The sequence below is a fragment of the Camellia sinensis genome, chromosome 11 (assembly GCF_055761805.1).
Source record: "Camellia sinensis isolate YWXY chromosome 11, ASM5576180v1, whole genome shotgun sequence".
Classification (NCBI taxonomy): domain Eukaryota; kingdom Viridiplantae; phylum Streptophyta; class Magnoliopsida; order Ericales; family Theaceae; genus Camellia; species Camellia sinensis.
In genome coordinates, this window is record NC_138971.1 from 113,629,391 (window position 1) to 113,773,569 (window position 144,179).

General features: G+C 37.0%; 2 protein-coding genes and 2 long non-coding RNA genes across 4 annotated transcripts in view; 3 read left to right on the plus strand and 1 right to left on the minus strand.

The window, feature by feature from the left end:
- The window catches only part of LOC145802077 (uncharacterized), a 21,676-nt gene extending 20,295 nt beyond the window's left edge, over positions 1 to 1,381 (minus strand). Inside the window, exon 1 of the long non-coding RNA XR_014344345.1 lies at positions 1,201 to 1,381. This is a non-coding gene — a long non-coding RNA (uncharacterized LOC145802077). The remainder of the gene's footprint in view (positions 1 to 1,200) is intronic.
- Positions 1,382 to 24,943: 23,562 nt separating this feature from the next.
- Positions 24,944 to 109,505, plus strand: LOC114317815 (CHD3-type chromatin-remodeling factor PICKLE). Its single transcript, XM_082894536.1, has 31 exons — positions 24,944 to 25,034; positions 25,156 to 25,328; positions 26,501 to 26,638; positions 26,737 to 26,891; positions 27,173 to 27,334; positions 52,215 to 52,462; positions 52,571 to 52,666; positions 54,777 to 54,913; positions 54,990 to 55,196; positions 55,279 to 55,386; positions 62,181 to 62,231; positions 62,344 to 62,443; positions 68,228 to 68,370; positions 68,457 to 68,560; positions 68,755 to 68,893; positions 69,496 to 69,665; positions 77,147 to 77,213; positions 77,307 to 77,429; positions 81,489 to 81,598; positions 81,682 to 81,763; positions 83,875 to 84,072; positions 84,623 to 84,773; positions 84,870 to 84,966; positions 85,117 to 85,191; positions 88,255 to 88,316; positions 88,438 to 88,514; positions 96,136 to 96,266; positions 97,133 to 97,502; positions 107,978 to 108,110; positions 108,604 to 108,677; positions 108,796 to 109,505. Exons 2-31 carry the CDS (start codon positions 25,182 to 25,184, stop codon positions 109,339 to 109,341), a joined length of 4,401 nt encoding a protein of 1,466 aa, XP_082750662.1. The 5' UTR covers positions 24,944 to 25,034; positions 25,156 to 25,181; the 3' UTR covers positions 109,342 to 109,505.
- Positions 98,326 to 101,358, plus strand: LOC145802078 (uncharacterized). The gene is made up of 2 exons (XR_014344346.1): positions 98,326 to 98,459; positions 98,928 to 101,358. It is a non-coding gene; the product is annotated as an uncharacterized LOC145802078 (long non-coding RNA).
- A 27,712-nt stretch (positions 109,506 to 137,217) lies between the features above and the next one.
- On the plus strand, positions 137,218 to 143,624 carry BAT1 (HXXXD-type acyl-transferase family protein). The gene is made up of 3 exons (XM_028226052.2): positions 137,218 to 137,832; positions 139,774 to 140,205; positions 142,960 to 143,624. Exons 1-3 carry the CDS (start codon positions 137,377 to 137,379, stop codon positions 143,479 to 143,481), a joined length of 1,410 nt encoding a protein of 469 aa, XP_028081853.2. The 5' UTR covers positions 137,218 to 137,376; the 3' UTR covers positions 143,482 to 143,624.
- Positions 143,625 to 144,179: the final 555 nt, after the last annotated feature.

A 144,179-nucleotide genomic window follows, 5' to 3' on the forward strand; every position in this document is an offset into this window, starting at 1 on the left:
CATAGTAACTAATGGATTCTTTATTTTATTCGTTTATTTAGTCTTACAATTGAATCAATATAGGAGGTATTACAAAACAAGGAATTATGATCCCATTGACATTGAAAGCATTGACAAAACCGAGTTTTGGATTATTGAAGAAGAAAGACTAGAACAAGAGGAGCTTCCATTGATTGATTATGATGAGCTCGAAAAAATGCTTTATGAAGAAGATGAGCCTCCACGATATAAGAAACAATGTCATGGTCTATGAGATGGTTAGAAAATAATGTTTCATCATTATGCAACAATTTTTTTTTTTTTTATCTATCATTATCAAAATGATAGCTTAATGATTTTATTTTAACTATTGTAGATGATGTTGAGGATGATATGGAGGTAGAACTTCTTGGAGATGATATTGACTTGGGATCTTTTGGTAACGTGAACATTGATAATAGATCAAACAATCCGAGCTCTAGTGCAAATGCGAACGAAAATGATAATGATGATTGGCTAAATTATCGTCCCTAGGAGATTTCGGCTATTGTTTGTGATGTTATATTGTGTTGTGTTGAATTTTTTTCTTTGGACTTAGTTTGTTGATGTCTGTAAACTTTGAACTTTGTTTTGTCTTTTTTGTAACTTATGTTTTATGGATTGCTTTAGTTGGATGCTTTCATAATTTTTATTACTATGATTGTTGTTTTTGATGGCTAAATTTTCATCTTTAATTTGTTGTTAGTATGTGAAGTGTTATGGCTTATATTTAGGATTTTTTTTTTCTTTTAAAGTATAGAAAAATATCACTAAAAATATTTAAGAATTTTTTTTAAAAAAAAATCAAAAATTTAATATTTAAATTATTAATTTATATTTTTTTAAAAATTATTTATGACGTCACAGTTCGATCCGGTTCAACCCACTGGTTGAACCGGTGACCCGTCCACCCGATCATTTTTCCGGTTCGTTCACCGGTCCGGATTTTAAAACCTTCTTAGGTCTACTTCATTCGAAAATAAAGATCAAGAAGTTAATCTAATAGATTATTAAAGACCATGATGAATCACACTAATTTAAATTATAAAATTCACAAATGTGTTACTTGATTAAGACTTATACTATTTAGTACTTAGTGACATCTTTTGAAATATATATATATATATATACATATACATAAAATTGAATACAAAATTAACAATAAAGACAGAAATAAGTCACCTGTTATAAGCTTGTATGAAATACTCATCTTAAAAGTAGTTTCATGCCCCTCATAGATAATAACTCGATGTAGCAGGCACCGATAGTCTACCCCTTTAGGATTCACAACCTATCTTCCTCAAGTGTGTGCACTCATAATGAGGGAGATGCAAAAATTAGCCTTTGACGAACTGTTCCCAAAATGTAGAGCGCAGGGGAAGGGAAGAAGGGTATGTAACAACACGAAGGAGAAGCATGTATTTAAAGTGGAAGTCTAGAGATTTTAGAGTCCAATCAAATCTCACCGAAAAGAGAAATGTCAACATTATGGAATCATAACGTTGTCATTCTAAATGTCCCCATGCAGCCTTCTTTTTTATAGGTAAAAAAAAATGTCGACATTCTAGGGGAAGAGAAAATTTTATTTTACCCCAAACTATTACTTAAAAATCAATTCAACATATTTCCTTTTAATTATATCAATTTTCCACCTAAACTATGCGATTTTGGATCAATTTAACCGTTTTCGTTAGTTGTCATCTAAGTTGGATGAATTTGTTGACTTGACACCTAGACTTTATCTAAAAGTTCATTTTAATCCCAAAACTATCGCCAAATATCAATTATAACTCAGAATATGTTAGAAAATTAAATTTAAATATCATTGGCAATTAATTATTTTTTAATATTCTCTTAAAATTATCTTTTGCGCTACCTATTAAATGTTAGTAAGGTAAATTACAACAACAAAAAAAAATTCTTTCTTTGTTAATCCATGGAGGTTTCCAACAATTTATAATTTTATATAATACATCCCTATTTACAAAATCACTTGTAATCTCTCTCTCATTATCGCACAAGCTCACGTGCATTTTGTTGGACAATCTTGCATGTACACTGTGTGCATAAGCGAATTACAGAAACGTTATTCCAAAAGCGGTATTGTAAAATAATTAAAATATAATTATAGTAAAAAAATTACCCCATCGTCTGAAATTAGTCTCTTATTCACTATTCCAAAATATTAGTTTCTTTTTAAAAATCAATGACTAAAATAATATAAATTTTCTATTTTACCTTTTTTAACATTTATTAACATTACTTTTGAAGTGTAATAATTGTACTACCAAATGGTAGTTTTGGAAAATTAATATTTTTGAAATGTAATAATTATACTACAAAAAAAAGTTAAATTATCTAAAATTGACTATTATTTTGGAACAGAATGAGTATTATAATACCAGATATGGAATAAAAATTAATTTTTAATAGACAATAAATAAAGATAAAACCTATTAAAGTATGAAAATAAGACTTACAGAAGGGTGTGTGGGGAAAGAGTTCGGCTAAAATAGTCCACTAACCACCAGGGGTGGTGGCCTGGTGGAGAATGCGGGGCATTCCACAGCCGCGTGCTAGGGTCGATTCCTAGGGAGGGAGTGTTTGAAATCACTTTGGTGAATACGCTCTATAAATCCCCTCGACACCTGCTCACTGCTGTGGCGCGTGTTCGCGCTCCATTGGTGCCTTGGTGGTGGGTCTCTCAATTGGTGGGGGTTAATTCTTGGCTGGCAACCGGTTACCCCGGGGTCAGGGCCCAACGGGGCCATGATGACACCACAGAGCCCTTTTTTTCTGATAAAAAAAAAAAAGATAGTCCACTAAAAGACAAAATAGGATAAAATAGCCAATAAGACAAAATATCATATCCAATTCATAACCATTTACTTTTTCCCTCACAATCATCAAATCAATTACAAAAAAAAAAAAAAAAAAGTCAATCAACTTCCCAAACACAACCTTTTTAGCACGTCAAAAAGTCAAAAAATCAACTAAATTAGCCAACTTTCCAAACAAGGCCATAACCGATACAGAGAAATCAAATGGATCATGAAGCATTGAACATTGTCCTGTTAAGGAGGAAATATCATTTTGCCCCCAAACGATTACACTATTTTCAATTTGGCACCCAAACTTCATATTATTTTAATTTGCCCTCCAAACTTTTTAAAATTTGATCATTTTACCCCCCGCCGTCTGTTTTCGTTTACAATCAAACGAAAGTAGTTGATGTGGCACCAAATTTCATTTGGAACTTCATTTTACCCTCCAAACTATACCTTAAAAATCAATTAGCCCCCCAAATATTAAAAAAAAATTAAATTTAAATATTTAATAAATTATCCCAATAATGAAAATTTAAATTTTAAATAATATACTTTGCAAAATATATATATATATATATATATATATATATAAATCCTCATTTAGAAGGTATTTTGACAAATATGCCGTACCCATACTGGGTATATACCGGCATATAATACTTTGTATGATATTTCTGCATACATATTAGGTACATGAAACACATACTCAAATTTTTTCTTCTTAATGTTTGGCATACCCAGACGTACAATATATACTCAAGTCACCGTACCTCAATCAAAAAAATATTTTCTTCTACTATAGAAATAAAATTACTTTTACTAGACTTCTTTTTCATTTTTAGATTTATGCTTAGTATGATTTTAAAATTAAGGTATGGTTTGTAAGTTATTTAATATAATGACATTTAATTTTGGTTTATCTTATACCTGTACTTTTGGCATTAAATGTTAATTGTATGTTAGATCTTAGCAAAACAAACAATTTAATCAATTTTTGCATTACTCCAACTTAAAAATAAATATTTTTTTTATAAACTTACCAAGTTGTATTTATACCCTATTTTGTTTTTGAATTTTACCGTATCAATGTACCTATATCGTATCAATACCAGTATCAGTACCAGTACTCGTACCCATACTTGTGCTTCATAGGCCTCAAATTATCTCAAATCGATCCTGGAGAAACCAATTGAGTCAAAAATTTCTTGGCTACTCTATGTGTGCACGTGCTCGCAATTGTAACTAGTTTATTTCCCAAATTAATTTTAATACAGTTGATTGACTAATAGTAATTTCAAAATTGAGTGGGAAAAAAAAATAAAAATCAATTGTCTAAAGAATACTCAACAAGACTAATGCTCAATTTTTATATTTAAAATTTATTTTTTTCATTTTCGAAATAAAAAATTATAGTTAAATATTTAAAATTATTTATTTTTAATATGTGGGGAGCTTATTGATTTTTAAAGTATAATTTGGGAGGTAAAATGAAGTTCCAAAGGAAGTTTGGTGTCACGTCAGCAAGTTTCGTTTGATTGTAGACGGAAAGAGATGGCGGAGGGTAAATTGATCAAATTTAAAAAGTTTGGGGAGCAAATTAAAATAATACGAAGTCTGGGTGCCAAATTGAAAATCACGTAATAGTTTGGAGAGCAAAATGATATTTCCTCTCTTGTTAAGATAGATTTGTCATTTCACAGGTGCTACGGGATTTTATGAACTTTTATCTCCTAAGATGAGATTACTCTTCGCAAACAGTAGCAACATTACAAATTATTTACCTCCAAAACTAGAGTATGATGTGTACTTTCTTTCAAAAGAGACAGACTTGCAGAGTGAATGTAGAAAGTGAAAAAAGGAGAAAGGAAAACAGAGCTCAAATTGGATGCCTGAAATGACTTGAAAAGGATTATACTTAGAGGTAGTGAGATACCTGTTCGGCGTGGCCGAAAGTTGGTGATTGAAAAATGCCAAGTGAGGCCAAAAAAACCGCGATTGGCCGGAGAAGAGAGAAGGTGCCTCTATTTGCACACCAATTTTAAAATTCTTGCAAAAAATATGAAATGAAATTTAATAAAATTTGGACAAAAAAGATAGAGTTGACCCAACCTACAACTCACACCTCAGCCCAAGGCAAGACGATGCACTTGTGTGAGATTTTTGGGTTTAGAACGCTTTGGCCCATAACTCACCTCCTTACTGTCACGCCCTCGATTTTTAGGGGATTCAATGAAATATAATAAATTGGTTTTCATAAATTAAGATATGAAAATATAATTCGTTTTGGGAAATAAAAGAGGTATAATCATAATTGAAAAAGTGGTGATAACAATATAAATAATAGAACACTCTCTGCCAAATGTATTCATTCAAGTCATGAGTTACAGAAGTCACATGCTATAGCGACCCCGGTTTTTTCCCATATGATTATTGTATCCGGACTTAGGTTCCGTAGCTCCTGCCATTGTATTATGATTGTTACCGTCCTTTAATTTCCTATTTCTGAGTTGGGGGATGCAATTGGGCAGGTTTGTAGCTGGTTGGTTGAGCTTGGGAGCAAAGGGTGGTTGCCCAGAATTTTGACTCTTCGCTCGAGCGAGAAGTTCTTCGCTCGAGCGAGATCTTTGTTTTGGTCCGTCGCTCGAGCCAGGGTTTCTTAGATCGAGCGAGGATTGCGTTTTGTAGTAGACCTGTGAGTAGAGGTTTTTGGCTCGAGCGAGCTTTTCTTCGCTCGAGCGAGTTGGTTCGTTCTTCGCTCGAGCGATAGTTCCTTCGCTCGAGCGTGTGTCTGGTTACAGACCTGAGGGTTTGAGTTCTTCGCTCGATCGAGTTTTCTTTCGCTCGAGCGAGCTTTTGGGTTGTTGGCTCGAGCAAGGCTTCCTTGGCTCGAGCGTAGCTTCTCTGTGTCTGGTCGCTCGAGCGACCAAGTCTTCGCTCGAGCGAGCCTGTCCAGTTTATATATGCAGCAGCGGGTTTTGATCAGTCTTTTTCATCTTCTTTTTGATTCCAAACCCTAGGTCCGACTTCTCTCTCTCCCTACTCACCTTCTCTCTTAGGTTTGATCTATTTAGAGTGTGTTTCTACCCTGGTTGCTTTATTAAAAAGATAGAGGGAGTCGAGGGCTTTCATTTAATTTGAACATTTGGCGATTTGGAGCACATTGGTATTTGGACACTCATCTCTGTCTTCACCATTTGGGTTGTTTTCTTCGAGGTAGGGATTTCCTACTCCATTCTATAAGTTTTGTTCTAAGTTTTGGTATTTTGATAAGTTGGGGCTACTTTGATAATTTTGGGAAAAACCCTAGTTGTTTAAAATAATTAATTTGTATAATTAATTTAAGGGAATTGGGGAATTTGGTTAAATTCTTGAAATTGGGAAATTTATTGTTTAAATGGTGTAGTTGGATAATGTAAATCACTCGCCCATTGAATTGTTGATATATTTATTTCCAGTCTAGAAATAACTGTTTTGGGCTATCGGTGGAGGATAGTCGTGATTGTTGTAGACATTGCATGTGGATTAGGAATAACTGAAACTAATCACATTGGTTAAGTCATTAATTTTGACTATTGCATTGATACAGAAAATACGTGTATTGATTGAGCATTGCATTTACATACATTGTTTTGTGTGGGAGGAGATAGGGGATGTACTCCACGGTTTAGGGGAAGATAGGGGATGGACCTCTAAACCGGATTTTGTTTGGGAGGAGGTAGGGGATGGACTCCATTAGCATCACTTTTATGTGTGCTTATTTATATAGAAGTGTTTTTATTGATACAACACTAAAATGTGTATCAATCTAGAAGTATGAAGTGTTTTGATTTGAGCTTGAGTCTCATTTGTTTGTTGATATTGGAAGGATGTGAATATGATATATATATAATTCACTGTTGTAAGTTTGGCCAGGTTCTGAGCCATGTTGATAAAGTTGGAAAGTAAAACGTATCTTAGACAATAGTGTCATGAGACTGTAAAATGAAGTAATTGATTATCTTGGTTAACCATCTGTTGAATGCTATTGCTTTATTCATTGCTTATATGTGGTTTAGTATATTTCTACTGGGCTGTGGCTCACCCTTTATGGGAACATCATTTTCAGGTCCAGGTGATAAGCTACCTCCCAGGACTTAGCATGGAAGGATTTGAAATTTGAAGACTATCTTTAGTTGTTTGTTTTTATTTGATAAATAATCAAGCCTAGGGCTTTAATTGTATTTGAGTTAGAACTCATAATTTGTGTCCAAGTGTTGGCTTGGAAAGATGTAAGCCCATAGGGCATTTAATTTGATGTTACATGTAATGTTTTTATTTAGTAATACTCTGATGAATGAATTAATAGATTGTTTTCTTTAAATAATGCATGTTGATGATATATATATATTGGGTTTATTTTGAGGGCGTTACACATGCATTCTCTATTTAATTGCTACATGACATGAATATAGAGCATATGAAACATTACATTGAATACTAGCTTCTATGTTCAAATAAAATGCCCTACGGGCTTACATATAAAAAGGAGTATTGCCCTATTTACAACACAAAATAGGCTTCGGCCTGATAAAAAACAAGGCCCTAAGCCACACACACACACACAAAAAAAAAAAAAAAGAAAGAGAGCCTCTAGCTCCCATATCATCATGACTGTCATCTTGGCGATGGCACGCCATCAACACTTGAATTTTTTTTTTCTTCACAAAAGAATGAACACTAGGCCCAATAAAGAGATAATATTAACTCTCAAAATATGTGCTGAATATGGATACGATCATGAATGCAATGCACATGCCATTTCATGACAAAATAATTTTTATGAGATAGAAATCCAATGCAAAGTTTCCAAATTCTCAACTTTCATATTTTTTCAAAAGTTATCTCACCCACTTCAATTTGTGGTAAATCCTTAGGTAAGTATCTGCTAGTAGTTTATCAAAGAACTACCAAAAGCACCGCACTTTACCAGTTGCTAGTCGAAAGAAAATTAGTACCTACTCTTCGTGGGTTTTTGGTGTTTCATTGAGGACCTCAAACCAACTTAATTCACCTTTAAAACATTTTATACACTACCCGAATTCACCAATAGTTAACCCAACAATTTTAAGTAAACTTCAACATTTCATAGTGATTGTCAAAATCATAATTTATCTGAGATGTATAATAGTCGATAATAAAAATGTGAATGCTTGATGCATGGTTTCCAAATGTTTCAATTTCCCCTAAGTTATTAGCAAGATTTTACAACCTTGCAGTCCTCTACCGATTACTATCAACAATTATCTCTAATCATATCCAAACATAGTATAATCTCAAGGAACTCTCCAACATACAATATACAATCATATTCTTGACAATTTTTTTTTTAAAAATTTTTTTGTCAATTCCACATCCTATGGTTTTGAAAATTTAGGACTTTCTTTAAGTTTGGGTAAAACTTTGAAATCCATCCACAATCATTTATTTTTGAAAAGGAGATTTTAAAAGGATAGCAATATTTCCTCAAGCCCTAATTTTGATGTGAAAAATATATATAAAACTTCTACAATTTCACAAAATTCATAGCTAATGAAGCTATCACATATACATTTTCAACTCATATTTCTAAGAGTAAGAAAATCCCTACCTCAATCAAGAAGCGGAGAAAGAAAATCCCCAAAATTGGAAGTACTCCAAAATGAAATCAGTTACAATGAAGTCAAAGCACTCGATGTAGTCTACAACTTTAATACTCAAATATTTGTCAAACCCTAGCTCAAAGTGGCTTAGATATATAGAAGGCTTTTGTGTTGAATGTAAAATATAGAGAGTGAAATTGGAGAGAGAATAGAGAAGTCTGAGAAAGAGTGAAGAGAGAAATAAGAAAAGAAGAACAAAAATGCGAACGTAAGTGATTCACGATTAGGCAATTGATCGCACTTCTAGAGCAATCGATTGAAACACTAAGGAGATCGATCGTGCAGCAATCACTATGCTTTGCTCAAAATTCCAAATGAAGCGATCGATCGCCTGTTGATCACTTCCCACTACTCGAATGCCTTTACAAATTTCACAATGCAAATCACTACGTTTTGCTGAAAACTCAGCCAAAAACTCACGTGAAATGATCGATCGCCTTGGCCTACGATCAATCACCAACCCAAAAAAAAAAAAAATCAAAATTTTTCCAAGTAACTCCAAGGACAAAATTCTAAGTGTATGGGAGTTAGACACCAATAACAACAAGAATAAGGCTAAGTCAACGTAATATGATTCAAGAGAATATGCGTGAAAAGAATCAAATAGGTCAGGTTTAGACCTAGACCTTTACACTTACAAAACTTGAGTGCCGCTTAAGGCCCAAAAGCCAAGTGCTAACCTAGATATACACACTTAAGCTTTTACTTTTCCTATCTAGGAGAAAGATATGTCGAGTATTGTACCATCTAAAACCAAGCCCAAGTGGCTCAATTTGGTGTCAATTTCTTATTCACCGGTAAATAATTTGGACTAACCAATTACATATTCTTAATCATCACATGAAAATATACATGTCATCACTCAGACCTATCCAAAAGATTATATTAGTCCCACTTTAACTTTGACTCAAAGTTGCCAAAAATAAATCATAGTTTGCAAACCATTTTCTTACACATTCACTCTAAAGTAATGATTTATTTCATTACTTCTAATTACCTATATCTACTTCTTTTTTTTTTTTGGTACGTGACATGATTCCCGTTTTATTTGTTAAACTCAATTATTTCACTTTTCCTTTAGTCTCCAAACTTCTGCATGGTTAGTCGAAAATCATTAAACACATTGAGATTTTTTTAGTATAATCACTCAATCCAAATTAATGCGAAATTATATATGAAATCTCATAAATAAAAATAAAATAAAATGAAGTCTCATCATTGTTAAACCTTAAAAACATGAAAAAAAAAAAAAAAAAAAACTTAAGGTTAAGAAGACGTCAACTTTCCTCATTGTACGGGAAAGAAATAAATCTTCTCGTATAATCATGTTGATCAAGTCTGCGCTCCTCCAAACGTCGTCGCTTTACTCCCTGAAAACACAAACGTGAGCTAGCCGGCGGGTGTGTGCCGGAAACCTCTCCGATGCCTAAGTCAGCAAAATAGACAAGTAGACAAAAGCTCTGTGTATTCAGGAATCAAAGTTGTGTGTTAGTTCTCCATAGGTGATGTTTGTGAGCTTTTATAGGTTCCGTGTGGCACAATTCAAGTAGGACTCTTACTCCTCCATGTAGAGTCCTCCTAGGATTCATACTCCTGAAAGATAATGCTTATCCTTTAACACCCCCCTCACTATTTAAACCAAGTGAGATGGTTTTACCATGGTCGGACTCCAATGTGGCCGAGGTACGCATGGCTATGCTTAGCTGTAGAACAGACCGAACTATCCTTAGTTCGGTTCGTCCTTTTACTGCCCTTACCTCAGTTCCTCCTGTACAAACCATGGTAAGTCTAAACCGAGCTAACTTTTAGCAAGGTTTAGACCAAGCTAACCATACTGCGCCATAACCGGTATAAGTTTTAGTATGGTGACCGAGCTAACCTCCTTAGGACCGGAGTAACTTTAAACCTCTTCAAGACCAGAGTAATTTTATGCCCTTTTTACTCAGCCCTTCGCCCTGAGGCCCATAACGGCCCAGCTTGGCCCAATTTTCATATAAATTACCCTCTCGATTGTCCCTTAATTCCATCTGCAAAGCATGATAGGGATTACCTGTCTCCAGCCGAGCTAAAAAAGTTTCTGCCTTTTCAGCTGAACTAAACCCCTTTAGTCTTTCTAGCCGAGCTAAAACTCTTAAGCCTTTCTAGCCGAACTAAATTCTATACCGGGCTCAGCTTGTCCGGTCAAAACGTCCCTTCAATCACAGCGACTGAATCGATTCTCATTTCAATGTCATGTGGCATGCTCTGATTGGCTAAAGGCAGCTGTCACGTCGCCCTCGTACCTCGCATAATTTGAACAGTTCCCGCCTTTGTCCCTTGCATCAAAACAAAAACTCTTTATTTGGATCAAACACTGCACTATTCACTTCCTCTTCTCTCCCTCTCGTTCCTGAGCTTCTGAGCTTACTGAGTTCTTTGATCTGTATTCGAAGAAGCTTTGTGGTTTTGCTACCATTTCTCTCATCTTCTCTTGTCCTGGTAAGCTACTCAAACCTGCCTTGTTTTTCGCATTTGTTTAATCCACAGCTTTAGGTTTGTGTTTTTACGAAACACTTTCTTTCTACTTGATTTGTATATTTCTGGAAAAACTTAGCAATAGAACACTCGAATACATGTAATATCGTGTAGAACACGGGTTTTTGATCCAAAATCATGATGCAACCGGACTAGAAAGTTGTTTGTAGTTAAAGTTGAATTAGGCAGACTTATCCAACCGAACTAATACTTCATGCTACCCCATTAGTCTCAACAAGCCAAAGTACAATACTCTCCTTAATTGAGCTAATGAACCGGACTAGGGCAGTACAATAGTGTACTGGGAAACCTTAATTCCGACCGAGCTATGTCTCGGGGGTAAACCAGCATTCTTAATTTTTAGACCGAACTAAGAAAACTGCCCCTAAAAGCTCAACCGGGCTAACAAATCCTTGCGCAAACCGAGATAATAAATCCTTTGTGCAAATCGAGATAGCAAATGCCTTTGAACATACCGAACTATTGAGTACCTTGCCTAAACCGGGATAACAAAGCACTTTGCACAAACTGAGCTAAGACACGTAGCGTTTCACATAGCCGGGCTAGGACTTGACATATCTTGCCTTTATTTCTCTTTAGCACGGTCCAACGGTCTGTGCTTAACACCTTTGTTCTCTTTTTTTTTTCTTTTGCAGACTTAGGTTGCCCAGGCACTCCTTTGAGCGCTCAACCAAGCTACTCAGCACAAATCTGCGACCGATCTAACACTCGGCTTTAACTTATTTATAACTTAAGACATAAATGGAGAAGTATAGATTCTTAGTAGAGACACCTGGTGGTTTGGCCGAATTCCGAAGGGAGTACAACATCCCTGACGATGTCCACCTCACCTTAGCCAAGCAAGATATTACTCCATAGGGGAACCAAGGTTTTGTACCCTTCACCCTTCTGTCCATAGTAGAAACCGGACTAAGATTTCCTGTTCAACCCTTGCTTTGTAAATTCCTTAGGCAAACCAGAATTTGCCCAACCCAGCTGTCCACAAACTCATATCGTATAGTAAATGGTATAGCCGAACTAAACCACCGTGCTGGCATTAACCTCGGTCTAGCCGAGATCTTCCATCAATACTCCATAGGTTCGAAAGAAGATGGCTGGGTTTATTATCTTAGAATACGTCGCCGCCGAGAGAAAATAATAAAGAACACACCGGATAAAGACTTGAACGACGATGACTTCTTCTGGGTATCTGGGAATTTTGAAGATCACCAAGTCTAGATCCCTGGCCGTAGTATAAATTGGAAGAAAGGAACTCCCGGTATAATTACTTCGGTTTCTTTGACTGCTTCTCTTTTATTTCGGTTTCCTATTTCTGAACCGAACTAACAGTTGTCTTCTTTATGCAGATTCAGCCCACCTTAAGTCATTATATAGTTACCTCAACCTAGATACACTTCGCGCCGCACTACGATACCCTGAAAGAAGTTGGGCCAAGCTTCTGGATTTTGAGCCGACATACTGATATAGCAGCCGACGCAAAGCCAGAGTAACAGACTTTTTGCTAGAGGATGCCCCTGAACCGGACCCCACTTTGCCCCAGATCAGTCTTGTCCCTTTGACTGCCGAACAAGAGATGGCCAAAAGGAACAGAGTAAGGGCCCTTCTTACCGAAACAAACCGAGCTGAGGTACGACCACCGAACCAAATTCAGGAAACCGTGGTGGCCCTCTTATCTCAACAACCCTCTTCATCACACCCAAGTAAGCGCGCCTGGACTACCCAAACCGAGCAACGCCTTGCTGATGAAGATAAAGTCAGTCTTTCACCAAGCCCTCCACCAAGTCCGCAACCGGAGTGTGCCGACCGAGCTAGCTCCTCCAAATGGTCTCCAAGAATGACTTTCCAAAACCATGCTATTTGTGATACTGACTCTGTGGTGGCTGATAAAGACCATATGCTGGCCTTCAACCTGGCTAAAAGCGTATGTCTGCCCCCAGACATGGAGCATCACAAGCAGTTGACCGAGCTCAAGGCCATCCGGTCGGCAACAAAATCAATGATCCTGGTCAGTAGCTCATCTTGTCTCTCTAATTTTTCTAACTTCCTGTTCGGTTTTGTCATTAGCTTCTTTGTATTCTTTTTTAGGCCATACAAAAGAGTCAAATTGCGCACAAGCGTGTGTTGGAGCTTCGTAAAACAACAAGGCAAGCCATGGGCGAAGTTGAAGCAAAAACCACCGAGCTAAAAGACTCCCAACAGAGGACAGCCAAGTTAGAGGCCGAGGTAGCTCGTCTGACCGGACTAGTTACCTTGGCTAATGTTGACAAACAGAAAGCACTGACCGTGATGAAGGATAAGTACCTTCGCGCGCTAGTCAAGCTCGAAGGAAAGAAAAATGCAGAGATTGCCGAGCTAACTAAGAAGGTGAATGATGAAAATGCTGCAGGTTTCAAGGAGGGGGAGGCCCTTTACATGCAACAATGTGAGGCAGCTAAGGATTTGTTTTTCAAATGCGGTTGGAGGGCAGCCGTGGTGCAGCTCGGTTGTGAACCTGAGACCGAGGTCTACAATCCTCCTCAGTACTTCACACCGAGCTCACTGGCGGAGTACGCTGCATCCGTTCAACAACAGTTTCTACAAGGTTCAGATGATGATGAAGACACCAAGACCAATAATACCCCAGTCGTCAATGGTCAAGCCAACGATCAATCAGCTCGGTTGGAGCCAACGGTTGAAGACCTGACGACTGAAATCGTGCTTCCAATAGACACCGAGCTCCCAACCGAGACCGATCTACCGTCTGAAACTGGTCTTCGTGTTGACATTGATGCTGATCTTGATGATCTGTTCAACTGATTCTGTACTTTCTTTTCCTGTTACTTGTTTTCAGTATTTTCTTCTTCCCTTTTGGTCTTGTAACCGGGCTGAGGCCCCTCCTTTGTATTTGCTTTGAATTTGATCAATGAAAATCATCTTTTGTATTCAACACTTATTCCGATTTGATCTGTATGCTTGCACTTGTAATGAGTTTTTCAATGAATTCTTTTGCTCCAACTGTTATCTCGGTTTACTTTCCTGTTTGTGCTTGCTTTCTAACTGCAACTTGAACGAAACACAATATTTTTCGGCCGAGATACTTTATTCCGGTCTTAGCTGAGCAATCTGACTGAGCTTACTAGCCAACCACTCTTTAGCCGATACACTTACTTCGGCTGAAGAGTAATAAGGGTTTAATCCAGCCAACCTCTAAGTTGATTTTTTCCAGCCAACCACTCTTTAGCCGATGTCCTTACTTAGGCTAAAGAGTACTAAGAGTTGGTTTAATCCAGCCAACCACTCTTTACCCGATGTCCTTACTTCGGCTAAAGAATACTAGGAGTTGATTTAGTCCAGCCAACCACTCTTTAGCCGATATCCTTTTTTCGGCTAAAGAGTACCAAGAGTTGGTTTATTCCAGCCAACCACTCTTTAGCCGATGTCTGTACTTCGGCTAAAGAGTACTAAGAGTTGGTTTGGTCCAGCCAACCAACTCTTTAGCCGATGTCCTTACTTCGGCTGAAAAGTACTAAGAGTTGGTTTAATCCAGCCAACCACACTTTTGCCGATGTCTTTTTTTCGGCTAAAGAGTACTAAGAGTTGGTTTAATCCAGCCAACCACTCTTTACCCGATGTCTTTTCTTCGGCTAAAGAGTACCAAGAGTTGGCTTATTCCAGCCAACCTCTAAATTGGTTATTTCTGCCAATTTAGAATAAAATGTTTGGTTATTCCGACCAAACGTCCTGCAGCCTGGATCCTTATCCTGGGCTTAGGAAGGGTGTTGGTTTTTCCAGTCAACCTTTAGATTGGTTTTTCCAGCCAACCTAAAGTAAAGTGTTTGGTTGTTCCGACCAAACGTCCTGTAGCCTGAATCCTTATCCTAGGCTTAGGAAGAGTGTTGGTTTTTCCAGCCAACCTTTAGATTGGTTTTTCCAGCCAACCTAAAGTAAAGTGTTTGGTTATTCCGACCAAACGTCCTGCAGCCTGGATCCTTATCCTAGGCTTAGGAAGAGTGTTGGTTTTTCCTGCCAACCATGTTTTCAATGCCCCTAACTCACTAAAACAATTTTTACAGAATAAAACTCTTATATTGAAAAGAAAACTACTTGTTTTATTGGGGAAAAAAAAATTACATGTATTTTGAAGAAAAGCTAAAAATAAAATAGTTTGAGATTGGCAGTGTTCCATGGCTTGGGAATTGCTTTGCCGTCCTCATCTTTCAGGTGGTATGCCCCTTTGCCATCTAATCCGACCACTTTGTAAGGTCCTTCCCAATTAGGTCCTAACTTGCCATTTCCTGGTACTAAGGTGTTTCCCATCACTTTACGTAGCATCCAATCTCCGATCTTGAATTGCCTTGGATGCACTGTTTTGTTGTATTTCCTGGATAACTCTTGTTGGTATGAGGCAATGTGAACCAGTGCTCTTTCTCTTCTTTCTTCGGCGAGGTTGAGCTCCAATGCTATGGCTTCTCCATTTAAGTCTGGATCAAAATTTTCACTTCTAATTATGGGGAGGCCAACTTCCAATGGGATTACTGCTTCCATGCCGTAGGCTAAGGAGAATGGTGTTTCTCCTGTTGATCATCGAGGTGTGGTGCGGTAAGCCCATAAAACGTGGGAAAGTTCCTCAGCCCATTTGCCTTTTGCTCTTTCTAACCTTTTCTTTAGTCTATCCAAGATGACCTTGTTCGATGCTTCCGCCTGGCCGTTGGCTTGAGGATATGCTGGTGTAGAATTGTAGAACTCTATTTTGTATTCTTCACAAAAGCCTCTAAAGATTCTGCCATCAAACTGGGTGCCGTTGTCTGATATTAGGGCTTTAGGTATGCCGAATCGAGTAATGATATTCTGCCAGACGAACTTCTTCACATCTTTTTCCTTGATTGATGCTAATGCTTCTGCTTCCACCCACTTTGTGAAATAGTCCGTTGTTACGAGAAAAAACTTCCTGTTTCCGGGTGCTGTTGGAAGTGGTCCTACTATGTCCAAGCCCCACATTGCAAAGGGCCATGGGCTGGTTAATGGTAGGAGTTCTCTGGCTAGCTGAAGTATTTGATGTGCGAACTTCTGACATTTCTCGCACTTTTTCACATACTTCTCCGAGTCTGCCTGCATGTATGGCCACCAGTATCCTTGTAAAATGGCTCTGTAAGCTAACGACCTTCCTCCTTGGTGGCTTCCGCGCACGCCTTCATGTATTTCGAACAAGAATGCTTCTACTTTGCTGGGATGGATACACTTTAGATAAGGTCCTGAGAATGACTTTTTGTATAATGCCATAGATGGGGAGAGCCAAAATCACTGCGACTTTGCTCTAATTTTGTTGACTTCTTTCTTTTCTTCCGATAAGACGCCGTCTTTTAAGAACAGTATGATGGGATCCATCCATAAGGGGCCTAATTCAGCGCAACACATCTCTTCTACTTTAGGGTCCTTAATGCTTGGTCTCGATAGGTAGTCAATTAGTAGTGGGTGAGGGATGGATGTATCTGCCATTGATGCAAAGCCTGCTAGTTCGTCTGCTCTGCTGTTTTCCTCCCTGCCAATCTGTTCTATTCTTACTACTTCAAATTTCTTGATCTCTGTTCTGACCAATTCTTGGTATTTGGCCATCTTGTCATCCTTTGCTTCATAGTCGCCAGAAATTTGGTTTACCACCAGCTATGAGTCGTTGTAGACCATTAGTTCGGTGGCCTTCATGTAGAATACTGATTTAAGTCCTGCAAGAAGTGCTTCATACTCCGCTTCGTTGTTTGATGCTGGGAAGCCAAGGTTGATTGCTTGCTCTACAACCAGGGCGTCTGGTGAGATAAGGACTATGCCAAGTCCTGCACCATGTTGGTTGGATGCTCCGTCCACAAAGAGCTTCCACATCTCTCCAACGAACAATTTTTAGCAAGTAGAGGGATCAGATGATGCCGTGGGGTCAGGGATGTTGCTGGTGTTTTCTTCAAGGTCCATACTAGCTGTCTGCCCCTCGTTATCTGATTGAACCAAGTCTTTATTTATTGGTGAGCCTTGGCTTGGTGTAGCATGGTTTGCTTCAGCCTTGCTCTCTTCATTCTGGTCTGTCATGGGGTCTGACTGAGTATACTGCACCAGGGGTTGCGCTATTCCGGCGTCAACTTCTATCCCTAGTTTGGTTGTGTCAGTCAGGTCGACTGGACAGATATGATGACTTCCTGGGGTAAATTCTGCGACAAAGTCTGCCAAAGCTTGGGCCTTTATTGCGGTTCTAGGTTGGAACTTGATGTCGAATTGTCCCAACTCTATTGCCCACTTCAAGATTCTCCCAGAAAAGTTTGCTCTTTCAAACAGGGCTTTTAATGGGAAAGCTGTAAGGACAACTATGGTGTGGGTGTGAAAGTAATGTGACAACTTCCTTGACGCCATCATTAAGGCTAAGGCCATCTTTTCTAGTGGCAAATACCTTGTTTCGGCACCCAACAATGTCTTGCTGACATAATAGATGGGCAGATGTTGGATTCCTTCTGCACGGACCAACACTACGCTAATTGCATGCTGAGAGACCGCCATGTACAGGAAGAGTTCTTCTCCAGGTATTAGGGTGACCAGCAGTGGTGGAGAAGACATGTATTCTTTCAAACTTTCCAGAGCGCGGTCGCATTCTTCGTCCCACTCGAATTTGGCTTTTAACGCTTGAAAAAATGGTTGTAGTCTGTCTGACGACCGGCTAATGAATTGGTTGAGTGCAGCTGCCATGCCGGTGAAATGCTGCACTTCTTTTATTGAGTTAGGCCTCTTCAGATCCTGAATAGCTTTGATCTGGGAGGGGTCTACCTCTATACCCCGGTTGGTCACCAAGAAGCCCAGGAATTTGCCAGATCCTACTCCGAACGCGTACTTAGATGCATTAAGGCGCAACTTGTGCCTTTTTAGAATCTGGAACATCTCACCTAAGTCCCTTAGATAGTCGTTCTCATCCTTGCTCTTGACAACCATGTCGTCGATGTAAGCCTCCATTGTTCTGCCTAACAACGGTTCAAACATCTTAGTGACCATTCTTTGGAATATTGCCCCCGCGTTCTTTAGGCCAAAGGGCATGACCTTATAGCAATACAGTCCTCTTGGAGTGGTAAAGGACGCGACCTCATGGTCTGGTTCGTACATGGCAATCTGATGGTAGCCTCTGTACGTATCCAGAAAACTAAGTCGGTTGTGTCCCGCCGTTAGGTCTACCAGTTGATCTATCCGCGGTAGGGGGAAATTGTCCTTTGGGCATGCTTTGTTGACTGTCTTATAATCGACGTAGACTCGCCATTTGCCATTCTTTTTTGGCACTACGACTGTGTTGGAAATCCATCTGGGGTAGTGCACCTCTCTGATAGCTCCTGCCTCTAGCAGATTTCCCACCTCTTCCGCCACTATCTCGGTGTGGTGGAGTGCCGATCTGCGAGTGCGCTGAATGATTGGTCTGGCAGATGGGTGGACATTGAGTTGGTGACAGATGAAGTTTGGATCAATGCCTGTCATGTCGTAGGGTGTCCAGCCGAATACTTCGATGTTAGAGGTCAAGAATTCCAAGACCTCTAATCTCTCAGTGCGGGACAATGAGAAACCGAGCAAAAAGAACTTATCCGGGTTTTTTTTATCTATTTTTACCTCTACCAAGTCTTCCACTGCTTTTTGATCAGCTGCTTTGCCGACATTTGCAAACAGTTCATTGCTTTCAGGTTTTTCCACCGAATGAACATATCCCTTGGCGGCGCGGCTGCCATTAGCCGTGACAAAGCATTGCTTGAACATAATCTGGTCTCCAAAGACCTCTTTAATTACTCCGGTTCCATTGGGGAACCGCATTACTTGATGGTAGGATGATACTACTGATTTTCATGGCATGGAGCCATGTTCTTCCCAATATTATGTTGTAAGTGGAAGGGACTTTCAACACCCAAAATTTCACTTGTTTTGTCACGCTTGCTGCTTTGACTGGCAGTATAATTTTGCCGATTGGCTATTCTGGCATTGAATTGAATCCGATCAGGGGGGATACAGTTGGTGCCAGGTCTTTGTCCTCTAATTTCAGTTGTTTGAAGGTTTCGTAGTACATCATCTCACACGAGCTACCTTGGTCTATCAGAATTCGCTTGACGTCATAATCCTTGATGCGAAGGGTGACGACCAGTGCATCGTTGTGAGGGCAATATATTCTTTCCAAGTCTTTGTCTGAAAAAGACATAACGTTCGTGGCCTCTGTCCTCCCCTTTTTCATGGTAGGTTGGGCACTTAGTACCTTCCTTAAGTGCTCAGCCTTCTTGATCAACCCTCTGAGCTCGCATACACACTCAGGTTAGAATACTCCATGTATCACATTGATTACTCCTTGAGGTGGGGCGTCAATTGGCATTCCATTGGGGTTATTGTGGTCCTGGGAAGCTGGTTGCGTCCCTCCGTCAATGTATTTATCCAGGTGACCAGCTACCACCAACTCTTCCAGGTGCTATCTTAATGGCATATAATTTTTAGTGCGGCGCCCCTTTTCTTTGTGGAAAGTGCATCGCGATCTTTCGTTGTAGTCTTTCTGTGCTTCTCCTAGCTTAGCTGGCCATCTGACGAAAGGTTCATCGCATATTTCGCTCAGAATCCGGTAGATTGGTTTCTTGAATACCGTGGTTATGGCAGTGCGGACTCTCAACCATCTTTTATCCTGGTCCTCTTCGTTGTCTCGCCTGCCTCGTCTGTTTTTGTTCGGATGTTCTACTGCGTTGACCTTTGCTGTGGTCTTTTTATCTGGTACTGCGGTCGTGCCAGATTTTGTTTTGGCACGGGCGCCATCCTCTTCCACCCTGATGTGCTGATGCACTCTTTCCATCAAGGCCTCCATGGTGAGGGGCGGTGTCATGGTGATTGAGTCCCTTAGTCTGTTTCCGACTGGAAGGCCTCTTTTGTACTGTGCAATGGCGAGATTGGTGGAGCAGTCCCCAATCTGGTTGAATGTCTCCCTGTAGCGACTATTGTAGGATCTTAGTGTCTCATTTTCACCCATGTCGATGGAGAGTAACTGGTCAATCTCCACTGGGGTTTTGGTATTCGTTTTGAACCTCATGACGAACGCCTCTGCCAATTGTGCCCAGGAGGCTATGCTGCCTTCTGGAAGTTTTTCGAACCAAGTCAAGCCTAGGTCACCAAGGCTTGATGGGAAGAGGATGCACATCAAAGCCTCGTTTTGCCGATATACCGCCATAACCTGGCGGAAATGGCTTAGGTGTATGTAGGGGTCCGTCTTCCCCTCGTACGTGGTGAATTTGGGTTGAAGGAAACCTGAAGGAAGGGGCGCGTTTTCAATTGCTGGAACGAACGGCGAGGTCTGCAGCCTTGCTAATGCTTTGTCTGTTGGTTCGTAGGCAGGGCATGGTAACGGCATTCCGACCTCGACGCTTCCATGCGTCCGAGGAGCCAACTGCTGAAGGGCAGATACCCTGTGAGGGTTGCGTGCCCTAGTATCCTCCTTCCATCGTGCCTTTTTTTCTAGCATGATCCGCAAATCGGATGATCTTGGCAACTCCGTCTGCTTGGATGATGTTTGGTGCGAGTGCGAGGGTCGATAGGTACTTCCCTCAGTGTAAGACCTCAATGATCTCGTTCTCTCAGACCTAGAGTAACGAGTTCTGGAGGTTCTGGACTGAGTATCGCCTGTCCTGAGGCTTCTACTCTCTGCTTGTGATGGTGTGGAATGCCTTCCACTGTCTTCTGAGCGGCGAGAGGGCATCTTGTTTTTGCGTCCCTCTCCTGTCACCACTCATTTTCCCTTCATCTGGCGTTTCATGATCTCCATGTCCGCCGCCATCCGTCGTATTAATTCGTCCTGCTCCTTTACACGGTCCTCCAAAACTTGAGAATCAATCCTTTGCCTTTGTCTGTCAGGACTTTGTGAATGAGAGTGACGGGGGCTGTTAGTCCGCCTCCTCCCTCTTGCATCCCTCTTGGGATTTTGTCGTTGTGGCTCCAAGTCCGCCATGGGAGGGATAGAAGGTAGGCCTTCGCGCTTTGCACCCCCCTCTGGTGTGTTGTCCGTCGATGGCGGACTGTGGCAAATCTTCATTGTGTGCCATTGCTTTTAAAGAGGAAAAGCTTGATCAAGAGGTTTTGTTCTAGTCTGTAATTCCCACAGACGGCGCCAAATAAAGCTACCAGTCCCCGTGCCTTGCATATATTGTCCGCTTTGGCATTCCGACCGCACGGTTTTGTTCCTCCCCCACTGGGAGAAAAGGCCTATGCAAGGTAAGAGGAGCCAGCCTGCTTATAAAGTGGGACAGTAGTCCCTCACAGACTGATGTGGGATTTCCCGCACATTAGCCCCTAGCCGCGTTGGCTCCGGTCATCCCAGAGGGAGTTCCCACAGACGGCGTCAATTGTACGGGAAAGAAATAAATCTTCTCGTATAATCCTGTTGATCAAGTCTGCGCTCCTCCAAACGTCGTCGCTTTACTCCCTGAAAACACAAAAGTGAGCTAGCCGGCGGGTGTGTGCCGGAAACCTTTCCAATGCCTAAGTCAGCAAAATAGACAAGTAGATAAAAGCTCTGTGTATTCAGGAATCAAAGTTGTGTGTTACCTCTCCATAGGTGATGTTTGTGAGCTTTTATAGGTTCCGTGTGGCACAATCCAAGTAGGACTCTTACTCCTCCATGTAGAGTCCTCCTAGGATTCATACTCCTGAAAGATAATGCTTATCCTTCAACACTCCTCTCACTGTTTAAACCAAGTGAGATGGTTTTACCATGGTCGGACTCCAATGTGGCCGAGGTACGCATGGCTATGCTTAGTTGTAGAACAGACCGAACTATCCTTAGTTCGGTTCGTCCTTTTACTGCCCTTACCTTAGTTCCTCTTGTACAAACCATGGTAAGTCTAAACCGAGCTAACTTTTAGCAAGGTTTAGACCGAGCTAACCATACTGCGCCATAACCAGTATAAGTTTTAGTATAGGGACCGAGCTAACCTCCTTGGGACCGGAGTAACTTTAAACCTCTTTAAGACCGGAGTAACTTTAAACCTCTTCAAGACCAGAGTAACTTTATGCCCTTTTTACTCAGCCCTTCGCCCTGAGGCCCATAACGGCCCAACTCGGCCCAATTTTCATATAAATTACCCTCTCACTCATCTACATGTGGATTTATTACTCTTGTATATATGTGTGATTTGTACCGTAATTGCATGATAGAATGTAATAAAAAAAATTTAGGATAAATTACATTGATCTCCAAACTCTATAATAAACTTTACAAGTTTGACATAATTACGTAAGTCTCCTAAATTTTAATTCATATAATACTTAACTTTCATTTCATTAAAAGTTCATTCATCGTATAGATAGAAAAATGATGTTATATCTTTGTTATACTAAATATATATTTACTTCGTTTATTTTTGTTTCTTTTTATCTGCATTATTTTTGGTTATTTTAAGCTTCACTAAAAAAAAAAATACTATAACTATGTTAAGACTGTAAATTTATTACATATTTTTTCAAATATTAAAGGAGATTAGTGTAAATTACTCAAAAAGTTGTTAAATTAACAATGGTGAATTTCTTCTTAACCTTTATTGCCAGGGCGGCAATAACATTTAGAAGAAAAAAATATAGCCAAAATGTTTTAATATTGGAAAAATTACATCCCATTGGGATAGAGAAATATGGAGGGATTGCAAGTCGCACTTGCACCCCCACCTCAACAGTGCTTTACTTTTTATAATTTTTTTTATTCCCACTATATTGTAATTCCCTCTTTAATATTTGCATTGCTCTTGTAAAAGTTAAAGGTGCAACGCCAATTGTAATCCCCAATTTTTTTGGATAAATTACAAAATATATCGTTTGAAATATCATTGTCCTTCATGATTTTAAATTAACAAATACGTTCTTATTAAATTTTGTCATTTAACAGAGAACCGAAAAAATAAAATTTCTTAACTCATAATTATCAATTGAAACATATTCTCGACATCTTTAAAGTTGTAAATTGAATTAATGGTTAATTAATGAAATAAATAATTTGTTTAGCAATTAGAAATTTTAAGAGTAAATTATAAATACATCTTTTGAGATTTGCTTAAAATGTAGATTGCTTCCTATAATTTGAAAATTACAAATACCCCATTATCAGAATTTTTAATTTAATAGAATTATCTAAAAAAATAATTTTTTTAACTGCTCTTCTATATAATGATAAATTTTTTTGAATTATTAATTGAAATAAATTTCTGACATCATTAAAAACTGTTAATTGATTTGATGATTTATTAATAAAAGGAACAATTTGTTATAAAATTAGAATGAGATGCAATTATTAAAATCGGAGAAGATAAATTATATTTGAAGCAAATCGCAAGATATATTTATACTTTAACCAAATTTTAAAAGAGTATATAATTTTAATCAAACGAATGTATTTATAAGGGACATTTTTTCATAAATATCTTTTCATCTACTTATGTTCTATTTAGCCCACATTATTTACTTATTATGTTTCAATAAGTTATATGAGTGATATAGTTACCGAAATATCCCTAATAATAACATTCACATTGATAGTGTGAATATTCTGTGATATGAATGTTCATACTATCAATGTGAACATTCACACTGTCAATGTGAAAGTTCACATCACGAAATCGCCAATTGTTTAAAAAATATCTGTAATGATAAAATTGTCCATAACGTACCTTAAATATGAGAATTAAAATTTGGTGAATCAAATGTCTAAATAATGAGAATTAATGGATATAAGAATATTTTATGAACTAATTGAGATAGAAAAACTTAAAAAAGGATTCTCTAATAGAGCTCCTAATTTATGATTTATTTATTTATTTAGGCATCGTTTTTGGGAATTCTAATTTTTTACCTAAAAATAAAAAAAATTACTAAAAAAAAGTCAAAAAATCAAAAAATTATATAAAAAAATTAAAGATTTTTTTTCCATTTTTATTTTTATATATTTTTTCGTAAAAAATTAAAAAATCATTCAAAAGCATATTCACTATGTTTGTTTTTAGTTTTTTGAAAACACTTTTCCTAAAATTCTATTTTCTTATTTTTCGTAATTTTTTGTTTTTACTAAATTTTTTAAATATTTTAAGCAATTTTTTTTTTAAATTTTTAGTCACACCTAACATAAATACACTTAAAAAAGTATAATTTCGTGAAAAAAATCTTAAAAAAATTTACTAAATATTAAAAATAAAAAAAGAAAATTCAGTATATTTTTCGTATTTTTGTATTTATTAATTTTTAAAAATATTTTTTCACAAATATTCACTTTGCTTGGTTCCTCTTTTCCAAAAACACTTTTTAGAAAATTATACTTTCTTGTTTTCTGTATTTTTTTGTTTTTACTGAATTTTTTAATATTTTAAGCAATTTTTTTTTTAACTTTTTAGACATAGCTAATATAAATATACCTAAAAAGTAAAAAAAATGTGAAAAAAACTTTTTAAAAATTCATTAAATACAAAAAATATAAAAAAAAAACGAGAATTCAGTACATTTTTTATATTTTTATGATTTATTAATTTTTTAAAATATTTTTTCACAAACTTTTTACTTTTTAGATACATCTAAGTAGGGTACATGTAAAAAAGTAATTTTTTTTTAATATTTAAAAAATATTCACTAAAAATAAAAAAACACCAAAACCAAAAAACTCAAATTTCAAAAAAGTTAATCCAAAAAACCGAAATTAAACACACTGATTTTAATTTTTAAATACATTTAAGTAACGTACATCTTACAAAAAAAAAAAAAAAGTTAAAATTTTAAAAACAATCATTAAAAATAAAAAAATAAAAAAAATAAAAAACTCAACTTCTAAAAAAAATTAAATTCAAACCAAACCACTTATTAATTTTTTATCTTATATTTTAATTAAAAAATTAAAAAATTACTAAAAGAAGCGTTATTAAACACGAAATCGTTCAATTGTGGTTTGGCGGTCGGTTACGAATGCTCTCTTCTTCCAATTCGCTCTACCACTGTAAGATCTCAAAATCTAGACGTCAAATTCATGGAATTCACTCTCACAGAGATCTGAATTCTCTCTCTCGCTCTCTCTCTCTCTCTCTCTCTCTCAATCTCTATTTCTATTTCTGTTGCAGGAAACAATAACAAAAAAGAAAGAAAAATGAGTAGTTTGGTGGAGAGACTTCGTGTTAGGTCTGAAAGGAGACCCATTTACAACCTAGATGATTCGGACGACGAGGCTTATCTCGATAAGGGAAAATCTGGGTCTTCTCACCACAAGATTGAAAAGATAATCAGACCTGATTCGGTCTGTACTTCACTCTCTCTCTCTTGTTTGCTTCTTTTGGGGTTGCCTGTTTCAATTGAATTGGGTAGTGAATTCATGAATTTTTTTTGCTTAATTCATAAAAAATGGAGATACGGACACGACGGGGATACGGCTTATACTTTTATTTGCTAAATTGCTATGTAGATTAACAAAAACTAAACCTAATTCTATTTTTTAAAAAAATTTTAAAAGCACTTTTAAATTAGTACTTAGAGTTTTTTTTTTTTTTGTTTTTTTAATGGATGATCTATTAAGAATTTAAATCTAAGAAAAAAAAAAAAATTCAATATTCAATATTCATCGAAAGGACTAAATAAAATGGAGAAAAATACAACTTGACATGTCCTAGTGTGTTCCTGAAGTGACTTTGGCGTGTCCCTTGAAAATAAATTAATTAAATAAGGGTGTCCCATACGTGTTCTCCAAGTGTCCGTGTGTCCGACACGGATACAACACTTGCTTTGAAGTGTTGGTGCTTCATAGACAGCCACCATTGTTGTTTGGGTATTGGGATTTGTAACCTTTTTAGATATGGAAGAATCAAATTTCTGAGCTTCTTCTTTGTTATTATAGGATATTTAGCTGGGATTCAATTGAGTTGAGCCAGATGAGTTTTGGGTGGTGTTGGTGAATCCTAGGTAGAGCTTTAGGACAGATCGTTTGACAAGCACTAAAAAAATTAATATTGGAATGGCACAAATAGTGTAGTGAGATACATTGTGCTGTGCAAATAGAACTACCATTCTTCTATGGAGAATAATCTTCTTTTGCAGAGATATTCTGTCTGGTACCTGAAACCTAATAGAATGTTTACTTTATAATTGACTTGTAATGTGAAGGATTGGAATGATGCTATACTTTTGGTTTGATAGAAGTATTAGCAAAAAGAGATCCCATAAAAAAATTTAGCTTGTGCTTTGACAATAGTTTTTGGCTAGTGACAGTATACTCCTAGGAGGTTCCATCTTTATATTGACAGGTACTATACCAGGACTGTTTTGGATGCCTGCTGATATTGTTGATTTGAAATGCTTAAATTTTTTCAGCTTATATGAGAGATTTTATGTCGTTCTTGTCTATTTTATCAATTCTAGTAGATGTGTCTTGTCTAAATTAAATATTTGTTGTTGTGTTATTCATTCTGTCTATAGAAGGACGATTCATGTCGAGCATGCAGTGAAAGTGGAAATCTTTTGTGCTGTGAAACATGTACATATGCCTATCATCCCAAGTGTTTACTTCCACCGTTGAAAGCGCCTCTTCCTAGCAACTGGAGGTGCCCTGAATGTGTATGGTTCTGTTATGTTTTGTCTTGCTAGTCTTGTTAGACTCATATGCAAATGTAATGCTTTGGTGCTAACTGAGATTTTAAATATTGACTCTGCAGGTTAGTCCTCTAAATGATATTGACAAGATATTAGACTCTGAAATGCGCCCTACTGTTGCTGATGACAGTGATGCCTCTATGCTGGGCTCAAAGCAAATATTTGTGAAACAATATCTTGTCAAGTGGAAGGGATTATCTTATCTTCATTGCACATGGTAGTTCTGTTATTAGTGATTATTATTGTTTTTTCTTTTGTTAGCATTATTATTAGAGTGCCTAGTTATCTTCATTGGTTTTACTAGTCTCCTAAAGTAGCAATCTTGCAATAAAATTTTCTACCATGTAAGCTATCTGTAATGCTTCTAATTTTCGTTTTGGTGCCACAATAATATGCTTCTTTTCTTGTTTTACTCGATTTGCCTATTGTATTTATTTGTTTTTTTGTTTAGTAATTGTTTTGTTCCTATAACCTTATCTGCTAAATACTATATCTTAGGGTACCCGAGAAAGAGTTTTTAAAAGCTTACAAGACACATCCTCGCTTGAGGACCAAAGTAAACAACTTCCATCGGCAAATGTCATCAATTAGTAACTCTGAAGATGATTTCATGGCGATTCGACCCGAATGGACTACTGTTGATCGGATTCTTTCTTGCAGGTTCAGCCATCCTAACTTTTATGTGGTTCTCATTTATGTATAGTGTTCAATTCTGGCAGTCTGAACCAACTGTTTTTTTCTGCACTATCTGCCTAAATTATATTTTGAGCCACACTATGGTAGCTCCAGAATGTTAATTTATTTGGGGAACTTTGTTCCAAACCTTAAATGTTATTATGTGAAATCATGAATTAAACAGGTTGAATTTTTCTGAATCAGCAAATGGAAACAGAAAACAGGACTAGAGCAAAAACAAGCCTAATAACTGTTCAGTGAGCATGTTGGATTTCTATGCACCCATTGACGTATAGAGCTCTTAGTGTTTTTTCTTTTCTGTTCTTTTTTCTTTTCCTTGAAGACATTATGGTAAGTTGGAGTGAAACTACCGTATTTGGCTGAAATTTGTTTAAGTGTTGATATGACACTTAATTGCTATTGAGTGATCTTGGATGGATGATAATGCTAGAGTTGAATGTTCTCTAGTCAAATTTCTCCAACTCCTGGTGCAGAGCCAGGCATACCAGCACCCCTAGAGGGCTTCAGATGGGCTTGCTATGGGGTAGTATTATTATTTTTTCCTTGTCTCTTTGAGTCACAAACTTACTTTGTAGCAGGACGGCAGTGATTTGTTCTCTTTCTTAAGAGGGTAGATGTGTGCCCGGATTAAGTAACGAAGTACTATTCCTGAAAGGCTCTTGGAACATCCATTGTTGGGTTTTGTGGCATTTCTTTGGTTTGATTTGGTTCGGATTCTCATCCTTCAGATTTGTGTCACTCTAGAATAATGATCTTATGCAGTACCAAATCAAACACATTTGGAAAAGAAATCATTTAGTAATAGTAGTTTTATGGAAAGGAGAATAGAAAATGATGTATTAATGCCTGGATTGAATAACGGAGGGGCTGGCTAAGAGGAAAGCAATGACATTAATGCCATTTGTGGTCATATTTACTGTTCCTGAGAGGCTTTGGGAACTTCCATTGTTGGGTTTTGTGGTATTTCTTTGGTTTGATTTGGTTTGGATTCTCATCCTTCAGATTTGTGACACTTTATTATAATGATCTTATGCAGTACCAAATCAAACACGTTTGGAAGAGAAATCATTTGGTAATAGTAGTTTAATGGAAAGGAGAATAGAAAATGATGTATTAATTTGCAATAACAATCCTAATGAATGTTTACTTGAGCCTGTTCAAATTTTATACACCAATTAACCTATGAAGGCTTCAGAAGATTTATGCGCAGATACACACACATATATGCATGGATGTGTTTCCGCAAGGAAGAAAATAGGTTACAATGGAATGGAACTATATCTTGGCCATGGCGAATTTCTGCAATTCTTTGTTCAAAACTATATCAGTTTTCAGGACCAGGTGGTGTAGAACCAAGCAAATGGAACAACAATAATCAAGGTTTATGAAATTATAATCTCTCAATATTCATTCATTCATTCAAAGCCTTACATAATCCCATATATATATATATATATATATTAGGGGTGTTCAAAAAAATCGGTGGAACCGGTCCAATCCAGTCCAAACCGTCAATTTGGTCTGGTTTTTATTAGCTTCGGTTCTAGTTCGGGTTCTAATTTTGAAAATGGTGGAACCGTTCAAATTGGTCCAGTTCTTGGTTTCAAGACTTTGGTTACAATTCCGAACCGAACCGTGACATATTTGTTTATTATTTTCTTGTATATAAAAATTAAAATATAAAAAGTTTCTTATAAAATTTGAACACTAGTGTTCATTGTGAAATTGATAAACTCTAACTAACGTAACCAAACTAATTATTGTTAGTTTGTTTACTAACATAATTTTTTGTTATAACCGTAAAACCGAACCAAACCAAATCAAATCAAATCAGTTTCTATGGTTTGGTTTTGGTCCGGTTCCACAGGTTTATTGGTTCGGTTATGGTTAGAATCGTAGGAATTGGTTCGGGTCTTGGTTTTCTCTAAAACCGAACCAAATCCATGTTCCAAACCAAATAAGGTAATAACGGAAGGATAATATTTAATCCCCCTAAAAAAGAGAACCCCAAGTGAGGTGGACTAATCCACACCATTAGGTCAAAGCCACATCATCAAGACAAAGCCACATCATATATATAAAAAAAATTAATTTTCTTTTAGATCAGATTCATTTTGATAGCCTAGGAAACCATAGAATTAGCAAGGATTGGATATAAGTTAGTTCAATAAGGAAGAACCACCTTTGCAAAAACACCTCAATAGGCAAAAGAAATAATTGTTCCAAGATTACCTTATGAACAAATATATGATTACTTGGAAAAGCAGATTCTGGAGCATATTTATCAAAAAGAGGATGTTACCTTTTAGGGGATTATCTGATGGAGCAAGATCTAGATGAATTAGATACAATACTGGAAGAGTACGATGGTGACTATGATTTTGCTGATGTCATGGGTGACGAAGGAGCATGGAATCTAGACAATTTTATGGATTAACAAAATCATGGGTGGATTGGCAAACCGTGGGTTGAGGGAGACAAATTACTAGCTTACCTCCTGTTAATAAATGAAGTATAAAACTCACTGTGTAAATATTTTATTATTATAGATTAAGTTGAAGTTCATATTTGAAGTCTATAAGTACCTATATAAAGGTTTTCAGTTGTAATGAAGGGGACACCGATTCCTCAGAGTATTGCTGAGCCAAGAAAGAAGTTTGGATCTCAGGCCTTTTTAGAGAAAAAAATATTCTAACAATCTAAACAGCCCAGAGACATCCCTCTAATCTTGTAACTTTTTTTTTTTCTCTTCTAGTGATAAGATTAGCTTTTGTGTTTAGAGTGAATATTAAGTGTGTTTCTTTGTATTTTTAGTGTTCAATCTTAGACCACCTGTATAGCCAAATAGAAGAATCTCTAAAGTTACGATCTGAGGTAGGAAACAAAAGAGATTTGCTCTGAGCCTGATTTAAGGAAGGTAAGTTTGAGGATAGCCTTCTCTATGAACTGGAAGCTTGTCAAACACCAAAGCCATATGTTGATCACGTTCAAGTAACGGTCAAAACCTTTAGATATTGTTCTTATTTTGGAAGCATAATGAGCCTAAAATTAAAATTATTAAAAATATAGAGATCCTAAGCTACTCACTTGGTATTAATATTATATGAGTATTTATCAGCATTTCTATGTTCAAGAGTTATTATTAGATCACAATCAATTACCGGTGCTAATCCGAACTTTCAATAACATTGTAAAAATTTACTAGATATTGGTATTGCTAGAGATATAGAATTTACTAGAACAAGAATTGATAGAATAACTCAAGAAATTATATATTATCAAGAACAACTAGAATTAATATCTCAAATATAAAAATAAATAAATAAAATATTATTTTTTCCGACATCACACTAAATCACCTTGCCTAGTGTTACAGGGTCAATTTTTGTTTCAAATTCCCAACTTGTAATGGCACTAAGTTGGACACTTAGTCTCAGCCAATTATGAATACACACATGCACACAGTGTTATAACAAGTAAGAGAATAGGCAACAAGTGATTACAGGAAAAACTCCCAACCTTTATTAATTGCACCAACAATACAAAGGATGCCTATGGAACCTCTTACCAATACTTAGTTAATTTTCGAGTTCCATGGGTATGCCTAAATAGGCTTACAATCAGTTACAAACTTTACAACCAGCATTACAAGGAAAACATGCCAAGTGGCATGGCAGTTGACACCCCCAACTGCCTAGGGACTTGGGATCATTTCTGGGACATAACTGCTAGTAACTGCTGCTAACTCCCTGCCTTGATTCCAGATGTCCAGATTTGCCTTGTCTTTGCTCAACATGGGTAACTGCTGCCAGACAAGCATAACTACTTTGAACTGCCCATGTTGTTTGCCTTCTCAATCAGCCACGAATTTGGTTGTTTTGGCCCCCAGACCAAGTTTTGCCTACTGAATGCTTTGAACCCCCAAGTATGCTGCAGCCCACATTCGGGTCATGTTAATGCCTTGCATTTGTGCTACTGCTACCCGTACTTTGGCTAAGGGTCCTGTGCTGCTGCCTTAGCACTTTATCAATGTTTCACCTTGTTGTTTTGGCATGCCACCATCATGCCGTGGTCTTAGTTGGACATTGGTGCAAGGTGCTGCCAATGCCAACCATGCAGCCTTCAAGTAGAAGGTGCTAACAAACCACCCCCATCAGAAGAAGCCAACGTCCTCGTTGGTAGGGTCTTCAAGTACTCCTGGACTTGTTTTTCAAATTGCCACAATGTTACATCATTTTCCTAACTTGCATCTGATTCGGAGGAACCCTTCCACTTTACTAAATAATGGGTCCTTCGATTCTTTTTGCTTTGACCCTCGGTCTTGTGATCAAGAATCTGTTCCACCTCCTTGTCAAACTGTTTTCTGATCACCGGGGGTGATCTCTGAGCTTGTTTCCTTGTCAAGTTTGTTTGATCCTCATGAAATGGTTTCAAAAAACTGACATGGAAAGTTGGGTGGATTTTCAACCGATTAGGTTGCACTAGCCTGTATGCAACATTGCCCATGCGTTTTAAGACTTCAAAGGGGCCTTCATATTTCGGAATTAAGCCACGGTGCACTGTCTTATTGCTTATCTTCTTCCAGATCTGTGGAGTAAGCTTTAGTAGCACTTTGTCACCCACTTTGAACTCTAAGGGTCTTCGCCCTTTGTCAGCATACTTCTTCATTCGTTTGCTTGCTTTGGCCAAACTGTCTTGTGCTTCTTCCAGCAATTCTTGTTTGGTCCTTGCAAAGCGGTATGCTGCTGGACATCTACCACCAGAGCCAGTTTTAGCCACTTCGTGAGGAGTTAGGGGTTGCTGCCCCGTGGCCAATTCAAACGGGCGCATCCCGGTTGCAGATGATCTATGCAGATTGTAGCAAAACTGTGCACTGTCCAACAATTCGACCCAATTCTTTTGACTTGCGGTCACATAATGTCGGAGATACTCCTCTAGCAATCCATTCATCCTCTCGGTCTGACCATCCGTCTGAGGGTGATTTGCTGTGGAGAACTTTAATTCGGAACCCAGCAAATTAAAGAGCACAATCCAAAACCTTTCCGTAAACCGGGTATCCCTTTCGCTTATTATGTCCTTAGGCAAGCCAAAGTATTTTACAACATACTTATGAAATAAATCAGCAGCAACATCTGCGGAACAAGCATGAGGAGCAGGGATAAAAATAGCATACTTAGAGAAACGGTCAACAATTACCATGATGGAGCGCATCCTATTGACTTTGAGAAATCCGGAGATAAAGTCCATGGATATGGAAACCCAAGGCTTCTCAGGGACAGGTAGTGGTTGTAATAACCCAGCTGCCTTCTTTCTTTTGGTCTTGTCCAATTGGCACACCATGCATGTTTTGACATAAGCCTCTACGTCTTCTTCAATTTTTGGCCAAACATATGAACGCGACAAAAGAGCCATCATGCATTGTTGCCCGGATGACTAGCCCACTGCGGGTCATGTGTTTCTCTAAGAAGTTCCATTCGTAGTCCCCCAACACTTGGGACGTATAGCCTATCTCCTTTGCCATGGAGAAGACCATCTTCAAGCCAATATCGACGAGCAATTCCATCCTTTACTTGCTGTACCAACCGTTGATATTCTGAGTCAATGGCAGCATTATCTCTGATCCTTTCCAGCAACTGTGATTCAATGTTGGAGATAGCAGCCACATATTTAATTATCTCTTTCCGGCTTAAGGCATCAGCGACTAGGTTATGTCGTCCAGGCTTGTGTCCCCATTCAAAGTCATACTCTTCAAGGAATTCCTGCCAACGGGCCTGCCTTGGAGACAACTTTTTCTGAGTTTTGAAGAATGTATTAGCCACATTATCTGTAAGAACCAAAAACTTTGATCCCAACAGATAGACCCTCCAGGTGAGTAGGCAATGCACCACTGCCGTCATTTCCTTCTCATGGGCTGAATAATTCTTCTCAGCAGTGTTTAGTTTCTGGCTTTCAAAGGCCACCGGGTGTCTTTCTTGCACCAGTACTCCTCCAAGTGCTTTGTCTGAGGCATCCGTGTGTACTTCGAAAGGCAACTCGAAACTAGGCAGTCGCAAGACCGGTTCACTTGCCACTGCACTTTTCAGTTTGTCAAAGGCCTCTTCGCAATTAATGGACCAATGCCATTTGTGATCTTTCTTCAGCAAATCAGTGAGCGAAGCAGCCTTCTTTGAATATCCCTCAATGAATTTCCGATAGTAGTTTGCCAAGCCTAAGAAGGATCGCAACTCCGCAACATTGGTGGGTGGAAACCATTCCATAATAGCCTGTACCTTCCTTCCATCCATTTTGACATGGCCTTGGCAAATGATATGCCCAAGAAACTTAATTTCCCGCTGGGCAAACTGACATTTTTCCTTCTTGACATACAACTGGTGTTCTTGTAACCGAGTGAACACCATCTGAAGGTGGGACAAGTGATCCTTTAGGGACTTACTATATATTACAATATCATCCAAATAAACAACAACAAACTGATCGACATAGTCATTGAACACATCATTCATGAGATTACAGAATGTAGCCGGGGCATTAGGTAACCCAAACGGCATTACAAGGAACTCAAAAGACCCATACCTCGTAACACATGTGGTCTTTGACTCATCTCCTTCAGCGACTCAGACTTGTCAATAGCCAGCACGTAAATCCAATTTTGTGAAGTAAGTGACTTTGCACAATCGATCAAATAGGTCTGCCACCAAAGGGACTGGATACTTGTTCTTTATCGTCACTTTGTTGAGAGCTCGGTAATCCACACACATGCGCAAACTTCCATCTTGCTTCTTTTGAAAAAGCACTGGGGCACCGTAAGGGGCTTTGGATGGTTGAACCAGTCCAGCATCCAATAAGTCTGTAAATTGCCTTCGCAACTCCATAAGTTCCATTGGGGACATTCTATAGGGTGCCTTCGTTGGAGGCTTAGCACCCGGAATCAACTCTATTTTATGATCAGTGGCACGCCGAGGAGGAAGGGACTTTGGCAACTCTGGAGGCATCACATCCTCAAATTCCCTCAACACTTCTGCCACTTCATCCGGCACTTCTACTGATAGATCAAGTTTGATTTCCACCAAGGTAGCAAGATAAGTCTTTGCGCCCTTTTTCAAACCGTTATGCACTTGAATGGCTGAGAGGGTCTCCGTTTTCCTCTTTGTGCCCTTGCCTTTGTCTGATTTACTGCAACCAGCGACAAACCAAGGCTTGTCTTCATCCGAAATAAGTATCCCACCCAAATATGGCATCAAAGCCACTTTTGCAGTCACAAAGAAATCATTTCCTAAGATGACATCAAAATCATCCAAAGGAACCACCATCAAGTTAACCCGTCCAGTCAAATCTCCAACTATGATCGATACTTTGGAAGCCATTCCTTGTACCGATTGAGCCGCCGAGTTTACTACCTTGATTCGACTGGTGCTTTGGGTAACTTGCATTCCGAGGGTCTGCACAACTTTTTCTGACAGAAAGTTATGCGTGGCACCGGTGTCTACCATCGCCGAAATGTCGGTACCTGCCAATGCCACATTGATGTACATTAGACCAGTAGTAGGGACTCTGTCCGCATGAATTGCATTGAGCAATTGTAAGGGGTTTACCCTAGTCGGCCCCTCAGAATCCGACTCCCCTTTGCCATCTTCCGCGACCATAGCGTTCAGTTTCTCACGCTTGGGACAGTCTTTCGCTCTATGGGGTCCATCACAGATGTAACACCCTTTGTTAGATTTTCCACCGTTAGTCTGAGAAGAATCCCCCTTCTGTTTGTACTTGGTGTTAGCATATTATATTAAGTATTAGCATATTATATTAGCCGAAAGGTACACTAGGGTCTGTCTGTAATCATTTTATGCACTCAGGGATAGCACTCAGGGATCATCTTGTAATTGCCTTTCTTGTAAACCCTAATCTTCATTTATAAATAGGGGGTGATATTCTATCATTCCCCAAGCTGGTTACTCAAGCTTCATGGTATCAGAGCTTAAGCTCTAGGGTTCGATCTTACCTAGGTTGGTCCTCTGCTGGGTCGTTCTCCAGTTCGTAAGCAGTCGTCGCTCAATTCCTCAATCCCTCAGTCCCTCAGTTCATCAGTCGCCAGCAGCCTTCGTCTTCATCAGTCTTCGTCTTCGTCTTCATCGTCTTCGTCAGTCTTCGTCTTCATCGTCTTCATCAGTCTTCGTCTTCGTCTTCATCGCCTTCGTCTTCGGCTTCATCAGCTTCGGCTTAGTCGTCTTCGTCTTCATCAGTCGCTCGTCTCTGTGTATGTATGATATACCCTCTGTTTTGTATACCACCGTCCTAATGCATGTATAACTATATGTATATATATATATATATAAATCAATCAGTAAATATATATATATATATAAACAAAAAAAAAAATATATATATATATAAATAAATAAATAAATAAATAAATAAAAAAAAAAAAAAAAAAAATATGATTTCTTAAATTTGTTATGCTCTTATAAGTAGTCATTGTGCCTGTTCTTTCACCACCACCTTCTGGGTTTGTGATTGCCACTAGTTTTGTTGCGGGTTTGGTAGTATTGTATCCATGATAGATTCCACCAGTGTGTCCCCTTCTTCTCAAACACCAAAAAGTGAGAGTCTCATTCTACCTACTACCATGACTGAGAACCCCAACCCTAGTCTGAAAATCACTACCTCTCTATTTAATGGTCAGAACTACCTAGCATGGTCCCAAAGTTTGACTATGTTTTTGAAGAGCAGAGGGAAGATGGCGTATGTTGATAGCAGGATACAGGCACCTAGTACCACTGACTCAGGTTATGACCAATGGGAGATTACCAACTCTTTGATTATTAGTTGGCTTATCCATTCGATGGTTCCAGAACTTGGTGAGGGCTACTTGTCTATGGAGACTGCCCAGGACGTTTAGGAGGCTGTGGCTGTTACCTATTCCCGCAAAGGGAATTTTTCACAAGCATTTGAGTTGCGCCGCTCTATTGAGAGCTCACTTCAGGGGGAGCAGACTGTTCTTCAGTACTTCACTTTCCTCACCAACGGCTGGAAACGCCTTGACCACCTGGAAGACTATAGGCCCGTTTGCCCTACTGATTCTATCGGGTACAAAAAGTTCATCTCACGGGAACGGGTCTTTAAATTTTTGGCCAGCCTAAATGTGGAGTATGATCCAGTTAGGGGTCGAGTTCTGAGTATGGATACTCTTCCTTCACTTCAGGAGGCATTTGCCTATGTACAAAATGAGGAGAGTCGCCGGTCTGCTATGATGTCCCCTGTCTCTACTGATTGTTCCGCATTACTGTCTACTCCTCGAGATGGCCTCAGCCTGCCTCCTCCGTCTGCTACTAAGGAGTCTGTATTCTGTGATTATTGCAAGAAGCCACGGCATACTCGTGAGACGTGTTGGAAGCTTCATGGGACTCCATCCGGGGGTCGAGGTGATCGGTCTGGTTCTCGAGGAGGTCGGTCAGGCCAATCTAGAGGACGTGGTTCCTATTCCCGGGCTCATCAGTCTAGTGCCGTTGATACCCTTGATTCTAATTCTACTTCTGTTACCCAAGCTTCTGATACTGAGCTGGAGGATGCTTTGCGCCAATTGTTGGACCGTCGATCTTCTACTGCTCTCAGTACCGCTTCCTCGTCCTTTGCCCGCTCAGGTAACTTAGCATCTTCTCCTTGTGCTTTCCTGTGTCATACATCCTTGCCTTGGATTATTGATTCTGGTGCCTCAGATCATATGTCTGGCTCCTCTGATCTTTTCTCTGTTTATAAGCCCTCTTCAGGTCAGGACAAAGTTAGGATTGCCGATGGTACTGTTTCTTCCATTTCTGGAAAAGGTTTAGTCCAAGTCACTCCTACCATACATCTATCTTCTGTTCTCCATGTTCCCAAGTTTTCTGTTAATCTGTTATCCTTAAGTCGTCTTACCCAAGATTTGAAGTGTAGTGTGACATTTTTTCCTGATCATTGTCTTTTTCAGGACCTTGTCACGGGGAGGACGATTGGCAGTGGTAGTGCAGAAAATGGTCTCTACTTCCTAGATCAACCGGACAAACTTGCTTATTCTTCCACCACGTCTTCTACTACCCCCGCTGATTTATGGCTGTGGCATCGGCGTCTTGGGCATCCCTCATTTCATTTACTTAAGCATTTATTTCCTTCTCGTTTCGCAAATCATCATGTGTCTGACTTTCTTTGTGAGTCTTGTCAACTTGGAAAACAACATAGAGCTTCTTTTGCTCCCAGTTTGAATAAAAGCTTCGTTCCTTTTTCATTAACACATTCTGATGTTTGGGGTCCCTCTCGTGTTCTGTCTGTGAAAGGTCATCGCTGGTTTGTTACATTTATTGATGATTTTTCTCGTGCTACTTGGGTGTATCTCATGAAAGATAAGAGTGAGGTTTTCTCTGTGTTTTGCATTTTTCATTAGATGATTTGTACTCAGTTTGGGGCCATTATCAAAATATTTCGTTCTGATAATGGCGGGGAATACATAGATTCTGGGTTAGGACAATATTTCTCTACTCATGGCATTATCCATCAGACCTCTTGCACCAATACCCCTCAACAAAAGGCGGTGGCCGAACGCAAGAATCGGCATCTTCTTGACATGGCTCGGTGCATGTGTTTTTTTATGAATGTGCCTCGGCCCTATTGGGGCGACGCTGTTCTCACCGCTGCCCATCTTATTAATCGTCTCCCTACCCAGGTCTTGGACAAAAAGGCTCCGCTTCACGTCCTTCTCGGTTCTCCGTCCTTGTTTTTTATTCCTCCCAAAATATTTGGTTGTGTCTGTTTTGTCTATAATCACTCTCCCTCTCGTGGTAAGTTGGACCCTCGCTCCCTCAAGTTTGTTTTCCTTGGTTACTCTCCTACTCAAAAGGGGTATAAATGTTACCACCCTTCTTCTCGTAAGTGGTTTGTGTCCATGGATGTAACTTTCTTTGAATCCCAGTCCTATTTCTTGTCCTCTCCGGTGTCACCGTTCTCATTTCCGGGGGAGCCTTGGTGTGAAGTGAGTCCTGTGCCTCCTATGGTGGAACCAGTTGTTCTTGCACCACCCTCTACTACTGTGCTTCCTATGGTGGAACCAGTTGTTCTTGCACCCCCCTCTTCTACTGGGACTATAGAACCCACTGTCATCAAGAATACGGACGGGCATGTTTATGTCCGGGACATAGACAGAAAACAAGTTAACTGGATACACGGGACCGTTTCTGCTACCCCACTGCCATCTCCTGCTTCTGATGAGAGTCGAGGTAACTTTGAAACTCTCGAGTCCATTGATCTTGATGTTCCTATTGCCAAGAGGAAGGGTGTGAGATCTTGTACTCAACATCCTATCTCACAGTTTGTATCATACTCTCATTTGTCATCCTCATATAGAGCGTTTGTGTCCAATATTTCCTCTGTTAGCATTCCTAACCATTTTCAGGATGCTCTTGCTACCTCTGAATGGAAACTAGCCATGATTGAGGAAATGAAAGCACTTAGGAAGAATGGCACTTGGGAATTGACTGAGTTACCTACGGGCAAACGACCTGTGGGATGTAAATGGGTATATACTGTGAAACACAAAGCAGATGGGTCTATTGAGCGTTACAAGGCAAGACTTGTGACAAAAGGGTTTACTCAGACATATGGCATTGATTATCAGGAGACCTTCGCACCCGTGGCTAAAATGAATTCAGTCAGAGTACTTCTCTCTCTAGCAGCTAATCTAGATTGGCCGCTTTATCAGTTTGATGTCAAGAATGCTTTTCTCCATGGTGACCTCGAAGAAGAAGTATATATGGACATTCCTCCGGGTTTTGAGGATCATCAAACAGAAGGCAAAGTATGCAAACTTCGGAAGTCATTATATGGTCTCAAACAGTCTCCAAGGGCTTGGTTTGAGAGATTCACTCAGGCTATGTTTAAATATGGCTTCAAACAAAGTCAGGCAGATCACACATTGTTTGTGAAACATTCCTCACACGGTAAGACTACAGCAGTTATTGTTTATGTAGATGACATAGTTCTTACAGGCAATGATAGTGGGGAAATACCTCTGTTGAAGAAATATTTAGCTAAAGAGTTTGAAATCAAAGACTTGGGCAGCTTGAAGTATTTTCTGGGAATTGAAGTTGCTCGCTCTAAGGATGGGATATTTATCTCACAGAGAAAATATGTGCTTGACCTGTTGAAGGAAACTGGGATGCTTGGCTGCAAGGCATGTGCCACCCCCCTGGAACCCAATTAGAAATTAGGGGATGATGAAGGAGGAGAAGTTGTGGATAGGAGGAGCTATCAACGATTAGTGGGTAAGCTCATTTACCTATCTCACTCCCGTCCTGATATTGCTGTTGCTGTCAGTATAGTTAGTTAGTTTATGCATGCTCCTCATTAGATTCACCTTGAGGCTGTCATGAGAATCTTGAGGTATTTGAAGTCTGCTCCTGGAAAGGGTCTGCATTTTTCAAAGTATGATCATCTTCGTGTAGAAGCCTATACAGATGCTGATTGGGCTGGGTCAGTAACCGATAGGAGATCAACTTCAGGGTATTGCACATTTGTTGGCGGCAACCTAGTTACTTGGAGGAGTAAGAAACAGAATGTGGTTGCCAGGTCAAGCGCAGAAGCTGAGTTTAGAGCTATGGCACAAGGTGTGTGTGAACTTTTATGGATCAAATTATTGTTGCGTGATCTAGGTATTGATCAGACGGACTCCATGCGGTTATACTGTGATAATAAGGCCGCCATCAACATCGCTCACAATCCAGTTCAACATGACAGGACAAAACATGTTGAGATTGATCGCCACTTCATTAAGGAGAAACTCACTAGTGGTACCATTTGTACTCCCTTTGTCCAGTCTGGTGAACAACTTGCTGACATTCTCACCAAGGGGATCGGGAATAAACCATTTCATGACATATTAGGCAAGCTGGGCATGAGAGATATCTTCGCACCAGCTTGAGGGGGAGTGTTAGCATATTATATTAAGTATTAGCATATTATATTAGCCGAAAGGTACACTAGGGTCTGTCTGTAATCATTTTATGCACTCAGGGATAGCACTCAGGGATCATCTTGTAATTGCCTTTCTTGTAAACCCTAATCTTCATTTATAAATAGGGGGTGATATTCTATCATTCCCCAAGCTGTTTACTCAAGCTTCACTTGGAACCCTCTTTCCCCTTCTTGAAACCAGACTTCTTCTCTCCCGTCTTCTCTTTTCCTTTCTTTTTGGATTTGCTGGTTTCAGTAGTGGGTTCCTTGCTTAACTTGTAGTTAAGGAAACCATCTGCCGCAGCCATGACAGAGGGCAAATCTTTGACACCGAGTCTCCGAAGTTCCAATTGGGCCCAATTCTGCAACCTAGACATAAAGTTGAAGAGTTTATCTTCCTCCGACATGTTCTTGATGTCCAGCATCAAAGAACTGTATTCTTTCACATAATCCCTCACCGATCCGGAATGCTTCAACCGTTTCAGGGCGTCTCTTGCAACCCAAGATGTGTTGCAAGGAAGGAATTGTTCCTTCATTTCCTTCTTAAGAGTCTCCCATGTTGAGATCTCTGGCCGAGCATCATCCTCGACACGTGTACGCCACCAAAGTTTAGCATCACCAGTAAGGTACATGCTTGTGATTGTAACCTTCTCCCCTTTTGGCACATGAGCAGCCTTGAAGTACTGCTCCATGTCCCACAAAAAATTCTCAAGTATTCCCACCAAAAGCTTTAGGGTCTGGAACTTTAATTTTCGAAGGAGTCTTTTCCGAATTCGTATGCCCACAGACAGCCTTCTTCAGAAGAGACAGTTCATCCACAACTTCTTGAAACTTGTCTTTCCAGGACTCCGAAATGGCTAGCACATCCGTCAGCATGTCTTTGAACCGATCTGCTGTTGAGGTCTCAAGGGCAAGAAACCCTGAGGCCACAGCATCCAATTGGTCTGTCAGCGAGCGGTTCTCATCAGCAGGGTCACCAACAAGATTTTCCAACCGCGTTACTTGTTCTTTTGAGGCATCCATGCCAGAAACCATTAGAGCATAACCGTGCTCTGATACCAATTGTTACAGGGTCAATTTTTGTTTCAAATTCCCAACCTGTAATGGCACTAAGTTGGACACTTAGTCTCAGCCAATTATGAATACACACACATAGTATTATAACAAGTAAGAGAATAGGCAACAAGTGATTACAGGAAAAACTCCCAACCTTTATTAATTGCACCAACAATACAAAGGATGCCTATGGAAACTCTTACCAACACTTAATTAATTTTCGAGTTCCATGGCTATGCCTAAATAGGCTTACAATCAGTTACAAACTTTACAACCAGCATTACAAGGAAAGCATGCCAAGTGGCATGGCAGTTGACACCTCCAACTGCCTAGGGACTTAGGATCATTTCTGGGACATAACTGCTAGTAACTGCTTCTAACTCCCTGCCTTGATTCCAGATATCCAGACTTGCCTTGTCTTTGCTCAACATGGGTAACTGCTGCTAGACAAGCACAACTGCTTTGAACTGCTCATGTTGTTTGCCTTCTCAATTAGCCACGAATTTGGTTGTCTTGGCCCCCAGACCAAGTTTTGCCTACTGAATGCTTTGAATCCCCAAGTATGCTGCAGCCTACATTTGGGTCATGTTAATGCCTTGCATTTGTGCTACTGCTACCCATACTTTGGCCAAGGGTCCTGTGCTGCTGCCTCAGCACTTTGTCAATGTTTCACCTTACTGTTTTGGCATGCCACCATCATGCCGTGGTCTTGGTTGGACATTGGTGCAAGGTGCTGCCAATGCCAACCATGCAGCCTTCAAGTAGAAGGTGCTAAGGGGAGGTATTTGGGGATCAAAATTTGGGGGATGTAGCATCACGAACTACAACTTAATCTATAATAATAAAATATTTACATAGTGGGTCTATATTTTATTTATTAACAACCGGCAAGTTGGTGATGTGTTTCCTCGGCCTATGTTAATCTGCCCATGATTTGCCAATCCGCCCATGGTTTTATTTGTTCATAGCATTGTCTAGATTTCATACTCCTTCGTCACCCATAAGATCAAAAAGATCATAATCATCATTGTACTCTTTTAGTATTGTATCTAATTCATCCAGATCTTGCTTTATCAAATAATCTCCCCTAAAAATAACATCCTCTTTTTGATAAATCTGTTCTTGAATCTACTTTTCCCAATAATTATATACTGGTTCATAAGGTAATCCTAGAACAATTATCTCTTCTGCCCATTAAGGTGTTATTGCAAAGATGGTTCTTGCATAATGTACCAACTTAAATCTAACCCTTGCTAATTCTGTGGTTTCCTGGGATATTGAAAAGAATCCTCTTGCCCTTGCTTCTGTTGGATCTATTATATGTGGTTCAGACCAATCTTTAAACCAGTCACACTCATAACAGATTACTTAATTTCTGTCTTATATTTTTATCAGATAATGAGTCACAGATGTCTATTATTTACTTTTGTTTGTGCAGTCGTAAATTCAATAGGTGACATACTTGGATATTTTTTGTAGAGATCATAAATTTTTGTAAACATGAATTGTTGAAATTTTGTGAACTGAGAGAATATGATACTTTGAGGGTGAGGTGGATTGTCAAATGTACAGATCATTCCTAGCTTCCACATTTGAATCAAGGGATCATCAATACTGGTGATTTTGTTTGGATTGGGTACGATTGTTAGCATCCTATTGCTATACAAGGCCGTTCTTCTGTTCTAGTAGCACCATTGAGTTCCCAGTTGAGTGACACATTCTTTGTACCATTCTAGAAATAACTTAATGAACATACATTCTTTTATTTTATTCTGTACATCATACGAGTGCTTAATGTTAGTATCTCTAATTTTAATAACGTTAGTGTAACTAGATGAGTGGTTTTAATAAGCTCGTTTGCAGAATGGCTCTTCCCTGCTGTTTGTAGTTTTGTGATGATAGTAGCACTCTCTTCTTGAGTTTTCTCCATGAGTGTTTCCTTCTCTGGTTGTGTGAGTTTTTGAGTTGCCATCTGTGAGTTCACGAGTTAGACTGTCTGCTAAACTATTTTTATTACCATTAATATGTTTTATATCAAAGGTAAATTGTTTTAACCAGAGTTGCCATCACAAAAGTCTCCCTTGCGCTTGCATGTTAGATAAGTTCTTATTTATAAAACCTAGTAGACTTTACAATTAGTTCTTATTAAAAATGGCTTTGGTGCTAAAAATATTAAAAACTATTCTATTCCTTTAATTATAGCCAATAATTCTCTTTCCATTGTAGGATACTTGCACTCTGCTTGATTGAAGCTTCCACTACAATATCTACATAGTTGATTGTTTTCTTTTATTTTTAATATTGCACTCCGGTGATTATCATTTGCATCTTTTTCTAATACTAAATCAACCTTTTCATTGGGAATGGTTAGTGTAGGTAAATTTTTGGATTGCTCTTTTAAGAACTTTACTAATGTAGAGTCGGCTGGGTTTCAAGTCAAACTCTCATCCTTTTTTAATTTAGTTTGTAATGGTTTTTCTTATTTTGACTAAATCTTTTATAAAGTCTAATGCATAAGTCAAACATCCTAAAAATCTTTTTATTTGTTTTCTATCAGTGATTTTATCTAGAAATTTATTAATTTTTTCTCAGGCGTGACTTTGCATTTTTATTGATCATGCTTTTATTTCTAATCCTAAAATTTCTATTTCTTGCTAAGCATATACACATTTTTTTTCGCCTAACACTATTCCATGTTTATCACATTTATCCGTTATTACCTTGACGCCTATCCTGTGTTGTTCTATAGATCTTAAAATATCATATATATATATACTAGAAAAATATTGTTTAGTTCTTTAAAAATGTTATCCTTTCTTTTTTGAAAAAATACTTGAAAATAGAAACAAATTCTAAAATACTTAAATATAAACAAAAAATACTAAAAAATATAAACACATTCTAAAATTCTATGTGGCAACCTAAAATATTTCTTCACTCCTTTACTGAATCCCCGTCATTTCTTCCCGTTTGAGAAGGACTCTCCTTTGGCGATCGGTGGTGATTGATGTCTCTAAAAGTGTGGGATGAAGATGATGGAACTCATTCTTAGTGATTCATGTTATCATCAGTGGCTAGCAATTTTTCCATCTCACAAGATAGCAACGAAAATCACCATTCGTAGAACCCACGTCTAGGGTTTCACAGACCTCGTCAATCTAATCATCATAAAACTATGGAGGTGGTGGAGGACGAGGCATAAAAGATGGTTACTAAGTGAGAAGGAAAATTTGTAGGCAAACCTATTGATAAAGTGGGAGTCTCAAAAGTTACTTGGTAATAAATATAGTTTTATATATTTATTATATGTCATATATATGAATATTTAATTCAAATATAATAACAAAATACAGTATATCACTAATTTGTAAAGTCTAAGTGAGGAGAATAGCTATAAATTTACTTTTACTTTAATTTTCTTTTATCATTGAAGTTCAAGTTATTTTATTTAAACTTGTAATGTGTTTCATGTAGGTTTAGAGAAGAGAAAGAGTTAGGGAATAAGTTAGACCTCATCCCCTTTTATATTGATACTAATGAGTAATTACAGGAGTGCCATAAGGCATAAATTATGGGCCAGCCTATTACATCAATCAAGGGAAAATAAAACCAAATAAGAATAAAATATATAAATATTATTTCCTATTCTAACACTCCCCCTCAAGCGGGTGTGAAGATATTTCTCATGCCCAGCTTGTTGAGAATGTTATGAAATGGTTTGCTCCCTAATTCTTTGGTGAGAACATCTGCTTAGTTGGTCCCCAGTCTTCACAAATGGAGTATATATGGTGCCATTAGTGAGTTTTTCCTTAATGAAGTGTCTATCAATTTCTACATGCTTGGTTGTGTCATGTTGAATTAGATTATGAGCTATGCTGATCGCCGACTTGTTGTCACAGTACATCCTCATGGAATCGGTCTGATGGATCCCCAAGTCTCCCAACAATAGTCTAATCCATAGCAACTCACATACATCCTGAGCCATAGCTCTGAATTCTGCCTCAACACTTGATCTAGCAACCACATTCTGTTTTTTACGTCGCCATGTGACTAGATTGCCTCCAACAAATGGGTAATATTCAGAAGTTAACCATCTATCAGTGACGGACCTAGCCCAATCCGCATCAGTAAATGTTTCTAAGTGAGAAGTTCTAGGAGCATGCATAAACTGGCTAACCATGCTCACTGCAATGACAATGTTTCGACGTGAGTGGGATAAGTATATGAGCTTACCCACTAGTCTCTGGTATCTTTCCCTGTCCACTGGCTCACCCGCTTGATCCTCACTTAGTTTCTGGCCCAGTTCTAGAGGTGTATCGCATGGTCTACCTCCAAGCATCCCAGTTTCCTTTAGCAAGTCAAGTACATGCTTTCTTTGACATATGAATATACCATTCTGGGACTTAGCTACTTCAATGCCCAAGAAATACTTTAATTTACTCAAGTCTTTGATTTCAAATTCCTTAGCTAAGTATTCCTTTAACTGAGGGACAACGTCATCTCCTGTCAGAATAATATCATCAACATAAACAATAAGAGCTCTGGTCTTACCATGTGAGAAGTGTTTCACAAATAAGGTGTGATCAGCTTGACTTTGCTTGAACCCATATCTCAGCATAGCTTGAGCAAACCTTTCAAACCAAGCCCTAGGAGACTGTTTTAGCCCATAAAGTGACTTCCGGAGCCTGCATACTTTACCTTTGGACTTAGCATCCGCAAAACTAAGGGAAATATCCATATAGACCTCTTCTGCTAGATCTCCATGAAGGAAGGCATTCTTCACATCAAACTGATGAAGTGGCCAATCCAAATTTATTGCAAGAGAGAGTAGTATTCTTGCAGAGTTCATCTTAGCAACCGGTGCAAATGTTTCCTGGTAATCTACCCCATAAGTCTGAGTGAAGCCCTTTGCAACCAGCCTTGGTTTGCACAGTTCTATAGAACCATCTGCTTTGTGTTTTATAGTGTACACCAACTTATACCCAACTGGATTTTTGCCTCTAGGTAACTCCACTAACTTCCAAGTGCCATTCTGGCTGAGAGTTCTCATTTCTTTCATTATGGCATGTTTCCATTTAGGAATAAAGAGAGCATCTTGAAAATTGGTAGGTAGATTCACAAAAGAAATCTTAGACAGAAAGGCTTTATATGAGGAAGACAAATGAGAATAAGAGACATGATTAGTAATAGGATGCTGAGTATATGACTAGCCCCCGTCCTATTAGCAATTGGAACATCAAGATCTAAAAACTTAGGAATAGGAGCATTAGGATTAGAATTACCTGGGTGTTCAGGAGAGGAAGATGATTCTAGATACTTATCCGAGAAGAAGTTGGCAGTAGAGGAAGGAAAGTAGTCTTTTGCATCCAGGTGACTTTCTATCGATCCTTGTCCCTAACAAACTTTGTTTGCTTCCTTTTCCACAGCAACTGCTGGGGTATCATTCTCAATATGTTCAACCATTGGCGGTAGTGGAACAATCTCTTCACACCAAGGCTCCTCCTGAAGGGATAACTGTGACACTGGGACGCTGAGAAAGTAAGACTGAGACTCAAAGAAGGTGACATCCATGGAGACAAACCATTTGTGAGTGGGAGGATGATAGCACTTATAACTCTTTTTGGTTGCAGAATAACTCAGGAAAACACACTTGGTAGGCCTAGGATCCAATTTACAATGAGTAGGTGAATGATTATGGACAAAGCAAACACAGCCAAAAGTCTTAGGAGAAATGAAGAACCCGGAAGAGGTAGACCCGGACAGAACTTGAAGAGGTGCTTGTTGTTGAAGGACTTGGGTAGGAGGAAGATTAAATCATATAAGCGGCGGTAAGAACCGCTTCTCCCTAATAGAATCGAGGAACCCGCATCTTAAAGGATAGACAATGGGCTGCATCAAGGAGATGTCGATTTTTGTGTTCTGCTACACCATTTTGTTGAGGGGTATTAGTTCATGAAGTTTGATGAATAATGTCATGAGTGGCGAAATAATTGGCAAGACTAGAGTCAATATATTCCCCCCTATTATCGGAACGTAGAATTTTGACAATCGCCCCAAACTGAGTAGAAATCATTTTATGGAAGTTTTGAAACACAGAAAACACCTCACTTTTATTTTTCATCAAATGTACCCAAGTGGCACTAGAACAATCTCTATGAAAGTAACAAACCATTTTTGACCGTTTAAAGACACAAAACGAGAAGGACCCCATACATCAGAATAAATTAAAGAAAATGGAACTGAACTTTTATTAATAGAAGGAGCAAAAGAGGCTCTGTGTTGTTTTCCAAGTTGATAAGACTCACATTGAAAATCTGGCACATTATTTTTTTCAAAAACATAAAGAAATAAATGCTTAAGTAATAAAAAAAAAGGATGTCCTAAGCGACGATGTCATAGCCAAAGGTCTTCCGTAGTGGATGGTAACTGAATACATGAATGAGTCAGTTTGTTCGTCTGATCCAGAATGTAGAAACCATGTTCCTCTCTACCACTGCTAATCCTCTTCCTTGTGATAATGTCCTGAAAAAGACAATGATCAGAAAAAAAATGTCACGCTACAATTTAAATCACGAGTAAGACGACTCAATGATAAAAGATTAACACTAAAATTGGGAACATGGAGGACAGAGGACAGAGGAGGGAAAGAGGTGACATGAATTAAACTTTCCCTAACACAGATGAAATAGTACCATCAACAATACGCACTTTTTCCTAACTTGAGAAGGGGTTATATTCTGAGAATAAATTAGAGGAGCCAGACGTATGGTCGGAAGCACCAGAATCAATAATCCATGGTACAGTCATATAAGATAGCAATGCACATGGGGAGGAAGCCAAGTTACCTGAACTGGCAAAGGAAGAAGAGGGTGCACTTGCATCAGAAGTGGAGGCTCGATGGTCTAGCAAGTGGCAAAGAGCAATCTCAAAATCCGAGGCAGATAACTCCAAAATATTAGCAACAGGGGAGATAACTGGAGAGGAAGATGGTGGCTCAACCATGTCTGAAAGATGTGCCCGAGCATTGGTCCCTCGGCCTCTAGATGGACCAGACCTCTCCCTCGAGTACCAGGATGGTCTCCTCGGCCACCAGAAAGAGTCCCATGCAGCCACCAGAAAGAGTCCCATGCAGCTTCCAACAAGTCTCTCGGGTGTGGCGAGGTCTACTGCACTAGTCACAGAAAAGATTATCCTTCTCAGAGGAAGGACGAGAATCACAAGGCACACGGTTGCCGTCGCGAGGGGGGGACAGAAACCAAGGCCGAGTGATTAGTAGCAGCAGAAAGAAGCATTGCAGAGCAGCGACTCTCCTCATTCTGTACAAAAGCAAAGGCTTCCTGGAGAGAAAGAAGCACATCCATGGCAAGTACTCTACTCCGAACCGGATCATAATCCACATTTAGGCCTTTCAAGAACTTGAAGACCCGCTCTTGCGCCATAAACTTCCGATAACCAGCAGAATCAGTGGGACAGACAGGCTTGTAATCCTGAAGGTGATCATGCCGTTTCCACCCATTGCTATGGAAGGTAAAATACTGGATGATAGTCATCTCACCTTGTATTGACCTTTCAATAGAGCGACGTAACTCAAAAGCCTGTGAAAAGTTCCCCTTCCTAGAGTAAGTAGTAGTTACAACCTCCCAAATATCCTGGATAGTGTCCATAGACAGGTAGATCTCTTCAATCTCAGGTACAATAGAATGGATCAACCAACCTATGATTAAGGAGTTGGTTATCTCCCACTGGTCATAACTAGGATCTGTGGTACTAGATGCATCTATCCTTCCATCAACAACATACCCCATCTTCCCTCTGCTTTTCAAAAAAATAGTCAGACTCTGCGACCAGATTAGATAATTCTGATCATTGAATAGAGAGGAGGTGATCTTAAGGCCAGGGTTGAGGTTATCAATCATAGTAGTAGGGATAATGGAATTGTCGCTCTTAGGTGGTAGAGAAGTAGTGGACTTACTAAGGGAATCTGCCATGGATACTTTACTATTTAACTCTCAAACACAATGCCAATCACAAACCCGGAAGATAATAGTGGAAGGAAAGACACCATTACTCCTATAAAAGCATAAAGAATTAATTTTTTTTTGTTTTTGTTTTTGTTTTTTTGTTGTTTTGGAAGAGAAGAAAAACAAAGAAGAAAGAAAGACGAAGAAGAGAAGAACTCAGACTTATGAGGCGTTAGTTAACGAAGGCAACGAAGGCACCCGTCGACCAACCAGGGGCTGCCGACAAATCTAGAGGAAGATAGAAAAGGCCTCCAGGTGTGCCGACAAACCTAGAATGACAGGCTAGGGTTGCTGACAGGCCTAGAGGAGGACAGAGGAAGCTTTGGCTTGCCTGGGGGAGAGCCGTCTGACCTTCTACTTAACTGGGTAAGGGCCGAATGGCCAGGAACTTCCTTCGATTGGCTTGGGTAGGGGTCGATTATCCCAGGCAAGGGTCTGGGTGGCCTGGGCAGTCCTGCGGTGGAAGAAAGGTGGCTGTGCTTAGGTTTGTCCTATTGAGGCTCTGATACCATGTAGGTTTAGAGAAGAGAAAGAGTTAGGGAATAAGTTACACCTCATCCCTTTTTATATTGATACTAATGGGTAATTACAGGAGTGCCACAAGGCATAAATTATGGGCTAGCCCATTACATCAATCAAGGGAAAATAAAACCAAATAAGAATAAAACATATAAATATTATTTCCTATTCTACCATTTCATATGTATTTAAGTGATACATGTTTTGAGAAGTGTTTGATGAGTGTCGTATTGTCTTTCTTTTTAGGATTGACCTAATCGAAGCCTTTTTTCTTGTTCAAATCTGGATTGCGCCTTCAGATCTAGTACGATTTGGGTTGATTCTTTCGTATCTGTCTTTGAAAGGCTAGATTGAAGTCTTCTCTTAGATAGATTTTGTTTGATTCCGTCATATATTTGTTCAAACCCTCAGATCTGGTTCTCCTTGGCTTGATTTCTTCACATTTGTGGTCAAAACTTCTCACTCAGATCTGGTTTGACTTGCCTCGTTTTTGGATTTGTGTTCGAAACTTCTTAGATCTGGTCATCTTTGTTCGATTTTGGGTAATTGGAATTGATTCTCATATCTGGTTTGATTTGGCTTTTTTTTTTTGGATATGTGTTCGAAACTTCATAGATCTGGTTGTCTTGGTTCGATTTTGGTTGAATCTTCAGATCTCTGTTCAAAAGATTTGATCCCAGTCTATTTTTGGTTCAATTTCTGCAGATCTATGGTTGATTAGGTCAAATTTGAGTTTGATTGCTTCAATTCAGTTCGAAACTGGTTTTGGATAATTGGAATTGCTTTGAAACTGTGTCTGCTTCAGTTTGAAATTGTTTGATTCAGTTCGGAACTGGTTTTGGATAACTGGAATTGCTTCGGAACTGTGTGCAGACGCCTTAGTTTATCGAAGATAATTTCTACTTGCTTCAAATTGCTGAGAATTTTCAATTCAAAATCGCTTTGTGAATTTAAGTAAGAGAGTTGAGTTGAATCAAATTTGTGTTAATCTACTTCTTGACAAGACAATGGTGCTAATCAAAATTCAAAATCAAAGTCATAATTATGAGATGAAGCACATGAGAAGGTACATTGTTGCCGTGGAAGGGGTTGTTGCAGTCCTTGGCATCCCCTTGCAAGCAGATGGTGAAATTTTTGAAAGCCTATGTTGTGGGCAGCTGTTTTGTATTTGAGATGGCTGCTTGTTGGCATGTACTCCTTTATGCCTCGATTGGGCTTTGTGTTGTGTAATCTGTTGATGCAAAGCATTTTGAAGATTGTGTCCAAAGGATGGAGGGAAGAGTTCAGTATCGATTTCCAACTCATGGTCAGATTGCTCAAGTTGTTCCTGTTGTTGGATGCATTGTCATCTTGTCATTCTAATCACATTTCTCAGTCTTGCTTTGCAGATAGCATAGCCATGTAGTGGTAAAGGGGCTTTGAAAGTTGGGGTCTGTCGTAGATCTAGCAAGAGGATATGCGAACATGATGGGGTTGTAATATTTGCACATGTCACTGTTCAGCCAAGGTTGCAGATTTTACGTATTCAAGGGATAATGTCTTGTAAGGGTCTTTTGAGCAACGAAACGCAACACAAGTTCTTCATCTCACATCTCAAAATGTAGTTGAATTGTGTCACCCAACTACCACAACTTGAGGACAACTAAAAATGCACTTAAAACATATAGAGAGTGAATTTTAGCAAGACAAAAAAAAAAAAAAAAAAAGGAAGGGGGGGGGGTTGTAATTTTCCTAGAATTGTGTCTTTGCATGATTAATTTGAAGAATAATAAACTATATTTTATTCATAGTCTAATTATTAAAATAAAATTTCTCTCATATTCAGAAGTACGTTAAATTATAATTGTGCAATCTATACAAGTATACTTTTATCGTACCACATATTAGTACATGTGGTGTACCACGGTCCCATTTCTGTTCCTTGTATCAAATCAAGGCATGTTCCGTGGTTGTTACATAGGATTGGCCTATGTGGAATGCTAGGGAATTTTATCTTTTATGTCTGATGCGGCAATCGGGCCATCTCTCTTGTTTCTTGGTCTATTTTGATGAAGGATTTTAGATGATTCTGTTCTTTATCTTCAACCATGATTGTACAACAACCCTCATGATGTACAATGGACTTTTAAGTTTTGTATGCTCTGCGTCTTTTCCTATATTACTCTTCTGATTTTTTTGGCACTTAACACAAACAAATTTGATTCTTTTGCTGCATTCTGTTAATAGGCTTATTACAGTGTTGGCCTTGATAGCTTTAATAGCATTCCTGAACTTTGCAGGGGAGAAGATGATGAGAAGGAGTATTTTGTTAAATGGAAAGAGCTTCCCTATGATGAATGTTATTGGGAATTTGAGTCAGACATTTCTTCATTTCAACAAGAAATTGAAAGATTTAATAAAATTCAATCTAGGCGTCGTAAACTATCTTCAAGTAAGCAGAAGAGCAGCAATCGTGATAGCACGGAGTCAAAAAAGAAACTGAAAGAATTTCAACATTATGAACACAGTCCTGACTTTCTTTCTGGAGGTACACCATTGATCTGATCTGCACTATCTGTGATTGCACATGATTGTGTGTATTTTCTGTTTGGTTTGACCATTGTGAAATCCTAAGTGCATTTTGGTGTTAATGAAGGCTCACTCCATCCATATCAGCTTGAAGGGTTGAACTTCTTACGCTTCTCTTGGTCCAAACAAACACATGTGATACTTGCTGATGAAATGGGCCTAGGTAGGTTCTATATTGTTTTATTAATTTTGGAAGAGTATATTTTTTTGGCATATCAGTGGCTAGATTAGTGTCAATATTTTTACTTTCGCATTGCCACAAATGTAACTGAGTGTAGCAGTCACTGTTATTATGTACACCATTAGTAGGGATTATCTCAACTACATAATCATACTGGGTTTGATTGTTGCAGGGATTGTCAATCTTACACCCATTATTTAGATAGTTAGAATTCCGATAACTATAAGAGGGAATTTTTTATTTTATTTTTGTTTGTTTGTTTGTTTAGACCGCAGTAGGAAGACAAATGTGAAAAGGACAAGTTTTCTTGAAAGAAAAGGGGTCAAAGGTTATGTGGATTTCAAAAAAAGAACAAAAGAAAAAAAGTAACCAGTGTGTTTGGTTTTAATTTTTTGAATTCAATTTTTTGCAAATTGAGTTTTTGTTTTTTGTGTTTTTTTTTTAGTGAATATTTTTAAAATTTTGAGTAATTTTTTTAAACTTTTTTAGATGCACCTTACTTAGATGTATCTAAATAGTAAAATATTTGTGAAAAAATATTTTAAAAAATTAATAAATACACAAAAATACGAAAAATGTATTGAATTTTCATATATATATATATATTTGATATTTAGTGAATTTTTTAAAGATTTTTTTCACAAATATTATACTTTTTAAGTGTATTTATGTTGCGTCTAAAAATTTAAAAATTGCTTAAAATATTAAAACAAATTCAGTGAAAACTTAAAAATACGGAAAACGAAAAAGTAGAATTTTTTGAAAAGTGAATTCTGAAAATAGAAACCAAACAGAGTGAATGGTAGTTGAAAAATCAACATCCCACAGGTATCTGCAAGTTATTCAAAATGTATTACTTGTTTTTACGTAATGTAACCAGCAGCAGTTGATAGTACATGATGCACATTAACCAGTACAATTATTCAAAATGTATTAGTAATTTTTACAAAATTTAGCAGCGGCAGTTGATAGTACATAATGCAAATTTACAAGTAGTATCCTACTTGACATGCATGGGACTCCCGGTTCTAAGGCAAGGCTGAAATTTCTTTTTCCAAACCAAATAGGCATTTGGGGGACAAAATTGTGAAACTATCACGTAAATTCCTGGGAAATGTTCTGAACACCTTAGGAGGGACCGATGTAAGTAGTAGTCTCCTTCAGGGTGTATTACTAATTTTTACAAAATGTACCAGCAGCAGTTGATAGTACATACCGCACATCCTGTACATTTGGTTGATACATTCGGGGATGTTGACTTTTCAATGACCATTTCTCTTCTCCCCCCCCCCCCCCCCCCCCCCCCCCCCTCTTCAAATCCAGATAACTCCAAGAAAAACCTATCTTTCTCCCATTTTTTTCCCTATCACTGTCTAAACAACATTTTTCCCTGGAAGGAAATTTTGGTATTGCTCTTTTTGGGAGAACCAAGAGAGCCAAAACAATATGGACAAGCATTGGTTGGAGAGAAATGCTAGAATCTTTGATGGCAAGTAAGCAAGTGTAGAGGCTTTGTGGGATAGGGTGGATTATTTGGCATCATTTTGGGCATTTGTATCCCCTCCTTTTAAAGGAGTTCCCTTGTTCTTGATCTCTGGGGATTGGGCTGCTGTTTGCCTTCCCTAAGGCTCTGAGTTTTATGTTTCTGTTTTGCTCTTTCTCTTTCTCTCTTTGTATGAGGACTCCTTGTGAAATAAGCTGTACTGATAGCAAGCAACTAACCAATTCATTCCAGAATTATGAAGTTTCTCGTGTCTTGATTTGGAATGAAACCTTCCTTGTCTCTATAAATAAATCTCTATTTCATTCTAAAGAAAAAAGATGTTTCTTAAAATTCAAGCAATAGATCTTAATTTGTGCACGTTAAGAACTTGGGTCTGTGACGATTTGTACGAGGCATATGCTTATGTCAAGGAGAATAATCACAAAATTGTATGAAATCTTATTATTAAGAATAGTTTAAAGTAGCTTTGACAAATGCTTATGTCAAGGAGGATAATCACAAAATTGTATGAAATCTTATTACTAAGAATAGTTTAAAGTAGCTTTTGTAGTTGACAAATTGACTATGTTGGCTTACCTCTGAATGCAGGAAAAACAATACAGAGCATTGCTTTTTTAGCATCTCTTTGTGAAGATAATATCTCTCCACATTTAGTATTAGCACCACTATCGACATTGCGTAACTGGGAACGTGAATTTGCAACATGGGCACCTCAACTGAATGTTGTATGTCCATGAACTTTTCTAACTTCTATCAATAATTGGTTGGCAAGCATACTTGAATAAAACCTACTTGTTGCAGGTCATGTACGTTGGCTCTGCCCAAGCTCGTGCTGTTATTAGGGAGTACGAATTTTACTTTCCAAAAAGGAAGAGCAAAAAGAAGAAATCTGGTCAAATTGTTGGTGAAAGCAAGCAAGATAGGATAAAATTTGATGTCCTCCTAACATCATATGAAATGATTAACTTAGATACCACATCATTAAAACCGATACAGTGGGAGTGTATGGTAACGTTCTTTGACCCATTGAGGACATTGCTAATTTAGAGTGTGTTTCTTGCTACTAAATGATGCTGACATCTCTATGTAGATTGTTGATGAAGGTCATCGTCTCAAGAATAAGGATTCAAAGTTGTTTTCTTCTTTGAAGCAATACTTTAGTAAACATCGTGTCATTTTGACTGGAACTCCTCTTCAGGTTTGTTGTGAACTTCCAGTACTTTGTTTGTCAGTACTTTAAAAAATCTTTTGTGTCTTTGTTTGAATATGCATAATTCTTGGTGGCACATTTATGCTTCCCTTAAAAAAAAAACCATGAAGCAAAGGTGCCGCATTGTTGCTGGCATTTCTATGGTTGAACTATTGGAACTTCTAAATAGTCATTTAACGTATCAGTTGATAAGCTGCAAACTAGTTGATGCATTTTGGTACTTCGTACTAATACCATGACAGATACTGGCCTGATATATTTGTCATAGCAAAATTTCTTTCTCTTTAACTTTGTATCAGCCATCTTAGTATCAATGGTTTGTCCCTAGCATGAAATTACAACACTGTAAGCCCTTAATCTCATGTGTTGGCCATGTTGTCCGTTCTTCGGTTTGATTTTGTATCCCTAGATTTTTGGAATTCTTTTGGGGTGTTGAGTTCATATTAATTCTGCTAAGGTAAAAGAAAAGTTTTATAAGGCAGTTTATGTTGTATAGTACAACAACGTTCAAAAAATGGGAATGTTAGGATGGAAAAAACGAAAGATAAAAACGAACAAATGTGTTTATTCGAAGTTAGAAGTGGGACTGATTGGGGGTAAAATGATGAGAATGTTATTTTATTTGGTTTGATTTCATTAGCATGGATTAAATAATGCTCTTGTAAGAGTGACTTGATTCAAGTTGAAGGGGGCTAAAGCAATATAAGAAAGGGAAAAAGGGAATGTAAGGTGAGGTCATTAGGGATGATATCATTACTTGGGACTTATCCGGGGATATGGTTTTAATATAGCTGATTGGAGAAAATATATCTACTTAGCTAAGTTCGATTAATTGGGATTAGGTTTGTTTAGTTGATTTAATGTTAAGAAATTATGAAAAAGGATTTTCTGTAGTTGTTTTTCTCATGTCTTTTGTTAGACAACCAGTTGCCTTCAAAGCTTAAGTGCTAGGGAACGGTCTCAAACATGTATATCAAGCTCTCACACCTTCCCTTGCGTTGGCCCCGTCATACATTTGCAAAGATAGATAAACACAATACGATGCAAACACAAATGAAATGAAGTGCACATAGAAAACATAGAGAGGGATACACATAGAGAAACCTGAAACTAATAACAAAAATTAAATGAAGTGCACATAGAAAACATATAGGGGGAATAAATGCACATAGAGAAACCTGAAACTAATAACAAAAATTAAATGAAGTGCACATAGAAAACATAGAGGGGGAATAAATACACACAGAAACCTGAAACTAATAACAAAAATTAAATGAAGTGCACATAGAAAACGTATAGGGGGAATAAATACACATAGAGAAACCTGAAACTAATAACAAAAATTAAAACACCTCCCAAACCAAATCTCTGATACGATTTGGAGTCAAATTTAATGCTATGTGCTACCAAATCTCTGATATGATGATGACAACTAGTTTGTTTGTAGCAATAAGTTTGATTCTCATGATTTGCAGCCTAGCTTGATCAAGGGTTTAAGGCCCCTTTAATTGAATTATTAGTAATATTACACTCAATCATTGTGATCTACAAGATTTCAAATCAATTATCTTATAAAAATGCCTATAATCTGATTTTTTCTAGTTAAATAGTCCTCAGTCTTATAATCAATATACCACAAAGCCTAGCCATACAAAACAGTTCGTAAATTCAGAATATGCTAAGAGAAATGCTTCCAACATGCCAAATGCCTTTGAACTTGCGACTTAAGAGTACATTGACGAGTATTTTTACTTATTGTATGTCTATGCATGTGATGCCAGTTTTGCTTGCTCGGCGTTGGAGAAGTTGCAACGAGATTTTCTTTGGGGAGGGTGTGGGTGATGAGTTTAAGTATCATTTAGTTGGCTGGAAGTCAGTGTGTAGTCCAAAGGAGGTGGGTGGTTTGGGAGTTTGAAGTTTGGTCTTGTTTAATAGGGCCTTATTAGGTAAATGGTTGTGGCAGTATGCGCATGAGAGAGAGAGAGAGAGAGGGGCATGGTAGGGGTTTGTGGAAAGGTATTCAGATGGTGTGGGGTGAGTTTTGGAGGTGGGTTGGTTTTCGAGTAGTGAGGGGGCAGAGGGTGAGGCTTTGGAGGGATAGATGGTGTGGGGAGCAGAACATTCTACTTCGTTTCCATTGATTTTTCAACTTGCTATGGATAGGGATGAGGTGGTGACCAACTATTTGAGTGTGGATGAGGGTGATTGGTTTGGGATGTAGGGCTTCGACAGCAAGTTCAGGGCTGGTAGGTGGATCAGTTAGTGGATTTAATGGCTTTTCTGTATAGGGTTAAAAGGGTGGGGGTGAGGGTGATTGTTTGGTGTGGCTGCAGCAGGGTGCAAGGGTGTGTTTTCAGTGTCGTCTTTTTTCTGAGCCCTGGCGGGAGGTGTTGATGTTATTTTTCCGTGGCGAAGTGTTTGGATTGCTGGTGCCCCTTCAAAGGTAGCTTTCTTCTTGTGGGCGAGGTGTTGGATAAGATTCTCACCATTGACATTCTTATTCGGTGTTGGCAGCAGCAGGTCTTGGTTAATTGGTGTTACATGTGTCGCAGGGATGTGAAGTCTGTTTCCTATGCTTCTTCGTTGTCCCGTGGCATATCATTCGGTGGCTCAGATGAAGGCACAATTACTGGTGATTTTGTATAGCTGGGTGACGGGGTCTGTCTCTGAATTTGTTTGCTTTTGTGGATTTTTTAGATGCTCTCTGTGTTTAGGTTTTGGGTTCTGTTGATGTCTCAGTGGTATTCATTAGCATCATCTTGATGCTCTTTTGTTAATAAAATAATCTTTATTTATCCAGAAAAGAAAAAAGAAGAAACAATCAGAACTCAGAATTTTCCTGATCCTGAATGTGCAAATGAAATTGTTTTGTTGCATCAAATCTCCAAAACCCTGAAAAAACTAGCCAACTAAACCAAGACTAATGAATGCACAAAGCGGCTGTAAACTAATTGAGACAATCGGCTATACTGACCTTGAATTTTTCAGTTCCTGAATGTGCAAATGAAATTGTTTTGTTACGTCAAATCGCTTTGAAACCCTGATACTATTTTACAACTGAAAGGAGCAGTCAAAATGGAGCCAAAAGAGCTCAGGACAATTATATGGATGGTTATATTTATGGTATGAGCAGTTGTCAATCTGCTACTTTACAGTCCTGCGTAATACTCTGGTGGTTCTCAATCTCATGATTTGAGGGAAAAATAGTACAAAAATGTAGAAGAAAAGAAGGAAAAGGGAAATGAAAAATGAATTAAGGAGGAAGGAAAGGTAATGGTAGGAGCCAGTCTACCTATTGAATGCTTTCATACCATGTTGGGAGAGTAACGCTTCTGGGTCCAGCACCAACCATTACTATCGGCTGGGTCCAGCACCTACCATATATGAGTTGTAAAGAATCAGTAATGAATAGACTATTACATATATAACCTTGTAATGAATCTTAATTGCTTTTAAAATCTTGTAGTTGTAATTTCATATGTTCATGAAATCTTGACTTCCATAGAAACTTCAAAGCAAATACTAGTTTTTCTATGCAGATTAATTAATTAATTTATTTTATTTTATTTTATTTTTTTTAAACCACAATTCACTCTTTTTAGATAGGTAAGTCAAAGCTTGGATGTGTACAGGGCTACGAATATTGAGATCCCCTGGCCGCGAAAAAAATAAAATAAATAAAACTGTATCAAAATATGAATGTCTCCCAACGCACTTGATTAACGGGTACAACTTTTCCAAGTACTTATTGTAGAACAATTGATTCTGACTTGGGGTGGGTTAGGGGTGCAACTTGGGCAGGCCTAACCTGGTCAACCTGATCCCACCTTGTAAAATTTTAAGGATTGGGTATATATCGAAACACAAGTCTGGGCCTGCGATAATATTTCCAACCTGAATTAAAATTTGAGTTGGGCTTGGGCAGAGGCCTCGGACAACCCCGAAACCCGAACTATATATTATAAATATCACCATCTCCTTTCACTCTGACCATTAGATCTCACCTCCTCTTCTTTGGGACTGAAGTGGTGAACCCTTTTTTATTGAGATTGTGGCACCAGAGCACTGTTGTTGGTTGCTGGAGTAATGTCACAAGTTATGACGATATGTATATTGAATTTATTTGAAATCCCTTCATAGAAGAACTTCATTAATAAAAAAACACCATAATAAGGCCAACATTAATCAATCAAAACAAAAAGGTTAGCTCTAGCGTAGAAAAGTAAACAAAATTAAGTTCAAAATCTCATCCCAATCTTTTGTGGGTAACCTGAGCTTAACCCATGCAAAATTTATTGAGTTGGGCTCAAGACCTCGAGATGGGAAGTAAGGCCTGAGCAGCTCTTAGGCTGTACTTAGCTGGGCTTGGGTAGGTCTTGTGCCCAACCTAGCCCCTCCGACTTGCACCCATAGATGGATTTTGTTTCTGAATGAATATTGTTGGTCATATGCACTTATTATGCATTATGTCCGATGTGTAATTGCTCAGAATAGGACGTGACAATATGTTAATTTTGGTAGGTGAGCAATACAAGGAGATTGTGCAAAATCGCTACATTATTTTAATTTGGGAAGCTTTAATGGTTTAATAATAGAAATTGAGCCATATTAGGTAAGGGAAATTCTATTTACACACCATTACTTATTTCACACCTTTGATATTTTTAACCTTTGATTTTTAACTCAACACACCACAATCTTCCCTTTTTACCCTAAGACCAAAAAACAATAAATCTCAATACACACCATTATACACATCACATCCTATACCCAATTCACCGTCACCTTCACCATAACTATACATCTGTGGTGATGACACATCAATGAAATGATTGCTGGCATTGAAGATCTTGGATTCTGACCTCGGAAGATCTACGATTCTTACCTTTGAACCTCACCTAGGTTAGTTTTTCCCATCTATTTTTGATTTGCTTGGCGATTCACCTTCCATAACTATTTCTATTTCGAATTTGGCTCGATACTGGTTGTCTAAACATATTATTATTGTACAACAAAATAAAATTGAACAAATTAAATATGTTCGAAATATTTTTGTTGAACAAAATTAATAAGTTCATACTTTTTATATTGGATAACTTAACTCGTTCGAACTTATCATGTTCAATTTTTTACATATGAACATTTAATAGTTGGTCAACTTTAATAATTTGAACAAAATAGTTTAGTTCGCGTGTAAATATTTAAACATTGTGTAAATGTTCAACTCTGGTTAATCTGAATGCGTGACGAACAAAACCATCCTTCTAGTGATTTTACGAACGAGAAAAAACAAAAAACAAAAAACAAAAAACAAAATTGCCTTTGTAAGTAGTAAACTACAATTTTCATTGATGCATTGTTCCAAAGCAAGAATCTAAGTGCCATCCATGATGTGCAAATCTTTAAAATTGATTGGTTCCAATGTTTTTAAACCCTAAATCTTCAAAGATAATAATGTTTTGAGTTGGGAATACAAATATAATGGAGAAGAGAATGAGGTAAACTAATTGATAATGAATGATATCATGAGTGTTGTGTGTTAGATTATAATGGAGAAGATGATGAGTGTTGGATGATGATAAAAGAAATACACCGTTTATAAGTCTTTATGTGATTGTGTGCAAAGAGTGTTTTGTGTTTTGATGTATGAATTCTTTGGATTTGTAGAATACATACCATTATTGTCCTTAATAGTCATTTTATTTTAGGATATTATTATAATATAAATTTAATGTTTTAATGGTGTGCACTGAGACAATTTATGGTGTGTAAATAGAATTACCCATTAGTTAATTAAGCTAGATAGTATTAGTTTGGGTAAATTGCACTTTGCCCCCCTTTATGTGTGGTCACTTTTCCACTTTGATCATTAAAGTTTGTTTTTTCTAACTTTGGCCCTTCATATTTCAAGTTTTTCCTAGTACTCTTAAAGCTAATTTCTGTTAAAAATTAAACAGAAAATGATACATTGACAGTCACGTGACATAAAAATATTTTATTATATATAACTCACGTCTGTAACATACACTTAAACCCCAATATAATAATATATATTTTTATATTTTGTGATAGTTATTATGGCATTTTTTGTCTAACTTTGAACTGAAGTTAGCTTTAGGGGTAGAATTGGGAAAAACTTGAAACATAAAGGGCCAATGTGGGAAAAAATAAAGTTGAAGGGCCAAAGTGGGAAAGTGGTCAAACATAAAGGGGGCAAAGTGTAATTTACCCAATTAATTTTTGGTGGTTCATAAAAGTTTCTAGTGATTTGTACATAGACATCCTTGTTGGAAAGTGAAAGTACATATAAGCATTGGAAGAACATCGAACTTTATGTTCAGCAGCACACTATGTTTGCTATTGGACTTTTATGGGACTGATTTAGGTGTTGTACAGTACATAATCATGTATAATCAAAATATCATTGCTGCTCTGCACTATCTCCCAACCCACAACATTGCCAAACCAAACCAAAACCAAACTAAGCCTTGTGTCCCAATCAGGTGGGATTGGCTTCATGAATCTTTTTTCACCATTCCCCTTTGTAAGGGCTGTATGCTGAGTTAAATTAAATAAGCCACAGCATTGTACTGACCCATAAAAGAACCTGGTTCATCACCTATGTTTTCATTTGCTTAGATTGCTAGTGTCTGCGAATGGTGATTTGATAAAACTAATTAATAGCTTTTCTGTTAGCTTAGTAGTTATACCTGTTTTATGGACTTGCTATCATACAGTTCGATTTTTTAATGTGAGCTAACTCATATTTTGATCTATTTCAGAACAATCTGGATGAACTTTTCATGCTCATGCATTTCCTTGATGCTGGGAAGGTTAGTGTCAATGCAGTTTTATAGAGGCAAATACTACTGAAAATTCATAGTACAACAATAGGCATATGACTTTGAAATGCATTCTCTCAATAAGTTATTGTCATAATTGCAGTTTGGAAGTTTAGAGGAATTCCAGGAAGAGTTCAAGGATATTAATCAAGAGGAGCAGATCTCAAGGCTTCATAAGATGTTGGCGCCCCATCTACTTAGAAGTATGAATCTTAAACAAACTTAGGCCTTGTTTGGTTTGTCTCTTGAGAGACAATTTTTGAGAAAAAATTTCCAAAATTTGTTTGGTTGAATTTTTTTTTAAAAAAAAAAAAAAAAAAAAAATCACTTTTTCACTCGCATCCATCTATTCAACTACAAAAAAATTTAAATCATCCCAAACTCCAAAACTCTAAAACTATTTTCAAAACATACAACCAAACAAATTTTCAAATTTTGTAAACTCTTTCTAGAAAATTATTTTTCAAAATTGTTTCACAAATACAGACCAAACATGGCCTTAATATTTTTGTGCTCTTCAACTAATGGTTTTACTTATTAAGCATTGCATAGGTGATATTTTGTTTTCATCAATGTTAGTTAATATTATACATCAAATTAGTGATTTCTTTGCTTCTTTATTTTCTTGTGATATAATACACACACACTTTTGATAAGAAACATAAGTATAATGCTAATAACAAAGGCGAATGTATGAGAAGTTTTAAAAATCCTTCACAGGGAGAGAGCACGAACATGGATATAGCTGTAACTTTGAACTAATTAGAGGATTTATAAAGCTTTCACTAGATTTTGATGGCAAGTGACTATTTCAAGGTGCAAACAGACTTAACTGGAATTTCAAAGTTTGAATTCAATGATTTAAAGGAGAAAACATTGTTGAGAATATCTTCTCTCTCTCTCTCTCTCTCTATTTTTTTGCTTTGCTTTTTTAGCTTAAATTTTAACAAAGGTTGATAATGAAATAGGTAGCAAAAATTTGGGTTGGTAGTGTTGTAACTCTTACATTGTGTTCTATATTTTTGTAAGATCATCTCGATGCTGGTTCCGAGAGACTTCAATGAAACAAATATTTGTTTATTCAGACATCTGTTTTGAAATTCAACCATAAGTGTAACATGACCAATCTGCTAGTGTGTCATGCCCCGGTTTCTAAACCCAATGGATTATCACTAAATATGGTTATTAGGGATACTTAACCTAATTTAAGTTCAGTTTTTGGTAAATCGCATCGAGTTGACATTATGCCAATTGGTAGGTCACCATTTAATCAATCAAATTCTGATTACTTGGAAACAACATTTATTTGAATTCAAAACATGAATTAAACAAACCCAAAAATCTGTCTCACTTTATTTATTTATGAAAAGTGGTCTGAATTAGGTTGAAAATGAACAACAATAGAACCTAAGGAACCTAGGTAGTATGTCTAAAGTATGTTTGGTCTTGCCCTTGAGTTGGAAGACAGTCATGGTAGTAGATTTGGGATGATGTGGTGTGTTAACAGTTTCAGTTGGTAATATTAGAAGAATTGGTTTACTTGCTCTTTTTAGTCTCTGTTCATGTGATTTCAGAGTGAAACACGTTGAAAATTCTTTGTCCCGCATAGAATTTATATATTTATATATATATTTTTTTTCGTTGTTTGTTTTTTTTGCTTTTCGCTATATTAAAAGGAAACCCATTGCCTGTGTCTTATGCTAATCTGATGGAAGATGGAAGGATCATATATGTTCATTATTGTTCTTATATACTATTTGTGCTAGTTCGTATGTAGTTTTGGGGCGTCATTGGCTTTGCTTAATTGTGTTCATTATTGTTCTTAAATATAAACAATTCTTGTAGGATCAGCTTTATGTAATCAACTTTTGAGGTTTATGTTTCACTTTGAGTCTTGATTGCCCTTAAAGGAGATATCATTGTTGATTTTGAGGACTTATTGGTTCTTATTGTGTAATGCTTTTTTAGCAAATCTCAGTCAGTGTTTGATGCTCCCTGTTATTTGGATGCTCTCTCTAATTAAAGAATGAAATCTAAATTTAATGTTTGCTCTTTTTGGGAATGTAGCCAGTTGATTCTTTTATTTTTTGAATTATTTTCCTTTTGAGATGAAATCATGGAATGCACTTCTTGTTTATCTCACCCAGTTGGCAATACATCCCTATTGTAGTGCAGATTTTAATTCTTTTGAAAGGCCTCGAGGATGCTTCTACTATGGGCTTCTGCCAGTGCTTGATCAAGGGAAATTAAGTTGTTCTGATTAGATGGTTGAAAGGGCAACTCATGGCTTGTGGTCCTATGTTCATTTGATGAGAGATTATAAAATTTATTTATAGACTTGAATATGGAGATTAAATGGATCCTAAGGTTGATCAATGGTCAAGTGATGCATTAGCCAAGTTGAAATTGGTATAATAGATTCAGTTGGGGTGCATGTGAGTGTTCTTCAAGGATGTTCTTTTGAGCCTGTGGGATGAGAGGGGTCTATCTTTTTGGATGTCACTTTATGTGCATCTCATAAATGCCTTGTAATTTGTTTCCTTCTACCATTAATATTGGCTAGCTTGAAAAGCTTCTCATCCTTGTTTACTCCTTGTTCAAGTAGTATTTAGTTATCATTTCTGTTAGAATTTCCCATCTTTACCTTCACCTACTCCACTACACACTCCACTTCACCTACCTCCACTTCACCACACACTCCACTTCACCTAACCCACTATCACCTCCACTACACCTACTCCACTACACACTCCACTTCACCACACACTCCACTTCACCTAACCCACTATCACCTCCACTACACCTACTACCACATTTTCTTCTATATATAGATTGTATAGGAATTGTAATTTATCAATCTTGTAATACATCAAGATATCCATCAATAATACAATTTATTCTCTTTCTCTCTCTATCAATATTTTTAACATGGTATCAGAGCAAGGTTAACAACCTACTCATTTTGCTTCACCGGCGGGCGGCAGCCTCGCCTTGGCCGCCCGCCGGACCTCTACCTATTCCATCTCTAAACAGTATTTTCGCTACATATAGATTTCCATCTCTAAACAGTACACTTGCTGCACATGCTCCTCCATTTACTCCCTGACTAAGAAATTCCTTATCAGTGTCCAAATAGCCGCTATGTATGGCTGCTTCTAACTGATCTTCTTCGTCTCTGACAAATTCAAGTGCTTTCACAATGTTCTTTCCCAGATTTTCAGCAACATAATCTGCTACCTTCTCAGAAACTCAACTTCCTTGAAAAGTGTTACCCGAGAAAAGCTGAGGAGACGTGGGGACATCCAATTTTCAGTTGTTGATAACCTGTCTGTTGCTTCTTCACCAGTAAGCCCCATGGATGCATCTGGTTCAAATCTTTCTGGAAAGGATAAACATCCAGAAGCTACTGGAATGGGCTTATTCTCTCCAAATTTGTTGGAATCACTTGGCAAGTCTGGTACACCACCCTTTTTATGCCCAGGATCTCAAGAACCTTCAATGGGCTCATCCCTTTTTTCTCCCTATTATTGTTGGTGCCTTCCTATGGCATCAATTTTTCAATACACAGTAAAACCTCCACAACTGCCTATGTCATTCACTGAATCACTATCTTTACCTCCACTTTCTTCTTTACTACCAGCTACAAGGTCTTCTAGTGTGTTGACACCAATATCACCTCTTAATGTGTCTGATCTCCCCCCTCTGGATTTTCCTACTTTGCTGCCTGAGCCACTGGTCAGGTTGCCACTATCTAGATCAAGTTCACCCCAGATCCTACCATTCACACCTCTAATGTGTGACCCTATTGTTCATATTCCAGTCATTGATGTTTGTTCCTCAGGCCAGTCTATCCCAGTTGGTGGTCTTGCTTACTATGTCACTGCACCATCAAACTTGGCAGACATGGCAGCCAATCCCTTTCATGCTCTCTTCTATTTAGAGTTCATGCTGTCAGCCTGTGCACTGTTCTCAAAAAACTTGGATTGAGGTTTCTGGATCTTCTGCTAAAGATGTGGCCAAGCAACTTAAGGAGCAACAATTTTTCTGTTGATTTTTCTGCATTACCACACCTACCATTCGAGTTTGCACAACACCCATATTTTATTCATCTCAGGGATCAACCCCGATCACATTGTTACACAAAAAAAAAAAAAAAAAAAAAAAAAAAAAAAAAAAAAAAAAAAAAAAAAAAACAACCACATCCACTGGCGGATTTTTTTCTTCTCTACTCTGCAGCCGGTCTCTTCTTCTTGCCTCCGTCCTGGGCGGCCCTTGACGGTGCTGCCTCCGTGTTTCCCACTCCACTGGGCATGATCACTACTCCCTGCTCCTCCACTGCAGCATATGGTGGACCTCCAAATCGGAACATCACGGTGGCCTTCCGCTTCAGCTCCTTATTTTCTGCTTTTAGCACACTTATCTCTGCTCGCGCATCCTTATACATGCGTTGGAGCAGAGCCAGTTGGGCGTTTAAATGCTGCACCTCATTTGTCCTACTCTGCAGCCGGTTTGACAAATTTGTGACCGCCGTCATGGTTTCCACGCATGACTTCAGAGTATATTGATTAGCCTCAATATCAGTTTGCACCGCCATTTTTTGCTCCACCGACCGCATCGGAAAGTTCAATGGAGCAAAACCAGAGGTGTTTGGTTGAGGTTCACTGGCCACCGCACCAGTTATTTCTCTTGTGGGCTCGTTCAGTTCTGGAAAGAGCGTGAGCAGGTTCTGGGTAGCTGGACGGGAAGAAGAGGCCATGTTTTTGGGTTGCTAAGTGTTTCAGCGAAATAGCAATTTCAGACTGGTAATGTTCGGAAGGGTTGGTGACAGAATGGCAACAAAGTGTTCCACAGTTTCTCTCTCCGCAGAGGCAGAGTTTTTTCAGCGAAGGGTTGGTTTCAGAGGTTTCAGAATGGTATGCCTCAGCCTCAGCCTTCGTCTTGGTTAAATAGCCGAGGCAGCCACGCGTATCGCGCGCCTCTTGCCGCCCGACAAACTGGCACGCCTTTTCATGGCACATCTTTTGACAAAGTGGACACGCGTTTTGATGGCACGCCTTTTGATGGCACGTCTTTTGATGAATTGGGCACGCCTTTTGATGGCACGCCTTTTTGACAAAATTGGGCACACCTTTTGAGGGTGCAACTTTACAAGGGTCCGACAAGACTCTGTAAACTGTCCCGACATTGATTCCGGTTAGCTCCTTTATGGGTCCGACAAGACTCTGTAAACTGTCCCGACATTGATTCCGGTTAGCTCCTTTATGGGTCCGACAAGACTCTGTAAACTGTCCCGACATTGATTCCGGTTAGTTTCTACAAGGGTCCAGCAAGACTTCGTAAACTGTCACAACATTGTCTTCTACAACGGTCCGACATGACCCCATAAACTGTCTTCTACAACGGTCCGACATGACCCCGTAAACTGTCTGCTACAACGGTCCGACACGACCATACAGTGTCACCTATCCTTTTTTATTTTTATGTATTTTCTTGTTTTGTTACTCTCTCCAAACTCAAGTTGGTTAGTTTCTCTCCTCCTTGAGTTTGCGGGGGGCTGTTAGAATTTCCCATCTTTACCTTCACCTACTCCACTACACACTCCACTTCACCTACCTCCACTTCACCACACACTCCACTTCACCTAACCCACTATCACCTCCACTACACCTACTCCACTACACACTCCACTTCACCACACACTCCACTTCACCTAACCCACTATCACCTCCACTACACCTACTACCACATTTTCTTCTATATATAGATTGTATAGGAATTGTAATTTATCAATCTTGTAATACATCAAGATATCCATCAATAATACAATTTATTCTCTTTCTCTCTCTATCAATATTTTTAACAATTTCTTATCCCTAGCCATGGCTCTTCCAATAAAAAAGGAATTGATACTTGTCAGCATTATATATTTCAATGTCATTAATATGTTATTGAAACACACTGTAAAACTGTCATTAATGACACTGCAGGAGTAAAGAAAGATGTCATGAAGGAGCTACCACCAAAGAAGGAGCTCATTTTGCGTGTGGAATTGAGTAGCAAGCAGAAAGAATACTACAAGGCCATTCTCACTCGTAACTTTGAGATACTAGCTCGAAGGGGTGGTGCACAGGTGAGATTGCAGGCTGTATTGAGATGGCATTCTTTTCATATTATTTTGAAAAATATTTAACTTCAGTTGGATATTCCTGAAATTAGATTTCTCTTATCAACGTGGTTATGGAATTGCGCAAGCTCTGTTGTCACCCGTATATGCTAGAAGGAGTTGAACCAGATATAGAGGATGTAAATGAGTCTTTCAGGTGATCCTATGAATTTTGATTTTGATTTTTATGGGTTCTTTGTGCAAATAGGCTGTAAATTTGTCTTTTTGTTTATCTCGTGTGTGGGGAAGAAACTGCCTCAGTAGCTCAAACGATATTTGTTATTTGTTTCTTCTCTTACCAAAAAGTGTTGTTCTGAACCCTGCTTTTATATTTATCTTTCTATTTGACAGACTACTGTTGGAAACTTCTGGGAAGTTGCAACTTTTGGACAAAATTATGGTGAAGCTTAAAGAGCAGGGGCATAGAGTTCTGATCTATTCTCAATTTCAGCATATGCTGGACTTACTGGAAGATTACTGTAGCTACCAAGTATGAATTTTGAACGAATTTTGTATGTGGTCTTATATTCTTGTTCTAGGAAGCGCAGCCACCTTGATGGGTTCTGTGTCCGTGTCCAACACATATTGGATACTGCCATGCTGCGGACATGCGTGTCCATGCCATGTGGCGTATCAATTTTTGTCAAATATTATTTTTTTGCAAGACACATTGGGGACACTTTATAGACATGCACGTCTTGTGTTTGGCCACACCTCAAGACACCTTTGTGGTTTTTTTGTTTTTAATAATAATTTTATAAAACTGATTTGGGGTAAAGTAAAATATATGGAAACAAAGAGGGGAAAGAATGACATAATAGAAATAGACCACATATACATTGATTTCTCATATATCTTTGTGTCTCAAATTTGTTTTCATATATGTAGCAAATAAAAATATATTGAAATTTCATTTTTTTGCTATATTGCCGTTATATCTGTTTCCAATTTTTTTCAAATATATTTGTACCCACGCCTATATCTGTGCCCCTATCCGTGTCCTTGCCCATGCTTGTCAGTTCTTGTTCATACTTTATGGGAATTTGTCTATTTATGTGGAAATGCTATTTAAAATTCTGTACTTTTTGTTAGAAATGGCAATACGAAAGGATTGACGGCAAAGTTGGTGGGGCTGAAAGACAAATTCGAATAGATCGGTTTAATGCCAAGAATTCTACCAGATTTTGTTTTTTGCTGTCTACTAGAGCTGGAGGTCTGGGAATAAATCTAGCAACAGCTGACACAGTTATTATATATGACAGGTAACTATTAGTGTTCCTGTATTTGATTATTATATTCTTTTTTCTGTTCTCCTCTGTAACTGTTTGTGGAAGACTGACAGTAATTGTACAAGTTAATGTTAGTGTTATTAGTGTAATATTAACGTAATACAGCTGCACTATCTAGCTGTCCCACTCATGTTGTATAACTAATGTTGTATCTTTAAGCTTTCGGTGGGTTAGCATCCAATGTACCTTATTCACTCTCTATAAATGAGAGTGTTGTAAATCACTGATATATATCTATCAATACACAATTTATTCTCTCTCTTTCTCTATACATTAATTCTAACATGGTATCAGAGCGAGGTTAAGAACCTAATAATTTCGCTTCACCGGCGGGCGGCAGCCTCGTCTTGGCCGCCCGCCGGACCTCTACACATATCTTCACTCCGCTGCCACAAATTATTCTTCTTGATCTTGATCTTCTTGTTGCTGCTGCTGCACTAGTTTCTAACAAATTCCATCTTGGTCACCTCCACTCCACTCTTCTTCATCACCTCGCCGGAGCAAACCCAAAATCCCTCTGGGACATTTCGTCGAACACCATGTCTGCAACTCAACTCTCTTACTCTCTCTCTCCGAAAGGAAGCTGTCTCTCTCTCTTTGCTCTACGCAGATCACTGATGGCAACAACTCTCTCTATCACTGATGAGACACGGAGGACACACACACAAGGGCATGCATGTTTCTCCCTCTCGGCACCTCTCTGTCTCCTATCACACGCATAGATCTTACCCACGTCGTCGAGCACCCCGTCGGCCCAGCCGACAGCCAACCGGAGTTCCACTTTGTGCGTGTGACCGTCTAGCTCGCGCGGCTTGCTTTGCGTTCTTCACCTGCAACGTCCCCACTGTCTTCAGCCGTGATCTGGCCAACGCCGACCACGCCACCTGTCACCACTGCGGCAAACTCTTTCTGAGATAAGAGATATATATTTTGTGTGAGCCAGCTCCAACCTTGGAAGTCAATCAAAAAACTGGGTCATCCCCTAGTTTACTTTGCTGCTATTGCTCCCTCCATTCAGAGGCTGAATTTCAGCATAAGGATTCAATGTCACCCAGTTTATCATCCTTCGAATCTGAGACGTCTTCCCTCCAGATGGGGATGGCACTGCCTCAATACGGGAAAGGGTATAGCAGTCATAAAGGTTTTCACTTTTATTTCCAATCTCAATTGGCTCCATCTCAGCTGTTATGGGTGAAAATACTGCTCCCAGTCTGTCATAATTGTTTCAAGAAGCACATGGGCTCCTTTAGCTACTGCTGCAAGCACTTGGGATAGTTGCTATTTTAAAATCAAGTAAGTGGGTTTATTTATCATGATGGGGCCAGCAGAAGTTTTTTAGTGGAGATTATATATGTGTTATATGGAGCATATCTGAACATTGTTGGTCTTCAAGTGGGAATTGGAGGGATTTTAAACTTGGTAATGGAAAAGTGGGTTTGCCCCATGTCTTTGGTTGATAAGTGTGAGATAATGATGCTGTCCATGCCTTGGATAGTGGGCTACATGGGTATTCTTCTCCCACGTGCTGTCCATGCCTTGGATAGTGGGCTACATGGGTATTTTTCTCCCACGTGAGAGAAAAAGCTTTGCTATGGTGTTGCTTATTGCACCCCCACTCACAGCACGCCCCTCAACTTGTCTTCCTAAAACAAATATATCTTTATAACCCATACCCAGTCAACTTTTGCACAAATCATTCTGTTTCCCACCACCTCTTTTATTTTATTTTTATTTATCACCATACTCATCATTTCATCACCATCACCATATTTTATTCGATTTCCTTTCATAATATACAAATGCAAAATTCTTCAACTGCAGCTGCATATATTTACATTACCATTACAGTTTTTACATTTTTCAGTTTCACATTCTCTTAAAAAAAAACAAAACAAAACAAAACGCACACATTCAACACCACCTCACTGATTTTTTTGCTCCAACAACCTTGTACCATTCTTGCCATTCGGCTTGCACAACACCCTTGTTTTATTCCTATCAGGGATCCACCCCGCTCACTGTTCTACACCGAAAAAAAAAAAAACCTTTCTTCTATTTTTATTTATTTTTTTAACATCTTCACTCTGTGTTGAGCTATTTTGCTCCACTTTATCAATCTCTTTGTTTCAACCTTAAATAGGTTTCTATCTTCACACCTATTTGAGTTTGAAGGGGGGGTTATACATATATCATGGTGAGCATGGTTACACACCATGCGAACCACCCAAGCTGATGAGCATGGTTATATACCATGGGAACCACCCAAGCCACCCCATGGCGCACTCCCTAAGTCGCTCCCTTGGTGCACCACCAAAATGTTCTAGATCGGTCCGACATGACTCCGTAAACTGTCCCGACATTGATTCCGGTTAACTTCTACAACGGTCCGGCATGACCCCGTAAACTGTCCCGACATTAATTTCGGTTAGCTTCTACATCGGTCCGGCATGACCCCGTAAACTATCCCGACGTTGATTCCGGTTAGCTTCTACAACGGTCCGGCATGACCTTGTAAACTGTCCCGACATTGATTTCGGTTAGCTTCTACATCGGTCCGGCATGACTTCGTAAACTGTCCCGACATTGATTCTGGTTAGCTTCTACATCGGGCCGGCATGACCTCGTAAACTGTCCCGATATTGATTCCGGTTAGCTTCTACATCAGTCCGGCATGACCTCGTAAACTGTCTCGACATTGATTCCGGTTAGCTGCTACAACGGTCTGACACGACCATACAGTGTCTCCTATCCTATTTTATTTTGTTACTCTCTCCAAACTCAAATTGGTTAATGTTTATCCTCCTTGAGTTTGAGGGGGGCTGTTAGTGTTATTAATGTAATATTAATGTAATACAGCTGCACTATCTAGCTGTCCCACTCATGTTGTTGTATAACTAATGTTGTATCTTTATGCTTTCGGTGGGTTAGCATCCAATGTACCCTATTTACTCTCTATAAACGAGAGTGTTGTAAATCACTGATATATATCTATCAATACACAATTTATTCTCTCTCTTTCTCTATACATTAATTCTAACAGTTAAGAACTCTGAAAAATGTTTTGGGAGGTATTGAAGACACTACCTATTAGCAATAGGGTCATGCACCTATAAAAGGAGATGTTTGAAAGCAATTTTGGAAGGACATAGAAGGACTACTTGATATGTGGAGGATGTGTGCATTGTAGAAGACTCAAAATTGATGTTCATACAAAAAAATTAAAAAGATGACTTGACTTTTCTCATGGTGTGCCCCCTTTAAAAGTAACTGTGATGGTTGCACTACTTGGTATATGGCCTTGAGATCTTTTATTATTGTGGGCCATGTCCTCAGTCCAAGATCGATTAATTATTTTTATGGTAAAGAAACTTGAGTGTGGGTGTTTCAGTCAGCTGCTGTCTATTGGTTGTAGGGTTGTAGCTCTACGTAGAACTTGGTCCTATTCGCAACTGTTATTGTCAAATTGTGAATTATAAGATTCGTTTTATTTAACATGATATATAATTTTATATATTTATATACATATGAAAAAACACAAATAGTTTTTAAAATGAAGTAAATATCAATATAACTAAATTCTATATATGTTTATACATATAAAACCACATATATCAATATAGCTAATTGATCTCTTCTATATATCTTGATAGTTTGGTGTAAACGATGTCATTTCATGTATTATGTAAACAAAAACAAAAATAGAATTGAATTGTGAATCATAATGAATCGTAGTGAATCGCCAATTGAATCGCACGATTCACTCAATTTCTCATTCAACAGTACGATTTGAATCGTTTTTGTTGAAACTCGTATCGAATTGTATGAATCAAATCGTGAATTGTATGATTCTAACAACCATGTTCATAACCCAACATTCATGCTGCTGTCTATTGGTTGCTATAAGCCAACTAAGGAACACTCAGGACGATAAATCTTTTGAATCTTTCATTCCCACGGGGTGGGTCCAAGCAAGAAGACATATATTGATATTGGTGTATGTTGTATTGTATTTTATTAAAAATTATTTTTTGAAGATAATTTAGAACAATTTTTTCTTAATATCATACAAAATGGGACATTTGAATAAACAGAACTAGATGCAATGCAAGATTCGTGAATAATGTGAAGACTAGAGAAATTTCTTTACTTGAATAGTTGTGTTGCTCCAATATATGCATTGAAGGACAGGCCCCAATGCCATTTTTGGTGGTAGGAATTTGAATTTTAATCTAAAATTGCGCTTGAAAGCACTAGAATACGGGAATGTGCACTATGGTGGGTCCTATAGCAACTTAGAAGCTTTTAGTAGGGCTATATTTCTTATTTACCAGTTGATTAAGAAGTTATTTGAGAAGAGAGTGATTTAGTTGTTTTTATTATTTATTTGTTAACAATGTGTTGTTGTGTAAATACTTCTGGTGAATCTTGGGGAAATGAATTTCCTTGCAAAACAATGGAATGAAAAATCTTACTGCTAAGATCTTTAGTGAATACATTAGCCAACTAATCTTCTGACTTCACAATAGGCATACAAATTGAACCCTTACTCAACTTCTCTGTGATGAAGTGTTTGTCAAGTTGAATATGCTTGGTCTATCACGTTGAACTGGATTATAAGCAATATTGATGGTAGCTTTGTTGTCACAATACAACGTCATGGGTTCACCACAATAGATTCCATATTGTTTAGCGAGGACTGGAGCCACAAACTCACACGTACCATGAGCCATTAGTCCTATACTCTGCCCTTTGCACTAGATTTAGCAACCACTCCTTGGTTCTTTTTCTTACAAAGGTGTAGTAACCTAAACTAGATCGTTTATCATCTGTTGAACTTACTCAATCTGTATCAGTAAATGCCTCCAATTTCAAGTGACAATAGTTAGAGAACAAGGTCCCTTTCCTAGAAGTTAATTTAAGATACCTTAAAATGCAATATATTGCATCGAAATGTACTAAATGAGGATAATACATGAACTTACTAATTACCCCCATTGCATATGCAATGTCTGGTTAAGTGTAGGACAAATATATGAGTCTTCACATGAGCTTCTAGTACCTCTCCTTGTCTATAGGATCACCAACATTGTTGCTTAGACGATGGCTAGTCTCAATTGGTGAATTTGCTAGTTTACAACCCAAATCGGTTTTGTCAAGTATACCAATATGATACTTGTTCAGAGTTTCAGCGAGTTTGGCTAAGAAATTGAGAAAATAATAAGGGAACTATTTGTGATAAGGCGGTGGTGATGAGAAAAAAAAATGGTTAGATAGGACCAAGTGTCTTCACCCAAGAGTAAGGGCGGGCTTAGTTTGGGTCACATTGTAGAAAAGAATATTGCACTACTTGGTAAAAGGTTATGGAGATTCCCACGAGAACATAATTCTTTATCGTATGCAGTTTATCAGGGGTAAAGATGGGGTTGCAGGTTAATAGATGGGATTCTCATATGACTGATTGGGGGATTATTGCTCTCCGTGTAAGTTTATTTCTCAAAGCCTATAGTGCTTTCCCTGTTCTCTCGTCTTGTTGTGGGCTATGACGTGTCCAAGTGTTAGACCTACTTAAATCTAAATTTTAGTATATTGGGATATGTATTCAAAAGTTGGGTATGGGTGCGTGGATGTCCTGAACACACATTTTGCATATTATATAATATTTTTTACATAAGATGATGTAAATTATTTTTAAATATACTTCTAAAGTTGCAATTAATAAGATTTAAAAAAGATACAAAATTTTTATCTCCCATCCATATGAGAGGCAAGAAATATTTTTTTACTAGTAGATCTGAACTTCTTTGTGAACTTCAAATCTTATATAAAATTAGAGAATCTAGGTATTTAAATTCGGTATTGGTGTCAAACACATATCCCACACCCTTATGCTTGTCATATCCTCTTTTTTAGCCCTAAGCCCTTCCAATTTGTCATTTTCTTTTGAAACCATCACAAACACTAGTTTTCTTTAACCTACCACCATCATAGTTGATCCCACACTACAAATTCCTTCCACTCCCTAACCTACTTTCTTTTACTATCCTTGTCAGCCTTCAACCTTTGTTTTCGTGAAACCAATACTTTAATACATTTTCTTTTCTTCCTATTCTCAAGAATTACCAAAGCTTGACCCATATTTTCTAGAAGTTGACTCAACCGAACCAAACATGATTCATCGAGAGGAAAAGAAACATCAGTATTCATTTCTCTCTACCATCTTTTTTCAAGTATTAGTTGCCAAAAGAACACCACTCAAAGTTGTGATAGCCACTTGATTCATGTACTTTGTCAAAATCATTCACACAGGGGGGAGTCTTTTCATTAACAACATGTGTTTTTAAAATCCCAAGATTGCGTTGCCATGTGGATTTTTCAACATGATTTTGTTATCAATGGGATCCCCTTATGGCTTTTGTATTAATATGAAGGCTCAAGGTATCAGGAGTTGTGGGATTTTGTGCTATTTTTGGGGGAGATTTAGTTGGAAAAAATGCAAGAATTTTTTGATACAAGTTTGAAGAAGTAGAAGGGCTATGGGATAAAATCTATTATTTGTTTTCTTTTTGGGCTTCGGTGGTATCTCCTTTTAGGGTGATCCGTCTTTATATATATATATATATATATTTTATTATTATAGGGATTGAAAAGCAATTTGCGAGATGTGATTTTGATATATATATATATATATATATATATTTTCTTTTTGCTGGTAGACTTCTTGTCCTCTCGTACTTTTTAATTTAATTTTTTTTTTAAAATAATTTTTTCGTTTTTCATAAAAAATAGTTTTGTTCCAAGAGGGAAGGATGGGTTAGTGGTGAATACACTATGTCTCATTTTTGTTATAATTATTCTAATAAAATGCTTATTTTTGCGCTGTGAAGCACGGATACTTTTACGAAGGTGGTGCATGTATGTCATGCCTGTGTCAGACACCAACACTTGTGTCAAACACTCCTCTAAACGTGTCTTATTTTATTTTTTAAAATTTTTTTAGACTCCGACACTTTTCGGACACTTGGATGATACATGTGTCCATCACTTGGACACAAATGAAACTAATTATAAGTTTGAAAAAAATAACCAAGGTTGCAAAGATAAAAGAAAAATAAAGTATATATTTATAAAAATTAGTATTATGCATTTTTTTATAAAATTTTTGAATGACAAATTCATAAATATGGCATATAATAAATACATAAAATTATTTTGTGCGCATCCTCTCCATGTCGTGTCCTGCATTTTTTGAAAATTGTCGTGTCGGCGTATTTGTGTCGTTTCGAGTGTCTATGTCCATGCTTCTTAGTTTGTGAGGTACAGACTGAAGAAGATTATTTACCTGTTAGTGAGATGGAAATTTTGATCTCTTAAAGTTTACTTCATCTTTTGTTGTTTAAAAGTACTCTCTTTTGGTTATTCTTTGTATTGTATTCATTAAATATTTTTTGATGCAGTGATTGGAATCCCCATGCTGATTTGCAAGCAATGGCTAGAGCTCATCGACTTGGGCAAACAAATAAGGTAAAATTTCATTCTTCAGTAGAGTCCAGGCAGACACTTCTGTTGGTTGCCTTCATGTATATATGGTTCTGGTAATTTCTTTCCATATTGCAGGTAATGATTTTCAGACTCATAACAAGAGGAACAATTGAAGAAAGGATGATGCAGATGACGAAGAAGAAAATGGTTTTAGAACATCTAGTTGTTGGGAGGCTCAAAGCACAGAATATTAACCAGGTAGAGTATTTTTATTTTTATTTTATCTTTAAGTATAATGAAGTTTACCTATTAATATGTCTAGGATGAGAACAAATTTTCTAGCTCACTTACCCATCGAAGTCATCCCCAATAATTAACAATCTTGTTTGTGACTGTTCTTGTCTGCATTATGGTCCTGTTCTTTTGGGACATGCTTCCATTTCACTATCACTTTTTAATTTTTGATTTGATGTAACATTGTTTACTTATGGGATGGTAGATAAATAGTAAGCATTTACATACTCTAATGTATTGCTGGTCAGGTGTCTCTATGATGATGCTGGCATGTTGTTTGCAGTAACCGTATTGTTTATTTATTTATTTATAATTAGGATACTACTTAGTTTTTCTGTAGGTGATTTTAATTACATGATATTATTCTTAGAATCATAGATATTTTAAAATACTGTTAAAACTATTAAATTAATTAGAGATTTTACAACGGAAAAGATACCTCACAGGTTTTATTGTTGCTACAAATTTTACATTTGAAAAGATACATAAAAGTATTAATATCGATTGGCTTGGGTGAATCTATCAGGGATATCCAAATACACTCACAAAGAACAAGGACTGCCAAATATGTTTTTCATAAGCGATACGATATTTTTCTTTTCAAATTGTCCATACAATGCGTTCTTCCCTACCATCTTTGTTTTCTTGTTTCCTTAATTCTTTCTTTTCTGTTTCCTTCTCCCTTGGGCATCATCATCATCATCATCATCATGTCTAAAATTTCTCATTTGGGAATCCTCTCAAAGGTTAAGTAGAAGATTAATATCTGCAACCAAAAAATATATGTAGATATATGAAAAAAAAAATTCCTTACTCTTTTTCTTTTTTTTTTTAATGTGAAAAAATTGGGATATTAGTTAGTTGCTATCATAGGGGCTGTCTATGTTACATGGACTCGGGTAAGTGTGTCGGGTGTGGGTATGTATCTAGAGGTCGGACTCATCAAACCATAAATTTAAGGGTATGCAGACTCGGCAAAAAAATGTTATATTTTATATTTTTAATCAAGTATGTAAGATAAAATAGTATTATATGTAACTTATAGTGTCAAAAATACATTTTTAACAATTATATAACAATATGTACATATAATAATAGTGTGATATACAATTATATAAGAAATATCCGTTGAAAAGTTTCTGACACATATCCCATACCTTTGTCCGAGTGTCGGGTGTCCGACACGGATATTTGATTTATTTTGAAGAGTCTATGTAACATAGCGAGCTATTTGGTGCAGCTTCAGCCTATGTTACATGGACTCGGGAAAGTGTGTCGGGTGTGGGTATGTATCTAGAGGTCGGACTCATCAAACTATAAATTTAAGGATATGCGGACTCGGCAAAAAAATGTTATATTTTATATTTTTAATAAAGTATGTAAGATAAAATAGTGTTATATGTAACTTATAGTGTCAAAAAGACATTTATAGCAATTATATAACAATATGTACATATAATAATAGTGTGATTTACAATTATATAAGAAGTATCTGTTGAAAAGTATTTGACATAGATGCCATACCCTTGTTCGAGTGTCGGGTGTCCGACATGGGTATTTGATTTATTTTGAAGAGTCTGTGTAACATAGGCTTTAGCTTGTATGAGTTGCTTGTAGTTTTTTTATTATTTATTATTTATTTTTATTTATTTGGGTGCTTGTGCCAGACTGGTGGTGCATCTTCTTCTTATTAGGAAGAAATGGCTTAAATAAGCGGAAAAATGATGGGCTGGCTTTTTTGAAGTTAGGGGAGGGGTGTTTTTGGCTTCGGAATTTTGATTATTAGCTTTCAATTTACATAAAGTTGCACCAAACATGCCTTAATCTCTTTAGCAGAATAGCTGCCATCAAGAAATTAATGAGTCATTGAGTGGTTCAAGCCATCACCAATGCGGGTTTGGATGAGAGATTGTTTCAAATGATGGGGTGGCTGCCAAAGTAATTTTTTCTAATTAAGATTATCCTTGCTATTATTGAAGTAAGAAGAGTGCAGGGAATACTCTAATTGTAATTTGATGCAACAAAATATGTAGGCTGTTGTGTTCATTTTAGTTACCAGAGCTCTCCCCCATACATTGTTGTCAAATCGTGAATTGTTTTCCTCAAATAGTGAATCGTGAATCGTAAGATTCAAGTTTGGGAATTCGTTAATTTCAACCGTAACTCATTTGAGATTAATTGGAAGTATATGAAGTCAAGGTTTTAGCTTTAGATGAGTCTTATTTTAGGTTTATTTGGGTTGATTTTAAATCTGACTTTTTATGTGTTATCTAATGGTTTACAAGTTAGGGGTAATTTGGTAATTTTAGATTTTTTGGATATGGTCTGAAGGGATCACTCATGAGCCTCATATGGATCAAGCTATGTTAATTGGATTTTTATTATGGGTGTTATGTGGTTTTAGAAGTCAAATGTCTTAGTTTCTAAATAGAAAGTCAAAATCATATTAGGACAAGGAGTTCTTAAAGTCTAATAAAGCCATGTAATGTTTCTAATTCAATGGAGAACATGTTTTGGATAACTTTGTGAAGCTTTTGAAGCTCTTATATGTATTGTGTGATGCAATCAAACTTTATGTTTGATGCCCAAGGCTTCTAGGAGTGGTTTCTAGAATTTATTTCTTCTTTATGACTTTCTGCATCTTTAATTCTTTGATCTTGTAACCAGATCTGTTTAAACCTCCTTTAACTCCTAGGCATCCTATGTCACAAGCTTAACCCATACCCTTCCTTGAACATTCAACCCTAGTAGCATAAAGCCACAAAATCAGCAGTATTACTGTTTCCAAGGTATTGTTCATGGAGCAACCCCAGAAAAGTCCCTAAATCTCATATTTTATTCACAAAATCTGACCCTTCTGTTGCACCTTTTAAAACCCTAAAATCTTTATATTTTACCTCCCACCCAACTTTTGAACCAATTAAGATTAGCCTCAAAATAGCCCTTTGCATCAAAGTGTATTATTAATTTTGGGCTCATTTTTGGTTGTAAAGTTTTCCCCCACACTCGTCTTACATGAATTAGTCTTCTTATTTGTTGTTGCCGTTACTTTATCCCTCCAATGTGCATCCAATCAGCTAATTTTGCTATAATTTAGTTGCATATTATTTCCCATTCGGAAATATGTTTCTCGTATGTGTTAATATGTGTCATTTATGGATTTGGAAATTCATTTTGCCCAATAAAACAACCCCTATCCTTGAACATTTAACCCTAGTAGCATAAAACTACAAATCAACACTATTACTGTTTTTAAGGTACTGTTCACAGCACTGGAGCAGCTCTAGAATAGTCTCCAAATTCTTGCATTTTCATTTGTAAAACTTTGCCCTTTTGTTGCATTGTATGAAACCCTAAAATCCCCATATTGACTACCCTTCTAGCTTTTGAAAGCAATAAAAATCAACCCCAAAATAGCCCTCTCTAGCGCTGTGTCATATTAAGTTAGGGCTCACTACTAGTAGGAGAGTATTTCCCTCACTCATCCTACATCAATTAATATTCTTGTTTGTTGCCATTATTTTATCCCTCCAATGTGGATTGAATCAGCTAATGTTGGCTATGATTTAGTTGTATCTTATTTCCCACGTGTCATATATGGATTTATTAATTCATGATTCCCAATATATAGCGTTCTGCAGAATTGCATATTTCTGAAACCTGAAAGCCACATTCCATTGATGTTGGTACTTGGGAATTGGGTTGTTGTTATAATATGGTTTTGTGGGATCTGTTCAATTTATGCTGCAATAAAGCTGTGAAATTTGTACCATGATTGAAATTGCTCACCCACATACATCACGGGGTGCAGCTGAAGTTGTATGATGTTCATTGATGCCTTTTTCATTGCAAGTATGTGTGTGTGTGTGTGTGTGTGTGTGTGTATTTGTACTTGGCATGGAAGAATAAATATGAGTTGTGCTGTTTTAAATTATGCATCAAGAAAGAACACATTTTGAATCCCTGATAGTTTCTATTTTTTAAAAGTTGATGAATGGTGAGATTGTTTTAATTTGAATTTAGGAAGAATTAGATGACATCATAAGGTATGGCTCAAAAGAGCTATTCGCTGATGAGAATGATGAAGCAGGAAAATCCAGGCAAATCCATTATGATGATGCTGCAATTGATAGGTAGCGTTTTCTACTCTATGGCTAATTGTTCATGGTATCCAATTGAGTTTTTTTTACCAATATTAATGGTTATCCGTTGTTAGGTTACTTAATCGTGACCAAGTTGGAGAAGAAGAGGTTACTTTGGATGATGAAGAAGAAAATGGATTTTTGAAGGCTTTTAAGGTTTATCATTCTCTACAGTATTTCTTAATGTGTGTGTAGGAATGTGCATCTAGTTACCTGCGTAATGCTGTTTTTTGACACTAGTGAGCAGCATATTTGATATTGTTTTGTTGTAACCTACTTCTTTCTTTCTATTTAGTTGTATTTTATTTCACTTCATTAGTAGGCATCAAAATGTCTAGTGAATATTGTTCCCTATTATTTTTACATGGTTATTTGATGTAATTGCTTGGTGGTTCCAACGACTACAATCAAAGGTGATCATTGTTGGAGATTGCACGGTCAATTTTTTTTCAGACTGCTTTAAATTCATTCCTTCTAGGGGCGTTCATGGGTCAGATTGAGTCGGGTTTACCATATTTACCAGTCATCCGAACCACCCACCTTGGGTTGAACAGGGAGTCATCTTCTCCCCCATATTCAAACAACCAAGCTCAATGCCCTACAGTATCTTTCAAGGGAAAAAAAAAAAAAAAAAAAAAAAAGAACTCCTTTGGCTGCAGCATCATGTGTAAGTTCTAAAATTAATTTCAGAGCGGAGGTGTTGAGAGGCAAGAGACTGAGAAGCGAGAGGTGAAGGGACTGATCTGACCATGGGGCTGATCTGATTGTTGTTGTTGTTGGATCCGATGATCATTGTTGTTGTTATCTGATCTGAAGGAACTTTGGGTTTATGAAATTGTAGATCGTGACCCATGGGAGTTGAAAGACATGTTTGAGAGAGAACAGAGGATAGATAGTTAGTTGAGAGAGAGAGAAGAAAGTTTGAGAGAGAACATAAGTATTTGTTCGCTTAGCCTTACTCTTCTTCTTCTTCTTCTTTTTTTCTTTCTTTATTATTATTATTATTTTTTAAATGTGTACTTTGCTCTCATTGTTGAATCTGCTAACCTCAAGACTAGAGGTGGCAATCCTAACCCGAACCTGCCCACAATTTATGGGTATAAACCTGCTTGTTTATCAAGTGTGTCAAATGGGTTGTTAATGTGTCATTGAAAAAATTATTACAAATGTGCAGTGCAGAGGTTTCAAACCCACGTGTACCCGTAAACAAGCAAGCCAACCACTCCACCACGTGTTCACTACTGCCAATTAATTAGCTATGTTTATTTTATTTATAGCAATTCTGACAAGTGCCTGTTATCTCTCCTCTCTCTATGGTTATGCACATCTATATATCTACATAGAAAAACAAATATATATTTTGATATAGATGTGTTTAGGTTGGTTTTTTTTTATTTTTTTTATTGAATGTTATTTTTTCCTTTTCTAATTTCTTCAGTTTAAATTCTAATCATTAAGAAAAAGAAATACTTTTTGATTTTATTCTTGTCTCTTTTTTTTTTTTTGGGTTGAAAAGTGGTTGTATCGTTTTTTATTTTTTATTTTTTAATCATAATTTTTATCCAAAATTTTAAGTCCACCCGAAACCTTTATATAAAAATGATTATGTTAATCCAAATCATAAGATTTTTTTTTTTTTCCCCTTAAATACATCACTATGTATATGTATATGTAATTCTCTAAAAGTTATTTTTGACATTTTTTTGTTTGTAGAAAAATATTTTTAAAGAAAAACTTGCATATGGTACAAAAATGAGTACAATAAAGTAAACGGGTTGGTCGGGTTGATGTGTCCAACCCGTATCCAATTGAACCCAACCCGTTTAAACCCATTTATTAAATAGGTGATTTGGGTTGAGTTGCTTTAAATACATAATCCGTTTTGACCTGCCCATTTGCCACCTCTACTCAAGACCCAGAAAACCAATTGCACTCCTGGGAAGTTATGTGACCAAGAATGCGAGCAAAGTTGAACTAACAAAATGTACAAGTCACTACAAGCTGTAAGTTATTCTGACTAATTGTTATGTAATTTTTTCTTAGGTGTTGCAATGGTTTTCACTGATTACTATTAATGATTTTGGACCTTAACTAGATTGTCCAGAAGAGATTATATATCTTAAGACATCATATTTATATTTGCTGCTCCAACTGGATATTTGGCTTCTCTATCTTTTATTTATTTTTTAATTATTTATTTATTTTTTTGTATTTTGTACTTTTTCTTATTGGTTTCTAAGGAAACTAAAGTTGCACATGTGCTTTAGGTTGCAAATTTTGAGTACATTGATGAAGTGGAAGCAGCTGCTGAAGAGGAAGCACAAAAGGCATCAACTGAAAGTAAACCTACAATTAACAACCCAGAGAGAGCTAGTTACTGGGAAGAGTTGTTAAAAGACAGATATGAAGTGCACAAGGTTGAAGAGTTCAATGCTATGGGCAAGGGGAAGAGAAGCCGTAAGCAGGTATGTTATATTATTTTAGCAAGGTACATATTTTTAATCAGTTTGATTTGGTACATTATTTTTCTAGTCAGTTTGGCTTGGTTTTACTATTTTAACTTTTGTTGCTTAAGACTTGTCTTCTATGGAATAGCCCTTTTTTAGTGAATGATGCTGTTTCTTCATTGAAGAATTACCTAATCCACATTGTGTTCGTCCCAATTTATCAATCCTTGCCCTGTTCCTTTCTGTTTCGTTATTTCTTGTGGCACATTATGTGTGCTTTGTCATTTGAATTGGTATTTCAAATTGAGCTTCTTTGAAACCATGTAGTGTGTTAAATTTCATTTGCTTTGGAAGTGGAATTAATACCTGAAATGTTACAGAACAAATAGTTATCGGGGACTTCTGCTCTACAACTAATATTCAATAATCCTGTTCAAAAATTGATATTGCTGGACATCAATGTGACCATCTCTGTGTACAGTCCAGCATAAATGTTTCACCTGACCACTTTAAAACAAGCTGGATTTCTGATATTTACTTTTCTGTTGGGCTCTTAACACTCGTTCAGATGGTGTCTGTTGAAGAGGAGGACCTTGCTGGTCTGGAAGATCTTAGTTCTGATGAAGAAGATGACAACTATGAAGCTGAGCCAAGTGATGGTGAAACAGCTTCAACAGGAACTCCAGCTGGAAGGAAGCCTCACAAAAAGAAAGCCCGTGGTATAGTTTTGCATGCCTAATATCATGATGACTTAATCAAAAGAAGTCGATGGTCATGCTTGATAATATAACAAAACCTTTCCCAATCTTTTGCAGTTGAACCACTTCCCTTGATGGTCGGTGAAGGGAGATCGTTTAGAGTTCTGGGATTTAATCAAAATCAAAGGGCTGCGTTTGTTCAGATTTTGATGAGGTCTAGTTTAACATGTATCTTTTAATGCAGACACTTCAACTTATTTTATTAGTAGATCTATGATATATGCTGGATGAATGAGATGCTTCATTTTAATACTACATATAGTTGCTCTTATACAAGTTTGTAACAATTTAGCTTGTTTTACAGATTTGGGGTTGGGGAGTTTGACTGGGCAGAGTTCACCCCACGCTTGAAACAGAAGACATATAAAGAAATTAAAGAGTATGCAATATATTCTTCATTTTAATTTGGAATTTTCTTGTTTAGTTGCTTATAATGATGGCAATGTTACTTAAAGTGAAATTGCAGCATTTAATCAGTCACATTATAGTATGGTGCAAATGTCTTGCAATTAGATTTAGAGAAAAGAAATAAAAACAAAATAGAAGATGATGAGGAAGGCCGAGAGAGGACGATGTGAAACAAAAGAGAAAATGAGAGTACTTAGGGTTCTCTGCCTCATTCCATCATATTTATATTAATAACGCTCAAAATACAAAACCTAACACTTGCATTTTCTTAGAAAAAGAAGAAAGATGGAACATAAATACATTGAGGAGGACAAGAACTCCCGAAGGGAAAACAGAATTGTCACAAACAACTACTAATCGAAAACAGAGAAACCCCCTTAAAACCGACGATATGGTAACCCAAAAAAGAAGTCAAATAGAAAACTCTTTCCCAAATTCCCTCGATATCCTCGAAACTTATCTTCAAAAGTTCATGCATTTGTTTCCAACCTAATTACCCGATGCACTATCAGATGGCACTCTTCCACATAACTTGAGCTTTCCTTTGAGAACCAAACCCCTTAAAAACCAATAATAAACAGCTGAACACAAGATATAGCCAAACCAAATAATTTCCACCATCAAGCCAATGCTATAGGGAAATGCACTAATAAGTGGTCAATATTCTCCTTCTCCCTTCTGCATGTAACATAGCACAACATGGAAGACATAAATTGAGATTAGGTCTCATGATTTGAATCATGTCATTAGTAATAAGCATGGTTCTAAATAGCCGTATTAGGATACAAATCAGTATCAATTGTGATGTAACAGTATCTAAAGTATTGAGCAATAAGTATTGGGAATCAGATGATGTGGTTGTGAAGTTTTAAAAACTCCCCTAAAAATCAATGAGACACAATTTTTGACACAAACATAAATTGTCATATTTTAATCAGTGTATTGATATATAGAATCATTTTTAGTTAATAAGATAACAAAATCAAACCCATTACCAGAAAAAATCACCACACAAATCCCACTTACAACCGACATTAGGCATAATTCTTAAAAATTATATATTTGTTATTCTACATGTTGTCACTATAACCTAGTCATTTTGCATTTAGAAAGCTACAAATTATTTTATCAATAACATTATATCTCAAAGAAAATGGACATGTAGGAAGTAAATTTAAAAAGTTTACAACCATTCAAATTCTTGAAAAATTAAAATTCCATGACATTGGGAAATTTTAACAAGGATCATAGATGCAATGGGAACATTGTGAAATTGAGAAAGATAATGCATTCAAGAAATAAATGATCAAATGAAACATCACCCTTCCAAATATCTTTCCAAAAATGACATGCTCCCTATTCCCACAACAAAGTGAACAAACTGAGAGAACCAAGAAATACCTTGAGAAATAAATTTCCAGAGATAAAAAATTCCCTAACTAACCACATGAGTACCCCAACCATTATCTTGAGTTCCATACTTTTGATGATTGCATGCCCTAATGAATTGTGCTCAATAGGAAATCTTCATAACTACTTACCAAGTAAGGCAATTTTCTTCTCCACAATGTGCACCAAAGTGAGACCCCCTTTGATCTTAGGATGATAAGCCACATCTTAATTAATCAAGTGGTCTTTCCTTCCTTCACCACTACCTTTCCGCAACAAATCTATCATCATATTCTCAGTTCTATTTGGCGCGCTCTCACTGGAACTCTGAACAACGAGAGATAGTAAAAGGGCATACTGAACCCAATCAACTCTAAACAACGAGAGATACTTCACAAGACATACTAAACCCAAGTGAATCAACCCCGTTCAGAAACTAAGGCCCTACTTCCACCTATTGAATTTCTTACCAATCTGTTCAATCACTGGATTCCAAAAGTTTTCAAACCTAAGATTTCCTCCTAAGGGAAGCCTGAGATACTTCAAAGACAAGGACTATGTGACAACCCAACATCCTCGACAAACCCAATAACCTATTTTCTGGAAGATTAATCCTAACAATTGAGCTCTTATTCATATTGACCTTCAAGCCAGAAACTTTTCAAAACATCTTAATATGACAAGAAAATTAACTGTTAGTAGCAGGAAACTCCTATGGGGCCTCGCTTCTAGCCCTAGAACCTTGCTTCGATTCCTGCTCCCACCCTTAAACTCTTCCATGGGCCCCTATTCTTGTTTCGTGTAACTATGAATTATTCAATTTAGTCTCCTTCAGAGAAGAGAGAAAAATCATATCATCTGCAAACTATAAATGACATGCTAAAATGCTATCCCTACTTACCATGAAGCCCTCCATCAAACCCACATCCTTGGCCTTATCCACCAATCTACATAAAATATCAACCACCAAAGTGAACAGGGGTGGAAATAAAGGGTCAACCTCCCTAAGACCTCTATTGGGTTTGAAACCACCTCCCTTCCCATTAACAGTAACTAACATATTCGAATTAGTTAAACAACCTTTAATCCATTTCCTCTTATCTATTTCCAAATCCTTTCTTTATACATTATGAAATCCAAAAATGGATCAACATGATCGTAAGCTTGCTTGAAACTAAAATCTTAGAAATCACAACTTCCTTACCATGATACCTATACTCTTACTCTTCCATTACTTTATTTGCTACTAACGCAATTCCCGGCATTTGCCTACCCTCACAAAAGCTGCTTGGAAGGGAGAAATTGCATCACCCAAAACAACTTTAATCTTCTAGACAACAACTTTGGTAATATTTTATATAAAGAAGTGCCAAGATGGAAATAATTTTAAAGGGTGCCACTAAAAGGGGATGCAACCCCATCAGAAGCTCAAATTTGGATAATGAATGCATGAACTGGGAATATGAATAACATGGAAAGGTTATGGAGGAAGTTAAAGTTCAATTGAACGAAGTACGACTGACTATAGACAGAATGTGAGTTTTGAATTTGAAGAGAGCTTGTTGTTTTTGCCCTTTTGAGGTTTTTTTGTTGCATTTTTTTAATCACATGATACATTGGTCTGTGTTGAATCTTTGTTATCCAGATATGGGAGACTTTTCTTGTCTCACATCGCTGAAGATATTACTGACGCACCAACCTTTTCAGGTGATTATTTATTCTCATTGGTTTTTTGGATGCTTTTTCCGCATCTCTTATGTCTTACATTTTTCTTTCTTTCTTTGGTTCACTATTAAGCATTTGTTTCAATATATTATTCTGGCTGCAGACGGCGTTCCTAAAGAAGGACTAAGAATACAAGATGTACTCGTTAGGATTGCAGTTTTACTTCTGATAAGGGACAAAGTAAGTTCTGTATGTTTGATAAAAGTGTTCTACATGGTTAGCTGTTGTATATTTATCTAAATTATAACACTTATTTAGCTTTGGATTTTGAAAATGTGGTTGAATTGGTAATCATCTTAGGGATTTGATTCATGTGGACTATTCTTCCCATGTTCCCTTATTGGAAATTGTGTTTAAATAGTGAGGCCTGGTTTATCCATTTTCAACTTCCTAATGAATAGGTGTAGGATGTATGACAATAGTTTCAGGCCTTGGTGTTTTTCAAATGTCTCCATCGGAAAATAATGCTATTATAAACTTTTAATTTACAAAACAAATATGCACTTTGACATGGATTGAAAAATGGGTAGAAATTTTTTCCAATCTATATTAGAAACTGATGCCAACAGTTCCGTTGATGGTGCCTTAAACATTTATTAAGCAATCCTTAAATGTAAATGTTGTTTCAATGAAGATTTACAAATCTCTGATGTGTAATATTCTATATAAGTGTTTAAAGGAATGGGGTTTTTGTGTTTTCTCATCCCTATTTACTAAATAGAACAGAATCTTAGTTAACATAGAAACACAATGCCTCAAACACATGTGAGATTTGACTGAATGTTCTGCATCTAAGTGTGTCTGTTATGTGTGTTTGGATGAAAGAAAATTTCAGTCCCAAGTGTTTAGTTTGCCTTCACTCAAAGCTTCTTTTCATTGTTGCCAGAAGCTAGGACTTGGACCTTAGGCTTCAAATGGTTGCTTTAGTTTGTGGTGTCTAATCAAAGTTAAGAGTTTGGCTGAGATTAAGACTGATGACTACTAGTCATCTCTGGTGTTGAAGTAAGATTGATATATTGCATTATCAACATGATGCCTATCTGATACAAACAAATTTACAATTAGAGTCCAAAATCAAGAGAGAGAACTAAATATCCAATTAGAGGTAAACCCCTAAGGGTTAGAGAGAGAACCAGAGCACTTTGCTCTAATTAATGTCGATATTCTTCATTTAAAAGATAAGTACAATTGATATTACTGTTTATTTGGGAGAAAACTAACTTAGAGAATGATTAGACAATCACCCCCTTTTATATTGATAATAGGTAGCTTACAATGAAAACCTTGGAGGCACAAATAAGGAAATAATAGAATAAGGAAATAATAGCTAATAGAATAGGAAAGTCCTAAGGCACTAATTAAGAAAACAAATAATAGAATAATCTTAACATATATTCTAACACTCTTCCTCAAGTTGGTGCAAAGATATCACTCATGCCTGGCTTGTCAAGAATATCATGAAATAGTTTACTACCAACTCCCTTGGTGAGAATATCTGCAAGTTGTTCACCAGGCTTCACAAATGGAGTACATATTGTACCATAAGTGAACTTCTCTTTAATGAAGTGACTATCAATCTTAACATGCTTTATCCTGTTATGTTGAATAGGATTGTGAGTCATGTTGATGGCCGCCTTTTTATCACAATATAGCCGCATGGAGTCTTTCTGGTCGATTCCCAGATTATGCAATAATAACTTGATCCACAAGAGCTCACACACATCTTGTGTCGTAGCTCTAAACTCAGCTTTTATACTAGACCTAGCAACCACATTTTGTTTCTTACTTCTCCAAGTAACCAAATTGCCTCCAACAAAAGTACAATACCCTGAAGTGGACCTCTTATCAGTTATTGATCCTACCCAATTAGCATCCATATAAGCTTCCACACTAAGATGATTATGTTTGAAAAAATAAAGACATTTTTCAGGAGAAGATTTCAAGTATTTCAAAATTCTCATAACTGTTGCCAAGTATATTTTATAAGAAGGATGCATAAATTGGCTAACCACACTAACAGCAATATCAGGATGAGAATGAGCTAAGTAAATAAGGTTACTCACTAGTCTCTGATAACTCCCCCTATCAACGGTTGCTTCCCCACTATCATCACAAAGTTTCTGATTAGGTTTCGGTGGTGTGTCATAGGCTTTACATCTAAGCATCCCTGTTTCCTTCAACAAGTCAAGGTCATATTTTTTTTGATAGATGAAAATCCCATCTTTGAACCTAACCACTTCAATCCTCAGAAAGTGTTTTAGGTTCCCCAAGTCTTTGATTTCAAACTCACTGGCCAAATACTTCTTCAACAAAGGGATTTCCTCAACATCATCTTCTGTAAGCACTATATCATCCACACATACAATGAGTGATGTAGTCTTACCATGAGAAGAATGCTTAACAAACAAAGTATGATCAGCCCGACTCTGTTAGAAGTCTTATTTTAGCATCGCCTGAGTGAATCTCTCAAACCAAGCCCTAGGGGATTGTTTGGGGCCATATAATGACTTCCTAGTCGACACACCTTACCTTACTTTGAAGAGTTTCAAAGCCAGGAGGAATGTCCATATACACCTCCTCTTTTAGGTCACCATGCAGAAAAGTATTTTTCACATCAAAATGATGAAGTGACCAGTCAAGATTAACTGCCAGAGATAGAAGTATTTTGACTGAACTCATCTTTGCAACATGAGCAAATGTCTCTTGGTAGTCGACCCTATAGGTTTGAGTGAAACCCTTTGCCCCAAGTCAAGCCTTATATCGCTTAATTGAACCATCTACTTTGTGCTTCACAGTATACACTCATTTGCATCCCACAGTTCGTTTACCCCTAGGTAACTCAGTCAAATCTCAAGTGCCATTCTTATGAAGTGCTTTTATTTCCTTCACCATGGCCAGTTTCAACTCAGGAATATTAAGAGCATCTTGGGAATAATTAGGTATGCTAACAGAGGAAATTTTTGACACAAAGGCTTTTTATGAAGAGGACAAATGAGAATAAGATACAAAGTTAGAAATATGATGATGAGTATTAGATCTCACACATTTTCTCTTGGCAATGGGGATATCAAGATCAATAGGTTCAGATTCAGAGGTAGTACTATCAGGAGTTTCAAGGTTACCTAGACTTTCATCAAGAGAAAGAGACAGCTGTGATTGATCAGAAATGGTCTCTTGTGTCCAAGTAACTTTCTGCCTTTCTTTATTCTTGACATAGACTTGCCTTTCTCTATTCTTGATAACATCGAATTCTGTATTGCTAGTAATAGATATCATTGGAGGTGGTACTGGGCCAGGAACAATAGGAGCAATAATAAGTACCGCTGGTGGCAGTATTAGGTCAGGAATAATAGAAGCAATAGGACTCTCTTCACTCCCAGCCAGACTCCCCTTGAAGAGACGACTGGGACACTAGTCGAGAAAAAAAGTAGGATTAAGACTCAAAGAATGTGACATCCGTGGACACAAACCATTTATGAGAGGGAGGATGATAACACCTGTACCCCTTTTGAGTAGGAGAGTAACCTAAGAACACACACCTAAGAGAACGAGGATCCAACTTACCCTGAGAAGGAGAATGATTGTGAACAAAACACACACATCCAAAGAGTTTTGAAGGAATGGAAAACAGAGACTCGAAACCTAAGAGAACTTGAAGAGATGTCTTTTTTTGTAAGATTTGTGTAGGAAGACGGTTAATGAGATATGCAACAGTGAGAAGAGCCTCGGCCTAATAGGCCTGAGGTATGCCCATAGAAAAACACATAAAGTGAGCCATATTAGGGAGATGACAATTCTTGCGATCGGCAACCCTCTTCTATTGAGGGGTGCTAGTGCAAGATGTTTGGAAAATGCCATGAGTGAAAAACTATTTTGCCAACACAGAATCAATGTACTCATCCTTATTATCAAAACATACTATTTTGACAATCGCCCCAAATTGGGTACTAACCATCTTATGAAAGTTTTGAAATATAGAAAAAATCTTACTTTTTTGTTTCACGAGGTACACCCAAATAGAACGAGAGCAGTCATTTATAAAAGTAACAAACCATCGATGACCTTTCATTGACATCACATGAGGGGGACCCCAAACATCCGAATGAATTAAAGAAAAAAGAACTGAACTTTTATTATTATTAGGAGCAAAAGAGGCTCAATATTGTTTGCTAAGTTGGCAGGACTTATAATGAAATTCAGAAACTTTATTTTTGATAAAAACGAAGGGAATAAATAAGTAATAAAAAGGATGGATGTCCTAGATGTTGATGCCACAGCCATAAATCTTCCTTGGTGGATGGAGACAGAATGAAATGATAAACCTGATGGTCAGACTGATTGAGGATATAGAGATCATTTCCTGTTCTACCGCTGCCAATCGTCTTCTTTGTGACAAGGTCCTGAAAAAGACAAGAATCAAGAAAAAAAAGTTATACTAAAATTCAAATCTCTAGTAAGATGACTCAATGACAATAGGTTAACAGAAAAATTAGGAACATGTAAAACAGAAGACAAAGGTAGAGAAGGGGTGGCGTGGATTAAACCTTTCTCGGAGACGGAAGAAATAGTACCATCAGCAATCTTAACTTTATCCTGACCAGAAGCTGGTGTATGGTCTGAGAAGAGATCAGAAGACCCAAACATATGATCTAAGGCACCAGAATCAATAATCCATAGCAAGGCCTTATGGGATAAGAAAACACCAGAAGATGTGGCTAAGTTACTTGAACGGGCAAACGTAGAAGAAGCAGAAGATGCACCTGGAGAAACAGGAGATTGACAATCAAGCAGATTGCACAGAGCATCTTCAAACTTAGAAGATGACGTACTAGAGATCAGTAGTCTATATAATCAGAGCTGAATCATGCATCTCTACAACACTAGACTGATGAGCACGAGAGTGAGACCCACGTCCTCTCGACTGACTAGGACACCCGCCTCTATGACCAAAGTGATCTCCTCGACCCCCTAATGAAGGCCCATGAAGCTTCCAACAAGTCTCACGAGTATGCCTCGGTCGGCGATAGTAATCACAAAACAAATTATCCTCCCCGGAAGGATGAGAAGAAGAAAGTGACAAACCAATCCCATCCCAAGAAGGTACATAAAGTAATGTTGAGGGGTCTGTAGAAGTCGATTGTAACATAGCAGAACGACGACTCTCTTCATTCTGGACATAAGCAAAGGCTTTCTGAAGAGATGGAAGAACATTCATGCCAAGGACACGACACCAAACCGGGTCAAACTCCACATTTAGGCCTTTCAGGAACTTGAAGACTCTCTCCTGGGCAAGAAACTTCCGGTAACCAACTGTGTCAACTGTGCAAACAAGCTTGTAATTTAGAAGACGATCTAAGCGTTTTCAGCCATTAATCAGACATGTGTAATATTGAAGAACTGTCTACTGATCGCTCAATAGACTGGCGCAACTCAAATGACTGAGAAAAATTCCGCTTTCGGGAATATGTAGCAGCTATTGCCTCCCAAACATCCTAGGCAGTCTCCATGGATAAATAACCTTCACCAATCTTAGGGACCATGGAATGAATGAGCCACCCTATGATCAAGAAGTTGGTAATCTCCCATTAATCATAGCCAGGATAAAAAATATCTGGTGCTTGAACTCTCTCATCAACATATCCCATCTTCTCCCTACTCTTCAGAAAAAGTGTTAGACACTAAGACCATGCAAGGTAATTTTGACCATTAAACAGAGAGATGGTGATTTTGAGGCTAGGGTTCAGGTTCTCAGAAGTAGTAGTCATAATTGAATTGGGACTCTCACCCTTAGATAGGTGAGAAGTAGTGTACTCACTAGATGGGTAAGCCATGTTTATGCTACTATCTTAGCCAAAAAAGATAGCACTAATCACAATAATGGAAAGAGGGAATGGAATGGACAAGCAATCTCGAACACAAACCACTATGGGAGCATGACACTTAGATTAAAGGGGCCATTTACCCCCCCCAAAAAATAAATAAAATGAAAAAAAAAGGTGAAACTTCAATCAAAATAGCAGTCTTGGGTTCAACCACAATGAAAAAAACACAGTAGTAATAAAGAGGATGAACCAAGGAGTGTTACCAGGACATATGATGTGGAGAAACACTTAGATGTTATCACAGAGAGTTCGAAACACACAGGAGAAGGCCAAAGGGAAGTCCAAAGCACCTACCAGACCATGGAAGAAGCCTGAAGATACCCAGATGGGTGTCGGTTTGAGCGGAAAAACCCTAGGATGGGTGTCGGCTGGTCTGAATTTTTGTGGTGAGTAAAAGTCCAGTCAAAACAATAAATATCCACCTAACAAATATTTATTGTTTTGTGGTGAGTAAAGATGTTAAGTTGCTCCTGTAGTGGTTCTGAATTTTTTGGGGATATTGTAGATTAGCAACACGGCTGTGTATGCGGCTCTGAACAATATCCTAGTTTACAAACAGTAAACTTGTTTCATAAATATTTGTTAAATTGTGCAGTGGATGCATTTTATTATATGTTTTATTTTTAATGATATTTGCAATGTTTTATACATTTTAGATATATCACATTGTCAACTGGTTCCACTTTGAATAGTTGTTTTTGTAGTTTAGTTATGTAATCAGGGTGATTCTTATTTACTACAATGGAAAACAAATTCATTATCCTGCAGAGTTATACATTATTATCTTTTATTTAATTTCTCTTTCAGAATATATGTCTACCAAGTCGGATAGCAGGCATTGAATAGTATTAGGGTCCAAAAATATTGATTGGAGATTGATGCTTAAATTTGATGTTTAGGATGCCTTTTCCAGGAACAATTTTAGTCCATTGTGTTAGGCATTACACTTTAGTTGTTAACTAGGCATCCTCGGTGATTGATGGGCAAGCATGCTTGTAAACTTCCTGTGAATCTTAGAATTTATAACTTCAGTGGCACGTCCTTCACATATTTTCATTGCAAATTCATGAGATGGGAAGACTGTTTCTTCTTGTTTTGGCTTGAAAAATCTTTTCTTTGATTTATTCTACCACTCCTGCTTTTGCCCAAAAAAATAAATAAATAAAATTTCATGTATGATATACCACTGCTTGACTTCCAACTTTGCCAAAATTATTTAGCTCAAATTGCAAATAGATGGGACAGTAACAAAATAATTGCACTACAAATGGGATTTTTTTTTTTAATGCAACCTTGACACGTAGGAAGAGTTGCACGAAGAACATGAATGAATTTGCACCATGCACACAGGAGAGTTGCACTATCATCAAAATGTAATTTTTTGGCCACTGCTCCATTGAAATGCAATTTTCCCAATTATTTACCACAGTAAATAAGCCATGGTTTTAATCGTTATTTGTTCCGGGCAATCACTTCTTCCAGAGTATGTAGTCCACCTTCACAGATTATAGTGGCAGACATGTTCTTGAAAGAAAATGCACTGGAACATGCGTGTTGGGCCCTACAGTCTTCAATAGTAAAAAATCTCAGTATGTCTGACATGGATGGATATGCAATACTAAGATTGTCCTTGCTGTGGTAGCTTAAACAGATCATAGTTTACATGAATTATATTCTCATATGATTTTGAGTGCAATCCTCAATTGTGAATTTTATTGTTGTTGCTGGGTCCCAGTAAATCAAGGAAAAGTCATTTGATTTCAGTAAATACTGCTTTCATAATTTTGGTACCTCATATTAGTTTTCTTTATCATCATGTTCCATGTATCACTCTGGCTCATTTATAAACCTTCCAACTGCCCTGATAATTTAAATATATATATATATATATTAATATAAAACTTTTTGTGGAATGACAGGCGAAGGTTTCATTGGAAAAGCCAGGTACTCCCCTTTTTGCAGATGACATTGTATCTCGCTTCCCAGGATTGAAGAGTGGGAGATTTTGGAAGGAGCATCATGATCTGTTACTACTGCGTGCAGTATTAAAGTATGTTCTCTTTGTTTTTTCTTTTGTCCCTTGAAAAAAGTAAAATTTGACCAATTCAAAATATATAAGGGATTTCATATCAAAAAGAAGTTAAGGTGTAGAGGCAATAAAGTGCTGGCTATACTTCTCAGTTCAGTTTGAAATGAATTTTTTGGTTGATGTCTTAAAAGAATAATGCAACTGTTGTCTGTTGACTTCCAACTATTTGGATCTATATTCTCTTGCTGATAACATTCAATGCCAATACATCTTATTTTTTATTCATTTATTTGTTTACTTCTACCGATCTTTGTTAACCTAACCACTACTGACTCCAGAAGTTTCTGGTTGAGAGAGAGCATTTTGTGCTCTTCAATATTGAAAATAAAATGGTCATTTCATAGATTCGAGTGTTGTGAACTTCAATCAATTTTATTAGTGGGTTTTGACCAAATACAAAAGTATTAGATGTGACAAGAAATATATGATATGATATGATATTTATTTATATAAATATATGCATCTATATACTCTGTTCATAGTTATATGTCTCTCCATCTTGTATACTAATTTTCCAAATAGGGTAAGGCGCATTTCCATAGCGTGTGCCGCACCCTAATGTTCCATGTGAGTGTGAATCAATCCACCTCTTGCACACTATGGCATTCCTGTTGGTATTTGATGTTCCACTCAACTTGCTTAGACATGTTGGTTTGAAATTTAAAGGCATTATTGTATGAGAAGTTGATTTGATACTAGCATTGCTTTGCTAGGATTTGTTTACAATTTAGAGATGGAAGTATAAATTTGATATGATTAGTCATAAGACGAGTTCTCAGATTGTACGTAGATCCTTTCAATTATAATATATTTGTTTTGATGTGAAGGCATGGCTATGGAAGATGGCAAGCTATTGTTGATGACAAGGATCTTAGGGTTCAAGAGGTCATCTGTCAGGAACTGAATCTTCCCCTTATAACTCTCCCTGTCCAAGGAGCATTTCAATCACTGGACAGTGCAAATACAGCTAGTACTGAAAGACCTGGGAATCAGACAAATGGAACCGGTGGTGGGAATGATTTAGCAGCTGATGCTGCACAAGGAGCACCTGATGCTGCAAATCGAGCACAAATACATCAAGATTCTTCTATATTATATCATTTCAGGGAGATGCAGAGAAGACAGGTCGAGTTTATCAAGAAAAGGGTGCTTCTGTTGGAGAAAGCACTAAATACGGAGTACATAAAAGAAGTATTTGTAAGTTCTTTCATAAGTTTTACTACTTGCATATTCTGGCAGTTGTGTATTATACATTGAAATATATTTTGGCACTGTTTAGTTGAGCTGTGCAAAATACTAATAGTTAAAACTGTAGCATAATAGTTGAGAGAGAGAGAGAGAGAGAGATCTGCTGGAAGAGGAGGCACAAAACCTAATTCAGTTTGTTACCTCACTAAGCACTTGTATTTATAATAACAAGAGAATAAGTACAGTGACACTAATACCCTCAAGTACATAACTTAACACTCCTCTTCAAGTTAGTGCATAGATGTCTCGCATACCCAACTTGCATACAATAGGATGAAACACTTTACTCCCTAACCCCTTGGTAAACACATCACCCAACTGATTTTTAGACGTGATAAAAGATAAACAAATGATGCCACTAGATACTTTCTCCTTGATAAAATGTCGATGAATCTCGATGTGTTTAGTTCTATCATGTTGAACTAGATTATGAGCAATGTTAATAGAGGCCTTATTATCACAATACAGTCGCATAGGACCATCCTCAACAACCCCAGTTCAGCGAGTAAAATTTTAAGCCACATCAACTTTCAAATGCCATTCGCCATGGCACGATTCTCCGCTTCCTCACTCGATCTGGCAACAACTGACTGCTTCTTACTCTGCCAAGTCACCAAATTCCCCCCCTACAAATGTACAATAGCCAGTGATAGACCTTCTATCTTCAATAGCGCCAGCCTAATCTGCATCGGTGAAGGCCTCTGATCTTAAATGACCATGATTAGAGAATAAGATGCCTTTTTCAGGCGCTAATTTGAGATATCTTAAGATCCTATAAAAAGCCTCCAAGTGCCCCGTCCGAGGATCATGCATATATTGGCTAACAAAGCCAACAACATATGCAATATCTGGCTTAGTATGAAAGAGGTATATCAGTCTTCCAACAAGCCTTTGATACCTCCCTTTGTCCACATCAAAGAAGCACGGACATGGACACGTGACACGACACGGATACAACACGGACACGCAGACACGGCAATTTTTGAAAAATGTAGGACACGACACGTGGGGGACACGGACAAAATATATAATTTTATATATTTATTATATGTCATATATATGAACATGCCATTCTAAGACAATAAATAAATACATTATAAACACTAATTTCTATAAATTGACGTTATTTTTCTTTTATCATCTTATTCTAAGTTATTTTGTTCAAACTTATAATTAGTTTCGTGTGTCTAGTCGATGGACACGCATGTCCTTCAAGTGCCCGAAGAGTGTCCAAGTTTTAAATTCTTTATAAAAAATCAAGACACGTTTGGATGAGTGTCGGACACGTGTCGGGAGAGTGTCTGATGAGTGTCGGTGTCCGACACGGACACGACACGGATACGTCACCTTTTTAGAAGTGTCCGTGCTTCTTAGGTCCACATGATCTCCATCACTATTGAGCTTATGATTAGCCTCTATTGGAGAATCAGCCGGTCTACACCCCAGCATGCCTACTTCCTCAAGTAAGTCCAAGATATACTTCCTTTGAGAAATGAAGATGCCCCTCTCTGATCTAGTAATCTTAATCCCAAGAAAGTATCATAAGGGAGCAAGATATTTGATTTCAAATTCTTTGGAAAGTTGAGTTTTGACATTAGACATTTCCTCTGCAGCATTGCCTGTCAACACAATGTCATCCACATATACGATAAGGATATTGATCTTAGCTCCACACTGTTTGATGAACAAAGTATGATTTGCATGGCTTTGGTAATACCCAAGCCTGAGCATCGCCTTAAGGAATCTATCTAACCAAGCCCTAGGAGATTGTTTCAATCCATACAAGACCTTCTTTAACCGGCAAACCTTCCCTTCAGTAGCTGGAGAAGAAAAACCTGGAGGGACATCATAGATACTTCTTCCTCTAGATCCCCATGAAGAAATGCATTCTTCACATCCAATTGCTATAATGGCCACCCCAAATTTGTTGCACAGGAAAGGACACAAATGGAATTTATTTTGGCCACTGGAGCAAAGATCTCTTGATAGTCAATGCCATAAGTTTAAATGAACCCTTTAGCAACTAGCCTTGCCTTATACCTCTCAATGGTCCATCGGCTTTCTGCTTAACTGTGAACACCCATTTGCACCCCGCAGGCCTTTTCCCGATTGGTAAAGAAACTAACTCCCAAGTGTCATTTTTACCCAGTGCTCTCATCTCCTCTGCCATAGCCTTTTTCCACTTATGATCACTAAGAGCTTCCTTCCAAACCTGTGAAATAGATATAGAGGACAAAGACGAAACAAGGGCACGATATGATGGCGATAATGAATCATATGACACAAAATGAGATATGGTATGTTGAGTACAGGTTCTAACTCCTTTCCTAAGAGCAATGAGAACATTTGAATCAACTTATGAGCATACTAGAAAGGACAGGAGAATTAGTAACTAATGACTCATTACCTGAAACAGGAGACGAAGATGATGAAACCAGATATGGAGATGATTGGCCTGGCAGCACATCCGACACTTGTTCCTTCTGTCGCCGAGAGTAGGTCTTGAGATCTGTTCTATCCAGCCGACTAGTCTTTCTTTGATCACAAGACTCCCCCTGAACATAAGGAATCACCTCCCCCTCACTACATGGCTCACCCTCCCCCTCACAATCACTGGAAAGAGAAAACATAGAATCTAGAAAACCAATCTCGTTGGGAATAGAAACCTTCTCTTGAAGAGAGGAGCCTTGGGAGAATGGCTGAGACTCACAGAAGGTAACATCTATAGAAACATAAACCTTGCGAGTGTGAGGGTCATAGCATTGATAGCCTTTTTGGATAGAGGAATAATCAAGGAAGATACACTTTAGGGCCTTGGGATCAAGTTTGCTGCAAATGGACTGAGGGAAATAGACAAAGCAGATACAACCAAAGACCTTAGGCAGAAGGGAACGAGGGTAGACAGGCGTGTGGTGAAGAAAGTCAAGGGAACATTGAAATTGGAGGACACTTGAAGGCATGCGGTTAATAAGATATGTAGCAGTAAGGATTGTATCACCCCAATATGGTGTAAGAACGTGCATCGTGAACATAAGAGCACGAGCAACCTCAAGAAGATGGACATTTTTGCGTTCGGCAATACCATTTTGTTCTGGGGTACCGACATAGCTGGTTTGATAAAAAAATGCCATGGGCTTCAAGATAAGCCCGAAGCGCACTGTCATTATATTCAGTACCATTATCACTCTGGAGGACTTTAATGGGTGTAGCAAATTGAGTAAGAACCATTTTATGAAAAGTCTGAAAACATAAAAAAAACTTCATTTTTGGTTCGGAGTAAGTAAACTCAATTCACACGAGGATAGCAATCAATGAAAGTGACCAATCACCGATAACCAGAAACAGACAAAACACGAGATGGACCCCAAACATTAAAATAAATAACCATGAAAGGAAAAAGACTTTTTTTATTAATAGGAGGATAACAAGAACGTTTATGTTTAGCAAACTCACAAGCATCACAATGAAAATTAGTCTTATGACAATCTTCGACTAAAGTAGGAAAACATTTCTCTAAAACAGAAATAGGAGGATGTCCTAAATGCCTATGCCGCTGGTGTAACAGAAGAAGGGCAAAAGTGTCAGTCGCTTAAAGAGCCTGGTGACGAGCCAAGGGAACGAAGTCCAGCATCCAAAAAATACAGGCCCCTATGTGCTTTACCACTACCAATCGTTCTCCCTGTACCCAATTCTTGGAAAACACAATGAGAGGGATAAAAAGTTAGGTAACAATTTAGTGAATTTGTAAGACGACTAATAGGGAGTAAATTAGTAGAAAACTAGGGAACATGAAGAACAGAAGAAATAGAAATCAAGGGAGAACAATGAACAGAGCTTGTCCCAAACATAGAAGATAAAGACCCATCAGCAACTCTTACTTTATCCTTGCCAGAACAAGGAGAGTAAGAATGGAAAAGATGAGACAAACCTGTTATGTGGTTAGTAGCACCAGAATCAATGACCTAAGGACGTGAAGGGGAAGAAGAAGCACCTTAAAGCACTCGTAAGAATACCTGTGAACGCAAAGTTGGAAGCCGAGGGAGGATTAGAAGTAGGAGCAAAGGAATCAAGTCGGGCTATCAAACACCTAAGCGTGTGCAACGTATCATGGGAAAGGGGGGCAAAATCTCCCAGGGTGCTAGTGGAGGCCTCAGAGAGATTGGCTTGAGAACAAACAGAGCCACCACGGGCACTACCCCGCCCTCAAGGAGGATGACCATGCAACTTCTAACAATGTTTTCGATCATGCCGGTCTTTGCCACAATAATCACATGTAATCTGACTACGATCAATACTACCACCTTTACCCTCAGACTTGGAGAAGGAGCCATCCTTAGGTGCAGAAGAAACAACCAAGGCAGAGCGATCTTGGGGTGGCTGATGAACCATAGCACTACGCCTGCTCTTTTCCTACTTAACATAAGCATACGACTCATGTACAGTGGGGAAAGGATCGCGACCGAGAATTTGAACCCGAATCTGATCATACTCAATGTTAAGGTCAACAAGGAAATCATAGACCCTCTCCTTGGATACCATCTGTTAAAATCCACCTACTCTCCACCTACTTCACCCACTTAAACCTACTCCACTAAACCTAACCCACTACACCACTACCACCTCACCTACTCCACTAAACCTAACCCACTACACCACTACCACCTCACCTACTCCACTAAACCTAACCCACTACACCACTACCACCTCCACTTCACCTACTCCTTACCTACTACACACTCACCCTCTTCTATATATAGGAATCATGAATCATTGTAATAAAAATTAATATATCAATCAATAATAATACATACAATTTATTCTCTCTCTTTCTCTATACATTATTTCTTACATGGTATCAGAGCTGGTTTAAAACCTAGTATTTTCGCTTCCCCGGCGGGCGGCAACCTCACCTTAGCCGCCCGCCGGACCTCAACCTATTCCGCTGATAAAATCAACAAAGATTTGTGCAACTGTAGTCATGTGTGAGGCTGATGGAGAAGAATTCTTCACCTCATATGACGAGACAGTCTGGAACTGGAAACACTGCAACATTCTGCTCTAGAATTCTGCAGCAGCTATATTATAGCTTGGTTGAGTGCCAAGCTTTGGTTCTTCCACCCACTCTTGAACTTGCCCAGCAAAGTGTGAAGGTTCATGCTTGTGTTGGAGGGACTAGTGTGCGCGAAGATCAGCGCATTCTCTCCAGTGGGGTTCATGTTGTTGTTGGTACTCCTGGTCGTGTGTTTGACATGTTGCGGAGACAATCACTTCGCCCTGTTTACATCAAAATGTTTGTCTTGGATGAAGCTGATGAAATGCTGTCACGAGGTTTTTAAAAATCAGATCTATGATATTTTCCAGTTGCTGCCACCCAAAATCCAGGTTGGGGTGTTCTCAGTTGCTGCCACCCAAAATCCAGGTTGGGGTGTTCTCTGCCACAATGCCACCAGAGGCTCTTGAAATCACCAGGAAATTCATGAATAAGCCTGGAAAGAGAAAAAGCTCATGCTAGGATTTGCGAAGTGATTCGCTGCAGGAATTTTGGCTTTGGATGAAACCCTTACCATACTCCACTCATTCTCTCCAACTGTTCTAACTTTTTATTTTTATTATTATTATTATTATATCAAATAATCAATGCACTCATGTTCCCCACTAACAGTGTCCACTTTTGACCCAAACCATTTTCAATCCATCATTTCTCCTTCACCTTTTGCACCCCACTCACCGACTCTCTCTCCACTTTATCACATGGGTTTGTCCCTCTCTCTCCTCCATTTGATTTCAAAAATCACTTATTTTTATTTATTTTTTCCAAGTCACTTTTCCTCTTTTTTAAATACCCCACTTTATTTTGAAACAATCGCACTGATGTTTTTCATATAATCCATCTATAAATATTTTTTATCTATTTTCTTTCTCCCTTGTTTTCTTTCATTTTATTTTTATTTTTTCAACAAAACACTCCCCAAAAAAAAAAAAAAAAAAAACAACAACAACAACAACATTTTACAAACTTGTCATTTCTTCATGCCGGGGATCAACCCCGATCAGCATTTTACACCATAAAAAAAAAAAAATAAAAAATAAAAAAAATAAAAATAAAAAAAAAACACAAAACAAAACAAAACACAACCAACACAAATCGGAACAGTGGGATTTTTCTTCTCGCCTATTCTGCCGATCTTTTCTTCTTGCCACCGTCTTGGGCGGCCCTTGCCGGTGTTGCCTCCGTGTTTCCCACTCCACTGGGCATGATCACTACTCCCTGCTCCTCCACTGCAGCATATGGCGGCCCTCCAAATCGGAACATAAAACTGGCCTTCCGCTTCAGCTCCTTGTTTTCCGCCTTTAGCACACTTATCTCTGCTCGCGCATCCTTATACATGCGTTGGAGCAGAGCCAGTTGGGCGTTTAACTGCTGCACCTCATTTGTCCTACTCTGCAGCCGGTTCGACAAATTTGTAACCGCAGTCATGGTTTCCACACATGACTTCAAGGTATACTGATTGGCCTCCACATCCGACTGCACCGCCATTTTTTGCTCTACCGACCGCATCGGAAAGTTCAACGGAGCAAAACCAGAGGTGTTTGGTTGAGGTTCACGGGCCACCGCACCTGTTATCTCTCCTGTTGACTCGTTGAGGTCGGGAAAGAGAGTGAGCAGACCACGGGAAGATGAGGCCATGTTCTGGGTAGCTGTCCGGGAAGACGAGGCCATTTTCTGGGCAACAGAGTGTTACAGAATATCTCTCGTTACAGAGTATTACAGAGTTTCTCTCTCAGCAACCGCAGAGTTTTTCAGAGGTTTTGTAGCAAGTTTTGTCTCTGCCTCAGCCTCAGCATCAACCTTGGTTAAATAGCCAAGGCAGCCACGCGCATCGCGCGTCTCGTGACGCCAGCCGACCAACGGGCGCGCAAGCCAAGGCGCCCACGTGCCTCGCCATCATGTCCGGCACGTCTTTTTATGGATTGGGCACGCCTTTTGATGGCACGCCTTTTGAAAGATTGGGCACACCTTTTGAGGGTGCGACTTTTTATGGGTCCGACAAGACTCTGTAAACTGTCCCGACATAGATTCCGGTTAGTTTCTACAAGGGTCCGACAAGACTCTGTAAACTGTCCCGACATTGATTCCGGTTAGCTCCTTTATGGGTCCGACAAGACTCTGTAAACTGTCCCGACATTGATTCCGGTTAGTTTCTACAAGGGTCCGACAAGACTCTGTAAACTGTCCCGACATTGATTCCGGTTAGCTCCTTCATGGGTCCGACAAGACTTTGTAAACTGTCCCGACATTGATTCCGGTTAGTTTTCTACAAGGGTCCGACAAGACTCCGTAAACTGTCACAACAACTGTCACAACATTATCTGCTACAACGGTCCGACATGACCCCATAAACTGTCTTCTACATCGGTCTGACACCGCCATACAGTGTCCTCTACAACGTTATAACACCCCCATACCGTGTCCTCTACAACGTTATGACACCCCCATACAGTGTCCTCTACAACGTTATGACACCACCATCCAGTGTCTTCACCAATGGTCTGCCACGACCATACAGTGTCTCTTATGCTCTTTTATTTTTATGTATTTTCTTGTTTTGTTACTCTCTCCAAACTCAAGTTGGTTAGTTCCTATCCCCCTTGAGTTTGCGGGGGGCTGTTAAAATCCACCTACTCTCCACCTACTTCACCCACTTAAACCTACTCCACTAAACCTAACCTACTACACCACTACCACCTCACCTACTCCACTAAACCTAACCCACTACACCACTACCACCTCACCTACTCCACTAAACCTAACCCACTACACCACTACCACCTCCACTTCACCTACTCCTTACCTACTACACACTCACCCTCTTCTATATATAGGAATCATGAATCATTGTAATAAAAATTAATATATCAATCAATAATAATACATACAATTTATTCTCTCTCTTTCTCTATACATTATTTCTTACACCATCTGTTGAAAGGCAGTAGCATCTTGGGAACAAACAGCTTGGAAATTCTATTAATAGAGTTCTTGCCACAAGCTACTTACTCGGCATAGTACTCGGCAAGGGACCTATCCTTCTGATCAAACCCCCGTATTTTCTTCCGCAACTCATAGGCCTGAGCATCGTTGCCACGCTAGGAATACATTTGAGCAGTAGCAGTCCATATCTCATGAGCAGTATCCATCAAAACAAAAGAGCGACTAATAGTGGGATGAATAGAATTAATGAGCCATGTCATGACAAGAGCATTCTCCTTAAGCCATTTATCTCGGGTTGATCCATCCTCCTTGGGAGCTGTGGTAACTCCCTTGATGTAACCAGACATGCCACAAATAGTAATGGCCAATTGAAAAGAACGTGACCAAACCAAGTAATTAGCACCATCCAACTTGACTGGCGTAAGCTGAAGAGAGGAATGTTCACCAAGAGAGACATTGGGACTGAACTCTTTCACTTCACTACTTACAAGGGTCTAACCATCATCAACCATGGCCTAAACAATGTGAGCACCCAAAGAATAATCCAGCCACAACCCAACAGCAGCAAAGATAAGGCAAAAGAACAATTACACTGAAGCAGGAGACCAAAAAACAAGCTTGTGGAGAACCAGAAATAGTCAACCGAAGCACTGAGGGGCTAAAAATCAATCAAACACCATCCAGATATAGCAACCAATGGCAAAGAAGCCTAGAAAGCCGTAGTCGGCTGCTAGAGAAGGAAACCCAAGGGTTGGATTGAAGCAAAACAACCAGAAGGCTGAAATTGAAAAAATTGGCCTATTTTTCCAAAAAATAAAGAAAAAATTGGAAAAACTAGGCAACCAAGAACAAAAAAATTTCAAAATTTTTCTGAGAACTTCCCTATCCTAGTAGATCATGGTAGGATTTTTTTTTTAAAATGCAACAGTGAACAGAAGGAATAAAAAATAAAAAAATAAAAAAAATAAAAATAGAAGAACAAAAAATAGGAACCTGCTCTGATACCAAGTTAAAATTGTTGCTTAATAGTTGAGAGAAAGAGAGAGGGAGATTTGCTGGAAGAGTAGGCACAAAACCTAATTCAATTTGTTACCTCACTAAGCACTTGTATTTATAATAATAAGACAACAAGTACAATGACACTAATATCCTAAAGTACAATTACACTAATATCCTCAAGTACATAACACTAATTGATGAGCCAAAGGAAGGAAAACAAAAGAAATAATTTATAGGAAAATGAACTTAAAAGACTCGGTGTTCATTTAGTTACAATGGACAGATAGGTTGTGAAGACTTGAAGGGGCAGTGTGAGAAGAAGAAATTTGTTAGTGTGTTTATTGTCTTTATGGAAGTGTTTAGATGTGAGTTCAAGGAAAAGCGTCCAAAAATCTATTACGGCATTGTTATTGGAAAGGCTGTAGGACAAATTGGAAGGTGATGACATGATGAGAAAGCTGGGCAATGTTATGAAATTCATTTAATGCTAGTGGATATCTTTTGAATTATAATTGGGGATTGGGTCTATTTCTATACTACTATTTTTTATTTTTTATTTTTTATTTTTTTCTCTTGTTTCTTTCTTTTATCTGGTTGTATTAGGGTTTGGCCCACTTGCCACTTTCTCAAATTTATTGCTTATCCATAGAATAAATGAATAAAAGATCACACCTCTTGATGTCTTTAAAGCAAAGATGGATCTTGAAGAGCCAGTTTGAAATCCTTGTGGCTTTTGCTAGATCAAACTCATTGCAGATGTAGAGTCCTATAGCAGCTGTTATTTTTTACTCTTTGATTGTAATTGACGGGAACTGTGTTTTTGTAATAGGTCCATGTTGGAGTTTAATGTGCTAGTTCAATTAGAAGTTATTTTTCATCGAAATGACAATCACTGTAGTTTTGCTCCCATGTGGTTTACATTGCTTGCTTATTTGTTTCCATTTTTTGTGTTTTTTTTTTGGGCAAGAATTGAAATGTTCAATATTTGATTTCTCATGCTCTATATTTGTTTATCTATGTACAAATTGATCTTTTCATAAAAGGTTCAAGAAGTTCAGGCACATGAATTCTATGAATTGATTTTGTGAAATGCAATTGTATTAGTTGATGAGGACTTCTGAAGCGTCAACATTTTGACATGATAGCAATCTCATCCCATTGAATTATTTTCGTTTTTCATCAAATGGAAATGCTACATAAAAGGGAGATCACAAATATCCTAATCCCTTTTGCTTTATGTTTGATTTTAAACCTATGAATTACTGGTTTGGCTTCTTTGTTTACTTCATTTCCATATCCACTGCAAAGTCTGTGTATGGTTCCATGTGGAAGAGTTTGCAAAATAAGATGTGTAAATTGCGTTCTTAATTAACCACAATCAACTAACACTTCACTTTTTTGGTTTCTTAATTATTATTTGTTGTTATTGTAGGGTGAGGAAAAAACAAATGTGGCTCCTAATGGAGAGCTGGAGACAGAAGCCAAGGTTGTAAATATACCAAGTTCATTCTCCATGGAGTTTGGTGCCCAAACTATGAATGATTTACCAGAAGTAGAAGTGATCCGTAAGTGTACTTGCCATTTCTTCAAGTTTTACTTTGGAGAATAAAAAATAATGGTTAGCAACTCTCAGTTATTGAAGCTAAACATTAATAAATTTCTAAGGGCTTCACTCGTCTAGTATTACCAAAAGATCAACTTATATCAAACTTAGACATATGTATTGCCATATTTGGTATTGGCTGATGTATGGTGATTGTAATTGCAAAGGCGCTGGCAAATCCTGTGGCAAAATCCTGAAAAATATATGACCAACTCTAGAACATGAATCAGGTGTCTACAGGAGGTATTGTTGCATTTATGAGGTTCCTGGTTTTTGGTCAGGTTGTGTTTTAAGGTTGGAAGGTGGAATATGTTTGTTTTAGCGAGTTTGTGTTTAGTTTGAATGTAGACAACCAGTGGTTTTGAAATACTCGATCTTCAGAGCAAAATAAGATGTCAAAAGAACTCGGGCTCATTTAGGAAGCTAATATGGTGCGACCTTTTCCTTTTGTGCAGCTCCAGAAGAAGTTTCAGCTGTTGCTTGTGACGATAAACCAGATCGTTTGAAAATGGCTCAGCTTTATAATGAGGTAAAATCCCATTTGTTACAGAATCAAATCATATATCTTACCTGATTTTGATGTCTATGAGAAGAAATATTATTCAGGAAATGATATGTCATCACTAAAGATTGTTTCTTAAATGTAGATGTGCAAAGTACTTGGACAAAATGCCAATGAATCGATGGAGGCATTTTTAGCAAACAAACCAGCAGGTTTCAAGTTGAAGAAGAATCTCCTTACACTAGAAACCATCTATCAAGATATAAACAGAATCCTCTCTCCAGTTCAGCAGGATTCTTCTAGTTTAAAACCTCAGATACAAAAAGCAGATTCACACTCGGAAACGCCAACTGAAATTGCAGGACCCAATTTGCTGTCAACACTGCAGGGAGACAAACACAAATCTGGTCCAGAGGCAACGACAGTGGAGTCAGGCCCTGAAACAGAATGTAGTAATAGATCAACAACAGAGCCAGATTTTGAAAAAGAAAAGAGTAATTCGCCTTCTTGTGAAGTTGTTCCTGCTGCTGCAGATTCATGTCCACCTCAGACTGAACCTATATGTTCAACCAATGGAACTGGAGATGATGTGGAAATGGAAGAGTTGCGTGATGCTGATTCAAGTGCCGATGAACCAACTGAAGAAAGCGCCGATAAATCGGACCCTGGGGTCATTGTTTTGGATGATTAAAACTAATACAAGGTTGGTTACTAGCTGAATTGATAAATTTTTTTTTCTTTTTTCTTTATGATGATAGTGATTAGTCTGTTTCAATCTAATTAACTAGAAATGTTCTAAACTCCTAAAGTAGTGTTTTACAGCTGAATTTTTTTAAATAGAAACTTTTCCTTCAATTTTTAATAGAGAAATCATACCTTCTGTGTTCTTGCCTTCCATCTCCAATTTGAAAGATTGCTAATTGAAGAAGTATTGTCTAGCCTAATTGGACTAGTCTTCTCTAGCCAAGTTACCTAATTGAACCAGTCTTGTCCAGCCTAATCTCTGGGACTTGCCTGATCAGTTTTTGGTAAGAGTAATGCTAGGGATAAGAAACTCAAGCAAAGAAAAATATGAAAAACAGAGTGTGGTTGAGATTCATTCAATGTGTAGCTTTCATCATACAGATATTAAATTTAGACCAGACATTATTTTTCTTGAGAGAGAGAGAGAGAGAGTAATGTTGTTTAAAAAGGTAATGTTGTCCACTAACAATCAAAAAGTAGGTATAATGGACATATTAGGTTTGTGCAATATCAGTTAGCCTTGAAGGGTTGGTCAAACAGTAAAGATTTGAGGATACGATTTAAAATCTCAAGTTCGAGTCTCTTTAAGGATTACTGGAGGTTTGTTCAGTTGTTAACTTCAAAGTTTAGAGATTAATCAAGGTACGCTCAAACTGATGTGGACATCCTATTATAAATAAATATAATAAAAAAAAATCACTCTTAACATACCAAAGTTAGGAGGCTTTGCCTGGGTTGAAATGGCATATTGAATTTGGAAGGAAGGAATTGAAGAATTTTCGGAGGCCTTTTGAAGAACACCTATTCTGGTTTTGCAGCAAATTAAGGGCAACGTCAATATTAAGATTAAGTCCTCTTAATTTCAAGTTGGCAAACTTCCTGCTCTTAATTTTTCAATTTGAATGAATTGGACTATTCTCTTAGGGCATGTTTGATTGGAAGGATTAAAGCATGGGATTGGGATTATTAATCCGTGGACCCATTCATCCTATGTTTGTTTTGATATTTTGGTTTAGGATTATTAATCCAATGGATAATTAATCCAACAAATTTGTAGGATTATTAGTAATGGGGTAGGGGTGGGATAGCTAATGCCACACTAATTTAATAGGATTATTAATACCTCACTATTAGTGTTGTGAATCAAACATAGCCTTAGTATCTTAGATATATTTTGTTTGTTTACTAAAAAACATTAAACGTATTTATATTTATTTTTAAAAAATTATGTGCGGTACACACATTTTAAAATTTTGTTTTGAAGATAAGTGAGAAGGGGTGACAATACGTGATTTGCTGAATATGGTTGTCGTGAATATGGTTGTCGACGGCTGGAGATAATGGCTAAAGATAGTGGTCAGTGGTTAGAGGTAGAGGCCAGAGATGATTGTTACCAATATCAGTTGGTGCTCAAAGGTGGTAGTTGGAGATCATTAGCGATTGGTGACCGAAGGTGGTTGAGAGAAGCCACTAGTAGCGGTAGCTAGAAAGGTAAGAAAAGAAGGGATGAAAATTTATTTTCTAAACAAATGAAAGCAACTATTTTTTTATTATAAGAATTTAGTAAGTGTTGTAACTTTTTAAAAACGAAAATCAAGTTTGTGTTTATGATTTTTAATAGTTTTATAAAAACAAACAAAAAAAATTATATACAGTTAACAAATTCATTCTCTATCACACCACCACTACTCAATCCATCCCCAACCGCTACTGCCACCGTCAACGCCTAGCCCTATCATTACCCCCCCCCCTCTCGGTTGCGATCATGATTGCAATTGCTGGGGGCCTACTTATCTCTTCCGCAATTGAAGTTGGAAGGAGGCGATGGCTAGGGTTTGGGACTGAAAAGAAGGTTGTAGTGGCTAAGGTTTCGCTTAAAAAAAGGCTGTAAATGGGCATTGGAAGGGTTGTCGGAGGTGATGCAGAAATGGAAAGGTCTTGGGGTGGCACTAGAGATAGGGATGGATTGGAGTGGTGGCCACAAATGGTAGGGTGGTTGTGAATGAGGATGCTGGAGGTGAGAGGTGGTAAGAGGTAGGATGGTTGCGAAGAGGAGGTTGGAGTAAGAATTGGTCAAAGGGTTCCAAGGAAGAAGGCTAAAATTGGAATTAAGGTGGTGGGGTCTAAGAAAATAGAAGTGGGTGGAGATCTAAAAAAGAGTTCAAAAAAATTTAGTGACAGCTATTAGCAACACTCAAAAACTAATCATATGGCAAGACGTATTCATTCTATCGACCTTACTATTCAAAATAAGATTCTATATCTTAAATGATTGAATCACACTATTGCATGAGGAAAATTGTATGTGCTCCTAAGGCAAGTATACTTGGTGTCACTACAACAAATAAGAATTTTAATGGCTAAATATTTGTTTTTTAAATAAAAAAATTTTTACCAAAAATATTTGGGAACCAATTCTCAAAAAAAAGATTTTTAGCAACAAAATTTTGAAAATATCACTAATAAATATACATGAAAATAATTTGGTTTAAAAAAAAAATTGAGATCAAAATTTTAATCCCAAAATAATATTAATTCATCACTAAATATTTAATTTTGTTGCTAAAATTACAATAATAACATGGGGGATGCACCAATAAATCCCAAATTAATAACTTATGCACTGTTTGGTCCTAAAAGTTTTCTTATAGACTGAAATGTCCCATTACAATGTTAATAACATCAGATACAATGTTAATAACATCAGAGTCATGTTACAAATATTGGATTTCAAACATCTAATGTTCATCAAATTTCAATAATGTTTGAAAATATAGGATGAAAAACATCTAATGTTCATCAGATTTCAATAAATTTTGAAATTATAGAATGAAACATCAGATCATTTACATCATTCACATCATGTTGATGTAAAAATGGGACTAAATGGAGCATAAGAAAACTTTTAGGACTAAATGGTTTAACGTTTCAAAAACTAGGACTTATGTGTAAATTTTCCTAATAAGATTTTTGACAATAAAAATATTTACGTCCCTTAAAAGTAATTATGTTCCCAAATTTTTAGCCCTAAAACTTTAGTTTAGTGCGTCCCAAACTTGAATGTTATTGGTTAAAGTAGTGGTCGTATCAATTTATATCTCCTTGCAAGAAAATTGGACGAAAGTCTAATAGTAAATAGTATAAGAGCAACATTTTAAGATCACCAAATAACCTGCAACAAAGAAACCTTGGGTATAGCCTAGTGGTTTGTAGCTACACATTAGGATGTAGTGAGGGAAAAGTCAATGCACTACAAGAATTTTTATTTTTGGCGACTAAATTTTTAGTTGCTAAAAGTTATTTTTTGGTCGCCTACAGTCTTTAGCGACTAAATTTTTTAGTCGGTAAATTAGCAGCTGAAGAGTAGTCGGAAAAGCTAATTGGCCATTTAGTTGTCAATAGGTTGGAAAATTAATTAAATAATTAATTTTTGCTGACGAATTTTTTTGTCGCTAAAAGCCATTATTTAGTCGGGGAAAACTTTTTAACTACTAAATTTTTTAGTCGCAAATACTACTGTTTTAGCTACTAAAATTTTAGTCACCTAAAGTCAATCATTTTTGGCTACTAGAATTTTAGTCGCCAAATACTATTTATTTTGGCTACTAAAATTTTAGTCGCCTAAAGTTAATCTTTTTTGGCTACTACAAGTTTAGTCGCCAAATACTATTTCTTTTGGCTACTAAAAATTTAGTCGCCTAAATTTTCACATTTTTGGCTACTAAATTTTTAGTCGCCAAAAGTATTTTTATTCTTCAACTTTTTTTTTTAGCTACAAAATATTTTAGTCGCCAAATGTTTAATTTTCTTTTTGGCTACAAAACTTTTAATAGCCAAATGTTTCATTTTCTTTTGGCTACAAAATATTTAGTAGCCAAATGATTGTTTTTTTTTTTCCTACAAAAAATTTAGTAGTCAAATGTTTAATTTTCTTTTGGCTACAAAACTTTTAGTAGCCAAATGTTGGTTTTTTTTTTTTTTTTTCCCTTTTTATTGGCTACCAGACGTTTAGTCGGCAAAAACATGATGTTATGTTTTTCACACCTATCTGTATTCTATGCAACTTGTAATACGTATATAAATAAAATGATACATAAACTATCAATCATTTCACAATCTACATCCGTATACAAAAAATAAATTATTTTAATTGTCTAAGTACATGCAAACCAACTATTGTTCAAACTAAAATAATAATTCCATACAACATATAGAATCATACAAAAAGTAAAGCCCTCCATATACAAAAATTACATTTACTATGCCATGTGAAATGACCATTTGGCATGGTACAAATTACCATCGTAATCTGTACCACAACAAAAGGTGATGTATGTACCAAGCCAAAAATACATCTATGTATCACGACAGGAAATCATATATCTGTACGGCGTCAAAAGGTGATCTATCTACCATGCCAGTAATTATTTGTTCGCTGCCAAAAGTTTTCTGTATCAGTAATAGTTAATTGTACAAAAGCCGGAGACAACAAAAGTATTATATTACTTCTATACAAAAGTACAATTTCTTCTCCATACACCAAAATATCCCTGCAAGTCCACGCAACAAAAGCATCTACAAAAAACAAAAAAACATTAGAATTGGACCCAAAAATGCCTAACTTCATGAATGATTTTGGGAACAAGTGACAAATAAAAATAAGTGAGAAGCAATCCTCCCTGATGAATCAATTATCAGTCACTGTACAGTCTTTCGAAAGTCGATGTGTTATAAGGAACATTGTTAAATGCAGAATAATCATTATTAAATCTTTCATTAGTAACATAAAGCTAATGTAACAATCTTCTATTTGTATGCAACATGTATCCCAATTCTGTGGCTAACCCAATATCAAAGCCCAATGTAAATATAAATTTTTATTTTCACGAACTTCCGCATTATTTGTTTACAAAAGGCACTTGAATCATTAGATTGGATATAAAACCATCGGTGCTTACTAATGTATGTCAGTGCCATTTCAGAAAGGATATTAGAACATGTGATAAAAATAATAACAAAAATAAATTTCAATCATAAACGGAAAATATGTAAAAATATATGTTGACACACCTATAAATGGTTCATCAAAGAAAAAATACTTGATTTCTCACGACGCACATGGCCTCAGAAACACCATGAGCATGTTTCATACTTGTATGAAAGCTTAAATATAATATAACACACGTGTGTACGTTCAAAAAATTAGCAAGTTTCAAACAAGGTGTAAACTGAGTTCATATTGGTTTCTGAATATTTTTCTCGTAATTTTCCATTACTATACATCTCCAATACATTCCGTCAGTTGTCACAAGTCCTATTTGTAATGAGAAAGCTGCATGTGAGAGTCAGACAGAGGTTCGGGGGCTGTTTTGAAGTTTCGACCCCGAAATGCCCTTTTTCGACTAAGTTTTCGACGCATTCAGCTCTAAATCCCAACCTACGGGTCCGATTAACATTCCGTCAGTTGTCACAAGTCTTATTTGGCATGTGGAAGGTGTTCGTGTCGGCTTCACGGCGGTTTGGGGGCTATTTTGAATTTTTGCCCCCAAAACGCCTTTTTTCGACTAAGTTTTGGGCATATTCGACTCTAAATCTCAACCTACAGGTCCGAATAACATTTCGTCAGTTGTCACAAGTCATATTTGGCATGGAGAAGGTGTTCGTTTTGTCCCCCCGGCGGTTCAAGGAGTGTTTTGAATTTTCGCCCCTGAAACGCCCTTTTTCAACTAAGTTTTGGGCGTACTCGGCTCTAAATCCCAACTTACAGGTCCGAATTACATTCTGTCAGTTGTCGCAAGTCCTATTTGCCATGGGGAAGGTGTTCGTTTCGGCCCCACGGTAGTTCAAGGGCTGTTTTGAATTTTCGCCCTCGAAAGGCCGTTTTTCGACTAAGTTTTGGGTGTATTCTTCTCTAAATCCCAACCTACGAGTCTGAATTACATTCCGTCAGTTGTCACAAGTCCTATTTGGCATGGGCAAGGTGTTTGCATCGGCCACACGACAGTTTGGGGGCTTTTTTCAATTTTCGCCCCCGAAACGCTCTTTTTCGACTAAGTTTTGGGCGTATTCGGCTCTAAATCCAAACCTACAGGTCTGAATTACATTCTGTCAGTTGTCACAAGTTCTTTTTGGCATGGGGAAGGTGTTCGTTTTGACCCCATGGTGGTTCAAGGGCTGTTTTGAATTTTCGCCCCCGAAAGGCCGTTTTTCGACTAAGTTTCAGCATATTCGTCTTTAAATCCCAAACTACAGATCTGAATTACATTCCGTCAGTTGTCACAAGTCCTATTTTCTATGGGGAAGGTGTTTGTGTTGGCCAAACGGCAGTTCGGGGGCTGTTTTCAATTTTCACCCCCGAAATGCCCTTTTTCGACTATATTTTGGGCGTATTCGGCTCTAAATCCCAACATATGGGTCCGAATAACATTCCGTCACTTACAATAAGTCATATTTAGCATGGAGAAGCTGTTCGTGTCGGCAACACGACGGTCCGGGGGTTGTTTTCAATTTTCACCCCCGAAACGCCTTTTTTTGACTAAGTTTTGGTCGTATTCGTCTCTAAATCCCAACCTACAAGTCCAAATTACATTTTGTCAGTTGTCATAAGTCCTATTTGGCATAGGGAAGGTGTTCGTGTCAGCCACACGGCGGTTCGGGGGCTGTTTTCAATTTTCACCCCCGAAACGCTCTTTTTCGACTATGTTTTGGGCGTATTCGGCTCTAAATCCCAACATATGGGTCCGAATAACATTCCGTTACTTGCAACAAGTCATATTTAGCATAGAGAAGCTGTTCGTGTTGGCCACACGGCGGTTCGGGGGTTCTTTTCAATTTTCACCCCCGAAACGCCCTTTTTCGACTAAGTTTTGGGCGTATTCGTCTCTAAATTCCCAACCTACGAGTCCGAATGACATTCCGTCAGTTGTCACGAGTCCTATTTGGCATGGGGAAGCTGTTCGTGTCAGCTACATCGTGGTTTGGGGGCTGTTTTCAATTTTTGCCCCCCGAAATGCCTTTTTTCGACTAAGTTTTGGGCGTATTCGGCTCTAAATCCCAACTTACGGGTCTGAATTACATTCTGTTAGTTGTCACAAGTCCTATTTGGCATGGGGAATGTGTTCGTTTCGGCCCCACGGTGGTTCAAGGGCTTTTTTGAATTTTTGCCCCCGATAGGCCATTTTTCGATTAAGTTTCGGCGTATTCATCTCTAAATCCCAACCTACGGGTCCGAATAACATTACGCCACTTGCAGCAAGTCATATTTAGCATGGGAAAGCTGTTCGTGTAGGCCACACGGTGGTTCAGGGGCTGTTTTCAATTTTCGCCCCCGAAACGTCCTTTTTTCTACTAAGTTTTGGGCGTATTTGGCTCTAAATCCAAACCTACAGATCCGAATAGCATTCCGTCACTTGCAACAAGTCATATTTAGCATGGGGAAGCTGTTCGTGTCGGCTACACGGCGGTTCGGGGGCTATTTTCAATTTTCATCCCTGAAACGCCATTTTTCGACTAAGTTTTGACCGTATTCGTCTCTAAATCCCAACCTACAAGTCCAAATTACATTCCGTCAGTTGTCACAAGTCCTAGTTGGCATGGGAAAAGTGTTCGTGTCGGCCACATGGCAGTTCGAGGGCTGTTTTTAATTTTCACCCCCAAAACCCCCTTTTTCGACTATGTTTTGGGCGTATTCGGCTCTAAATCCCAACATATGTGTCCGAATAACATTCTGTCACTTGCAACAAGTCATATTTAGCATGGGGAATCTGTTCGTGCCAGTCACACGGCGGTTCGGGGACTGTTTTCGATTTTCACCCCCGAAACGCCCTTTTTCGACTAAGTTTTGGGCGTATTCGTCTCTAATCCCAACCTACAAGTCCGAATTACATTATGTCAGTTGTCACAAGTCCTATTTGGCATGGGGAAGGTCTTCACTAATCTAATAATGAACAGGTCTTCAAACATTAACCAAATTTCATTCACTCTGTTCTCAAACTGAAATGGTGAATTCTACAGAGCAACAATGTGCTCCGTGGCAATCTCAGAGGCATGGCTTTTGGCAATGGCAGCCGACCAAACAGTGCTTGAAAGATTGGCATGCAAGGCAGCAGCTTCTTCTCCGACATCAGAGTCGGATACGAATAAAAAACCCCCCCAAAAAAAAAACCCTAAATGTAGAACAAAAATCAAACTCGATTTACCTACGGGTTCAATATTGAAAGCCTCTGCATCAAATAAAAAAAAAAAAAAACCCAAAAAAAAAAACCCCAAATAATCATAGGCAAATCATAAACCATTTAACTCGTTTCCCATGAATGAAACTCATAAATCAAACTGAAACAGGGAAATAGAAGAAGAAAGAGAGACGGAGAGAGAGAGAGAGAGAAACCTGAATCAAATTGAATGGGTGTTAGACGGTGTACCTCTGCTGGTTCATGGGCTCTGCGCAACGGTGGCAGATGGTTAGTCAATGAGAGGAGATGATCAATGGGCTATGGATTAGAGGAGATGATCGATGGGCTATCGACGAGAGGAGATGATCGATGGGCTGTGGGCTGTGGGCTGTTTCCTTTGGTAATGCGCGGTAGTATTTTAATCTTCCCACCAAAATTTTTTTGGTTTTATAGGACGACTAAAAAAAAATTTCGTCGTTGAATATAAGTTTTTACTGACAAAAGATTTGTCGCCAAAAATAAATACCAACATTTTATGCGCGAAAATGAGTTTACCGCGACTAAAAAAACTTTAGTAGCCAAAAATATAACTAACGCCGACTAAAATGTTTGTTAGCCGCCTAATACCTAATTTTTTAGCGACTAATTTATTTTTTAGTTGCCAATAGGTACTTTACAGTGACTAAAAAAATTTAGTAGGCAATAAACACAACTAACGGCGACTAAAATGTTTATTAGTCGCCTATTACGTAAGTTTTTAGCGACTGATTTATTTTTTAGTCGCCAATAAGCACTTTACAGTGACTAAAAAAAGTTAGTAGCTAATTTTTGAACCAATTGCGACCAATACCAAGTTTAGTCGCCAAAAGTATGGGTTTTGGCGACTAAATTAATTTTAGTAGCTAAAATTGGTCGCCAAAAATGCAAATTCTTGTAGTGATGATTTGAGTTAATGGAGCAGTGGTGATTTATTTAATTGTAATCTAACTTTACTAACAAATTAATATCCTACAATTTTGACACCAAAAATAAAAAGGACAAATTATATTGAAAGTCCCTATATTATACTCCTTGTGTCATTTTGGTCCTTACATTTTTAAATGTCTCAATTTTGATCCTTAATTTTAAATTTTGTGTCAATTTGGTCTAATTGATAATACGTAGTGTTTTTCCCAAAAAAAATTATCACTAAATTTCAGATTAACTCACTAAATTGAGCAAGTTTATAATTTTATCCCTAAAAACATTATATACACCACTTAAGCACTTATGGTTTATTAAAAAATGCTAACAATTGTAATTAATTGGACTAAATTGAGATAAAATCATAAATATAAGATCAAAACACAACGATCAAAATAGGACTATCAGCGTAATTTCTCCCCCCCCAAAAAAAAAAATCTACAACAAAGAAGTCCATAAATTAACAAAAGAAAAAGAAAACAAATACTCGTATAGAAACTAAAAAATTGGTAGTAAATTAAAGGAAAATTTCCTCTCAATCATACTGTGAAATTATTATTACAAATTAGTTGAAAAGTTTAACAATTTAATTATGAGGAAATAACACTGCAGTGTATATTGTAAAAGAAATTTCAATTTAATGATAAATTTAATAATTTTTAATAATTAACATTATATATTTTCTCATAAATTAATATTTTTTAGAATGAAACACTGATTTGTAAATTACCTATTAATTATTATTAATTTTTTGTAAATTTTATCACTATCATGTAATTGTCGTTTAGAAGTGAGGTGAGAAATAAAAAATTATAAATTAATTTGTAATTTATATACACTGATTAGAAGTGAAGTGACTATCATTCTCTTTTGAGAAGCTTTGAGTCACTTCAAATTAAAGTTCAAACTTATTAATCCTTCTAATGTTGCATCTTCCAACATCACTATCTGCTGTTCACTCTCTCAATCACATATCTAATCTAAACTACTTGTAGCCAATAGAAAATGTCATGGTGTTCACCTCTTAAAGATATATATTATACGCATTTTATAATAAAATATGTAGTTTTATTATAAAATTTTATAACATTAATTATAAAATATGTAACGTCTACAACATGGCGTAATAAAAAATATCATAAGGAAGTCGCAAATTTTTTTTAATATCAATTACAAAATTTAAGGTATTTTGTTACGTCAATGTATGATAAAATTACATATTTTGTGATTAATATTATAAAATTTTATAATAAAATTACATATTTTTATGATAAGGTGCATATATGCACCCTAAAGGGTGTTCGTAACAAACAAATACTAATAACATAGGACCGATAACAGTTTTTTTTTATTTGCATTTTTGGCTTCAATAGTTATTTAGAATTTGCTTCTTTGGGAAGAGTTATTGGGGGCTTTTTTGGCTATTTTAGTCATAAAAGAAAAAATAGGTTATTTTAGCCACAAAAAATAAAATATAATGTCTAATCCATAATCATTACACTATTCTCTCATAAAAAAAGTCAAAAAAACCAAAAAACTCTTCTCAAACTAAGCTTTTAGCCCAGGCTAAAATAGCTAAAAAAGTCAAAAAGTCAAAAAGCCAGCCACTTCTCAAACGACACCTATTTTTTAATTTTTTACAAAAAAAAAGTATGTGAAAAAAAATAGAAAAATAATGTAATAATTTATAATAAATAAACTAATAAACTACTTATTTAGTAATTTTCCAAACAGCCACTCAAATGCATTCAAAATGTAAATTCCATCACATAAGTCTTGAATTTGAACTATATTATTATTATTATTATTTTGTGCTCTTGATCTCTAGCAATGGCCCAATTGGATAAGTAGGCAACCGAAGTTTGGCTTGGGTCATTTCATGTGAAACCCATGTGATCAAACAGTAAGTACACTATAGATTTGAAAATATAGCAAACATAAGTATTTGACTTATTGGATTGACTAATTTAAGAGATTAATTTTATTATTCATTAATACACGACCTATTTAAAACTAAGATAAAGTAACATATGGATTGAGCCTAAAACCTTATTTGTAATAAATTTTAAACTTGAGACCTTAAAATTAGCACGTCCCCAAAACTTAGGCTTTGACCATCAAGCCAACTCTGTGGGGTTATACAGCAAGCTTAAATACACTAGGGCAACACTTGAATCAAGAGAGAAGGTGAGATGTCATGAACATATTTGTCAAGGTCAGAAGAAGTTGTTTTCAGGCAAGGGTTGGGATGGTCCTTATTTGTTCTGTTCATGCTGACCAACTACACATCTCAAACAGCATCCTTACCCTACTCACTCAACTCAACCTCAAGCAGAAATCTAGCAATCCAGTGTTCAGAAAATTACTCCTAATTATAAATAAATGATATATATTCAAAATTCTTGTTGTGAGACCATATAATGAATAAATCTTGACCATTAATTATAAATTCTAAGCAAGATTCTGGGTTATTATTATTATTATTTGTTTTTTTTTTCTTGAGACCATAGAACTAGCACAAACACAATACAAGGCTATGGTAGGGGCCTCCTACCCTATTCAGCAATGAATTCACAACTTTTCAAAATTTTATTTATGGGGAAATCACACTGCTGTGAAATTTCAAATATATATATATATATATAGTTATAAAATCACTGAAAAACTTATAATTTTAATTATTAATGTTGATAAAGTGTTTCAATGATCTGTAATTATTTTTAGAGAGATACACTGATATGTAATTTTTCCTTATTTTATAGTCTAAGATTTTGATTTTTTTTTTTTTCCCTTCAAAAATTATAAACATATCTCTGAAAACAGAGTTTAGAGTTCAAGTTGATGGAACGATTACAGTCATTTTGTTATAATTTAATTTACTATCCTATTAACATCCTATTATTTGTCCAAAGAAAAAAGTAAAAAAATAAAATAAAATAAAAAAGAGTGTTAAAGCTGTTGCCGCGATAGATGTTTGGTTTGGTTTTTAGAAACTTATTTCAGAAATTTTTTTAAGAAAATTAAAAATTAATTTGGTGAAGAAATAAATAAATAAATAAATAAATAAAGCAAAAACACTTATAATTGCTATATAATTTTATCTTTCGAGAGGTCAGAAATAATTTTTAAAAATTTAAAATAATATTTTTATTTATTTTTATCAAATTAGTTATTATTATTTTTTAAAAAAATTCTAATTTTTTTTTTTTTTTCCCTGAAACATAAACCAAACAAGGCCTACATCTATATATATATATATAATCGGCCAAAAATGTAGGCCATGACGTGTAACCATTCAAAAGCACTTCCAATATCAGAAAAAGGATCTGTTGAAGCAATAGAAGGCCCACTCTCTTCAATCAGAACAGAATAGGTTAGCATGTTCATATATCAGTTTCTCCCATTGTCATATAAATCCAAATTTAGGTTCAAAGGGTCCAGCTCCTCTCTGATTAATAGAGTTCACTTGTGAGAGGAATACTTCTCTTACAACTGGAGTTCTAGTTAATTCGAGAGAAGCCTCCTGTTAACTTGATTACTTCAGTTATAATTACTTAAAAAAATTTAAAAGCACAAAATCTGATTATTCAAAACCGAAGATAACCCTTTGACATGGATTCATTTTAATTTCTAGGATTTATCTATTTCGATGTATATCTATCATATTGTGGCTTCATGGACCAAACATTTTCATTTATATCAGTTCATATTATATTTTTGTTTCGACAATGTGATGGAGAACGGATGTGAGAAAGAGATTTTTATTCCAATCTCTTTTTTTTATTATTTAATATTATATTGACCACGTGTGAGAAAATTATGTCTAATTTTGTGATTAAATTTTGTGTATATAAGACTATAAATATTTTGACACAAATCTTAAGGGATTAGTCGGGTGGTCAAGACTTAGAGCCTAGGAGTGTACTTCCTCTAGGGTCTCATGTTCAAATAATTTTTTGGAGCCAATTCATATTGGACTTTTCTTTGACTTCAAGTTGATCCCGCTAATAAATGATGGGATTAGTCATTCAGATTAATCAATCTAGTGACCGGATACTGAATTATCAAAAATAAATATTTTGACACACCAGGTAATTAAGAAAAGAAAGAAGAAAACAACTAAATGTAACCTAGGGTTAAATTATTGTGCATGATATTGGTACACACATGTCAACAATGCATGCAGATACACATATGCATGCTCACAAAGGCATGCATGTCTATAAAGGTTTAATATAGATATAATGGCAATGGAGGGAGAGAAAGAGAGAAGCAAGCACTGCCAAAAGGAGGATTGATTGATCTAATCTATAATATTTAAAACTATAAATTAATCTCTATAATATGTGTGTGTGTGTGTGTCTAACAGGGGAGGTGGAAAGGGGTGGATGAGAGAGAAAGGAGGAAGAAAAAAAAGATGCAAAAAAGGTTGAGAACCTTGAAAGCTGGAAATTGTTGTGAAAGTGGAGACAGCAAATGACAAATCTGGGCTTCAAATGCACGCATAATATGCTTTCCTACTACAAACAGCAGCTCCCCAAGCTCCTCCACCTCTCTCTCTCTCTCTCTCTGATATGGATTCTCGAATATTTTATTTGTATTATTTTTGTTTTTAATATTTAAACCGTGTCAATTTTAATTTTAATTAGTAGGTTGCTCACGTAATGCGTGTGTAATTTAAAAAAAAATGTAATAATATAAGAATAATTATAATAAAAAAATGCATATACAATATTTGTTGCTCAAGTGATCAGAATTTGTTTTGCCAAATCCATGATTTTGGTTTGAAGCCTTGCCTTTTTTTTTTTTTTTTTGTTCTTTTTTTTCCCCACAAGTCTTCATTGTGTATATTAGAATAGAATATTTATGTAAAATATGTTTCAATTTGATCCCTTACTTGACTCCGTCAACCTCGTTTGGGAACAGACTATTTTAGTAATCTTTTAATTTTTTACGAAAAGATGTGCAGAAAAGTAGAGAGAGTGATATGACAACTTATAATGATTTTTTAGCTTTTTGACTAAAATCGAAAATTACCAAGCAAGTACCAAAAAAAAAAAAATCCTACAAGTGTAATTTTAAGTGAGTTTTCACATTTATTCTTGAATTTAACAACGTTTATTTACTGAGATAGATTGGAAAATCAAATTGAAACACATTTGATAGATTAAGAATTAAATTGACATAATTTAAAAATTAAAGATCAAAATAATCACATAAAAAAATTATATTTTAAATATTAAAAATATAATTAACATATATGTATATATGATGCCACCAAATTCAACAGTGTTTGTATCTTTCTCACTATAATGGGGGGAGTGTCAAGAGACATGACAACCTGTTTTTCCAACAAACCAAACCCCACCTCTTTCAGTTGCTCCAATCAACAACCCCCTACTTTATCTCTTAACGTGAAACAAAAATACAAAGTTTCTTTTTTGCCTTTGTTGTTGTGGTCATGGTTTTTCTCCAAGTTCAAACTCTAGTAGTCAGTGCATATGGAATCTTGTATTCATAACCCAACAAACAACATATATGCCTTTCTTCCCATTTTGATTACCCCAAATTAACCAGCTTTTACTAGAATGATCATATATATATATATATATATATATATATATATGTCACCTTCATAAAGACAATTATTGATTTTTATTGTATATGTAAAAATTCTACTCCATGATCCCATCACCTCCCTCACAAATATTGTGAGTAAAATGAATAGTTGAAGAAATTACATTTCAATGAAAAGTGAAAAAAAAAAATAAAAATAAAATTATAAATGAGAGAGAAGTGTTTTTAAATTTTTAATACAAGTGAAAATTTGAAAAGAAAATAAATTATGTACACACAGAATCTTGAAATTGGTGGACAAAATTTTCAAATTTTTACTAATCTACCATCTTCTCTCTCTTCCTTCCCTCTTCCTTTCCTCTACAAGTGCCTATCGCCAATCACTCCTTGTTGGGCATTACTAGAAGCCTATCTCTAAAAACTTGTTTGCACCCATTTTTAGTAGTTCCTGTCGACAGGTGGACCAGTTGGGATACGATATGTGGCAAAACAAGTGAGGGTTCAACAGTTGTGAAAGAGGGCAAGCGATATGAGAGAGATTGACAAATATTCATTAAACAATGCTGGTGATAGAGTAATTACTGGCTAAGGCCCCGTTTGAGAACTAACTTTTTTAGCCAATTAGCCAAAAAGTTACTAAATTAGCCAAAAAGCCAACAACTCATACCAAAAAGTCAAAGATTCTCTTTTCTCTCTACTTTTTGCACATCTTTTCGTAATTAGCCAAAAAGTCATCCCAAACATACAAGTTTTTTTTACCTACCTTTTTAGCCAAATAGCCAAAAAGTTACTAAATTAGCCTGTTCCCAAACGAGGCCTAAGTCATGGGTTTAGTGGGTGCCTTGTAGAAAGAGGAAAGTGCAAGGTGGCAGTATCTTTTTTTGTCAATGGAAGGTCCAAAAGACTGAGAGGTGTGTGGCAACTTAAAGGGGAAGCATCTCAACAGACAGAAGTGCAAGTTTAATGTGATTGGAAGGTCTAGAAGTCAGAAAGCAATTGCAATAGTTACACAGCAGCAGTTGCAGATTAAAGACATCATGGAAGTGTGGGAAAGAAGAAGTATAAGGCAAAAAATTTGCACAGAGAGAGGGATCATGAATAGCACAAAGAACTAGTCTAGACTTGGCATAATCTAGGAGTAGCTTTCTTAGTTTATGAGTAGTTTCCATCTGTAATTCGTAATCTTTGTAAACATTGGTGGTTTTATCTCGAAATCATCTTTAGTTTGCTTTGTTTACTTTGCTTGATCTTGTTGATTGTAACTTTTGTTTCAAAAAAATCCTTATACTTTCAAGGCATTTGAAACAAAGACAAAGCAGCTTGATTAATTTGTTCAATTGTTTGTTTAAATTGTTGTTCAAATCCTATCGATTGAGAGTGAGCATAATTTTTATTAACAATTTTTGGCACACCTAGTAGGACAACTTGCATAATTTGGATAAAAAAATAGTGAAGACAAAGAAACAAGGTGATAAGCAGAGGCCAGCTGAGCTTGAAGAAAAAGAGGTGGACCAGGACTTGGTCTTGGCTGATGATGGTGTTACTCAGCATGTAGGCTAGGTAGTGGCCCAGAAAGGCCAAATGAGTGGCCAAGCAGTGAGTTCAGAAGGCTAGACAAGTGGCCATGGCAAAATTCCCACAGAAGTCCTGGTGGCTCAAATAAAGGATACAATGGCAAACCAACCACTGGAGGAGAACCAGATCCTTCTGGGAAAAGTGAGGAGCATGTTGAAAGCTCCATTGATGGAGCATATAAGTCAAAGTGAAGTAAAGGCACAGAAGGTGTCTTCAAAGGCAGGGGGTGCATACATGCTACCACCAACTAGTATGCCACATCAGTCTGTTGGTGAGCTAATGTCCTTCTACAGGGACCCAACTGCTGAATGAAGGATGCATGAGGTATTCCAAACCCCAAATGTTAAAATTCAAGGAAATTGGCATGGGGGGGCAACTTGGGTCAAATGTTTTTTCTAACCCACTATATGGCCAAAAAGAGGTAGAAAACAGAAATTTGTTTAACACAAAATTTAATGGTTATCCTAATATGAGGCCAAGAACTAATGTGGTTTTTGAAAATTATAATTAAGGGTTTGAAAATGTTGGATATAGAGAAGTTTCTAATGTGGGTTATGATCAAAGAATCAATAATTTTGGAGATATGGTGCATATCCTGAAGTGCATAAGCCTGACATGTACTGTGAACCATTTAGTAATGGCCCAAGGCCTAGAGGTCTAGTACCCCCTTTACATGTTAACAGGTATGAGCCTTATGAAAATAACTATGGGTATGGGTATGGGTATGGGTATGGGTATGGGGGGCAAAATGCTTTTAACCATGTTGATCAAAGGAACCAGATTATCCAAATTATTCAAGACATTTATGGTTTAAGGATGAGAAGGCCTAAAAGGCCTAGATTTAGGAAGTGATACCCACAGTGGGTAGATTAGGAACCTTTTCCTAGAAATTATAAAGTGCATGAGTTTTTCTTGTTTCATGGTGAGGAAAATCAATCAACAATTGAACACATAGGGAGGTTTACTTTACAATATGGAGAAGTAGGAAATAATAACATACTTAAAATGAGGTTGTTTCCACATTCATTGTCTATAACTACTTTTACATGGTTCATTAACTTGCGCGCTAATTCAATCCATACTTGGGTAGAGATGGAAAACCAGTTTCATGCCTAGTTCTATAGGACTGAGCCTGAGATAACCTTGGTTGATCTGTCTGAAATGAGGTAGAAATTTTTTGAGAGTGTAGAGCAGTTTATTGACAGATTTAAAAGGGCCAAAAACAGGTGTCGAATATACATGCCTGAAGTTGAGATTGTGTGAATGGCCTAGAATGGGTTAGAGTTTGAATTGAGAAAGAAGTTTGAGGGGATGGAGTTTAGAGATTTGTTTAAGTTGTCATCTAGGGCAACAAGATATGAATCAATACTTAGAGATGAAAGACATAGGAATGCAAATTCCTATGGGACTTATTTCCAAGAGATTGATGTAGAAGCAGAAGTTGATATTGATATGGTTCAAGTAGTTGGCAAAACCCCAGTGGTTTGTGGGACTTTGAAGAAAGTGGACAAACCAGTGAACATGTCAATAACTCAGCCAGCCAAAAGAAATACAAACCCTACATTGAGGCAGTATTATTTTGATTTGTCTAAAGCTGATCCCATTTTTGATGAGTTATTGGCTAATAAATTTTTAACATTATCCCCCGGACATGTAATTCCAAAAGAACAAGACAGAGTGGGAAAAGAATATTGTAAATGGCATAATACTTTTAGACATTCTACCAATAATTGTGTAACTTTCAGAAATTGTGTGCAGGGCTTGATACAGAAAGGATTGCTGAAATATGAAGAGAATGAGAAAGGAGTTATGGCAGTGGAAAGCAATCCCTTTCCAAAAATGGCACCAATCTATATGGTGTCAGCTAGTATTAAAAGGAAGGCACCAAACCCAACTGTTTTGTTGTCTGACTTGGAGAGGATTCAGAAGGAGAAGCAAGAAAAGTGAAAGAAAGTGGTAGATAAGGACAAGTTTGTGTGCTCAAAATGTGGGATTGAAAAGGAAAAATTGTAAGAAATTTTGGCTGACAAGTTGAAGGAGACTGTGAAGGATTATGGTTTAAGGTTTAATACCTTAGGTGGAGGTGACCTTCAGATTTTCAATGGAAACAAATTGTTGTTTGATGGGCAAGACTCTGGGATCTTTAGGCCTATCGACAAGTCATATGGTGAGGAGAATGATCCATTTTTGTTCAGGTGGAAACTTGTGTATCCTTCTCTTTATAGTGGAGAAGGGGTCAGATTTAAACTAAGGCAGTTGAACAATTAAAGGCCATCTAGTGGCCCTAGTCATGTTTAGAGACCAGTATTTGTGCCAAGACCACTTCAAAGGCCATTTATTGGCCAGGGGCAGAGGTTTTTCAGGCCAGGGCAGTTTCATGGCCAATGGGTGCGGTTTCCACAAGCTTATCTCCCAATACAACCAAGGATGGTGAAGCCACCAATTCCTAACTGTGTTGGTTGGTAGGGTGTGATACATCCAAAGTTTCCTTTGTCAGGGTAGAAGCCAGTAGGTCCAACTATGACTCAAGTGAGAAGAGAGTAGAGAAAGTTTCATGCTATGTTTTCAACAAAAGAGGGTGATAATCCAAAGAGAGATGATTAAAACAATTTGATTTGAGTAAGAGAGAAAGAGAATGAAGAAATGGGTGAATCAAGTAAGATAGAGAAGGTGGTGGATAAAATACCTAAAAAGATTCTCCTTAGGAGACAATTGGAGGAAATATCTACAGCTCTCATTTCTGATGAGGAGAGTAGGGAATATGAGGTGATGATTGATGGGAATGCAGTGGTGGTAGGAATGTTAGAGGAGGTTTTTATCGATAATAAGGAAGATGCAAAGTTTGAAAGTTCTAGGGACTTTGGGGAAAGATTGAATGCAATTAGGTTTGGTTCTCTGCTTGTAAACCCTGATTGTAACATGATTTTGATTTTACCAAAGAGGTTTGAGGCAAAACCTGGTAGTTAAAGCAACTAGAAGGTGATGTAGAAGATCTGTCAGAGCCTGCTATAATAATGATAGAGGTAAGTGAGTCCAGAAGGGTTGACAAGTCTATTCAGGTGGTTAAAACTGGTAGTAGTGAGAAGGTGGTACTCCAATCACCCAAACCAGAAGTGATAAGGGATTTAAGGCCTTTGTATATGAATGCTCACTTGAATGGTTGTCCCCTAACTAAGGAGTTGGTTGATAACGGAGCCATTGTGAACATTTTGCCCACCAGGATTCTAAGTGTGATTAGGAAGACAGTTAATGACTTAATCCCTTTTGATGTATCCATAAGTGATTTTTCAAGAGGATCATCTGGCAAAAGGGGAGTAATTGCTTTGTAATTGCAAGTGAGAGCCAGAGTTATGGGAGCAACATTTTTTGTGATTGACTTCACCTCAAATTACAACCTGTTGCTTGAAAGGGATTGGATTCATTCCAATGGTTGTGCGTTTTCTTTTCTTTATCAGGCTTTAATTTTCTTAACACTAGAAGGCCAGGAAAGGTAAGGCATGGAGGTTTTCTAGGCAGAGGCAAATCCATTCAAGGTTGATATCCACAATGTGGAGGCTATGCTGTATGCTAAAGAATTCAGCCTTGTTGTGCTAGAAATAAAGAGTTGAAATCAAAGGGGATTGGACTAACCTATGGCCAATTCCAAAAGTTTGTTGAGGAAAGGTTTCGACAGATGAACCAGGAAGTGGCCAGGCCAGGTGTCTTGTAGACCAAGCTTGTAGATAAGGTGTTGATTGAAGACATTACTAATGAAAATGAAGAAGAGTGAGAGTGAATTTGATTTTGATGTAATTAAAAGTACTTTTGTTAGGATTTTTTTAATTTCTTTTTAGAGAGAAGGTTATGTGGTATGTTGCCCCACTGTTTTTGGGCAAAATGTATGGTTGATGATAGCCCTTTAGACTATAAAGAGGTGCAGTATGAAAATTTGAAGGTAGCCCTTGCAAAGCTTGATGATCTCAAAGCTGATGTGTAGGACCCTTTAGAAGAGTTTAATCTAGGAGACGAGGCTTGTTTATGTAAATGTTTTATTATCTAATGAATGTAAAATCAAGCTAGTTTACTTGATTTCAGATTACTCTAATTGTTTTGCTCAAAGTTAGGATGAGATGCCAGCATTGGATAGGTCCTTGGTTGAGCATAAACTTCTAACAAAGTCAAACTATGTGCCACATAAACAACCTCCTAGGAGGATGAAAAATGAGGTCACTCTTATGGTGAAGGATAAAATTGAAATACTTCTAAAAACTAGTTTTATTATAACAACCAGGTATGTGGAATGGCTGTCAAATATAGTTCTAGTTCTTAAGAAGAATGGAAAAATTAAAGTGTGTACTGATTTTAGGAACTTGAGTATAGCCACATCTAAAGATGAGTATCTCATGCCAGTTGCAGACTTGTTAGTAGATTCAGCTGCAAAGCATAAAATCTTGTCATTCAAGGATGGCCGTGTTGGGTATAATCAAATCTTTCTTAACCCAGATGATGTTCATAAGACTGCATTTAGGTGCCCAGGGGCTTTAGGAACCTTTGAGTGGGTAATGATGCCGTTTGGGCTTAAGAATGCAGGGACCACCTATTAGAGGGCTATGAATTTTATCTTTCATGATCTAATTGGAAATTTTTGGAGGTATATATTGATGATGTGGCCTTCAAGTCTGATGAATTTGATGAGCATTTGGACCACCTTCGACAGGCGTTCCAGAGGATGAGGAAAGATTAGCTAAAGATAAACCCCTTAGAGTGTGCTTTTGGGGTGTATGCAGGTAATTTTTTGGGTTTTTTGGTCTACCAGAAGGGGATAGAAGTGGACACAAATAAGGCTAAAGCTATTAAAGCAACCCAGCCCCTATCTAATAAGAAGGAGTTATAGAGTTTCCTTGGGTAATTTTTTTTTTTAAGGAGATTCATTGCCAATTTAGCAGGAGAAATTTTGGCTTTTTCTATTTTGTTAAAGTCAAGGTCTGATAAAGACTTTAGATGGAAAAATAAACATCAAAGGGCCTTTGATGCAATCAAGGATTACTTATCTAAACCTTCAATCCTGATGTCACCCATTAAACAGAAACATTTAAAGTTATATATTTCAGCAAGAAAACAGTCAATTGGGTGCTTATTGGCTTAGGATAATGAGAAGGGTTGTGAGCAAGCTTTTTATTACCTAAGTAGGAAATTGAATGAGGCAGAGATTCGGGGGTTGTTTGGGAAGTGCTAGATTAGTATACTTTTTGACTTTTTACGAAAAAACGTGAAATATAGGTTATGTTTGAAGTGATGTGGTAAAGAGGTGATGTGACTTAAATAAGATGATTGTGACCTAAATAGGATAATGTGTTAGAATAGCATGTGCTATTTTAGCACCTGCCAAACAACTACTAGGTACGGTTCTGTTGAAAAGTTATGTCTGGCCTTGTATTTTGCAGCCATCAAACTAAGGCATTACATGCTATCTACAGAGGTTAATGTGATTGCCCAGACTGATATAATAAAATACATGTTGTTTAGGCCAGTCTTGAAGGGGAGATAGGGAAAATGGTTGTTGGCCTTAATGGAATATTGCTTTAGGTATGTATCTCAAAAAGCTGTGAAAGGCCAGACACTAACAGATTTTTTAGCTGAGCATCCATGTAGCCTAGTCAATGTAGATTTGTATGAGGTGTTTTCAGTTAAAAAAGAGCCATGGAAATTGATGTTTGATGGTTCAAAAACTGAAGAGGGTGTTGGTGCTGAGGTGGTGTTAATTTCATCCTAAGGACAAGTATTTCAATCCTCATACCAATTGGATAAAACCCAGGTGCTGTCAAATAATCGGACAAAGTATAAAGCCTTGATTATTGGCTTGGAGTTATCAAGAAGTCTAAAAGTTCCACATTTGAAAGTGTTTGGGGATTCTCAATTGGTGATAAAACAGGTGTTAGGTCAATATAAGTGCAATAGTGCAGTGTTTAGAAAGTATTTAGAACAAGTGTTGCAGTTGGTCAAAGGATTTGAGATAGTAGAGTTTGAACACGTGTTCAGACTTTAGAATAAGGAGGCCAACAAGATGGCCCAGGAAGCCTCTGGTTTGAGAATTCCAGAGGGTTCCCAAGAAAGGATAGTTAGGATTCAGAAGAGGACAATGCCTTGTGTTAGGTGTCGACAGTTGCAAAGCTTGTCAATATTGACCTTGGAAGTGTTAGAGGATGATTGGAGATCACCTTTGATCAAGTATTTGAGTGACCCAAAAGCAAAAGTAGATAGAAGGATAAAATATTAAGCTATGACTTATGTCATTATGAGAGATGACTTGTTTAGAAGAACCCAAGATGGGTTGACATTGTTATGTATTGGAGGGTTAGAATAGATACAAGTCATGGCAGAAGTCCATGAGGGCATTTGTGGTGCTCACCAAGCAGGTGAGAAGATGATATGGTTGATCAAAAGGCATGGGTATTTTTGGCTCTCTATAAGGAAAGATTGTATTGATTATGCAAAAGGGTGCCAGCAGTGCCAAAAGCATAGCACTATGCAAAGAGTGCTAGCTAGGGACTTGCATTCAATTGTCGAACCTTAGCCATTTAGAGGTTGGGCAATGGATTTGATGGGCCAGATATTTCCTTTATCATCAGAACAACATGCATTCATATTAGTGGCCACAGATTATTTTACTAAGTGGGTAGAGGTAGTCCCATTAAAAGTAGTGAATCAATCTCATGTGGCTAATTTTATTAAGAAGCACATAGTGCATAGATTTGGTTTGCCACAAACAAATACTATCGATCATGGGATAGTATTCAATGGTGATAAAGTAATGGAGTTTGCCAAAGAGTATGACATTCAAATATTGAATTCATCTCTATATTACACCCAAGCAAATGGGCAAGTAGAGTCATCAAACAAAACAATCAAAGTGACACTAAGTAAAGTGATAGAAAACAATCCAAGGGATTGACATGAGTTATTATCTAAAGTTTTGTGGGCCTACGGGAATTCAAAGAGGGATAACATTCAAGCATCTCCTTATGAGTTAGTTTATGGTCATGCTGCAGTTCTACCCTTAGAGGTGATAGTAAAGTCTAGTAGAGTGGCTAAGTGTTATGATATTCCTGTCGATGAGTATGTAGAGGCCATGTTTATGGAGTTGCAAGATGTAGAGTGAAAAAAGATTGATGGCTTTGATTGTATGATGTCTCAGAAAAAGAAGGTTAAGAGAGTTTATAATAAGAAGGTCAAGTTAAAACTTTTTGGAGAAGGTGATTTAGTGTGGAAAACTATCTTGCCATTGGGAACAAAAGGCCCTGAGTTTGGCAAGTGGTCACCAAATTGGGAAGGCCCTTTTAGGAACCATAAGGTCCTTAAGGGAGGTACATATCAATTGGTATCTTTGGAGGGGCAGCCACATAGGATGAATATAAATGGGAAGTATCTTAAGAGATACTATCCAACCATGTGAAAGACTTTCAAAGGAAGTTATTAAGTGCATACAAAACAATACATTTCATATAAAGGGGGCCATTGTTTGCACCAATTTTTGTTGGTTCCTGTCGACAAGTGGACTAGTTGGGATACAACATGTGGCAAAGTCAAGTGAGGGTTCCACAGTTGTGAAAGAGGGTAAGCAATATGAGAAAGATTGATAAATATGTATTAAACAGTGTTGGTGATTGAGCAGTTACTAGCTAAGTCATGGGCTTAGTGGGTGACTTCCAGAAAGAGGAAAGTGTATGGTGGGATTTTCGTTTTCTGTTGATGAAAGGTCCAAAAGACTGAGAGGTGTGTGGCAACTTAAAAAGGAAGCATCTCGATAGACAGAAGTGAAAGTTTAATGTGATTGGTAGGCCTAGAAGCCAGGAAGCAGTTACAGCAGTTACACAGCAGCAGTTATAGATTAAGGACATCATGGGGGCATGGGAAAGAAGAAGTATAAAGGCCATGAATTTGCAGAGAGAGAGGGATCATCAACAACACAAAGAACTAGTCTAGACTTAGCATAATCTAGGAGTAGCTTTCTTAGTTTAAGAGTAGTTTCCATCTGTAATTTGTAATCTTTGTTAATATTGGTGGTTTCATTTCGAAATCATCTTTAGTTTGCTTTGTTTACTTTGCTTGATCTTGTTGATTGTAACTTTTGTTCCAAAGAAGTCCTTGTACTTTCAAGGCATTTGAATCAAAGACACAGTCGCTTGATTAGTTTGTTCAATTGTTTGTTTAAATTGTTGTTCAAATCCTGTTGATTAGGAATGAGCATAATTTTTACTAACAAAACTCCAAGCCCATTCTCTACTCTTTCCACCATTGTCACCACTCCTACTACCAGTTGTCATTCCCAGTCTCGTCCTCCTCCACCCAACATCTCCATCTTTCCAAACACTAGCCAACCTAGGCATTCCAGCTCCCAAACTCCTCAATTTTTTCTCGTAACCCCACATTATCTACCCTCGCTATTGCAAACTGTGCTTGTACAAATGAAAATTGCGGTCCGTTCAAGTGAAAAATAGGCATGGATATAAGTGTAAATGTGCTTGATGCAAGTGCAAACTATGCGGGTTATCAGAATTGTCACTTGAACATGTGCATGTTTTGCAATTGCATGGAGTGTGTTTTTTAGCACGATTAGGGGCTTTGAGAGTGAAGGGATGGACAATTATGGTGATTGTGGTGGCTAGGGTATGAGAGGAGGAATTGTTGGATGGTGATGGAATGAAAGTGGTTGGGAGTAATGAGGGAGTCATAGGGGTTAGTAGGAAATGGTAGTGGTTCAAATGGTAGGGAAGGGACTTGAGGTAGCGGGGAATAGTAGAAGAGGGGATAAGGGTAACAAGGGAGGGTCTTGTAGAGGTGGCCAATAATGGGTTACCTCTTAGTTTTAAAATTGGATTAGATCGGCCAGTTCGATCGGTTGAATGGTCGATCAGTTGGGGTTCCAATTCAGATATTATAACGCCCCAATCCTTCACATGTCATCGATATTGCCCGCTTTGGGCCACACCTGCACGGATTTATTCTTCCTAGTGGGTCACCCATTCTAGAACTACTTCAGCCTTAGCACGCTTAATTAGGGAGTTCTGCCAGGGATTTTATCACCCGGGAAAAAACCTCGATGCTATATAAGGGTTTAGGTATTTACTTTTATAGCTTAGGAACTCCCCCACCATTCCCGGTGTGGGACACCGAGACCTTACAATCCACTCCTCTTAAGGCTGCAAGTCCCAGTGCAATAGCCTGCCAGCTCACAAGCCCATCCACATGCACCAAGAGACGCTAGGGGTCTACACTTGGTACTCTGGAGAGTCGGCTCTGATACCAATTGTAATGTCTCAACCCTTCACATGTCATCGATATTGTCTGCTTTGGGCCATGCCCGCAAGGAATTGTTCTTCCCAGTGGGTCACCCAACTCAGAACTACTCCAGCCTAAGTACGCTTAACTAGGGAGTTATGCTAGAGATTTTACTACCTGGGAAAAGGCCTCGATACTATACAAAGATCTAGGTTTTTACTTTTATAGCCCAAGAACTCCCCTCTATTCCCGATGTGGGATACCGGGACCTTACAAATATACCTTTTGAACTGTTTGTAGTCGAAAACCGGCATATATAGAGAGAGCCAATAAAATTAGCAATTGAATTGCCAAATCGGACAACCTGGTCATGGTTTAGGTGAGCTAGCTGAGTTGCTAAAAATGAAAATTTTGGATTTTTTTTAAATATTTTCAAGCTCTTTTTTTTTTTTTTTTATTCTTTCTTTCTTTCTTATTATATATATATATATATATATATATATATATATATGAAAATTTGGATTAAAAACTCTCTTTCAATGGTCTCCTCTTGTGAAGAATCTCATTGAGAGCTCACAATTATTGTGAAAGTCCCTACTTATTTATAAGAAAAATATTATTCTAAAAAAATTCAAGAAATCCATGTAAGATTCAATTTTAACCAAATTTATTGAAAAGTGACTTGAAATTTTGATTTCCCTCCAAAACATTTTTCTTCTTTCAATCAAATTATTTGAATTAAAATCATATAGAGGGAAATATTGAATACAGTCCCAATTGGGAGCTTGAATTTGAGCCCCCCGAATCCTCCGAATTTTAATTTTTTTTTTTTCAGAAGAAGAAGAAGAAGAACTGGAGGGAAGGGGGCCAACAAAATCGGGTTGGAGGCGGAGGCGGGGCTGGGGCTGGGGCTGCGACGAGTTGTTGCTGCAACGATCGGAGCTACTGCGACGATCGGAGCTGGGCTGCGACGACGACTGGGCTAGGCGACGATCGGCGATCGGCGAACCTCTCTTCTCTTTCTCTCTCTTTCTCTCTTCCCCTCTTCTTCTCTCTTTCTCTCCCTCTTCCTCTTTGCGACGAAAATGGAAAATGGAAAAACAACTGAAAAATGGAAAAAAAAAAAAAGAAAAAAAATGCCCAAAACGATGTCGTCGTTTTGGGCATTCTAGAGATTCGGGAGAAAAGTTTCGAGCTACAAAACATTAATCTATTGAATATTTAGTTTCCTTTCAAAATTAAAATTAATAATATTTTAAAATATATTCTTATATTTTTTAGTAAAAAAATAAAAAATATTAGGAGATATATTTAAGATAATTCAACATTTTCAAAAAAAATTAATATATAATTATATTACTTATATTTTTATTTAAATATAAATTTTAATATATTTATGACATTACGATTTAATTCTAATTCAACATAACGGTTGAATCGGTAACCAATCTACTCAATTTCTTTTTCAGTCCACTCATCAATCCAATTTTTAAAATATTAAATTGCCTACCGTCAGGAGTTGGAAAGAGAATGTGAAAGGTTAATGAAAAGAGCAATTTTTTCACTTAAAATCAAGATTTCATTTGTTATTTTTACTATTTCATGTGTCCATATTATATTATTTTAATGAACTCTACTACACAGGTTTATTACAGTCATCAGAGTATTATTGCTAAAATAACAATGCTACAAAACAATAAAAAAAAAATAAAAAAATAAAAAAATAATAATAATAAATTAATAAAAAAAATTATACTAATCCTGACATTATTGCTTGGATAGACAGTTGGGCCCTTGTCTACAAGCATGATATAGGGTAGTTGGTCAGTGTCAATCCATCCAGTGCGAGCCAGGTTATGTAGTCGGCGGCTTACCTTTATAATTCTCTTTCACACTCAAACAGTACCATGCAAACCGCTTAAGTATTTAAAAGTGAGACGGTTATTCAGTATATTCGAAATATAAATATGTGGTGTTTTATAAGATTTTAATTAGTAGAAAATGATAAAAATTCACGATCTATGTTAGGGAGGAAATAATTAGTGATTGACTTAGAATATAATCACATAGTATTTCAGAATTATTGAATAATTTCTTTTCCATTACTATTCATGTTTTAAATAACAATATTGGGATCCCGGTATTAATGGTCTGTATCAAAAAATATGAACTGATATATTATCCATGAATAACAATTTTAAAAGTTTAAAATATTAATAAATCGATGCATAATGTAACTATCCATATTTAAAATCATATTATTATTTCCATTACATTACAAATCATTCCAATATCACAAAACACCTTAAATTAATCTACAAAGAGACACTGTTTGTCTTGGCTCCTAGGAATCTCTAACCCACCTCTTCTCTTTATAAATTGCAGTCCCTTCTCTCAATTTTTCTTATCTCACAGTAGAGCAGAGAAACATATTATTCATGGCTGCTCAACATGGAAACTCGTTAAGGGTCTCTATAAACAACACAGTCTCTGTATACCCCAAAACTTTGCACCCTCCACAACTTCTCAGTCTATCAAATTTAGATAGACAGTGTCCAATTCTCATGTACTTGGTTTTCTTCTACAAACCATCATCTAATGCTGACCAAAATCAAAACTTTTCTGTTAATGATGTTTTCGGTAAGCTCAAAACCGGCTTAGAAGAGACCCTGTCGGTCTGGTACCCAGCTGCAGGCAGGCTGAGCTTGAATCCGAACAATGGAAAGCTCAATATATGGTGCAATAATGGTGGTGCAGTTCTAGTTGAGGCGGCGACCCAAGTTACAATCTCAGAGCTGGGAGATCTCTCTCAGTACAATGAGTTCTTTGAGAATCTTGTTTTCAAGCCTGTTGTCAATGAGAATCCCTCAGAGATGCCTCTGGTTGTTGCTCAGGTTAGAATATTTTCTTGAATTTAAGGGGAAAGAAAAAGAATAGAAGAATTATGTATGGTTCTGTTTGTTTCCATAGAGAATCATCATATTTTGCAAGAAATTCTTTTTTAGTTCACAATAAATTTTCTTCCATATATATATATAGCAAAATTCACTTCTTATTTCTCCCCCTCTTCAAAACTACTAGCATAGAATTGATCAGACCCTTTTTTTTGATCAGACCCTTTTAGATTAACTCCCTTCTGACTCTTGAATCATTCACCACTAACTCATCTAATAAAAGTTTAAATTGTTATAGCTCAGATAACTTTATTATTTATATCTTCAATACATGCAATAGATGTTTCCATAACATGGAGATGTGATATGTTAATGTTGTCATGTGTTTTCGTTGTGCACAACTTACTTTTCAACAGTTTCTGAATTAGGATTTTCAATTTCACAAAAAAATTTATCTTGTTTCACAGAGAAATTTCATTCGATTCAGAAAAATTTGCTCCACTTAGGGGCTACCTATAGTTAAAATTTGAAATATCCGTACATTTTTTGTGAAAAAATTTTCATCATATTCAAATGCTTGCAACAAAATTTATTTTCATTTTTGTTTCTTTTCTTTCACTTTCTACCATTTTTTTTTAAAAAAAAAAAAAAAAAACAACAATATTTTATTGTGTGTATCATGCCTTTTTTTTGTCTACAATATCGTGTTTCACGGCACTAGATCATTTATACCTAAAATTCTTGGTATCATGTACCCAATGTATCTTGATCACATAATGCCGTGAAATTCTTGAATTTTAAGATTTTCTCCATACATATGTGCTTCTCATGCCATCCATATATATGTTTGCTATGAAGCACGGATACTTCAGAAAGGGTGACGTATCCGTATCGGATACTTATCGGATACCGATACTCTTCGGATGCTCGCGGATACGTATCAGATACTTCTTAAAAGTATCGGATGCTTCTTAATTAATTTTTTATTAATTTTGAAGTATCGGATACTTAATTTTGAAGTATCGGATACTCGAAATTACATATTACTTATAATATTTTATTTAGTTCTTTGATAAAAGGAATATAGTGAGAGTTAAAGTAATAGAATTTGTCAAATTGATGTATCCCTGTTGTCTCTCTCACTTCTCTCTCGCTTTCTCACTCTCTCACGTTTCTTCTCTCTGCTCTCATTTTTTTTTTTGATGTTGGCATGTAAGGATGATGTTTAATTTGCATTTGCTTTTGCTTTTAGTTTTGAATGTTTTATGAATGTTTGAGCACTTTATGTTAATAGGAATCCCTCTCTTTACTTATTAATTTTCTTTAAGTTTTATTTTCATGCATATTATATTACATTATTAAAATTATAATTTTTTTTTTTACGAATGTATCCCCACTGTACCCGTATCATATTTTTTTAAGTTTTGACATATCGCCATATCCACATCCCCATATCACCATATCCGTATCTGTGCTTCCTAGACTATCATTGATAACTTAAAAAAGTATATTTGCTGAAATTTTTATTTAAGAATGGTTTTTTGGCTTTAGCTAAGGTCTTGTGATATTCACTGATGAAGGGGAACAAGTTGAAACTATTGACCTTGAAGACTCTTAGTTTTATAAGAATCTTTCTTCTTCATCAAGTTGTTTTTTGCTTTAGGTTTTATTTTTATGCATACTGCATTACTAAATATTGTTAAAATAATATTTTTTACGAATGTATCTCCGCCGTACCCGTATCCTAGTTTTTCAAATTTTGTTGTATCGCCGTATCCGTATCGTATCGTATCCGTATCCGTATCCCGTATCTGTATCCGTGCTTCCTAGTATGTTTGAGAAGCTCTTACCATTTAATAACATATGGAGCCAAAAATGGAAAATATGAAGTAACTAGTAGTCTATCTGTTGTGATCTTCTTTTTCATGAAATGGTGTTTAGGTCACAAGATTTGGTTGTGGAGGCTACTCTTTGGGTATAGGCACAAGCCACTCTTTGTTTGATGGACCAGCAGCATATGATTTCTTACGTGAATGGGCCTCTCAATCTAATATGAAAATGAAAGCAAACCAAGCTCTTGAATTGCATAAACCAGTGCATGAAAGAGGGAGATTGTTAATGGCTAGTAATCATCAAGCCCCAATAGAAGAAACTAAAAAATCGAATCCAACAATAAGGGTTGCCGCCATAGATCATCTATATCAGTTGATAAAAGAGGCAGCTCGTGATCATGGTCAGAGTGATCATGAAAATTATGTTCTTACAACTTTTCATCTAAGTGGTGCAATGATACAAAATTTGAAGCATAATGTCTTTGGTGACAAGAGAGGAAGGTTTTCTTCCTTTGAGGTTGTTGCAGCTCATCTTTGGAAGGTATAATTTCTCAACTGTTTTAACTTTCTCTCTTGTTCGTTTATTTTTCTCACACAATAACCGAGTTCAGTTTGAAACCTATTTCATGTGGTATGGTAGATCTCTAACCTGTAACATATAATACTTATCACACACACACACACTTAGGTTTTAGGATTTTAAATGACATTATGGGTGTAATCATATTGAGAGTATCTATTAATATATTGAGAATCGAGTGATACAATGGTGAATGTTTTAAAATAATAATAATAAATAATTTTATAAAAAACAAACTGATCGTGTCAATTGTAAATAGTCTATATTGGTTGTGAATTGAGTCATAAATCGACTACAAACAATACGTATCAAAAGCTGGTCAATACATATCAATTTTCATTCTCAGCAATTTGGGTTATATTAGGATTGAAAGGTTAAAAACTAACCATTTTGTTTGGTTGGTTTTGGAGTTCTTAAAATAATTTTTAAATTCTCAATTTGTACTTTAGTTTCTTGTTGAATTTTGTTAATATTTTAATTTTAAAAAAATTACTTTTTAAATTTACTTAAACTAGATACACTTTAAAAGTACAAAATTTGTGGGGGAAAAAAAAAAAAAACTCTTAAAAATTTCACTAAATATAAATAAAAAAAATACAAAAAAATAATATATTTTTGTATTTATTGAATTATTTTTAAATTTTTTTCATTAATAGTTTACTTTAAAAATATATTTAAATTAAGTGCATCTAAAAAATTGGTTAAAATATTATTAAAAAAAAAGTTCACAAAAAACAAAAATTTCAAAAACTATTTTTGAAAACTCAACATCAAACAGATAATAATATTAATTTTGCTCTTTAATTTTTTTTATGCTATGTCAATTTAATCTAATTAATAATGTCTGTTAAAAATTTGATCAAAAACTAAAAACTAAATGATCTATTAAAAAGGTTATGAACCATATTTGGGCATTAACCCGTCAAGGGAGCTTCCATTTGCACACTATCTCTTTTCTCAGTTTACATCACTTTTTCGTTCAAATTCAACAATGGAACAAAAATTAATTGTTCAAATATTAATTACCGAACATAAATTAATTGTTTGAATATCAATACCGAATTGAGTTTTCATTTGGTAGTTAATATCTAAATCATAAATTTTTATTCGATAGTTGATATCCAAACGCAAAAGTGGTGCGAACTAAGAAGTTTTGCGGTGTGTAAATAAAAGCTCACACCGCTCAATCACCTTAAGGAGAGAAATTAGACTATTTTGTCCTTTGATTTCAATCTAATTTTTAAAGAGTATTATTAATTAGACTATATAGACAAAATGTAAAAAATTTAATATGCCCCGCTTTTGAAGAAATGTTATGGTTAAAATAGCCAAAACGCTATATAGAAGTTTTTTTAAAATTTTTTTTTTTAAAGGTTAAATGCAAATACACCTTCTGAGATTTGCTTAAAATACGATTTGCTTCTTATGGTTCTAGAAATTACATTGCCTTCAAGTTTTTAATTTTATAATAAATGACTATTTTTATTAATAAATCATTAAGTTGATTAATAGTTTTAATGATATCAGAAATTTATTTCAATTAATAATTCAAGTTATTTTGTCATTGTATATATAGAAGAGTAATTAAGAATTTCATTTTTTCAGCTAATTCTGTTAAATAAATAATCCTGATCATTGGGAATTTGTAATTTTTCATATCACAGGGGGTAATCTGCATTTTAAGTAAATTTCAAAGGGAGTTTTTGTATTTGTAATTTACCCAAAAAAGAAGTCAAAATGTCACATCTAACACATCAATTAATTACGTTTTCTCTCACAATCATATATTCAACTAAAAAAATATTTCAAACACACTAACTTTTTTTTATCTTATAAAATAGTCGAAAAATTACTAAAAAAAACCAAGTTACCAAACGGGCTCTAAGCTCGGGGCATTATGAACACCTGCATTCAATCCAATCAGTTAAATTAGGATGGTAAACCAGCCTAGTCCAACTTTTGCAAAGGCTAGAACTTTGCTCAATTCTAATTCAGTTTGAGGATTGTTAAAATTAATTAAGCTTGAGCTAAACTTGGAACTCGGTAATAATTTTTTTGCTATTATTTATATTATTTAAATATATAAACGATATATTCATCTTATTATTTAAATAAATTATAAACAAACCAACTTATTTGAGTTTGAACTTGGCTCGTTTATTAAATGAACTTAAAAGTCTAACTTAAGTTCATTTATTTATTTAACAATTGGATTGAAAATGAGCTGATTCGAGCCGAATAATAGGTTGTTCAAGTTTAATTTATTTACATAACAAGTCGATTGTAAACGAGCTTTTAACTAGTTGAACACAAATCGAGCTAAAATAACTTGATTTTTTATAGTACACATAAGCTTATTGAACCGAGTAGTAGGTTGTTGAAACTTGACTTGAAAACTTAACAAGTTTAAAATTATATTCAAGTTTGACTTATTTTCGTAACCAATCAATCTCGAATAAGTTTTAAACAAGCCAAGCACATGAGTGAAACTCGATTAGCTTGGTTTGTTTAACACTCCTAATTAACAAATTGAGCCACCCTTACCAAGCCGAGCGGGGCTTACGAGCAATTCATTTGCAATGCTAGTGTAAATATATGTTTTTATTATTATTGATATAAAAAAAAAAATAGAGAATTTATTGATGAAAATCAAATATATGTTATATGCATATATGCATGTATGTTGAATCATATATAGCTGTTGTTGGATATCAGGCAAGGACAAAGGCTCTAGGACTGAACAAAGACACAGCAGTGTGCTTGCAATTTGCAGTGGACACAAGGAACAAAATGGTTCCACCACTCCCAAAAGGTTTCAGTGGCAATGCCTATGTGCTTGCCTCTGTTGCTTCCACATTTAGAGAACTAGAAGAACAAAGCCATGAAACAGTAGCTGAGAAGATCAAGGAAGCAAAGAACTCAGTCACCGACGACTACATCAATGCGTATATCGAGGCACTCGAAGGAGGAGGAGGAGGACAGACTACTCTCCCTCCCTTGAAGGAGCTCACACTTGTTTCTGATTGGAGAAGAGTTCCATTTCACAAGATTGATTTTCTTGGTGGTTCTGAAGAAGATTATGAAGTTGGTTATGCAACCCCTTTGGTTCCTCCACTCCCACAGGTTGCTTACTTGATGGAGAATCCTCATGAAACTAGTGGCATTGATGTGAGGATTGGTTTGATCCCAACAATGCAAACTGTTTTCTCAAACTATTTTCTCAGGAATATTGTGTAATAGACTCAAATAATGCCATTTGAATTTCTCTCTTTTTAACACTGTTATTATGGGTTTTATGTTAGGTGGTATATGGGAATGTGGTTAATTAGATAATGATTTTCAATTATTAATATTATAATGAGATGTGTCAGTTAGCTTTCCCCTTCTTTTTTAAAATGCCATTATAGGAAAAAATAGGAAATGTTGGGGCAGAATGAGTAGTTTAAGAGGGGGTACAAATCCTTTGTCCCAAATTCCCTCCCTCGGTCCAAATGCATTCCTAAGTATAGAATTTTATTTCGAAATTTTTATGTCTCGAGATTTTTATACGATTCTATGATTCAGAATGTATTGAAACAGAAGAATAGATAATCATTCATCAATAATGATTAAGTGAACAACACTCATCATCCATCAAAACATCTCTCCATTTTTTATGGAGATAACCTTCCATTCACTAGACAACCTATTTTCAATTGGAACTTTTTTCAAATAAACTAAAAAGAAGGGGTTAGCAACATCATTAAGTCCTTAATGCATTGTGGGGCAATTACTTAGATATGAAGAAAAGGAATACTTTTGATATGCTTGAATCTAAAAATTAGTCAAGGAAAGGAGGTAGATAACCAAATCAAAAATGATTTTTTTGAAAAATACTAAATTCATTTTTTTCTTCTTCTTGTTTTTCATCCAAATGAAACAAAAGCAAGATATAG

Excerpts from the sequence above, each read along its gene's own strand:
- LOC114317815 (XM_082894536.1), top strand. The coding sequence starts at position 25,182 with ATGAGTAGTTTGGTGGAGAGACTTCGTGTTAGGTCTGAAAGGAGACCC. Across the intron at positions 54,914-54,989 it reads GGGCACCTCAACTGAATGTT|GTCATGTACGTTGGCTCTGC; the intron begins GTATGTCCATGA and ends TACTTGTTGCAG. Across the intron at positions 84,967-85,116 it reads TTTGTTCAGATTTTGATGAG|ATTTGGGGTTGGGGAGTTTG; the intron begins GTCTAGTTTAAC and ends CTTGTTTTACAG.
- BAT1 (XM_028226052.2), top strand. The coding sequence starts at position 137,377 with ATGGCTGCTCAACATGGAAACTCGTTAAGGGTCTCTATAAACAACACA. Across the intron at positions 137,833-139,773 it reads TGCCTCTGGTTGTTGCTCAG|GTCACAAGATTTGGTTGTGG; the intron begins GTTAGAATATTT and ends AATGGTGTTTAG. Across the intron at positions 140,206-142,959 it reads TTGCAGCTCATCTTTGGAAG|GCAAGGACAAAGGCTCTAGG; the intron begins GTATAATTTCTC and ends GTTGGATATCAG.